Here is a 106,959-nt window from a genome sequence, read left to right on the forward strand (position 1 = left end):
AGAGACTGGCTATTCCAGCCATCCTAAACCCTTCCCAAAATGGAAAAGCAGCTGGCGCAAAGGCCACAAATGCTGGGGCCCTTCTTCCTGAAGTGCTTTGTCAGGGGCCTCTGAAGTGACTTTTCAATTTATACCACATCAAACTCTGTGACAGATGAGTAATGATCTTTTTTTTTTTCATTTTTATTTTTCCGAAAGGGATTTCCGAGTGGAGGAATGTAGGTAGCAAATGGTCTTGGTGTGAAAATGAATGGACCTGCCCTGTGGAGAAACTGGGTATCTTCACTGGCAAATTGGTGTCTAGGGAATTTTTGACAGTAAGAATGGAATTAATTCTTACAGTTGGATTCAGAGTTCAGGCAGAAACTTCTCACTTCTGTGAGGAAATCCAGCACATCCTCTTGCGTGAAGAAGCTGAGCGTAAGCTGCTGTTCATGTCACGGGAGAGCTTGGACAGGGAGGGAACTTGGCAGTGCTATGAATTTTGTGAGAGAGAGGAGCTCCAAGTAGCCCAGCAGGCCCCAGCTGGTGTTTCCCAAAAAGTGATTTACCTCTGGTAGTCAGAGGCTGGTTTGGGCTAGCTGCTGGAAGAGAGGACACTGAGCTGAAGCATCTGCAAGGACAGTCTTCTGCATCTGCATTTGCCTGCGGTACGTGTTTGAAGGTGGTGGTGCCCATTGCTGGTAACAGTCAGGACTCTTCCTCTAAGAGATCCTCAGCGAAGTGCAATGAACGTGATTGCAAGTTAAAAGTAATCATCTGTGAACAGAGAAGGGGAGGCCTGGGGAGGTTTAAGTCACACAGAGGTGACATTGCCAGAGGGTGTCACAGCCTGTCTGTGCTCCAAAGGCAGTGGAGGGGCTGCAAGTGTGTGTGCTGGGAGGCTCCCCAAGCCCTCCCTCCTATCTTCTCACCGCTGAGGTCTCCAAGTGGGTGGTAAACACTGATAGACTCAGCCAAGTTGGGCTGATTACACTTAGTCAAACCTGTCTGAAACTGGACTCACCAGTAGACTCAGCCAAGTCTGTCTGATTAAACTTAATCAAGCCTGTCTGAGATCAGCAACTGTTGGGCTGCCTCCATCTTTGATAGTACACTGCTCCAAACCCAAATTTGGATTGATACAGTTCCTCTGACTTCAGAGGAGCAGTACAGGTTTATGTGAGGGCTGTGTTTGGACAACAGGACACATTTGACCTTTCTCCTGCCATTATTGGTTGTTCCACTGAAGATCTGATGTTCTCACTGAGCCAGACAGATCAGTAGTTTTAGTCTAGATACTTACCATGGGTATCTTGGTGTAAATTCAGATTATCTCTGATGATGTTAGGCAAACACTTTTCTAAATTATGCTGGCACATTCTTGTAGACTTCAAGGGGATTGAGCAAGTGTGGTAGAAAAGGATTGCAGTTGAGCGTGAGTAATTTGGAACTGTGTTACTACATAACAAAAGTGGCATTGCTGGCAGATGTCCTCAGTCATCTGTCAGTATTAACTTCTGAAAGCAACTTAGCAGAGGTGCCTGCTTGCTCTCCACATGCTGAACCCCAGGAGCAGTGCTTTAATGGGGAGACTGACTAGCCTCAAATTAAAGTTCACTCACAGCATTGCAATAGAGACGTTACTATATGATGCCTCGAGGCATTCGCTTATTGGATGATCTTACAGCTATGCTTTCTGGCAGCATTCCCTTGGGTTTAACTTCAGACATTTTGACATATCTAATATATTTTCCACTGTAACTTAAACCTGTGCCAGTCTGGGCTATACAGACTTATCTATAAGCAATTTGAGGAGTGGTGAACATTGTTGGGTGTTTCCAGTCCTGGGTAGGACACTTACTGTAGATGCAGTGTACTGATGTGCCCCCTAACAAACCTCTGCAGGCTACATCATGATAATATGCTCCATAATGTCCATAATGCTCCATAAAATATGTCAAAATTTTCTGTGAGTTTCCCCCACGGATGTGGGTCTAGGTTCTATCCAGCTAGAGCTGAGGTATTTCCAGAGATGGATGTTTTATCCTGGCCTTTCCCTAGACAACCTACTTGCTAGAGCAGAAAAGATTGTGTTCAGTATGATCTCTCTCCATTTCCCATCACGACAGTGGTTCTTACAATTGACTTTTCCCTTTGGTGCTTAGGAGACAGTCAGTTTACTGAGGTAGAGAAAGTGGCTAAAAGCAGAGACTTCTCCTTTTGGCGTGAGATGGTCAGAACAAATGCAGCATATGGATCGCCTGCACTTTGCTCGCACCGCCCAGGCTTTCTGTTTTTAGCTCTGGCAGTAACTCCCTCTGCATATTCAGAATGCCATCCCAACAGCTGCAGCCCTCTTGATGGCCACACAAGCACCTCTGGCCCTCAAGTTTGCAGGTTTCAAGGCCTGTAAGCAAGGACATTTAAAAATTCTGTGCTCTGCCAGAAATATTCTACCTGCCTTCTCTGTATGGCACAGCAGCGTTTATCAGCGTTTAGTGATGGGTAAGAGGCACAGTATCTGGCGTGAAACCTGTTTTCTGGTTGGACAGCAGGTTTAAGTTCTTAAGACAGAGCATAATCGTTGGTATCAGTAACTCTCTGGAAGGACAGTGGAAATGATTCTCATACAAAGCAGCTGAATTGGGCCCGGCAAAATAATATCCTCCCTTGTCAAACGAGTATTTTGGGAGCTACTATCTCTGTGTCAGGTCTGGATGCAAACTGAGCATCTTGGAAAGGCAGTTGGGCATGTGGTTGTGTTTGCAGGCCCCCAGGTCACCAGCTGAAGTGGTCTCACCCCTGGCAGGGAGGGGGCAGGTCCCCTGTCCCCATGATGGGCAGACGTGTCCCAGCTCTCAGCCTTGCTGCTGGCCAGCCCCGTTGTCACTGGGCAGCCCCTTCCCTGCCAGGGCAGCTGGGACCTGCTTCCCCAAGGATTTGTCACCTTCTGCCCTGCTGAGTGGGTCCTGAAAGCAGGGATGGCCCCACTGGAGCATACGAGGAGGACGGTGACTGAGGAAGGCTGCAGGGGAGGAGGTGTGGAAAGGTGGCTCTCGACAGCATGAAGGGTGGGGGGGTCGTGAGCCTCTGATGGTGCCTTTGGTGGAGGAGCTGGACGAGCGCAGGCTGGGTTTCTGTCTGGGTTTTATGTATGGAGCTGATTCTGTGTGTCCTAAATAGTAAATAAGTTTTTAGGAAAAACGCTTAGTACTGTTCTCCTTGGGATTGCTGGGTTTATAAGCTCCAGGAGTCATGCTCCTGACTGAAGAGCTAAAAGTAACTAAGTAAGCTAAAAGGTAAAAAGTACCTTCAACCCTAAAAGTAAGTGGCTATCTCTGTTTTTATCCTGCTCTTTGCTTCTATAAGGGCATTGTGTCTAATTTCACGCGCTATTAAGGACTGTGTCAGCAAGGATTGGCTTGTGATACTTCCCACGTAAATAAATCTTGTCTAAACCCCCATTTATCCCTAAACTGCCACAGGAGACCCTCAGGCATCTGAAAGATTTTCATTTATGGCAGATATTAATTTATCAAGTAATTTTCTTTTGTATTGCTATTACTTGATTTGCCGCTGCTTGCCTGCCAATACCCAGCAAACGGCAGATGGCACCAGCACTCCGCCTGTTCAGGCAAACTACAGAGAACTTCAGCAGAACAACTTGTGACTGAGCAGGTGGAATATTACTGAGTGTTTAAGCTGTAAAATTACAGCTGTAGCAGAGTTGATTTTTTTTGTTATTATTTTTTTATATAAGCAACATTATAGGCAGCTGGTGGCTGTAATTCCTTCTGTAATTCTCCTTCCCATCTTGGGTGCCTTGCTGCAGTGGTTTGTAGCCAAACAAAAAAGAGATCTGATTTCTGCTTCATGGCTGATGGGTGGGACCGAGCTCCTTATCACCCAGGTGAGCACAGATCAGCCATACAATAACCATACACAAAAAAGTAACACTTCTCTTCAAAATATGTTGCCATTATTTGTTTAAAATTTCACATGTAAAATTAAAATGAGCAAAATGAAAGTGAGCAAAAAAATTAGGCTCCCTTAGAGGTTTCTCATTTGGCAAAGATCTGAGCTGTGGCTCAAAGACACTCTTTGTGTGAGTGCCACGAGCAAATACTGTGGTTATTTTCGGAGAACATATTTCCTGTCAATCATTTCTTTGATAAGACTCTAATTCTAAAGGATTTGATATAATGTTGTGTTTTGCTGTATATACTAATATGCATTCTACTAACATTATCACAATGCAATAGGATCTGGTACTGAGAGTCTCTCTCACTTAATTCTGTTGAAAAAATTTTAATTGATTTAAACATGCATTGCATTTAGCACCAAGTCTCCAGGTGGGATAGACTAATAGTAGTAGTGTACATGTAAAATAAGAGTATGAGTTCTGGTGTATTCATTTATGAGTATATAAGTAAAGAATTAGGCAATTTTTATTTTGCTTAGGGAGGCTACCTGAAGTAAGTTTGTATGTGGAGCCAAAGGGTCTGGATCCTGCAGCACTGGTGTAAATAACTATTCAGTGGTTCTGTGCAGAATGGTCCTCAGTTCATATGTGAAGCAGGAGAGACACAGGCGTTTGATCCATTAGTGCATGCAACTGGTCAGCTTGCTCCTCCTCTGACACCAATCTGGGGGGAGAACTCCAAAAGCTGCAGTTTGCACTCGGCAAGTTGCTGCCCGTTTCTGTGTGCTGAAAATAGCCAGTTTTCCGTCTGCTGGGTGTCTGTTACTGCCTCACCATCCTGCCTCACTTGCATCGTTTAATGTGCGGAGAAGGAAAGGGAGAGGTTTGGGATGAAGGCTGTTCCCTGCTCCAGCCCACCTGGATGGGAAGGAGAACAGGGACCCTTTTCCCCCCAGCTTATGCTCACTGCTGGTGTCCTCTGCGACAGGGTCGTACTGCCTGGTGCAGCACGATATAGAAATAGCCAAGCCCGCCTGGGACACACCAGCGTTGCTTTCCGTGCAAACCCAGCTGGGGGCACAGCAAGCTGGTAGGATGTTGCTGATTTTGTTTCCCATCCTGATCTTCTAAAGCTCGTTACATGTGCTTGCACGCTGCTTTCTGCCTGCCAGACATAGGGAGATGTTTGAAAAAAGGATAAAAAACTTGTGAATTTTTGCTCCTTTTACACCAGTTTCTTTTCTGAGGCTATTTTTCAGGTCCTGTTGCATACCTGCTATGGTAAGGGTGTGAAAGTGCTCATTATTTTAGCATCCTTTGTCTTGCTAAGTAGTTAGAGAGCTCTAGGATGGCTGTGCTGAGGAAAGGCGAGTGCTTCAGCATAATGTGGACACTTACAGCTTGGTTTGGGTAATCTTTTCCTTTGAATCGCTTACTGAGGAAGGGTTCCTGAAAAAACAGTGCTGCTGCTTGTATAAACCCTGCTTCAACAGCTGATGAAAACTTAAATCCTTACAGTGATGGTGCATGACATTTCCATGAAAATTATTGCCAGTGGCTCTGCAATCTGGGGATCTCGGCAGGGACACCAAGTGTTGCACTCCAAGACTTGGTGTCCCTGCTGAGTGTTGGGCTGCCCCATGCTAAGAAGTCCTTATTTCTTCGCCTAAGAAGCATCAGCGCTGGTATTTCTCCCTTGCAGAGCCTGGACATGAAATTAAACATTCAGGAGGTACGGCAAGGGAGTTGAAAACAAAGTCAGGTAATGGAAGATAGAAGGAAAGGACAGAAGAAATCACATTCATTAATTGGGGTGATGTTGAACTGCTCTTCACTTGTCTCTTGGCTACAGGAGAGTGCAAAAGCTCTGAGCTTAGCTCTTGTTTGCTATTTAACAAGCATATCTGTATGTACATATGCTTTACCGTGGGCAAGCTTATGGAACTATTAGTAAAAGCTTTTAAGTTGTCAGGTCAAATCTGCCCAAGCTAGCCGTTAGCAAAGTTGCTAGGGCATGTGGCCTGGCTTTGTAGCCGGTCATTGCCTCTCCCTGAGTGTCTTTGTCAAAGAAATGGACACCATCTGAGTTTCTGCTTGGTGTCTTTCCATGCACCTCTCATTCTGACCCTGTGTTTGTGACCTTCCCCATGGCTTTGCTCCTGAGCTCTGTAAGTACCTGAGATGCAGATGCTGTGGGCAGGGCTTGCTCCTCCCGTGGGCTGTGAGCGCCATCCTGGATCGCAGAGGAGCAGCTCTGCTCTGAGCACATGGGGGAAAGAGAGTGTTCGTATCAGTGCATAAGAAAGAAGATTGATCTTCTGAGGGATTTGAATGCCCAAGTCCATTAGAGTTTCCTGGGAAATATCAACTCAGATTCATGCTGGCATACTTTGGAAATCTTTTAAAATTAAGTACCAAAAATCAATGCATTGCAAGACTCCCAGCATGTAATTCTGAACCCATTAGGAGATTTGTGCTAATTTTGAAAATAATCTTTCTATTTTAAATATTACTTTGAATGTATTTTGAACTTGTATATCTGGCAGAAGGGGAACAATTAAATCAAAGAAAAGATTACCTTGTGTTACTTTAATTGTGATGGATGGAATAATTTGCTGAAGGAAAATATCTACAAAGCATATCTAAGTGCAGAAGCAAAAATGAAAATTGGTCTCGGCTGTTCCACGCCCTATGATAAATGTATATTTATGTAATGCATTCCTTCTCATATCTTGATAACGCTATGGGCCTACAGTGCATGAATTAATTCCACTGAGAACTGCAGTGAGATTATCTCTGAGCCTGTGTAAGCACAAGGAATCAGCCTTTACTCTCAGGTCCCATATGTATTCATTTATACTTTTATGATTTTAAAGCTGCATCCCTGCCTGGATGAACTGCACCAATGTCTAGTGTAATTCAGGGTCCAGAAAACTATCACATGGCTGTTGCCAGGGCTTGCTTCCACCGTCAGTGCTGTGGGCCAGAAAGTGAAGGTTGGGGTGCATGGGATTTTGTGACAGCCCTAAAACAGGCAGTAGATTTCTCTTCAAGTAGAGCAACTCTCAGGAAGCAACTTTAGGTGGCTTTCCAGCTGCTCTGCGCTGGGGCAAAACTTCTCTTGGGAGTAAAATTTTGGTCTAAGAGCTGTCTGTGCAGGCAGTTTGGAGAGGAAAAACAAACCTGGCATTGGGACTGGAAATAATTCACTGATCACTACGAGACCAGCTCATCCTGGAGGCTTGGGAAGATGATCTGGGAGCCCCAGATCTTGAGTGGGGAGAAACCCGTACAGTCATATTCTGTCCTGGTCCCACTGACCTGCTCTAACCACTGTGCAGGACCATATGGAAAGCAGTGCAATGACCAGGCTGGGTTTGCAGGTACGGCATGAAATGTCTTGCTGCATAATAGTTTTTATGAATCTGTGTGATGTATAGACGGTGCTTCAGTCCATGCTTCTCCTATCACCAACAGTTAATTATAATTGTTAACTGCAGGTTCGGTAATAGTGTCCTGCACAACTGCTCTAATTGTAAATGATGGCATTTCACTGGAGGAAAGATCACTCTGTTTGCAGGAACACTGAAGCTCCAGTCGTCGGAGTAAGTGAATATCCCGTGGTGCTCTGTAATGAGAGCGCAGTGGGTGAAAGTGGGAGGGCTGTAACAACTCGTGTGACGACTGTGCCCTTAATTCAGAGTCCTCTGCATTAATGCTGCATCTTGGAAGCTGTAAGAGGTTGAAGGAATAGAATCTAAAACCTGCCATAAACTGAGTTAAGCAAGACTAAGGTTGCTTTGGTGGGAATGAAATAAAAGCATCAGGTCCCCTTCTGCTCTCCCTTCAGCTGCTGGAAACTGAGGTATTCACAATCTAAATATATTTCCTTGACTGTGGAAAATGTCTTAAACATGAGTTAGGGACATTTTAATTCCCCTGGGCACCTGTGGAAGTCTTTGCTGCAGTGTGGGCAGGGGTCCTGCTGGCCCACTGTCCAGCTGGGACCTTCCCATCAGTCTTCAGAGTCCAAAGTCCCATCTAACAGTGTGTCAGGACCAACGTTTCAGTGGAGAGGTGCCAGCGAGGCGTTGCATGGCAGGGAGGGTGAGCTGGGCTGTGCTGTGTGAAGGAGAAGCCATGGAGCATGCAGGATGCAGACTCCTGGGGGCAAGAGCCCAACCAACCTTTTCTTGTCTGCAGATTCCACTCGGCAATACAACACACGGCTTGAGAGTCTCTCACTCCCCAGCGTAGCTGCTTTGCACGCCGCTGTGTTTAGCTGCACTCGCATTTCTCTCCTACTCTGACAAATGTTAACTTGCTGCCATCCAAAGGATTTTTGGACTGGTGTTTGGGAATGTCATGGAAACTCATGTTTGGGAGAAGAAAAATCCTCTGTTGTTTTCAAGTTGTGGGCAGCAAAGCTCAGCCAGCCCATTCGCTTGGATGTGGCTGGTAAAGCACATGGGGAAAAAAGTTATATTCTGTCATCAAATGTATGTGAGGCCAGGGAGGTGAAGATATGCTAACTGTGGGAGCAAAGACATTTTCCCCATCTAGTCTATTGTTCAGAAAGGTATTAAGTCACTGGTGAAATCTCTATGACTTTTGTCTTCAGAAAATTAGACAAGAAGTGGCAGATAAGTGATGATTTTATTAAAGCTGTCCTTTTTGGAGGTTTAAATCTAGTTAGTGATCTATACAACAGGTTCTCTGACTGTATTTTTTTGAACTTGGCTTTACCTGGAAATGTATTGTGTGAGTGCTGAGCACCCAGTGCTCCCAATCCCAGCAGTACCGTCAGCAGCAAGTTCTCGATACCTCGAGGGACTAGAAAGTATGGAAAGAAGCACAGCAAACATATAGGCTGTCTCAAGCCACCGTGCTTATTGTCAGCTCCCTTCAGGGTATATTATCTTTTGCCAAACTATTCCAATTCCTATTTCAGCCCATAAGCTGCTGGCAGCTGCTCTGCTCTGTCATTAGAGCTTGTACCTCGAGCACAGGAGCGATAGTGCTAAATGCTGCTGGAGGTGATGAATGGCTTGTGCGAAGCTGAATGGCATTTTGTCCAGCACGTGATGTTTTGTTGTGAAAGAATCGTATGTGCAAAGGTACAGCAACAGCTTTTGCTTCTAATTAAAGCTGCATGTGGAACCTATGGAGCTCTTGGGACTATGGAAACAAAGCTGCAGTATAGGTTTTTACACCTGTGTGCTGTGGTATAAAGCCATTAGTATGTGAGGCTAGTATTGGCTAACCATCCCTCTTTGATCCTTCTCTGGTTAATGAGAATAGCTGTGGGATAAAAATGCAAAGATTTTGAGTTGTGAAAATGTGTGTTTGCACTGCTAATCACTTGAAAAATCAATCTCCAGAGCTTCATTTGTTAGGAGCAGCTGATTAGCTGCTCTCTATGCTTTTTCCCTTTTAATAAAACCCCCGAGTCGAACAACAGAAGGGCTATAATTAAGGAGCCCTTTTTTTCCTTTCCCTGTGACATGCTGGCAAATGTTAGCCAGCGGGTAGCCTGGCATAAACAGGACAGAGATGCCTGTGTAAGCCCAGGCTTCACCTGTGCAGAAGGGAGATGGGGGCTTTGCTCCTCTCTGCACTAGCATTGACACACACGGAGTCTGATCACGGTTGTGCTGGGTTGGCAGCGCTCTCTGTCCCTTGCTCAGCTGTCCTGGTGGGGATGCTCTCCCTTTGCCAGACAGCAAACTGTACCTTGAAGCTGACAACAGGAGCCACAGCAGACCCAGACTCAGTTTCCCTGTGGATCTTTCTCAATGACCCCAGGTTAGATGATGATGAAGATGACCCAAAGATCTTTTGACCTAGCCAAAGATAACTCAGAGGTTAATATTCTGTGCTCCTGTATTTTATCCTGGAGAGTAATGTCTTGAATGGGAAAGAATAATTCTGAAGGCTAGAGAAATGCATGAAAATTGTAAAGATTCATGCTTCTCTTAAATGACGTCCCTGTTCAAAGGTAAAGAATACGATTTGACTAGCAAGGCCATAGGTAAAAAGGGGGTTCAGCGAACAAAGTTGAGGGCTTTGTTTTTTTTCTGACTGATGCCTTCTGGTTTCTTAATGTCCACATATCAGCCATCTGGCATCGAGAAGGTTTTTAGCATGAAAAATTAATTAGATACCATCTAAGCATAACACTGCCTTGATTTTCTGCAATGCAAAAAATAGTTTGTACCCATAAAACACTAGCAGGAAATATGCCAATAAAATAACCACTCCTCTTAAACTTTGTGTTGATTTAGTTCTTTTTCAACAAAGTGAACAGCTTTCCCAGCTAAAGGTATGCCTTGTGCAGGCAGTCACTGTGCTAGGCAGGTTGTCCAACCCAGCCTGTGCTTCAGGTGTGACCAATACAACCTGCTGCCTTGGCCAAACAGTAATGGCTAATAATGACAGATTGTGCGATAATGGGTTTATGATGTGGACAAATAATTATTAGGGACTGAAGCAATTCCATCAAGCCTTGTGACTTGTGACCAAGTTGGAACTTTAACTCTGGTTCCAGAGATAAAAAGACAAAATGTCAATACAATAAAAGAGTGAGATGGGGAAAGAATTTTGGTTATTTTTCTTCCTTCTTTTCAAAACTGAGCAAAGAAAAAATCTGATTATTTAATAAATTCAGGCTCTGCATGTTTACATGGAGGCCACCAGGAGAAAAATATGTGGAAATTGCAGATTTACTAGCAGGATGGCAAGCATGACAGTGGAACTTGTCAGGCAGCTCAGGCACGAAGCTCAGCAGGTTTGGATTCTCTTGGGGTTTTGTCTAAATGCAGCTGTATAAATTCATTGATAATACAGTGTCTGACTCTTTCACTGTATTTTATAGTGGTGTTGGTGCAAGGTGTGGTAAACTGGTAAACTGAGAGGTCTAGGTTGCTTGGGAAGAAGAGTTGACACAGGGCTCATGCAGGAAGCATTGCAGGTGCTCCCAGTAATGTGCAGAAAGGGATTGCTGGTCCTCCCAGGCTGCCTGGACAAGCTGCTGGCAAGTAAAGCAGGGTCAGTAGACCCAGACAGGGATCTAGAGCTGAGTTTGTCCTGACCTTTCATTACACTTAAAATGAAGCAATTGTCCTGCAAATCTTTTCTTTGTGATATCCAACAACTTCACAGTTTGGAACTATTTGAAGAGCAAAATACTTGCCTGGGAGAAGTTGCCTTATCAAATTGGAGGTATAACGATTCCACTAAGAAGGTTCAAGACTTAGTTTTTAACAAGGGTATTGCTGTACCTATATCTTCTGATAGTTTTGGGAGTAATGCATTTTTGTTACTTTTTACTTTTTTTTCTCCAGAGGATCTGGAGATGTTCAACTAGACATGGAAGTGGACTGTGTAATGAAGCATGACAAACCACTTTAGTCTGCTATGCGCTCTATAATATCAGATCAATCAGCCATCTGGCTTGGGAAACTGGAATAATCTCAATTACCAAAGTGTACGTATCCCTTTGGGAACTGCAGTTAGCTGCTGAGCTCTCTGAACCTTCCCTTTCTGATACAGAACATCTCGGAAGAGTGCCCCACTTCATTTGCATGTCCTTCACAGCAGCTTGCTGACAAATACTGACAGAGGACAGAGACCAATCAATAACATATTTTTAAATGTGCTACTCAGCACTTGTCAGGCCACACCTGGAATACTGTGTTCAGTTTTGGTCCCTGCTATACAAAAATGGTGTAGACAGGCTGGAAAGGGTCCAGAGAGGGGCCACAAAGATGATCAAAGGACTGGGAAGCCTGCTCTGTGAGGAAAGGCTGAGAGGTTGGGTTTGTTCAGCCGTGAGAAGAGAAGGCTTAGGGGAGATCTCATCACCATGTTCCAGTATTTAAAGTGTGGCTACAGAAAAGATGGAGACTCTGTCTTTTGTTATGTCCCCCGTGGGAGGATGTGGTTGGTCATGGTTGGTGCATCAGCTGGGGTATTGCTGTTCCTGGGACTACCTCCTTTTGTACGTTTGACAAATCCTTATTTCTGGAGTCCTTGGCATGCCAGAAGTATGGGCTATTACGCTGTAAAGTTCTTCATAAAGTAGACATAAAGTAGAGGTTGAGTGTCTTCTATGCGGGTTGTTTTTAATCTGTCCAAACTATAAAGCCCAGCTGAATTACCTATCTCAGAAGAGATCTGGAGTGGAAATGCAGCACCTTTTTCACTCCAGTTTCAAGTCACTCTTTACAAAGTTTAGCTGTTTGTGGTTGTCGTGTCCCAAAGTTGACAGCATTTGTTCTCATCCTTTTCTGATAAGGTTAAAAACCACCATCCTGATACAGCATGTGACATTGCAGCAACCTCCACTTTGGAGCATTGCAGCTGCCCTCAGATGAGTCTACAGGCTTTAGCTGTGTTGGGTAGGCTCAGTAAAGAATTAGTGACTTGGCCTAAAATAGCCTCAGAGACTTTCTGAGCTGTGAGTTGTACCTAAGAAGGAACTGCGGATGTTACTGCATCTGATCTGAAGAAAGGTTGGTCATTCCAGAAAGACACTCTCTCATCCAGCAGTATCAGGTATTGCTTCTTCCTGCAGATCTTGATTTGTTTTTCTGTAGGCTGTTTCAGAGTTTTCACCCTACTTTGCCTTTTACTGAAAAAAGTAGGAAGTCACATGCTAATGCCTGGCCAGTTTGCCTCGTTATACAGCAGGAAGATTTGCTTTGTAAGAACTAATGGGCAAAAAAGTAAATAAATCCAAGGAGAACTGTCCAAAGGCCTTGCACAAGTTCCAGACCTTGTGATATTGCTTCCACAGACCATGTGAATATAGAGTGGTTTCTACATTGCTTTTCAATCTGAAGAACCAAGACTTGTCTGGATTTATAGCCCTTTGGAGTTTTGTTTGGGGTTTTTTTCTGCAAGTTGATCCCCTCCCTTCCCCACTCATTTGCTGCTTCTCAGCATCCAAGTGTGCAAGCAGGTCTGTGAAGATCAGGGGCAGTAGCTGAAAATTGAATTTGGAAATCTTGCTTCTCTTCCTGGAACACATTAACTGCAACTGTGGTCTTCTCAAGTATTAGAAAGCTTGTGCTTCTTAAAGGATCTCAGATTATCCTCACTGATGTTTTTTTTGAAGGAAACTAGGCTCATCTAGATTGTCTTATGTTTACAACAATTATCTCTTTTTGCCTGTTTCATAGTCCTTGTAAATGAAGCCGTGTTTGTGCAAGAGACACTTGCTGGTTATATAAGCTCAAGTATTCAGATAACCAAATTATGAAACCTTCAAGGGTGAGAAGTAAATGATTTTTTTTAAAAAAACCCCTATTTTTTCCCGTCAATTGTTAAGCTTATTTTGAACTAGAGATTGCAAGGATGTTGATCCAAAGTGGAGACTTCCAGCTGAAGTAGCTGTGCCAACCAAGCCCCCGTGGTATAGGTGCAACCAGACTAAGAAAATGTGTATATGGATTTTGCTAAACCTGCTGGTGGAAATGGTGAAGTGATATTGGGAGGGAAGCTTCCTTGGCTGATGTGTGCCTCATCTCTGCAGAAGTAAAGGTGAAAAATTTCTTTTGAGGAATTCCTGAACAACTACTGTGCTGCAGGTCCAGTGCCTCATGAGTGTCTCAGGTGTGCTGTGGAAAGCATAATACTGCCAAAATCTCTGGGAAGGAGAAGGATGAGTCTGGTATTTAGTAGCCCAGTGTTCAGGGATTGTGCTAGTAAAAACCCCATGGCTTGCTTAATGGTGCTAAAGTCTAACCTTTGATTTCCATTGCTTTGTAGTTGTTATTTTTTAATTAAAAAATGACCTAAGTGAATGGGTCTTGTTTGATCTAGACACTACAGCTGCTAAAAGTCCAAAAGTTTTTTTTTTGTTTGTTTGTTTTGTTTTTTTTTTTTTTTTCCAAATATCAAAACCTCGATTTGCATTGTCCTGATTGGTAAACCTGAATTATGGGTTGTTAAATCCTGGTGCTGGGCAGTTGCATCATGTAGGTGTTCTTGCTAAATACTGTGAGAAACATCATCTTTGCTCTTTCCCAGTAAGTAAGGGAGTGGTAGAGAGAAGGAGGGAGAGGGAAACTGAAAATCGACATAGAGCAAGCTGAGCACTGGAGGGCTCTCTGTCCTGGTCCAGCTAGAAATGGGTAATAAGCTTTGAGACAGGAGTAATCCATTTCCTATATGTTTTTTTGAAACTCAGCCTGGGTGAAACCTTCCCCTCTCCATAGCTGCTCCGGATAATGACACATTTTCTGCCTTTGATCCTACACACCAAGTGGTTCATTTATGATGTACTCAGTGAGCTGAAGTCAGTGCTACACAAGCCAGATTTCTGTCTTTGCTACAGCTGTGGGGGCTTAAGATTGTTAGTCACTGTGCAGAGGAGATATCCTTTGTATCTCTGTCACCCCCCTGTGAATACTGAAGCCTTTCAAGGCTTTTTGACTAGGACTGCAAAGTGTTCATTTTTGCAGGAGGATGGCTGCTGAGGTGTTAAAACTAGTTAGTAGATTAATCTAAATGTTGAACAGTACAGTAAAAAGGATTGTTCTTCTACAGCCCTGATCCTTTGCTTTGAAAGGAGTGTTTGGTCTACCAAAAAATCCTTAGAGGTCTATTAACTAGAAATCTGGCTAATTTATGTAGAAATTAATGCTTTTAGGTAAACTGTTATTTTGTTTTTAGTGTTATCTAAAGCTGACATTGGGATGTGGGCAACTTTGGATGCGAAAGAGTCATCAGTACCTGGTTTTCCACCAGACTTTGACTGGAAGCTGTGCCCAGAGGGGGGTGGGCATGGGGTGGTGGGCAGAGGACTGGCCAGTCCTCGGGAGGTCTGTTTGTGCTGCAGAAGTGGCCCCTTGAGCTGATGGTGGATGTCGGGTAAATGGTGGAATGAGGTTTTCAAGTAGTGAAAGACTCATTTCATTGCCTAGAGTGTAAGTTTGCTTTCTTTCCAGCTGGATAAATAATGTCAGAATCAAAACACATTCAAATCTGGGCAGAGAGGTTTGCAAGAGGACAGGAGAGAAAGCAATGTGGGGAAAAGTAGGTCTAAGGAATCGGGTAAGGAAGAACAAAGTGTGTGAACCTGTATTATGAAGGGACTGACAGGGCTCATCTAAAGGGTGCATGGCACAATGCTGGTTCAACTACCAGCAAAAAAAGGTGTATGGTGTGGTCAGCAGACATCTTGGCAGGATCAAAGCTTTATTTTTAAATCTGTCCGTTTCAATTCCAGTGTTTGAAGCTAGAAATAGCACAGCGTAACAGGAGCACCATATGGTGAGCACCGTCCTCTCCCAGATGGGTCTGGAAATGGGGGCCGGGATGTGTGCTCTGTTCAGGTGATCTCATTTCAGTGCTGAGCATTCAGTTCACCACCACACCAAGGCTTCAGCTTTTAGAGTAAACACGGTGCTAATCTGATTGTGTTAAAGGTGGTGTGCGAGTAGTACCTGCCTCGGGGACCAGTTCGATTACTCTAAAGGTAAAAGAAATAAAGTCAGTATAAAAGGTTGACACATTTTCCTGAAGATCAAATTTGACAAGCATCCTCCAGGCATATTTAATATAAAATGTAGATGGCATTAATTTGCAGGATCTCTGGATTCTGGTCATCTAAGGAAGTTCTGCTGGTCTCTTTTTCTGTATCTGTACCATGTACCGAAACATTAACTTCCAAACCCATCAGGAGCCCACAGATGAAGTGGGCATGAAAATAATTTCTATTGATTTTATCCCTGGTTGGGTCTGTTGGGTGAAAAAACAGAAAAAAAAAATTACTTTTTGCCTTGCACATCTACCCAGACATAGCAGGCTCCTGCCTGCTTCATCAGTGGCTCCACATCACGTCTGCTCACTGCTGCCTCCCCGACAGCCGCCTTTGTGCTGGCGGCCACAGTGGCCTCCATGGAGGGATTTTGATTTTTCTGAGAAAATTCAGCTCCTGGTTTGTCAGCAACATGAACTGGGACAGAAAAAAAAAAAATCTAGGGTGGGGAGATACTGAACCGGAGCTGGCACCAAGCTTCCCATCGAGATGAGCAGTGCTTAAAGGATGTGCCATGGCAGAAACGCAGGCACTGCTGGCCACGCACACCCTCACGGCTCCTCCATGGCCAGCTCTCCAGGAGCAGTTTTCTGTTGAAGTTTTAATTAGGTAAATTTATGATTATACTTCAGGAAAGCATTATATCTTACTGAGCACGGGGGGGTTAGACTAGATGAACTCAAGAGGTCCCTTCCCATCCTCAATGATTCAGTCATTCTGTATGTTTTTAAAGCCTTCTTAATTATTAAGCTAGCAGTTGATTTTTTTTGAGCTTTTCCAAGAATACAAGAAGCAGCTATTATTTCTTAGAAGCAGATGTACTGTGACTCTTGATTATATTAATTTGACTGTTCATAATTTTTCTTTTTCATAACTTGCTTTTGTTCATAACTCACTGTTGCTATTCTCAACTGCTTTTTGTACAGCTACTGCAGATCCCTTCCATGCAAAAACATACTGGAATTGTATTAACACAAACCTTACACAGCCTTTTAACAATACTTGAGTACTCCTAGAATCTTTGTATACTGTATATTTTCCTTTTGGGAAGGGGCAAGGACTCAAAGCTGCGTAAGCAAAAGCTAATCAACTCTGTAAATTGATTAGTCAGCAAAGTAAAAGTTACTTTTCCCTAGAAATATTTGATTTGTCCTGTATTTCAATGAATAAAGACATGAGGTTTAACAGGATACTCAGGCTCACGTGATTGTTGGTGTTTTCTTGCATAATGCCCTCAGTATCTCTGTGCCTGGTCTGTTTGTGTGATGGGGATAGGAAGAAAGAAACTTTTTGTTATCGTTCATCAAAGGCTTCCAGCACACCTTTTTTTTTTAAATTGTCAGAGCTTGGGTTTCCTGGAACATCACGCAGTAATTATCTTCCTGTGTTTGATGACCTTACAGTCAACTCAGATTTTGCTTTTGGATTCACTACTAATTCTTTGTCCAATTTTTAAAAGAGTCTTAACTTCATCTTTAATTAGAAACCAGCAATCTTGTGTTCCCAGTCAGTCACAGGACTTCAGTTACTTCAGCTGATGATTAAGTGTAGTATGTCGATGGTTTGGTATGCATGCCTAAACACAGGCTAAGTTATAGCTGGTTTTAGTTAATAAAGAACACTTCAAAATATGGTTATAACTCTCATACACCCTAGGTTTTGGGTTTTCTGCCCAACAAGTGTGGGGTCCAACACTGGTTGGCAGGAGGTTCTGCAGTGCTCAAAGGTTGTGGATGCCCCTGGAGAATGAGCTCTCTTAGGATCACGTTTATGGTCACTAACCCCGATGGCAGCATTCAAAACTGCTGGAGTGTGACATTTTCCACGGTTCCTCCCTGCTCTGGCTCGAGACAAAGAGCTGGAGACAGACGGCACCTGCAGGAATAGCCCTATTGAGAGCCAATTTCAGGAGACAGCGAAGGCTGTTTTAGACAGATACTTGATGTTGGTTGAAATGAATGATACAAGAACCAAGGAGGAGATCTTTAAGTCTGATTTCTAACCAGCGCAGGAGTGCACGGTGTGTTTGGTGTAAGTGAGAACTTGACCTGCTCACACAGTCAGAAGGGTCTGTGAATGAAAAGCTGGAAGCAGTACAACACTTAAAGCCATCTGGAATGCAAAAATGTAAATGTGTGCTGGATAGGCTGTCATGCCATGCTGACAGCCTTGCTAGGTTAACTGATAAAGCTCTTCTTTATAAATAGTGGAATATTAGGCCTGGATGCCTTAAAAGAGATTGTTTGCTGACTAATTATCCTCCCAAAGGTTTATCCTGTGGGTGTGGTGAGATACCTCTGACCTTTACTTTGGAGTTCCTCAAAAGAGAATAAAGTTACAACCACCCATTGAGGATGCAAAGTGCCCATCCCACGGCAAAGCCACAGGTCGGCCACATTCTTGGAGCAGCCCATGTTCTTGGGCTCTTTCATGCTCTTTGCTCTAAGACCTAAGTCATACAGGAGGAGGCTTGGGGTCTCTTGCACCTGATGGCCTTGTGTTCCTGCAAGGAGAGCCCGTATTTGTTACCTCTCCAGACACAGCTGCAGTGTGTATGTGGATTTCCCTCCCGTGCAGGTTAAATATGAAATGGTTCCTGTGTCTTTTTATCTTTGTAAAAATGTCCTATGAAGATGTGGTGCTCATACAGAATTTTTTCTCCGAAAGCCCAGGTAGTTACCACAGTACATCGAGTCAAACACGTGTATATTTTCTGTTACATTCTACTCTGAGGCTTGTAAACTGTTATCTCCATTTTCTTGCAGAATCTTCCTGAGCCTCTTCCAGGGTCTAAGCTCCTGTGGACACTCATCTCTGCTGTGTTCTACTCTGTTAAGTTCAGCTCCTTCCCTTCCACTTCAGTCAAGCCCCTTCCCCAAAACCCAGGCTGCCTGGCTTTCATTTCTGCAGCCAAAGAGAGCTCCTTTAGCAGAGGAATGAATCCAACCAAGAGGCAGTGGGAATGGGTAAGGACCGTGAGGCAATAGCTGCTGTTAAGTTCCTGCAGAGCTACTTAAAAGGGGAGAGGAGGGCAGCTAGATAATTTTATTGAGGACAGTTCCAGAAGAATGGGACAGTTGGTTCTGGAGAGACAAAAGAGAGTACAAAGACTGTTCTTGGATCTTCTTTCTTGTTTTGATCCACACAAAACATTGTGAATTTTATTCTTGCCTAGATTTACTTCTCATGTGTAAGAAAACAGTGGTTGCATTTATTTGAAAAACAAACAAAACACATTCACCCCCCCACCCCCCAAAACCAACACTCTAATGTGAATTAAATGGCTTCCATTGGCCAACTACTTGAGGAAATATGGGAATATGATCAGACTACAGTCATGGAGTGGTTTTTAGTAGTGCTAATGATGGCAAATCCTGAGATGGCTTCCAGGTAGAAATAAAAGCATGGGATCATCTGACACGACTATCCCATCCAAATGATTTTAGTCCCAAAAGCAGTCACTTTGTTGATTGTTAATAGACAAATCTGTTGGCCTGTATTTGAGGACAAGAGAGAGAGATTTGAATGTGCTGGGGAAATGTAACTGTGGCCTGGGAGTCTGTGGAGGTGGAGGCTGTGCAGCAGTCACTACACAAGTGTGTGCCTGGGAAATCTTGGCCTCTCCAAGCCACCTCTGACACTGCAGTTCTGGCTTCATGGAATTAAGCACTGCAGAAGTCTCCAACCTAAAGATGGAGTCAGCAAGGGGGTATAAGTGATTCTTTTTAGAGAGACCCCAAACTTTGAGAGCTTCTTCTGACTCTAGTAGCCATTCTTGGCTGGAAGAACCAATTCATGTAGCTGTTATAGCCCTCTCATCTACATGAATTAATGAGTTTTCCTCACTAGGTATGAGGGTGAAATGAATTCTGCACAGAGAATAACTGCACACAGGTGCCAATTCCATCACATTATGTAAATAGCCTGTAACTAATAGAGAAGCCTACGAAATGAAATAAAAGACATCAGTCAGTGCATTTGCATAGAAACCAAGCTATATGCCAAAGGAACCTTGTTTAAAAATGAGTGATAGCAGACAAGTTAATTCTAAGGTTGCCATTGTGGAACATTTTAAAGTGTCTTATTAGCATAGAATTGAAAGGACAATGTTGTTTTATATTTATGGTCTGTGAGGTTCCACTAAGTACATCTGCAGTCCCTCTGACCCTTTGTTGTGAGGTTACTCAAAGCTTTGCTGTAGATTTGCTCTCCTCTCAGAGTATTATTCAAAACCATGAATAAACCCAAATATTTATATGATGAAGCAAACTTCTTCATATAGAACTAGTAGCTTGGTTTATCACTCATCTACTGTGATGGGCCTGGGGAAAGAGGGGACTTGAGATAAAAAAAAGAAGAATGTGAGTCTGTGCATGCGAAGAATGATTTTTCTCCTGAAAGCCAAATCCTGTTTTATCTTCATTAAATAACATCCAGAACTGCAAGTAAGAAGGTGGCTATATTGTGTTGGCCACTCTGTGCATCTTGTAAAACAGCCCCTGCCCCACACGATCTGCGTGGGGAACAGGAGGACGTTGGGAAGGGAAGTGCAAGGCCTAGAGGACTCGCCATAGTTAGACCGTGATCGTTTGTGAGTCCCGAGACAACATTTTGGTTAAAAGACCTTTCTGTCAGTGGGGATGTTTTATCATCTTTCTACTTTGTGTTCACATAGGCCATTTCAACCTGGAAAAAGTGTTATAAATGTTTTAAAATGCCATTCGTGCCTACGCGAATGCAAAGGTTTTGATGCGTTTACAACAGCGTAATGGGGACATAGTGTGGCAACTTGTGTGTGGATTTGTTTTTGTTGGTTTTTTTTTTTTTTAACTTCAAAAGATCCCAAATGCTGAGGCAAAACCCCTGTGTCATCCTGTGAAACTCTGACACCCTTCCTGGGCAACGGGCAGCACGTGCTCTTGCTATTCTGAAGCGTCTTCTGATCAGGTAGTGCAGAACCGAGCACGTTCTGCTGCGTGTGTCACCTTTCAGTGGGGGTGGCGACGTGCGTTTCTGTCTTCTAGCCAGCCACAGTTCTTCCAAAGATAGGAGTGTAATAATCCGTGAGACGTTTATTCTTTCAAATTTGGTTAAGATTGACCAATGGCCTAAATGTTATCGAGGTCAAACAGGCAGAAACATAACGGTACCAACTTTGTTTCTATAGGAAAGTAGGCTAAAATTAAGATGTGCTGTGAGAGGCATGGAGCAGAGCTTGCTAAATAAGAACAATGCCATAAAATAATATATTGTAATTGCCTTATATGGCCACATTTCTATAAGTATGTAGTTACCTGCCTTGCCATAATTTCTATTTCTTTCTAGAATTTGGGTAAGATTCAGACACTTCTTAGGTGCAAAATTTATCTCCCTGGAAGTCAGCTCTAGTGTTTTTCAGAATTGTACCTGTTGTGGTGCAGTTTAGTGCAATGTTAATTTACAGTTATGTCAAGGTGAAATATTCTTGCCTTGCAATTGACGCAGCTGTGATGGAACTTTAAAAAATATAATGCAAGAAATGGAACCTGGGTATCATTGGCCACTTGTAGAGGATCAGGGTTGGATAAAACAAAAGCATCACATCTTCAAGGCTGGAATCTGCCCCAGGAATATGTGTCATTGTAAATCCCAGGAGATTATACCACATGTGATAAAATATTGATAATGCAGGCAAGTGTGGTACGAACATTTTGGCTTAAGCAGGATAAATCAGAAGTATCTTTCTCCTGCTTAGGTACTGATGAATTAAAACAGTAGTAGATGCTGCTTTGGAAACTAATCTGTATCTACTGGGCTGCAATGCAGCACTCGGAAGAGCTCTTTCAGTATTTGTGCTACAGATAAAATTTCCTGAGCTGCTGAACTTCCACTCTGACAAATTGCACAGATTATTCAACGTATCTGCAAAATGTCTAAGAAGACACTATTGCAAACACATTGATTATATTTGAGTACAAATCATAAAGTACCATAGTAAAAAGCTGCTCTGCCCTTGAGGCATAAATTCACTTGAAACCTTCCTGCTTTATGATTCTGTCCTTCTCCACCAAAAAGTATGTTAGCACCATGAGCCCTGAGAAGAAAGTTGTCTAGCTATTTTTAAGTCTTTGTCTCTTCTGGAAACAGTAAATATCTAATTCTTAACTGATCTCTGTTTATCTAATACGTGAACATGTGAAATACTAAACCATTTCCAGAACTGTTTGTATGAGAACTATGCTGTCAAGATTATAGGCAGTAAAATTCACCAGCTGGGCAACGCAGCAGTTTTATACAGGGTAATATTTATTTATCAGTAGATGGGAGGAATCAAAGTATTTAAATAACACAGAGCAATGGCACTGCTTTTGTCCACGTACATAGCTACAGTCAATAATCAATCGAGCTCTCTGCTCAATGGAATCATTTGCCATTTCCCAAATATCTAACTCTAGTTATATGTGCTTACAGTTAAACCAATCAACCATAAAATACAGATACATATAAGGGTATATTAATTTACAAGGATGTTTATAAATATATTCGTCTGGTCTACATGACTGAACCACTTAAACAAAGCTCTGATACAGGTTTTTTAAAAAATCCATCACTGCTAAGACTTTGTTTGTACATTTGAACAGCATTCTGGCGTTCAGATTCCCCCTCTAGCTTTCCATAATTAATTCCACGTTTCTGCTCCCCCGAGGAAGCTCACAGTCCTCCATCCGGTTGAATCAAGTAATGACAGTCTGGTGAGCAAGGCTGTTACAATTTTGTCTACTTGCTATACCAATAAAATAAGGGAAAACAAAGTGATCATCAGCATTACCTAACACAGGGCAACATCTGTCAGTTTAATATTGTGACTTGAACAATCTTTAAATATTGCATATTGCACAGTTACATACATCACCATCACACACCATGTTGCAGTTCATAATGCTTATGTATTAAAAATAAGTAACTTCTCTTTGTCTGTTCCTATTCCTATCAAAGTCAACTCACTCCTTCTGACTTGTCTGGAAGTGAGATATCAGAAGCATATAAAGCCAGTGGATGTAACGAGAGAACATGCAGTGTGAAGGGCGACGTCTTCAAGACAGTGATGATAGTCTGTTCAGATAGCAATGATTTTTGAAAGTGCAGCAGTAAGAAAAGAGATACTTGAAAAGTGAATGCTCAGAACAGAAATGAGGCATCAGCACCTGAGCCAAATGAAAGTGTAAGGAAGAAATGGCAAGAAGAAATCAAGGCACAACTATCATTCACATCTGATTCTGAAGCAGTCTCACTGCTCAGACAGCTTCCACCTGGTAACAAAGAACCCTCTTATGCCAAGATTCAGACTGGAAAAATTGATTGCTTATCTCTGATCAGGATGGCAGAAGTAGACAATTGGTGTTACAAAAAGCAATAACAACCTTTTTTTTTTTTTTCCTTTTTTTTAGCTGTTTAATGCCACAGATGGTTCTGCCCAAGATCTTGTAGGGTGAGACAGTAAAGGGAGACCATCCATCAGCATCCCTGGCCTTTTCATAAGGTCACAAGAGTTTCTGCTGGCCCACTGACCACATAATTTAGACTATTTTTCATTTCATGGCTGTATTTAAACCACTGGGGGCATGATACTAAAAACACCTCTGCTGTAAAACTAAGTGCAGTTGGGCAGGCCTACGGGATGGGAATACTGGTACGGGAGTCACTTAGGCCAAGTGCACACATGGGAATCTCAGCTGGGCCTGATTCAGACACTAAATACTGTCTGAAATGTTTGCCGTGGTGAGAACTGAGAGTAATCTGAACTATTGTGTCTAATATTAATAAATTAGAATATATTGTGAATGTCATGTGCTTGTAAATTGCTTTAAGCATGGGCCCTGAAGCTCTAAACAGGGTGCTTAAATATGAAGAAAGTGGTGGTAGAGATTTGTGTTCCAAACTCGGAGAAATCCAGCTGATAAAACAGCCTCTAGCAGATATGCCACTGTAATTTGTAAAAATGCCCTGTTCAGTGAATGATCTTCTGAAAATATTAGCTGGCTTCCTGTATGGGTCCTGGAATCTCCAAGAAAAGTGAAAATCCTGGATCAGATTCGCTCTCAATTAAGCAAGTGAAACGGAGATAATAAATCACTTTATTACCCTGGAGTCTCATCGATGGGGCAGAGAACCAACTCCATCACCTCTCCTTCACCGAGGCATGCACCAGCCACTCTGATTACGCACAGTACGTCAGCAGCGTCGTTGACTGTAAGTTACTGCTTTCTACTTGGCTAAATGCCTGTTGTGCTGAACAAGCTGCTGGTGTGTATCAGTAAGAAAGGGAGCCCAGTGACTGAGGTTTGGAGTTAATAGAAATAATTAATACTAAGGTACTCTCAACAGTCTGATCGATAGCTTTTATTAGGTATTTATCTGTCTCTTTTTTTTTTTTTTTTCCTAGGATGCACAAGGCAGGTGTTGAAGTTATGGATTATGCGCTTCACAGGTGTGATATTTGATCTAATTAGGAAAAAAATACTAAATTACTCCAAAACTATACCTGTCACTCAAATACTTGATTATCGTGACACTAATTCTGCAATCCTTGCTCCTGTGAGTAGTGCTGCCCTTACAACTTCAATGGGGTCAGGCCCTGAGAGATTTCAATGGGATCTTTTTGCTCAGTGGGAGTCAGGAAACATTTAACAGTCCAGCATATCTGCAAGAGCTTGTGAGGCTCTTCCCACGGATCTCCTCTGGTGAGCAGAGTAATGCAGACACTTTGCACTAATGCTGTAGCAACAGGACAAGAGAACGGTGACCTGACGGAATCCTGCAAGAACTGTATGACTGCAGAAAACGATGGTCCCTATCCAAGAGAATTTTATAGCCTTAAGGTACGTTTCATCATAGCTGAATCATCAAGGAGCTGATTGTAATCTGAATGTTAATTCTTTTTGCTTAAGTGGGGCATCAGTAAATCACTAAAGTTAGAGAATAAATTAAAGAAATTTTATGTACATGTTAAAACAAGTGTGATTTTTGTAACAACAAAAAAAGAAGAGGCTTTAGCAATACAGGTGATTAATTATATTTAACTTGAACAAGAGAAAGCATGGTGAGTTGTTGGACTAAAGTGTTCTAAGTATTTTATTTAAACAGCCCAATATTAACTGATTATTTATGTTGGCACTGTAGCATGGATGAAGAATATATTTGGTTATTTTTCTATGACCAAACTGGAAAGTGTTTTTAAAAATGTTTTCATCTGATAAAAGTTGTATTCAGTACTACACCTTTAGTCTTCTATGTACTGTGTTACAAAAGAAACTATTTTCAACCACAGGCCGACAGAAATGACCATGTCTGCCTCAAGAGTGGCTTCTTGCTAGTGCAGAAATGTAAGGAAAGATATTTTTGAAATTAAAGGGCTAACCTAATTTTCTACTCAAAGAGGAACCTATAATCTGAGTAAGGAGCTAAAACAAAATTTACTCTGAATTCATAGTGTGCTTGTTTGATAATGGAGATTCTAAAAGGTCAGTTTTGAGGACCTGTGATGATGGTAATAGAGAAAGCAATGATCTGTACTGGTGGTTTGGAGTAGAATACAATGCTTTTAGGAGAAATGCTAAATATGTATTTCATCTTGAACAACATCAATCTGAGTGGAATTTGCAGGACATCAAATGGAGCCTGTATTAGTGCTCATTAAAAAACCCCAACAATACAACAAAACAAAAATCAAACCAAATGCAAAGTCAAGCCTTTTCTCTTGTTAAAATACAATTTCTAGGCTGAACTGGTACTAAACCAAAGTAAACTGCATGTTGGGGCTGAAAGGAAGATGGTGGAAGCGTAGGATAACCTAGAGAGCCTTCCTTACAGTGTGAACTGCCGATAGGCTGTTGTACAGATTAACCAGAGGTGGGAACAGTGTAGGGTTGGAAAATTGAACAGACAGAAAACAGTCTGTGAAAAGGCTGATGAAGTTGGGAATGCCATAGTATTCACGGTTTACTTGGGTGAAGCCAGGTGTTTCGGAAGAACAACCGCATCCGCAGCTGAAATGGAAATATTTTTATTGGTGCTAAGGTAGCATGACAGTGACTTGGAAATTGTGGATTAAAACCCAAAGATATTAATACTGTATATAGTTTGTTATTATTGATCTTTAAGACTCTTGGAAGTGGTTTATTGGCATTAATACTATCATAAGGTACCTGCTAGGAGTATGCCTGTGGGAGAATAATCCTGTTTTGCCTGACTAAATGGCAAAGACTTCCTGTAAACTCAGCAGTAACGTGATTGAGACCCACAGAAAGAGGTCATCTGCAACAAAATACAAAATTTTGGAAACTGCTGTTGGATTATTTTAGATATCCACAGGAGGATTATTTAATTTCAGAGATCCCTTAGATGCATCAGTCTGCAGATTTGAAAGGGCAATATTTTCATATTCCTCTTGTGATGCTGAGCATCTGCAGTGGTGAACTAATACTATCAAATCCTTCTGAAAATTCTTGTTGAGAAAACCATAAAAAATGGGATTGATACATGTTGAGATCATGGCCACAAGGTGGCATATTGTAAATGCTAGATTATGATTACAGCTCATTAGTGCCTCATAGTTCCAGTCAAAAACGACATTGAATATATTGAGAGGCAACCAGCAAGCTGCAAAAGTCACAACAATTGATATCAACATCATATTAATCCTTTTGTTCTCACTCAGTCTGCTCTCATTCTCTCTCATCCTGTCTATTTTACTGTGTCTCCTTCGAAGACATACAAATATCCTGAGATAGCAGATAAAAATAAACCCCAGTGGGAAGCAGTACTGGAAAACCAGCAGAGTAGTGGTAAAAATCAGTCGCTCTGTAACAGACGGCCATGCTTCAATGCAAGCAACCTTGTTCTTGTAGAAATCACTATGGAAAGAGAGATGTTTGAAGGGTTCATCAGTTAACTGGTGAAATATTAAAAAAGGAATGGATATTACGAGGGAAAACCCCCAGGTGAAAAGAATTCCCCAGTAAGCATGTGAAATATTAGGCTTCCAGCCACGTGGGTTCACAATTAGCTGGTATCTCTCGATAGCAATCAGTACAAGTGAGAAAATGGAGACTGTGACAGATACACTTTGTACAAAAGAACTTATTTTACACATAGCTTCCCCAAATATCCAGTAGTCCATTAAGGTATATGCAACTGTGACAGGAATACACATGATACAGATCAAGACGTCTGATAAAGAGAGGTTGGCAATCAAAACGTTGGTAACATTTTGAGCTTCTTTCCGTCTCTTTATTATAATCATCAGGCAAAGATTTCCAAAAAGCCCCACTATTGTAACTAATGTGTAGGCTGTAATAAGCAAGAACTCTGCAAGGAAGGAAGGTTGGCATGTATCAAAGTTCAAAAACTGAGAAAAGGTAATGTTAGAGATAGTTTGATTAGACAGAATCTCACTGGAATGCTGAATGGCTTTATCCATCGTGAGGCATCTCCCAACCTATGGACAAAACCTGGTATTATTTAGAATATACTTTGTATGAATCTTTCCAAGGTAATGATTACTATGAGTCTATTGTTGTAGCTGGTGTCCTTGAAGTTTTGAGCAATATAATTAATTACAGCAGTGGAAAAGCCAGTGGTTAAGTATTAGTGGTTTTGTGTGTGTATATGGAGGTTGATGCTACCTTTCTGAGGTTCTGCACTGACAGTGTTACAGACCTGCAGCTGATTGTGATGTATAAGAAACAGCAATGATAGCTCTGATTAAACTTGTGTGAACATTTTCATACAAATCCTCTTTTGCCAACTGTGAATAAACTTTGCTTTTGAAAATCGAATATTTTAAGATCTGTCTCAGCTGAAGATTTAGCAAGGTTTAAGGAATTCCAATGAAGATAATCTGTTGCTTTTTTATTATCAGAAAAGAAGAATTGGGTCCTGCTATCACATTGCTAGCTTAGACATCACACTTATATTTTCTCTAGAACTACAAAGCAATGTGAGCTAATACACCAAATCCCTCTGGCTTAGTCAAAAGGATGTGTGCTTGAGCTTAAATGATATTCAACACCTCTATGAATGACATCTTTAAGAGAGTTTCCTGTTCTGCTTACGTATTAAAGATAACGTGTCCTTTTTCCTCAAGCTAATCTGAGAAAAATGTAAACCAAAGATCATGTCTTACTTATACACACAATTATTTCCATAGCAGTAGTTGCCAAAGTTTGTCTCATTTCCCTACACAGTGTTCACTGTTGTACAAGTTTGACAAATGATACCCCCCAAAATTTTCTGTCGCTAAATACAACATGTACTTAAGAGACACAGAGCTGATTCTTCTTTCAGTTCTAACTTAAACAGGTGTCAAGCACAAATCTGATATTAGTACAATTCTATTGTTTTAAAACTAATATTAATGGGAAGAATTAGGTTCAGCAGAATATCTTGATGGGTTTGAATTTATCACCGAGTTAAAAAGTTAATCTTAAATCAAAGGCTCACCAGCTTTCTGGCCAGAAAGAGGTTGTTTCCAATCTGGGAAAGGAAAAAGAAGGATGTAAAGAGTTACTTTTAAAACTGAAAGATGGATAAGTATGTTCTACACATATACCTTTCAAAACTCAACTCTAACTCACCTTAGTTCCCTTCTGAAGTAGGAATTATTGGAAAAGTAGCTGGAAGGAGGTCATTCTTCATTCCTAGTAATAAATACCATGGTGTTGAGAACCTGTGGAGAAAGGAGGATGAAGAAACAGTGGGAAGTTAAAGAGGATGCACAAAAACAAGGGATAGGTGGGCGTTTTATTATTACTAGAAATAATGTGTTTATGTGTAGAAGATTTGTCAACCTTTTTATAGAAATGATTGCCATTATTTAATCACTCAGAAATAAAAACTGTTTGGTTGCTTGCACGAGATTAAACACCATATCCAGGGTTAAACTGGGAACTATGATTCTGTGACTGTTTGCCCCCAGGCTCTCAAAGAATATTCCAGCTAGAGTTATATCCTGGACTGCTTTATCCTGATACTTCTGCTTGACCTAAGTTTGGGTGCTTCAAATTAAGATTCTAAAAAACCCCAAAAAACAACACAACCACCTTTGGAGCATCTATTGCCTCTCTTATTCTGATTAAAATGTACTTTTCAACTAGTGTAGTCTTGGAGTGAGAAGTGGTTGTAGATTTATGTGACTGTATGTGACCCTGATGTTCCAAATATGACTTAATTTGTGGTCAAGAGCTAACATTAAGCCCTGTAGTCTCCCTAAATCACCCGCCTGGCCTGGTTACAGCTATATGGAGGGAACAACATAGAAACCTGTACAATCCTGCTGCAAAAGTTACTGAAGTCTAGTTGCTCAGAAAGACTTTGTAGTCCCTCACAGGTGTCCCTACTCCAGTAGTACGGGAGCAAGAGCTGTGTACCCTACTGGGTGTGCTCCAGCTTGCAGAAACTCTTCTCCTAATGAGTCCAGGAGAAATGAAAGGGATTCATTTTGAAGGTAGCACAGTCACACCCTGCAGAAACCGATGCTGTGGCTGGGCAGCAGCACCTTCAGGCAACGTATTTCCTGGAATGCACTGTAAACCACTTTCCCCTGGAGCAGCACTAATTACCTGGCTGGATTTATCACACAGGAGGATCCATGTGCTGGAAGAAGAAGAGGCCAACAAGTGGTAAATGTTGCCCTGATGAGCTTTACTGCCACTTTAGATGTGTAAGGGTCTAACATCTGGCTGCTGTATCCCCAGGGTGATCTTTCTCTTTGCACGGCCTGTGGTATTCACCTGACTCGCACAGATCTGAGCCCTGCCCTTTGAGAAAAGATCAGGTCTTAGCAGGGGGGACCTGGCTTGGAAGCAAGATAACTTCAAAGACAAGCTCTGCTCTTCCCTGCTTTTTATGTTAACAGGAGAAGTTGTGGGGACTCAAAAGACGTGGCTGAGCCAGGCTTGCAATATTTTATGCACTATTTGCTATGCTCGCTTATTTATCCATGGTTGCACAACATGGTTTGATAGCAAGTGCTGAATGTCCTCTCCTAAGAATTCAAAGTGGGTGGCAGGGCTTCTTTGGCACTTTCAACCGTTAAGGAAAAGTCCCTCTACCGACCTTCTGATCAGTTCACTCTCTATATTATCTCATCTGTTAGATCATCTACATTGTCCTTTTTTTCAGGAAAAATATTAATTTCTTTTCACTGCTTGTACTGTGAGTTAAAAAGTATAGTCTTTAGTACATGTCATACTACAAGGCAATTTAAACATTTCCTTGGCAATAAAACAATTACACCTGTCTTGTTGAAATATCTGGAATATACATAGCATAAAAAAAATAAGTTACACTAGTACTTACTGCAGCATGTTGAACTCCATTGTAATACATACTGGCATTTTTTTAAGCTAATAAATATTAGTGGAATCAGCATCGTTGAACTGTAACTACAGCTGATATCAGAACTGGATTGAAGTGTTCAATGAGAGAACTAATTACTTCAATCCCTAATCCATGCATTTTGAAAAAGATTCTGTACCATAATCAGAGTTTAACACTGTAAGAAATGATAATCCACTTAGCCTGGTTGTTTCATTCTTCTAGATGCAGAAACATTACTGAAACATGCATAAGCAAAAGAAAGTTAAAAGCATAGTCTAAAATAAAATTAGTTTTAAAAAGGCTTTGTTTCCTAAGTATTTTCTTACCTATGTTAAAGATGCATAGTCCCATCCCTTCAAAGTGACCAGTAAATGTTTTGGTTGCAAACCTTGTTTGTTTATTAAGTTCCAAAGTATTGCATAGATAAAATCTGGAGGATACTTTGCATTCAATGTTAAATGTAGGATGTACAGAATACAATAATCCTTTAAAAATATATATTTCAGTAAGTTTTGCCACAGTTTTATGGATTTTCTGACTTCTTACCTGATGAAAAATTCAAGTCATATCCACACTGTCTTTAACAATTTTTCTTTTCCCTTTCTGAGTTTATTACAAAGCCAGCAAACACATCTCCTTTGTGTATAAAAGAATCCAAAGCAAAGCCATCTGCTGCTAAAGCGATACTTAAACTCTCCTTTCTTCTCTTTCTGAAACAAACCACAGTTTCACAATTTCCAACTGTGACCGAATCCACCAGTCTGTAGAAAGGCTGCTGAGGAATAAAACAAGCTCTGGAATCCAAGAAGAGGCGAACAGCAATGAGCAGGGAGGAGAAAGGACCAGTAGTCATGGGGATGGATTTTTCTCCACTCTGCAGCTTCCCTCCGCCCTGTCAAACACCTTATCTTACAATTGCATTTTCAATTATCTTATCTGTTCTGTAGTGCAAATGTTTTCCCTATGTTGGATTTCGTACATAAACATCTGCAGATGGCTTATTGCTTTTTTAACTGAGGGAGATATGAAAATACAGTAACCTGCTTAGAAAGAACATGCACACCCTATTAAGTGTATCATTTGCTCTATTGCAATTAAGATAATCATATTTTCATTATAAATAGCTATTTTAGCTTTTACTCCAGAGATATAAAAATATTCCTGAAAAGCAAAGCATGGCACATTACACTAGCACATGTTGAAAAGGGGCTTTAATATTTTTACTGTTTTTCCAGTAAAAGCCCATACCTTTCATAGTTGCTTGTTTATAAAAACTACCGTTCCACATTTCCCTATTAAATATTTAGAGTGGATGTTTATGGGACAGAAAAAGAACTGGTCTTTCTTAGGACATGCTATTTGGTATATCGCTTTTTAAACCTGAAATCGTACGTGGGTCCACTTAACCCCCAGTGTCCCAATCTCTTACGCTGAACCGTGCTGTGGCTCTCCAGTACTAGAAAAAGCAGAGGCAATAGGAAATAGTCCAGAGTTAGAATGTGTCTGTGTGCGAACAGACTCAGGAAACTAGATTATGATTCCCTGTTAAATTAGAGAAGTAGAAACTTGCAGACAAAACATTTGAGAGGGTACTGGAGTCTGTCTTAATGCATCTGTGTTTATGGAGAGAACGATTTTGAAAAGCAGTAGGATTTTGGGTTGAGCAAGACTGGTGCTGTACCTTGAGTGCAGGTTAGAACTAATTATGTGAAAATACTGTTAGTTATCATGCTGTTGTGTTTGTAGAAAATAAGGGTGGAGGGAGACTCTGAGATCAGCCAGACAAATCGCCTGCTTCCAGTATATTTGTATTTATTCATGATGTGTTTGTCTAACCTGTTTTTTAAACATCCGTGGCAATCCTAGATTATGTATTCAAGTGACTAATTTACTGTAGGAAAACTTCCTTAACCCTTCCCCCGAAAATGTCCTTCACTTTAATTTAGCCCATTGCTTTTTATTCTGAGTCATCTGTGAATTCTGAAATTTTCAGCTACGTGCTACCATCAAGCAATGTGAATATACTTTTCTAAAATATTTCTAGCACTTGCTGGTTTTGATTATGTCAAAAATACTATAAAAACAAAGCTTTTCCAAAGTACTTCAGCATTTCTGCTGCTGGTTGTAGTGTAACCCAAGAAGTGAATCAAGACCTGAAAATGAAATGTGCTAGATATGCATCAGAACAGGCCATAAAAATGCATTATCTTGTTTATAAAGGAAATAAGTCAGTAAAATTAAAATATGTTCTGATTCTTTTTATAAATTTCAAAAAGGTCAGGTTGCTGATTTACATAGGCTTCTGTTTCTAATGTAACACTGTACGCAGTCCTCCATCTGTGGAAAGACTGAAGTGTTTAACGTGTGATCCCCTCGGTTTTACAGTCATATCAATCTGCTGGATTTAATTTTGTGGTAACCTGTTGTGAATTAGACCACATCCGACATCAGAGGCCTGTGAGTGTAGCTGTTCTTGGTCCGTTTATGCCTGATGTCAAAGGTATGTATGCTAAGTGGAATCTATAGCTGTGTAGGAAGGGATCAAGGTATATTGTTTTCAGCCAAATGCTGTAGCATCTGTTTGCAAAAAAGGTTAATGGATAGCAGAACTGTGCTTACTTTATATAAATGATCACATTATTTCTAAATAGCTCAATATTAAGGAAAATAGCCTTTATCAGTAGACACTGAGAACTAACTGGAAGGCAGGACAGCAACTGTAGTGAGAAGCAAACTTTATATGTAACCTGATTACAAAAAGTTAAAATATATTGCAGATGACTGCAATTGGCTTGCCAATGTCGAGTGTAAATTTAGTAACTCTGCCTTTGTGGGATTTCAGCAGTTCAAAGATTACTATATTGTAGGAAATGGTAGGAATTTTATTATGATTTTAAAGAGTTTTACTAGGGATTTCTGTCTCAGTTTGGAAAACAAACAAATGAACAAAAAACCTCAAAACAATCAGTGTACTGATTCTTGCTACACCGAGTGCCAATCATTATACTGATACCTCATCACAATCAATCCAATAAAAGCCTGATCCTAAAAGCTTTCCAGGTATGATATTCAAACTGAAATCAATTGGAACATCTTTTCCAAGCACCTGGTTATAGAGCAGCTAGAGGCATGACCTCAGCTTGTGCAGATGTTCCCAAGCCAGTTTTAGGGCAGGTAGCGATCAACCACTAAAGCACAGAGCTCAGGGCACTGTCAGCCAGCTCCCAGGGCCCGTGTCTAGGAGCGCAGTCTCATCCGATTACAGTGCAGGCTTGCTATTACTGTGGCTCCCAGGCTATGGCAAACAGACCACGGGCAGTGTGGAAAACCGGGGTGATTAGGTGATAAACAGATTTTCAAACTTTAAGTTTGTAATAACGTCTGTTGCGGTGGCAACAGCCTGTTGGTGAAAAATTCTCCAGCTGTAAGTTCTTTGAGCTCACCTTTTGCTTTGGCATTTACATGATTCCTTGCCCAGCAGGAAGCTTTGCTGATGGCTGACCACTCTAAGCTTTTGCTTTTGCTTAGTTGCTTCTCCCGTGTAGCTCTACAGCAGTCCTTGCTCCTACCTGGTGCAGCCCCCATCTTCAGAAAGCAAGGTTTAGTAGAGATGTATACATACAATTTCTCAGCTTCCTAGGTGAAAGAGTTCTTTAAAAGCAGTTTGGCTAAGAGCTGGTTCAGTGACCTGTAACATCTCTGAAGGATCTGGAATATTTCTTCCTAATAAATATTATTCTTTATAGCACTTCAAAGAAGCACAGAGAGATAAGCAACGATAATTGGAAATCTCTTATGCTAGTGTCAGATGTGCCGGTTAATGTCAGGAAAGTAAGATAATATGCTGTGATGGAGGAAAAACACAGTCCTTTCACATTTTCCTGTTTCATGGAGAGATCTACACCCTAATAAGTACCTTTGGCAAATAGGTTATAATTTGACCAAATTAGCAACATCTGAACACCAACTAAGTATGCACTGTAAATTTTTCTCCAAAGATCAAGCAGATAAAGAAGGATTGATGAATAAGTGTAAGTTGGAGCACTCCTCCATGATGCAGAATTCTTTTCCTAATTGGAAAAAAAATCACAAAAATGACTCAGGTTCACTACCTGGAGTTTAGGTTTCACTCCATTGTATTGCATAGCTCTAGAGAATAGCTTTGCAGTATCCTTGATGCTTCATTCTGGTCCGTACCTCTCAACTAGGTCATGCTTAAAATAAAAAGTCAACTGTTTTAAAATCTGCTTTAACTTTAAATGAGTTACTTATAATAGCATATTCATTCTTAAATTGTATCATGCCACGAACTTTCGGCTGATTTCTGGACCTTATTCAGTTGGCATACAATTGAGATGGAGATTGATACACTCTCTGGCTGGAAGGTTAGCATCTTTATTTTTTGGGTCAGCCAAGTTACTTTTCTTACTGAAAAAAAGATAAGATATGTGAGTAATTGTAATAGGAGTGTGATAGCATTAATTAATATTTTATAATAGTTTCCATTTTCCAAATCCTGAATCAATCCTTTGTAGCTTTCTAGAACTTCTCCAGCTGATGTTTTCTAAAAGTGATCTCTGCCAAAGAATGAATTATTTCAGTAGGTCACAGATTTTGGGGGAATATGGTAATTTGTATCTCTGGTGGGTTTTTTTCCATTCTACAGTCTTTTTATAACAACACCGTGAGCACCAAACCCTGCTGTTCTCATGCCATGACATCTTTCACTGTCCTAATTGTTAATTAAGAAATACTTAGATAATCAAAAGGTTTCTCCTGTTAATGTTTCAATTTTCCTGTATGTTTCAAACTGTAATAACAGTTTTGATTTTCTGAATTAAAAATATGAATTCTATATTGCTATTTTGTGTCTAGAAAGCCTCACTTTTATACACTACCTGATTTTAAAATTTCTTGAATATCATGGATGTCCTACAGCTAATTTCAGGCAGGTACATACTGAACTTCGTGGCGTAACTCTTCCTGCTGTTTTCAAACAAAGCTAAATGTCAGTTATGCAAAAGCACCACAAAAAACTCCCTACAGAGGTTCTACGGAATGAGAAATAGATGGAGCCTAGGAATAGCTAAGGGAAAAAAAAAGAAGCAGATTTTAATTTAACTGGAAAATACATAAAGAAAGATTTGCAGATGAAAAAGATCAGAGCATGGCTGAGATTGCTGCTAGCTCCAGGTCTTCCTTTGGCAAAACTTACGATCCTGGTCTGTCTTAACTAAGGTATAGTGAAAGATCTACCCTCTCACTTGTGTCACAGCATTGCTAGGTTCTTTGATCCTTGACAAGAATCTTGACTTTTCAGACTGAATTTTGCTGTCTTACTTTCATCCCATCACTCTAAATTATGGCCAGCTCTTATATAAACTTTTAGGAAAGAGAAGAAAGGAAATCATCAATTATGATAGAAAAGTGAAAAGATGAAAGAGGAAAAGAGAAACCGAGTTTCAGAGGGAAGAGGAGGAAGGGCAGGATTTAAGAAAAAATGGTAAGTCCAAAGAAAAGGATGCAAATTCAATTCTCCGATGACTCTGCTTCACCCTTCACAAAGGTGTGTTTCTCTCTTTCAGCACACTCCCCTTACAAAGGGCTCAGGGAAGATTTTGTTCAGTAAGATGAGCTTTTGATACTACTTACTGAAGAAATAGTTCTTGTGGGTTATTCTGTAGTTACCTTTTTATCTGTAGAATATCTTATTTTGCATTAAGCAAATAAAAGAGAGGTAGTGTTTTATTCCCCATCTGAATTTGCACAGGGTAGAAATTTTTATCCTGAAGAGGGTCGTGCTCAAACCTTAGGTAGGCAAAAGACTATCCAGTTTACTGTCAGTGCATTTTAACCAATCTTTTTCAATGAAAACCCTCTCCCAACCAGTGCTAATTCATGACAGTCTCAAAAGTAAGATCACAGATTTGATGTTTTTGTGGAATAAAGTACAAACAGCAGAACAGAGTAAAAGATAAATCTTTTACCAAAAAATCATGAGCTCTCTCAAGGACAGCTGTACCTCTTCAAGAAGTTCTTCACACCTGTAGCTAAAGCAAGAGGTCAGGATGGGGAAGTTTGTGGTGCTGCTGCATGTTTTATCAAAAAAGTCTTCCTTTGAACTGCAAAATTACTCTCTACCTGAGGTGTTGATTTAGGTAAGAGAGAGGCTTCTAAAAGTCTAATAATATATCTTTGAAATTATTAGATTAAACATCCTTGCCTGAATGTGTGTGGATCTCAGTGATCTGGGAAATTATGGTTAAATCCCCTCTCTATTACCAACTGTTTCCACCTATGCACATTTAGAAAAATCAGGATGAAATCTGTCTATAGCTAGGATGATGTTATTACACTCTTCAAGGAGCATATGTCAATGCAGATCTAATTTGGCGAACAGTCTGCATGAGGGAATCCTCTAGGTTTCAAAATGCTTTCTGTCTACTGAAAGGTAAAACCAGACCTAAATCTAGAGTACTGTACTATGTTAACAAAACATATACTTAAACTCAAAAAATCCAGTTGATTCATAGAATGGTTTAGGTTGAAAGGTTGAAAGGGACCTTAAAGACTCTCTGGGCAGGGACACCTTCTACTAGCCCAGGTTACCCGAAGCCCCGTCCAACCTGTCCTTGAACCCTTCCAGGGAGGGGGCAGCCACAGCTTCAGAAGTATGTTTCTATAGTGACAAAAATTGCTATAAAGACTGCCTTAATAATTTATTTTGTATCAGCTTTTACTAAGAATATATGGTAATATAGGAAGTCTAGTATTGGAAAGGGACTGTTCAGATTCCTTTGGTTTATGATCTGTTAAGCAGTGATGCCCTCCTGTGGACTCTAGGTAGTATTCTTTCTCCTGGAATAACTAGAATGTTTCATGCATGAAAACAATGTGTTTTTATTTCCTTCTAATACTCTAACACCTACTAAAATGTTCCATGAAGACATTTACCACAGTGCATTATTTGGCCAGTACCTCTGGTTTGAACACATTTCCTTAAGGTGATGATACAGGTGAAGATTTTACCTGTGTTAGAAACTTAAACTGCTTATACAATGAATTTTTATTAATATAGTTTGCTATCAGAATTGAAACAATGCAATGCTGTGACTGCCCTGTCAGGAGGGGAAAAGTATGTATTTCTTTTTAATGGTGTTTGCCTAATAACTTCTAAATACATAGGACAATATTATGCGTTTACTCGTATACAGTCAAAAGCAGTTTAAAAATATGGTGGAGAAACTGCTGTAGCTGTTGGAGTGTTGTTGGTTTTAGCAGTCTTGTCACATCTCACATGCACAGCGTGAGACTCGCTCTTTGGTTCTGCGCTCACACTGCTGCGGTACCTCCGTACCTCATGTAGCTAGAGGGAAAAGGCACATTTCAGGAACAGGTAAAGGCACAGAGGTCACAGGAATGTGTACAAGTGACGTGGGGCACTGAGCAGTGACCGGCTGCCTCACCAGGCATGAATCCAACAGGAATTGGAGAGGTCTGGTTGGAGTCTCTGTGGTCTCGCAGATGACCCGGGAGGTATGAAGGTCTGTGGGATACGGGGAGGAACTGATGTTTAGCTGTCTAGGAAACACTGTGTCACCGCAGCCTGGTGGTAGGTGTCAGGGCACATGTACATTTGCAGTGTGCTTGGCCCTCTCAGTGGGGACTGAACTCTGAGAATGTAATTTTGAACAAATACATCAACTACATGAGGTCACTTACGTGGCAGTTGGGAAAGGACGGTGGACAGGAGGACACCGGGTCAAGTGGAGTTTGGCCTTTCTGTAGCATCAGCAGAGACATTTCTATCTGCAAGAGATGGGTATATATATTTTAAAGGTGTTTTCCTTTCATTAATCAATGAGTCAGAAGTGCAAATGAAGAGGAAGCAGTTGGGCTATACTTGTTGAGTTGTGTCAGCGACTGATTTTGCCTACTGATTTGCTCATATCTTAAAGAACCTCATCTCCTCTGCTGAAAGAAGCAGTGACTTCTTTCTTTGATCTCTTCCTTGGCCTACTTGTCTGTCTTGCTTTCAGGGAGAGAAAGTGAGCTCTAAACAAACATTCTGTTTTCTTTGTTATCTGTTGAGGCCATAATTAGCTCCCCTTAATTTTTCTTCCTTTTTGCTGTAAATTATTAAGGGTCTATAAAACTCTTGTGAGTTATTTTCTACATGAAACAGACATTAATTTATCTTGGGAAGGGCCACACGGTTTTTACAATAGGTGGTAGGCAAAATATATTTTTGTATTTCCTGTAATTGTGTGGAGCTTGCAGACAGCCTCTGGGAAGAAGCTTTTTTTTTTTTAATAGAGTGGGATATGTTTTTTTATTTTAAAACCACAGATATTTCAGTGATATTATGGGCATATTCTCTTTTCTAAAACTAAATAAAAGGATTGTGTCTGTTCATGTACTGAGATAAATGGATCTAAACACGTGACATCTTTCTCTGTAAGTGGTTGTCAAACACGGACATTTAATATTCCTGTCATATTAATAAGTTACTCTTAACAGACTTGGCTATAACAGAAAAAAAATCCAATTTAAGAAAAATCACATGACTATATTGCAAGTTATTAATCCTACTGGTAAATGATAATCATAGCCTTTGAGACTAAAGCATGAAAACTTGGCCCGCTGATAGAAATGAGGCTAGAAATTTTACTAGCAGTGTTAATCTCTGGAGTTGACACGATCTGAAAAGGAACAAGGAAGAATCTTTGTGCTGAAATGTTCAGCCTCTCCGGGGCTATGGTTAACTAAGCTTTCAGCGCAGTCAACCTTAGGCTTGTATCTGCAAGTCTCCAAGGGTGCATTTCCACAGCAGTTGATCTAAATCAGGGGGATGTTGCAGTTCTGCTTCCTCCCCCCTGCCAGCACCAGTGCTCATGGGATCATGCAAGAAAGTGTTTCAGAAAGCTGAGGCAGCTAAAAACTAAGCCCTTTTTCATGATAAAATTATTCTTGGCTCTCTCAGTTCTCTTAAGTGGATTGCTGTGTGTTTGCACAAGTATCAGGGCTGGCACGTGGGAGAAGGCAGGATCCCAGGCTGGAGGGCTGGAGCGCAGCAATCCCAGCGCAGATCAGCAGACACAACTGTGGAACTACATCCCGACATGGTGCCTGATGCAAAACTGGAGCCACCAGGTCGGGAGGGTCGGAATATTCAGTGTACACCTTTATAAAGGCTCCCAGGATTGGTGTTGGAGGGAGGACTTACACTCTTCTCCCTGAGCAAGGGACCAGAAATGTGACTGACAGGCGACCCAGCACAGGATCTTGCTGGAAACCAGGCGGTCTGATAGTTGGTTTTTATTAACCCAGTCCCCAAAACCTCTGATTTACACTAATCTGGATTTCCCATCTGTGATTCAGGAAGGTAAGGCGACTTGTGACTGTGAGGTTTGGTGCCAATGTTCTTGGATGATGTGGAGAATAAAATGGCACAGACAGGTTTTTGAAAGCCAACTGCTGGGATATAAACCAGGTATTACATAGGGGACTTCAAGGAAGATTTTCACAGGTCAAACTCTTTGGAGGTGCAGATCTTATGTGTCTGACAAATACTGCAATGATCAGAAATTCTCAACCTGTGCTAACTGGTAGAAGTAATACAACCCTTTCATAAGGAACAGCGTCCTAAAAAAATCTTGGAAAACATCCATGGAATTATCATCATAGATGAGACAAGACAGACTCGCTTTTCAGGATCTAGTGCCTGAAAAAGCAAAGCAATGGAAAACAAGGAACAAGAGCAAACAGGGAGAGGTGCCCAAACAGAAGAGGAAGTCTCATCATCCCAGTAGACCCCACAGTATATTATCATATAGATTTAGTTAACAAAAAGAGAGAGTGCGTCAAGTACTCTGTGCACAGATGCTTTAACACTTCATGAGTTCTTGAGGCTTGCACTCACTTTAATATATTCAATTATGTGGTTATTTTTTCGAAGATTGTCTCAATGTCTAAATGGAAACTTTATCTCATTGTGGAAATAATAAACAAAGGAAGAGGCTACCTGAAGAGTATTGTGAAATTACCTTCACTGAAGGTTTTAGACACACATCAGTTATCTATGAGGAGGACTAAGTTAACACGAGTTTTCAGAAACTGCGTGGTGCAGGTGCTAATGTGCCTCGTGAAATGGGAACTGACCTTTTCACTTTGAAAGAATTTCCTACATAAACCCCAGTGGGTGTAAGGCCAAAAAAAAAATCCTGTTTCTGATGAAAAATTCAGTATGTTGCAAATAGTGCTGCAGTCTTCAAGCTGACAATGTTTAAGGTACTATTAAAGGAAAAAGAAAAAAGGAAATACATCTCACTATTAGTCATTTTACAGAGCCTGCACACTCTTGAGCAGCTCTAATTATTTCTCTAAGAAAATACCTCCTTTTCAGAGCTAAGGAGAGGTTTAAGGGTGAGGAGGCAGTAATAGGGTTGGAAAGAGGGAAACTAGCGAGTAAAGCTGCCTGAGAGATTGGGTAGCTGGGAGCATGCTGGAAAGGGAAAAATGGACACAAATGAGGGAAGAAGAGCCACGTAACGCTAAAAGGGAGCAGGCAGGACCTGGACAGAACGGAACGGTTCAGAACCCCGAAGCGGGGTGTCGCTGCCCCTCAGGAATACACGGGCCGCGTTGCCGTAAAGCCGGGAAAGGCGAGCGAGCCGAAGGAAATGAAGGTGCGAGGCTGGAGCTGGTCGAGGCAGAGCACGAACACGGTCAGGAGGTAAAGGAGGTCCTGCCGGGCCGGGCCAGCACTCGGCCGGCGGGTGAGCCCTGCTCCCGGCCCCCGCCCGGCGAGGCCGAGCCGTGAGGGGGCAGCGGCCCCCATGCCCGCCTCCACCCGCGCCCCTCAGGCGGGGGAACAATAGCGAGGCCGTGGGAGGGGGGGGCGCTCCGGGGCATGGCCCGGGTGGCGGTCAGGGCCCCGCCGCTCCGTGGTGGGGCGGGGGGCGGGCGGCGCGGCCGCCTAACGGTCCCCGTTTCAAACGCTCCCGCGCGAGCCGCCCGCGGAGCCGCCGCGCGCTGCCCCCGCCCGCGGGGCGGGGCCGCCGAGCAGAAAGCGCGCGGCCCGGCCGGAGGCGGCCCATTGGCTGCCGCCCGCTGGCTTGACGCATTGGCGCGGGCCGGGCCGGGCCCCGTCCCGCCCCTTCTCTCGGCGCGCGCGGGGGGCGCCCAGCATCACCGGCCGCCACAGCGCGGCTCCATTGGCCGCCCGGCGCGTCTGTCACCGGCGGACCCCGGGCCTTCTGCCGACGCGCGGCGGAGGTCGCGCCCTCTGATTAGCCGTCGCGCTCGTCGATCGCGGCCGGAGCCCCGCCCCTGACGGTGAGTCGCGGACGGTGCCGGCGGCGCGCTCTCATTGGCTGATGCGGCGCGGGGGGCGTGCGCGGCGGCGGCCGGGCGGGCGGGGCTCCCAGCGTCCCCTTTGTGTGGGCACCAGTCGCCGGCCGAGTCTTGAGAAGTAGCAGCCGCCATTTTGTGCGTGCCTGTGTTTTCCCCCCCACCCCCACCCCCCTTTCTGCGGGAGCGGCGGCAGCCGGGACGCCCCGTCTCTTCTGCTGGTCAGGTGAGGCGAAGCGAAGGCGTTGGGCCAGGCCGAGGGAGCCATCGCCGGCGGCTGCCGCAGCCGTGAGGTCGCGCTGTTCGCAGCAAGCGAGGGGGAAGAAGCGGCAAGACGGAGAAGGGGGGGAAAAAACCTTCAGAGCTGCCCCCCAACAGGAGGAGGAGTCTCGGCGCCAGGCCCAGGCGCAGCCCCGGCACCGGCGGCAGCATGGAGAACTCGCAGCTATGCAAGCTGTTCATCGGTGGCCTGAACGTGCAGACCACGGAGGCGGGACTGCGGGAGCACTTCGCGGCCTACGGTACCCTCACCGACTGCGTGGTCGTGCTTAACCCGCAGACCAAGCGCTCCCGCTGCTTCGGCTTCGTCACCTACTCGGCGGTGGAGGAGGCCGACGCCGCCATGGCCGCCTCCCCCCACGCCGTGGACGGGAACGCGGTGGAGCTGAAGCGGGCCGTGTCCCGGGAGGACTCGGCCAAACCGGGGGCCCACGCTAAGGTGAAGAAGCTCTTTGTGGGCGGCCTCAAAGGGGACGTAGGCGAAGGGGACCTGGTGCAGCATTTCAGCCAGTTCGGCCCGGTGGAGAAGGCCGAGATCATCGCCGACAAACAGAGCGGGAAGAAGCGCGGCTTCGGCTTCGTCTATTTCCAGAACCACGACGCCGCCGACAAGGCGGCCGTGGTCAAGTTCCACCCGATCCAGGGCCACCGCGTGGAGGTCAAGAAGGCCGTGCCCAAGGAGGACATCCAGTCGGGCGGGGGAGGCGGCGGCTCTTCCAGGCCCTCCCGGGGAGGCAGAGGAGGAGGAAGGGGTCGGGGCGGCGGCGGATCCGGCAACCGGGATCACAACGGCCTTTCCAAAGGCGGCGGCGGTTACAATAGCTACGGCGGCTACGGTGGAGGAGGCGGCGGCGGCGGTGGTTACGGCTCCTATGGCAGCGGTTCCTACGGAGGCGGCGGCGGAGGGGGAGGCGGCGACTACGGCAACGGGTACGGCGGGTTCGGCAGCTACAGCCAGCACCAGTCCTCCTACGGCCCCATGAAGAGCGGCGGAGGAGGTGGAGGAGGGGGCGGCAACTGGGGGGGCCGCAGTAACAGTGGACCGTACAGAGGAGGCTATGGTGGGGGAGGCTACGGGGGCGGCTCTTTCTGAGCGGGAGCGCCCATAGCCATTGGGGGTGGCGCGGAGAGCCCTCCCTTTGATACGGGGCAGCTTCTAAATGGTTTCTCCCCTCATTCGCCGAAGGGCAGCTCCTTTTAAATGCCTCCCTGCTGTGGGAGCAGCTCCTAAATGCCCCCTGGGGGTCGCCTCTGCTGCCTGTGCCACTTCTTTCTCTCTGAAGATGGACTGGGCCCCACATACACATACTTTGTGTTACAGTCATTGATGGACTCTATTTTTTTATTATTACTTGGACCTTGGTCGTTTTTATACTAGCAACGAAAAAAATGTCTTGTTTTAATTTGTTTTTTGGGGGTACGGGGTGGGAAGTGTCTTGCTGATCTGGAGTAAAAACTGGGGAGGGTTATGGGGGAATTTCCTTTGTTGTAAGGACTCGATACCTGGCTACTACATTTTTTTCTACAAAATCTACTCGGATCCCATGACTGAAATTAACATTTCTGTAAAGGAGGAAAAAAATCGTTTTTACGTTTTTTATTTTTTAAATAAATCATTGTGTTCATTGACCTTTACATGTCTAATTTTTTTTCCTAGGATCCATTCCGTACGGTTTTAAGGCTTTTCTAGGTTTGAAGCCAGCGTTCTTCTGCTTTAAAATCTCTATGTACTTAGAGTAAATATTTTATTGCCAGTAAAGGTCCTAACTGACTTTTTTGCTACCCCCCTAGTGGATTTATTGGTTTTCAAACACTCGACAGAGAACTTTTTGAAGTACTAATCCGTGGATGTGGTCTGTTTTTTAAATATTCGTTCTCACGCAGTTTGTGTGCATCCACCATCTTGTACTAGGCAGTTTGACGTGCTGACATGGTTGGTCAATTTTTTCTATAGGACTTTTCCATCAACGTATGTACTGTGTAGTTTTGAAGAAATAGTTTGTGTTAAGCATGTGCTTCATTCATATAAAATGTTCAGAATTTCCGATTGCTTAGTTTCAAGTCCTCTTATCGGTTTGTCTGTGTATGATTCCTTCCAGGAAAGGGTCGACATTTGTCCCTTCTATTAAACGCATACTTGTTTTCATAGTACCGGGTTAACAGACTTTTCTCTCTGAACTATTGTCCTTCGTTAAAGTTCCCCGAGAATCTCTCGCAGCACCATCTACCGACAGGATGGCAGCCCCTTGCTGCAGGCTTCGTTACAGCAGGAGTAAAGTTGGTTCGCTAATAATTGTACTAGACTTCTGAAAGTTATTTTATGCCACTAGATGACTGGTGTAGAATGCAATGACACCTGCATGTGAATAAAGATGGGCTCCATGAGTATTGACTGGAAAAAAGGAATGGATTTGCAATACCTGCCTCAGCACGTATAATTTTTTTTTTTTAAGAATTGCAATTGCCCATATTTCAAAAAGCGATAATCTAAACTACATGGGCAAAGTGCTATGATAAATGAGCCAGCTAAGTGTACCAGTAACATAGGTGCCAGTTGTAAAGCAAAAATATCTGTGTAGTCTGCTTGATTAACAAATGTATATTTGTAGCCCTTTCACGCAATAGAATTAAAGTTTGTTGTTTATTAAAAAGCATAATGTTTTAGGGGAAAACTGCCTTCCTGCATAGAAATATAGAATAGCAACGTTTATGGGTTTATGGATATCAAATAAAGATTTGAATTCCTTATATGCTTGAGTGAGAGTATGTATGATACGGGGCATGGATTTAAAAAGTACAAAGTTATTTTGACTTCAGGTTTCGAAGCACTTAGTCTTTAATGCTGATGCTTTATGGGACTGCATCTCAAAAGCTGATTTTTTGCTTTGCTCCAGATATGCAAGATGTATGTGTAATTCCCACTGATTTCAGTGGAAAGTTAAACGTCTAGGGCTTTGTGCTTCTGGGCTGAGGGATTTCGCATGAAATTTCAAGGTATTGTCAGTAATTTTGATGTCAATCTAACCAGACGCTGGTTTTAGTTGAAATAAGTGCTTTTGTTGCTATTAGAAATAAAATTAGCATTAACTTAATTACCTATGTGAGCTTAAATAAACAGGACAACCTTTTGGTATCATCCGGATTTAAACTAAGAGCAGAGTTTCCTCTTGATTGTGATAATTTATGGCTCTTATAGTGAAACTGGATCTCTGGCATAGTTTTTGTAAGTAGGTTCCAAGTAACTTGCTATTTGCAATTATATTGTAATTCTTTTATCTCAGAAGCTTGTTGCCTCTGTTGTGAACCAGTATCACTGATATGTTGTTGAAGGTGCAAGTCATTTCAGAGAAGTATCTGTACAACACCGCAAGTGCCAGCTCTTGTTGGCGGGCAGCTTCAGGTGGTTGGTTTTATTTCAGTTCACTGGGCTTAAAGTTTTCTTACTTTACCTTTGCACTTTAAAACCATGTTGGACAGTTATCCTCAAACTTCACTTGAAGCACAGCTTTCCTTTTTGCAGCTGAAACAGATTACTGAGTTCTAGGTCTTGTGTTTGGACATATGATTTAGTTAGTCCCTTGCAATGGTGGATTGCCTTAACCTTATCAAGGGACAGCCTGGTTTTGAAAGAAATAGTTAAATGCACTTCTGTGATGTGGTTTGTCATTTGACTTGGGAAGGTAAAGATTTGTACACCAGCTATAGCTTTATGGTATTTGCACATGTTATGTGCCATGAAAAAATGTGCTGATATAAGAAGTAGGTTTTTAAAAAAGTGGCTTCATGTGTGAAATCTGACAGTTTTGCCAAGCTATAGCTTGATGTTGAGAATTGTTGTACTGAAACGTGCTGTTTGATTACCTGTACGTAATAGTCCCCTTGTAGGCCTAGCGTCTTCGAGAACAAAAACTAGATCCCAGAAGTTGCATCTGTATTAGGGAGTATGCTACCTAATTTCTCTCTCAAATGATTGTCATCTGTTTAGCAAAGTTCTGTGGTGAGTGTCTTGAGTAGGTGGGACTTGCTCTACTCTGACCTCTTGTCTCTTGGGAGCAAGGACTTCCTTGTGACAATGCAGGTAACGCTTGAGAGGCTCGTGGAAGTGCTTGTTCAATAAGGGGCAGCAATGCTGGGATGTACCATGGATAGAGAAAGATGCCAATTTGTATGGGATAGCATTAAAGTCACAGTGACTTAAAGACTCTCTTTGAATATAAACCTGTTTTTAGTACAGTTCCTCGTAAACAGAAGAGATTTGTGCTAAAGCTTTGCTTATGTATTTAATGGTATTTAGAAATTTTCTGACCTCTGGGTGGATTTGTCTGCATAGAGCTGCATAGGAAGAACTAAGATGCTGGCATGTAAATAAAGGAAGTTGGTGACTGCACAGTTGCTCTAGAAGGGTCATAGAGAGAGAAATAAGGTAACTTTAGTTTGTTGTTCCTTAGTTTGTAGTCTCGTTCTGAGGTATATGTGTCTGAAATTATCTTAATAATTGAATGGCCTTCTCAGGAATGATTGCTGGATTGTGTTGGTTTCACCTGTGAGAAATGGGAAGTGAGAGCAATGAGTTTACTTTCAGCATTTAATAATGAAAGTAAAAGTGCATTAGTTTTCTTAAAACACAGATGTTCTTTTTATTTTTGTAATCTGCATGAGCAAAAAGAAATTCCCCCCAACAAGGCTTTTCGGAGACTGCAGTAGCACAGTATAGCTCAGCATGTTGTCATGTGCACAGTTTTTTAATAGTAATGGATATTCATGTCTGAAGTATAATTTGTTCTTGATTCTGCTTCTTATGTGACTTGTAAATTTTATTTGGCTAATAAAATTAGCCTAACATGCACTTTTATAATACTGATGACTACTGTGTTAAAAAGAGACATGCTAAACACCTGTATACGTAATGATTTGGTACTTGCACAAATCAGTGGAAGCACCTCTCACTTGTTTGCTTTAACATTAGGTGATGAAAAGGTAGTTTATAACAGCAGTAACAGCTGAAACAGCTTTGATAACAGTCAATCTCTGTGGCTCACTGACTGTATTACAGCTTGGACAGACTTGCAAAATAAAAGCTGTGCCTTGCCCTGCAGGCTTGTGTGGTATCCTTAGGCGGACAATCTTTACCCTCCGGAATTGAGCAAGCTTTCGGGTTTGTGTTGTGTGTTGAAATAGTTGCAAGCAGCGGAGCTGCGCTGCTGGCTCTCCGGAGTCCCAGTTCCCCTTACAGGAGCGCAGACCTGCTGGGAGGCCAGCGGCGGGCACCGGCAGATGTGCTTGAACTCTTGTCAAATACTTTGTGCATACATACTTAACGATCAGTGTAGCCAAAATATTTAAGATGGTTAAAAATGTATTTTAAAGTTCTCAAATGCTTTATGGTGTTTCTTTCCTCCCTGTTTCCCCCCCCCCCCCCCCCCCCCCCCCCATCCCAGCTTAGATCCCCTCTGTAAAGCAAATTTTGCTTTCATTTAGCATTGAAAGACCTAAGTGGATAGTGTAGGTCAGAACACTGGTTTATTATCCTGCCCTGTCAGCTGATACTATTGTCACCGTATAATGGCATTCCTCTTGCTGCTGAAAAGGGTCTGAGCCTGAGTGGTGCGGAGGACCCCCATTCAAGTCTGAAAATAGAGCAGCTTCTTTATTCCTTCTAAAATGCAAAAGTTTGGTTTAAATTGTTAATCTCTAAAAAATGACACTGAAGGGCATCTTTCTGATGTGCACACAGTAAACAAACGTGGTGCATTTTGTGAGAATGGGATTTTGCTCCTGCAGTCTGTGAGATAACTGGTTTTCTAATAGAAGGTAGCTTATACAAGTTGCCTAAAAAGGATTGCTTGCCCTGTTGTAGCTATTGTGGATTACTGTTTACCACATAATCAACAGTTTGTACCACATTTACGTAGTATACATTGCTATGGACTTCTGCTTCCTAAGTCATTTAATAGGAAGAAGGCATTTCTAATATGTTTTTCAAACTGTGTGTCTATATATAATACCTTGGATTAATATTAGGTGATTGAAAGTGTAACCCCCAAAATTTCAGTCTTTCGCCTTAGCCAGAGGTGTAGCTTACAAACCAATGGCTTCTTTAATATTTCTTTGTATAACTGATTATGTGATCTGGTGTATGCAGCCCTTAAAGATGAGTTTTCTGCTTGTTATTTTTGTGTTTCTTAAATGAATAAAACAGTTACATCCCTGCTTCACTTTAAAACGTGTTTCACAATGCAAGCACCCCATAAGGAGTTCTGAGCCAGTCTGAGCAAGCACCGTTGGCTTTGTTGATGGGCTTTTTTAGGTCTCCTATTGAAGTATTACTACTCTATTATTTCTGGTATGTGCGTGTATACGCACACACCTACATTACCTCTACTTCCACTTACCTTTAATGAGTATTTATTTGTACTGTAAGTATGACTGTTGATGGGTGTCAGATGTGTATTATAGCAAGATGAAAGTCTTTCTGCTATATCTCTTTTCTAGGACTTTTCTATCATTTACCTGTATACTAGAACTTGTAAAGAGGCTGATGGAGTTGGGTGCTTTCCTCCTTGATGTTCCTTTCACAAATCCTAGTCTTTTTGCCTTCTCTGCTCCCAGAACTCCTCAATTTCAGTTATGTGTAAAGGGGAGGAAATACATAGTCACTTTTGAACTGATACCTCTTGTTGGTATGGTTCTAAGTGTTTTAATAATATCTATATTCCCCCATCTCATGGGGAAAATGGGTAGTGAGAACACTCAAAGAGCAAGGGCTGTAAAGCTGTAGTTTGGTGCAGAAGAGAGACATTCTTCAGATTCTTGTATTTCCTGTAGTTCTATCTACTGAATAGACTGAACAGTTAAAAAGATGGAACACTTCAGGTCTAGGCTGTAGCAAAAAACCCCACAAAAACCCAGCAAAAAAAGCATAAAAAATAAAATTCAAGTACTGATCTCTGTCCTTGGTTCAGCCTTTGCCAGTAGGAGTCCTAAGCTAAAAGTTGCGACAGTATTTTCTGGTACTTTGCCACTGCAGTTGATGTTGGTATAATTTTTTTGGGCTAAAAGTCTGTTGGTCAAAGCTGTAGTATTGCCTATTGCTATTATAGAAAGCATCAAGCTTAGAGCGCTGGCTATTCTCAGATTGTCAGGCATCCAAGTAACCAAAGCTCCTTAACTTTGAAAACTAGATGTCAAGCCCAGTCAGACTAATAATGCCATCTGTCTGAGGCATCTGGATATTAACCCTCTTAGTCTGATGCATAGAGTTTCATTCCTGAATGCTTTCACAAATGGAAAATAACACAGATTTGGAAAGAACAGCCCTTCCTCTAAAAAAAAAAAAAAAAAGAAATTGAATTACACTATGTAGAGCTATGTATAATTTTGATACATACTACTTTCATTAAACTACTATAAATATCTCTCCATGTGTAATGCAGTAAGGAATTGATGCCAGTTTAGAAAGGGATTAAGTTTCTGGCTGGAAATGTGTCAAGACGTGCATTTGCTTACTACCATCAAAGTACAAATCACTGATGAACATTGCAGAAAAATTCCTTAGAAGCAGAATGAGCTGACGAATCTGAAATTCGGTTGTTCAGATGCTACTTTATACCACGCAACTGCCAACTAGTTTGTCTCACAGAAACCCTGTTCTCACTGGGAATACTGTTTTGAATTTGAAAGGCATGTGAAGTTACACATCTGAAAATATACTGTTAGTCTGTAATCTAGTCATTGTAAAAGATGCATATCATCTCAGTCTCTTCTGTTCTGTCTGTAACTTTTCCTGCTTTCTGTGGTTTTACAATGAACTTTTTTTATTTTGTAAGAAATTTGGATTTCCACAAAATCCTGGAGGGAAGGAAGCATGAGTCTAGTCCCTGCAGGCACTGGTTGGGAAGAAAGATCAGGAGTCCAGCCCCTATTTCCAGCCCAGACTTGGATTAAAGCAACTCTGGATAAAATGCACGAGTAGTGTGTTTGGGACTGGAGGTTCATGCTCTTTTTACTTGTTCTCTTTCTCTGTGGGTCAACCATCTTGTTTTCTTTACTGCATGCTAAGACAGCTTCAGTGGAAAGCCTCCCTCTCCCAGCCACACACCCTGATGAACACACAACAACATGGGCAGGGCATGGCCCTGGGGGGAGGCTGTGCTTACCTAGCTATTGTATAAAAGCACAGCACTATCAGCTGTGTTTTGAAATAATTTACTCTTATTTCATCCTCTGGGTCCCCTCCCTTCTCAAAAGGGATGTCCTCTGGTTTCGGGCTCACTGACTGCTCCCTGTCTGGGTTGCAGAGTCGTGAAAGATTTATGATGCTACGTTCCCAATTCTCTCTGTGTGGTTATCTAGTACCTTTTCACATTTGAGTAATCTTTTAAGTTTACTGGGTAACAAATTCGGCCAAAGTCCTTCACTGTGTGATTTCATTTGGACTTGTTTAATTTCTCTTTCCACCCCTGCTGGTATAATGATGCTCTGTTTACTGGAGAGAGCTCCTCTGAGTCCTGTCTGATTGCAAGTTCAGGACTTCTCCCCCTGAGATCACTGCTGAACTGCAGGATGGTTGTAGTTGTAATTGCTAATGTCTCTCGCATAGGATATTTAGCAAAGTGCATCTGCAAGAGAAGTAATGCAAGCTTTCTACTGTTATTTTCATGGAGATACAGCCTCCTGAGAGAGAGAGATCCCTGGGAGCACAAGGGTGAGGGGGTTTCAACCCTTTGCAGTAAGTAACCTGCCCACCCGTCCATTATTTTGTGCAATTTTAAACATAGGCGAATTATTTTTTCTGTAATCATATCACTTGTTACTGAGAGTTCTCTTTTACTCACTCAGCTCCAGCTAGAATCCGGGCTTCCGCTCTGTGGTATCAATGTTACTTTTAAAGCCTCTTTGAGGCATGAGTTGCTCATGAATCAGCACCACGTGTGTTTTGGAAAAGTTACGTTGGGTTTGTGTGTAGCTGGTGGCAATGGGGAGCTCTTGTTTTTTGTGTACTGCGGAGTCAGCTGAGAGGGAGTTGAGAAACATTGCCTTTGGAAGGAAAACTGGGAAGGAAGAGCTGGGCTTGGTTTATTGCTGGTGCTGCTCTAGGCCAAAAGTGTCGCAATGAGCTGGTGCCACACGCTCTCTAATGACTTCTCAAAGCGTGTTTTCTTTCTCCCTCACAGGGTGCACTTCTGTGTGGAGAGCGAGGATGGGAAAGCTGAGCCCTGAAAAGCACACCACAAAAGTCCTGTAAGTGAACAGAAACCCGAGCTGAGCCCCTGACATTACAGTTCCCACTCTGAATATGCTATGGAGATTGAGCAGAAAAAGGTTTTCGCCAAGAAAATACCAAGCAGGATAATGAAGAACAATCCATTGTCTGCGAGGAAGACATGCTACATGAGAGCTTTTTCTGTTCAGGTAAAATAATATGCCTGCAGAAACAATCTCACCAAAATTGGCAGCTTGTGGCAGCTGTGTGATTTACTCATTGGTGTTAATGTTGCAACATGTGTTACAATACTAGGGTGGTGGACTGTGTTTCTTGGCTTTTGCAAAGAACAAAAATGAAATTTTAAAAAAAATTTCAAGAAGAGAGCGAGGCAATGAGTGTACAAGGAGTAATAGTAAAGAGACTTGGGTTGGGGTGGCAAGATCCTGGATAAGGTTTGTTTATGTTGGTCTCAGAGTTACAGTATACAAATACTAAGTCATACAACACATTAATGAAGCATATGGGAAGTTTCCCGTTATTACAGAAGGTAGTAGTGGAAGCATTAAGGGTTATATTATAAAGACAAAGAATCACATTAAAATTATTTGTTTACACTTAAGCAAAAATCTTTGGGAAAAAATTTTGGACTATAGCCTAAACTTTTTCTCAAGTCCATGTGTTCAGGCTGTAGCGAGAACTGTACACTTCAGTAGGTGCAGAAATGGGAGTCAAAACTATGGAGTCATGAGGCAGAGGGACTTGGTAGTATTTAGGCGTCTGAATGCTGGTCTTTGCCTTTGTTCCAGTGCCCACAACAGTTGTTTTTACAGCTCTCTTCCTGAATGTTAATTTTTCCTTTTGAGCACTCTATCTGAAAACCTTCCAGCAAGTTTCTGATAAATACATATGAGTACAGGGCAGGAAGTCTGTGCCTCTGCCATAGCTGACTACGGGTGACATCAATTGCTTATGCTACAGGAAAGAGTAAGAGGAGGAGCAGGAAGAACGTTTTCAGCTGATCTGCTACTGCTGTGTAGGGTGAGCAATACAATGGCTTAACCCCAGAAATCACAGCCTGGGGGCGAAGGTGGCCAGGCGTTGTTATTCTAAAGGTGGTAACATTATGATGAAACTACTGAAGTAAACCCACTATTTTAATAATAGGAAAGGTGATTTATGTTAAAGAGTAAAGGAAAACGTATTTCATAAACCCCAATTGTGCTGGCCCGCAGCAGACAGGAGTGTGAAAATGGGACATCTACCAGCAGAGGGCAACAGTCCCGGAGGCGGGGGGGGTGGGTGCTGATGGCTTCCGCAGCATCTCCGCCTGGGGAGCAGGATCCTGGCGGGGGCAGAGGGCTGGAGTGGATGCTCCAGAGCTCTCCTCTACAAATCACACGCTTCAGAAAGCAGCGCTGCAGTGGGAGTCTCTTACTTCGTAAGCTTCAGCTGCCAAAACATCACTGATTCCAGCTCTGGGAAGGTCCCTACCTAGGAGGTCTCCTAGAGCTTCCTTTGGAGCCTTGTGGTAACTTGGATCCCTGTGGGTTGCTCTAGTAGCTAAACTTTAGCTGCTGTTTTGGTTTTGTTGTGTGAAAGCACTATGGCACACTAAATTCTAGCAGTGGTCAGGCAGCAGATACCTTCAGGACTTCTCTGCCAAGGCACCTTGTGCTCTGGGTCCATTGGGAGCCACTGCAGCACCCGAGTGCCACCTCCAAGTGACTTCACTGAGATACCAAGACATCTATTTCAGTAGATACCTTTCACTGGTTTTGTTATATTAATTTCCTTAGTGGACCATATTCCAGAGAACATGTGGTCTAAATACAGATCTGTCTAATATTTACTTAATTAGAATCACAGAGTAAGTTCAGTTGGAAGGGATTTCTGGAGGTGATATGGTTCAGACACCCCTCAAAGCAGGACCAGCTTCAGGGTTAGATCAGGTTGGCCACTCAAAGATAAATATATATACACTTAGTATATACATTTATAAATATATATATGTAAAACCATATATCATTATTTAAAAAAATCTTTTAAAAAAAAAGAATGAAAAATAATTTAGGCTGAGAAGATATAGCATTGAAAGCTTCCATGAATACAGTGTTTTATGTATACCTTTCCCAGCTCTTCAATGCAGAAGCCATAGTTTTTTAAGAAACTTGATTAACAATTTGGTGGAGGGGATTATGCAACTAAAAAGGAGAGCTGCTACAGATAGCAAATTGTTTATGACATGGATCTCTGGAACTTGTATATTGGCATATACCTGGAAACAGGTATCTACAGGGGAGTGAGGGTTCCTGAATCGTTGTTTGCACTGTATAATCCTGTGATTTGGGGCCTTGCCGAGCCTGGAAGTGGTTTTTTTCTGCCTTAATGCAGTTTGCTTTCTGCCGGGTTTTGGGGAGAGGGCTCTTTCTGTCTTCTGCTGAAGCTGTGGAGATTGACAGGGTGTTGTCCGAGCGTATTGGTACTCTTCACAGAATTGAATTCTCAGAAGCACTCGATATGCTTTACTTGCAACCTTAAACCAGCTGCCAGACCTTGGGCCAGGAGAGAGTTTTGGATCAGATTGGCAGGGATTGTTTTCATTCCCTCCCTTCCTGGCATTTTTATTGAAGAAATTCCTTGCTCTCATAGGGACACGGGCAATGCTTTGATCTCTCCTCTCCCTATGGCTCATTAGAGTTGGGGGATTTGGTCTTCCGCTGTAGATCTGAAGATTGTTGCAGGAATCTGGAAAGGTTTTGGTGGGCCAAGGGATGGTGGTACTGGCTGGAACAGGCATTCTCTGGACTTTCCTGCTCTGAGCATGGGTTATATGGTTGTCAGTGATTGAAGGTAGATTAGATGTGGGAGGAATTTAGGACTACTTGGGATTAGGAATTTTGAAAGAGGCTGGAAAAATTCCACCTATCAACTGTGACTAATTCCTTTTATCGGGGTGCTTTTTCAAGATATCAATCTTTGCACTTTTGTATTGGGGTTGTTACAATTATTTTGCAAGGCTGATATAAAGTAATCTCTACTGGAACATGCTTTTGTTCCATTCCAGCAAGGACTATTCACCAGTTTGCTGTTGTTGCTGTTGTCTGTCACTGGGATTTACTTTTCTGTGGTTGCTATTGGCATTTATAGAGTCCAGCAGTACACATGCCGGTGGGGCAAAGCATGTAAGAAGGTATTGCTGGTTTGGCTCAACCTAGGTTGAGCCTAGTTCCCAGGTTGACTGAAGTGAGATGTAGATTTTTATGGTGAAAGCCTAATATTTTGTTATTTAAAAGCTATGTGTTAATAAAAATACACAGGTACTTCACAGCAATTTCAGGACCTGCTCTTGTGTCTGGACTTTTTATGGTTTCTGAGGGATTTACTCAATGGAAACAAGCTCTAGCCCTCGTTTTCTAGGTAAATTCTACAATTTTTAGTATAGTTACTTTTTCTCTGGTTTGAACTCATGTCTTGCAGTTTTGCAAGTTGTGCATCAAGAGTGTAAGGCTGAATGGACGCTGGGGAAGTACTTGAGGAACTGGATGTTAAACTGGGATTTTAACAGGATTCTCAGAGAGAAAATGCAGGAATTTGGCCTGAATCCTGTGTGAGGTTTGACTTTATGGCTTTATCTGTATTTCTTCTGTTTATGGGGAGGTTGCCAAATGGTGTTTAAAGAGCAGGACTCTTGGCTCTCCATCCCCATGTGACTTTGATAAACTCCTTTAACTTCCAGGTGTGTTTTCTTATCTGAAGAATGGGGGTGATGACTAGTGAAGATTCTCAACAAGCTTTTGTAACCCTCATGTGGAAGGTGCAATAGCATCTGTTCAATCCTCATTGCTGATACATTTTGAAAGATGTATGAAACTTAGGCTGAGGACATGGTTTGAGGAGAAGGAGTGGTGGTGAACGCAGTTAAATCCAGTTGGTGGCTGGTCACAAGTGGTGTTCCCCAGGGCTCAGTACTGGGGCCAGTTCTGTTTAATATCTGTATTGATGATTTGGATGAGGGGATTGAGTGCCCCCTCATTCAGTTTGCAGGTGACACCAAGTGGGGCAGGAGTGTTGATCTGCGTGAGCATAGGAAGGCTCTACAGAGGGGTCTGGACAGGCTGAATTGATGGGCCAAGGTCAATTGTATGAGGTTCAACAAGGCTGAGTGCTGGGTCCTGCACTCGGGTCACAACAACCCCCTGCAATGCTACAGGCTTGGGGCAGAGCGGCTGGAAAGCTGCCTGGTGGAAAAGGACCTGGGGGTGTTGGTCAACAGCCGGCTGAATATGAGCCAGCAGTGTGCCCAGGTGGCCAAGAAGGCCAACAGCGTCATGGCTTGTATCAGGCATAGTGTGGCCAGCAAGACTAGGACAGGGATTGTCCCCCTGTATTTGGTCCTGGTAAGGCTGCACGTTGAATACTGGGTTCAGTTTTGGGCCCCTCACTACAAGAAAGACATTGAGGTGCTGGAGAGTGTCCAGAGAAGGGCAACAAAACTGGTGAAGGGTCTGGAGCACAAGTCCTATGAGGAGCGGCTGAGGGAACTGGGGGTGTTCTCTGGGTGGGTCTGGAGAAAAGGAGGCTCAGGGGAGACCTTATTGCCCTCTACAACTACCTGGAAGGAGGTTGTAGTGAGGTGGGGGCTGGTCTCTTCTCCCAAGTAACAAGTGATAGGACAGGAGGGAATGGCTTCAAGTTGTACCAGGGGAGGTTTAGATTGCATATTAGGAAAAAATTCTTTGCTGCAAGGGTTGTCAAGCACTGGAACAGGCTGCCGAGGGAAGTGGTTGAGTCACCATCCCTGGAGGCATTTAAAAGATGTGTAGATGTGGTGCTTAGGGACATGGTTTAGTGGTGGGCTTGGCAGTGTGAGGTTAACAGTTGGACTTGATGATCTTAAAGGTCTTTTCCAATCTAAACAATTCTATGATTCTATGAAATGTAGAAGAGTGAGGTAATTTTATTTACAAAGAGATGGAATGTCATTTTGCAAGAGAAATCTCTTGGTACTTTGACTTATCTCTTTCCTTGGCACTAGAACATTTTGTGAATGGAAGAGTAATGAAGAAAGCAAATGTTTCTTGCCATTATTATAATTAACCTCTAGGGCCTCATCGTTATGGAATAAGATTGAGAAAATCTTTTAATAAAATGAGACAAAAAAAAATTATGTAAAACTCCCTGCATTTGTATCAATTGGAATAAAAACGGCAAGTGTGATTTAGTCCAGTGCTTCAGGCTAAATAGCACCTGCAGCTTAGAAGGACCCAGCTTACCTAACGCAGCTTGTATTTGGCCTGATGGATTGCACAGAGGGACCACTCGATTTTTATAAATTCGGGAACTGGAGGCTAGATCCTGCTTTTTGACGAGGGAGTGGGGAGACCTAGGGGGGCTGGGACCCTCTCCCTCGTCAGCAGGCCTGAGCATCGCCAGTCATAGAATCACAGAATTTTTCAGGTTGGAAAAGACCCTTGGGATCATCGAGTCCAACCATCAGCCCGACTCTACAAAGTTCTCCCCTACACCACATCCCCCAACAGCTCATCCAAACGGCCCTTAAACACATCCAGGGATGGTGACTCCACCCCCTCCCTGGGCAGCCTATTCCACTGTCTGACCATTCTTTCTGGGAAAATTTTTTTTCTAATGTCCAGTCTAAACCTCCCCTGTTGGAGTTTAATGCCATTGAAGCCATAGTCCTCTCCTGCTGCTGGCCTGGGCGCGGGCTTGACCTCGTGGTCAGTCCTGGGGCTTTTCACCCCCCTCAAACTTTTCTTTAGCCTCTAAATTGCAACGATTCAAGCGCTCGGCTCATCCGCCATCTCCCCAGGGCCAACTCCTGAGGTGTGGAGGCAACTGGTCTAAGGACTAAGACCAACAACCGGCGGATGGATGGACGGACGGGTGGACGGGCAGACAGTGGGGTTCCAGCTCTTCCCCGTCCTGCTGCCCAGTGGGCTCCCGCTCGCCACCATCGCTCGCCCCGTTAGGACGGCTCAGGGAGGGGCACCGACCTATTTCGTCCCCTGCTGCCGGGAGCGGGGGCTGTGCCAGCGGCGTTAACCGGAGCCTGGGCCGGGCGGCGCGGCGGGGCCGCCCCTCCACAGCTGCCGTTGCCCGGAGACGATCGCAAGCTCGCCGGGGGAGGAGGCTGCGAGGAGGAGGAGGAGGAGGAGGCGGGGGGCGGTGCGGGCTGCGGTGGCTGCGGCGGGGCGCGCCGGGGACGCAGCGCTCCGCTCCCGCAGGAAGCGGCCCGGGGCGGGGGCGGCCGCTCGCAGCCATGCCGGGCCCGGGGCGCTGAGCCTGCCCCGCCGCCCCCCCCGGCCCCGGCCCCCGCCGCGCCGCACAATGGAGGAGGAGAGGTGGGTACCGGCCGCCCGAGCCTTTGTGTGCGCCCCGGAGCCGCCGCTCGTCGGGGCGCGCAGGGATGCGGGGCCGGGGGGTGCCGTTCCCCGGGGGTGGAGATGCCGTTCCCCGGGGCAGCGCTCAGGCATCCGGGACGCGGCTTGTGGGGCTCCCCCCCCCCCCCCCCCCCCCCCCCCGCCTTAGTTCCTCCCCGCTTGCAGAAATACCTTCTGCACTAAGCGCCTGCCGTGTTCTCGCTGGATGGTGCCATGTCATGGTGACAGGCTTCGCCCCGTACAGCCCAGCCGAAGGAGCAGGGTGGTTTTTCGGGAGGATGTGTTTTAGGTCCGAATAACGAGGTAAGGGAGGCTGCTCCTGTGGGGTGTTTTCTAAAATCCCTCATGGAGCACCGGGGGGGGTGTGTGTGTGGGACACCCGTGGTGGTGCGCTGCAGGTCGCTCCATCGACAAGACGTGCCTCGCAAAACGCTGGGCTGCCTTTGCTTGCATCGTGAACCTCCAGCAGCCGGCTTCATCGTTCACTTGAAGACGTACCCGGTGATATTTGCTGCTTTTTTGAGTTATGAATGAAAACGTGGAGCTTTCAGGGGTCGATTTACCTGTACGTGGAAGCTGTACGCTGCGCGGGTGTCGTGGCAGGCAGGAGGGGATCCCGTGTCTCCCTCGGATGGTAGCTGGGCCACGTATACTGTATTTCCTGCAAGGCAGCTATTTTGCTCCAAAACCTGTGTACAAAAGTGCTCGCAGGGTCGACCTCATGTCCACTGAACGCATAAAAGAGGTTATTGCTGCACAGGGACTTCATAGATGCCGGGGAGATGTTTAGTGGTTTTGCTCTTCCTTCGTTTTTCCTCCCCTCTCGCAGGGTGCCTTTCACACACCAGAAGCTCACTTGTACCGCTTCAAATTAAACATTAAGCTGGTTTGGGTGGGGTTTTTTTTGTATTTTTTTTAAAAAACAGGATATGCTGAGTGCTTTCTTTTGTGCTGGTGACCCTGCAGGGAGCGGGGAAAGAGAGAGGGCTTGACCTGCTGGTAGTACTAATCGTCAGGGCTTGATAGAAGTTTTGTTTAAATATGATACATTGAAAAATTAAGCTGGGGTCAACCTCCAAATTCTGGAAATTTTCCCTCTGTTGAGGAAAAACACTCACAGCAGCCTGTGGGAGTTGCTTTCCCAGCTCTGAAGGGCAGCTTTCTACCCTTATGTGACTCAAGGGTTGCAATTGTTTGTGTTATTTAATGTGCAAAACAAAACTTTGTCTGCCACATCTCTCTTTAAATGTCATTGTAGGGCTTCTGCTTCCCGTAAGGGTGTGCATGGCCACCTCTGAATATTAGTCCAGATATTAATTAATTTCAAGTGCCTTGAAATCTTAGCTTGTCCTGCTAGATGCTAGCCCTTGGAATGGGTTTTCCTTCTTTTTTCCTTTATATGTATAAATGAGTCTAGTGTTTGAGGAAGTGGAGCAGAGCTCTTTTGATACCCCAGGCTGGGATCATCCTTGGCACTATTACTTATTAACTTTTTTTATGGTTACCTGCAATGGTCTCATTTTGACTGGAGGCCTTTTGCTGGGGATACAGCGGTGAAAAAGTCACCGGAAAAGTACCTGGACTGTTTTGCCTATTCCTTTTTTTTTCCAGACCATCTGTTTCAGTGCATGAAGGACTGTCCCCATCAGCATTTTCTCTTCCTCTGGAAGTGAGGAACGATTACCCAAATTGCTGCTTGTATTTCTGGTTTTCGGGAAGAGGAAGGTGCTCCTGAACTGGTCGCAGGCAGTAACGATGTGGGGTTTGACTCTTGGCAAGGAAAGCTGGAAATATTCACCTCCTTTTGGGTTCGAAAGGGCATGTTGTGTGGGACTCTGCTGAGGCTGCTTTGCCTGTTCGGAGCAAGTCCTGGGAGGAGGTGTTAAAAAATGACCTTGGTGGGTGAGCACCGTAGCTGGTTCTGTTCCTGGGTTTGTACTTCTGCCCTGCATTTCAACTCAGATCTGTGTCATGCAGATTAGGCCTCAAATTTTACACTCTGTGACTTTCATGACAGCAGAATTCCCCCTGGTTTTTAATGTTACTGTTTTTTCCATTTTTGTAGTAGGTGAGGAACATGTTATTGGTGCTTGCATCACCTCTGACTCTGGTCCCAAGCCTGCCCGGACTCAAATATCCTGATAACTTGCACATCCGAGTTGTTCAGTGGTATCATGTGCCCATGTCATTGCACATGGGCAGAAGCAGCCGGGACAAGGGGGATTTAAGCTGAAACATTCACATTTGGCAATAAATTATTTCAGAATCCTGATTTTCTTTTAATGTGCTGATAGGGACTTTCATTTTATGGAGAAATTACATAAGGCTGATCATCAGCATGGTACCCTGGTTCTGAATTTGCAAGATGTGTTTGAGTTTGAATAGAAAAAGGACCCCTGGAATGTTATTTTTTTTTGGTTAAATATTAAAACACCTGTAATTTTAACTTTTATCTTTGACTGGGGGTAGTCTCTTCATAGCATTTGAGAAATACAATATTTGCCTTTGAAAGCAAATGGTATTGTCATGATTGAGTTATTTTGTGTTGTTTCCATTACTGTCAGCAAAGACTTTTTTTCTTCTCCATAGTTCCTGAAGTCTGCTTTTTCCCTGAGGTCTCCTTTGCTATGAATATCCTTTTGGGGATCTGTTGTATACCAATTGTGTATTTTTCTAAGCTAATGTCTCCATGTTGATACAGGCACTGAAAAAATTCAACAAAATGGGAAAATAATATTGCTATTAAAAAAATAATAATCCTTTCCATTATGCTACCTTCCATAAGTTTTAATGATAATATGTTTCTCTGAAATCCGCTCAAAATCAGTGTCAGTATTTGTATTCCTTTAGTCACATTTTTTTGCTATCTTTGTATATACCTAAAGACAAATTCAGAAATTGAGATTTTTATAAATATGCCATTACAGTGACATCTTTTTCTTACTGTGTCTGCCTGACTTGAGGAGTAAAACCATTGGGCATAATGTATTTGTGCCATGATTTTGGCCATTGATTCTAAACAGAGAATTACGCTAGTTAAGGTAAAATGATTTTTCATTTTGCCAAGACTAAATTAATATTTTGGCCTCCATTTATCTTAGTAGAGGCATTTGAGTTTTGAACACTAGTAACTGCTGTTGGGCATCTGTCAAATTTTTAGATCAGGGCTGTATCAAACCTACCAGAAAGTGAAGATTAATATTTTATGGTGATGAGTATAACGTATCCCACAAAGAAGCTCCATAGGCTTTGAAAATTTGCAGTTAGCACGTCACTTTTAATATAAGTGCCTGTGGAGGCGCTGGATTGCCCGCACTGCGGGAGAGCATGTCGCTGAGCCCTGTGGAATCTTTGCCCAACCTTTGGGGGCTGAAGCTCCATGGTGTTACGGGACAACCCAGGAGAGCAGACCAAAGCCTGTGGTGCACAGGCAGGAGATGAGAGCAGCTCCCAGAGACACCCCCCCACCCAGTGCTGCACAGCAGGATGAGGCTGGTCTGGTCTGGACATGTCTGGAGTCCCGTCATCTCTCCAATGTGAGAGCCTGGTGGAGAGGGACTCACGTGTGGGCTAGGAGCTGAGCCCAGCCACTGTTCTCCCAGAAACATGAGCAGAAGCTCATCCCTCTCTGCTCGGAGGAGAGTGCATTTGAGATCTGTCCCTCCTTTAGGGTGAACTCCTGGATCCAGTAAAGCCAGTGGTAGAATTGGTTTTGACAAAACTGGGATTTTTGTTCCTGGGGTTTACCAGCTCTCTGCACGGCAATAATCTTGCCAGGGGACAGTTTAGCTCTAAGGAAGGCTTTTATTCTTCCACATAATCTACAAAGACATCTGTAATTACTGCTGGTAACTAAGGCAACCCAACTTTATAGTTGATACATGCATGCAGCAGAGCTATGGGTTATGGGTTTTTAAAATACCTTTCTGTTGGTTGTTACACGGCCACGCTCAGGCAGGAGCTGTGCTGTTGAGCCCAAGGGTAGATTGAGCCGAGCCCTGCCAGTGGGTCTTGGAGAGGAGGAACACAGTGTAAACGGGGATCTGATTAGCTTCACTGGCTTAATTGAGGACTTTCAAATCGGGGTTCATTTGTTCTACTTGGGGACGGCGTTGAAAGGCCACACAGGAGGTGGCGGTGGGGTTGGCGCTCTCTGAAAGGAAGAGCCTCTTTGCTTATTTTAAGAGAATCCTGCTGTGTCCCTAACAAGGATGTTCATCTGGCCCAGGGAAATGAAACCATTTGTTCGTTCACTTGGTGCACGGCCTCAGATAGCCCAGGAATAGAACAAATTGCTCCTGGCAGCCGGCTTGCGAGTCCCGCCGGTGTGGTGGCACAGCAGCTAGGCAAACGCGGAGGGGCTGGGGGGAAAGGCTCCGTGGTCACGGGGTGCAGGGGCACGTCCAGGTGAGCTTTCATCAGAGGACCCTGTTCCTCCTTTGCATTGCTCCGTTAATATAGTAACAGTGTAATAAGTGTAATAATTCTTAGTGTTGTGGGGAAAAAAGGCTCAGAAGAGGGCTATGCAATGCACTGTTTTAGTCTTGTCAGGAGTAGCTTTTGCTTTATGGCAGGTTGCATTTGCTTGGAGCGTTTAGGTTCTTGCATTTGTATGTTGGAAATGTGCTGGTGATCTCTGAGAGCGCGTGCATGGGGGTGTGAAATCTTCCTTGCAGATAAAATCATCCTCAGTCCATTACTGGAACAGAGTTCTGTGGAAGCTGAGTCAGTCTCAAAGATGAGTTAAAGGCTCTTGGCCATTAATTTTTCAAATGTGTTTTTTATGAGTCATTTGGAAAAACTTTAAATAGCATATCTTGATTATTTGAAACAAGTTTTTAACCAGACTATCTGCAGTATTTTCCTATGGTGAGCCTTTGGCAAAATGTGAAATCCACCCCTGCTAATAAAGCTGAGGATGTCTTTTAGGATGCTTTTTAAAAGATTACTTTTCATACATTTTAGGAAGAACTGACTGATCTTTTTCACAAATGCTGAAGCAACGTTTTTGCTTTCAAAGTACACAAACGGTGGAGTTGAGGCTTTACGAAGGCTTGTTGATCTGACATTTACTTTGGTGTTCAATGAAACTTACCGTGTCCTTTGAACTGTATCTTTTGCCAGCAGAAAAGTTTGAACATAATAAATCTTTGGTCTCCGGCACTGGAGTGCTAATAAATAAATCTCAGCGGTGTGCTTTTTCTTATTAAAGAAGCCCCATGATTTTTGTGTGTGTTGCTTTTTGTACCCCACAAGGTCTGTCTTTGAGGATGACCGAAGCAGTGTCCCACAGCGGTCCAGCTGTCCCGCCCCAGGAGCGATGGGTACAGCTGTCCCTGACATTGCCTTTTGGTTTCACTTTCTTTTTATTCCTTTTTCTTTCTTTTTTGTTTGTTTTGTTTGCTTCCTGTACATGTTTCAGCTTTGGAGACTGAAAGCTCAGTGAAGTCCCTTGCACTTTCACTCCCTGGAGCCGGCGTGCCGCAAGGGCAGGTTTAGCTGTTTAAAAAGCAAGGGTTTACGTGGGGGTGTTTAAAGCTGTGGTCAAACTTCACTTGGCTGAAGATTTCAACCAGGGCTTTTGGTAGGTAGAACACTGAGGCTTAGCTGAATTTGGCCGTGTCCCTGGAGCAAGGAGACCCCGTCGCTGGCGTGTGCAGACCTGGGGAAGAGCCGAGTGCCGCCGCCGCTCTGTGCCTGTGAATGCCGCTGGCGGTACGTGCGGTGCAGAATGAGTCCAGCTTTCTTCGGGGACAGAAAAGCTGGTTGTGTTGTTGCCTGGTACCAGTCCCTTGAATACTGAACATGTAACAAGAGGCACTCCACTTTCTGATTTTTTTTTTTTTTTTTTCTTTTAACCCAGCCAAACTAAGCTAATTGGATGATGACTGTAACATGGTCTGGGAACTCGTCTCCCTCACTGGGACATGTGCTGAGTGATGTTGTGCTCAGCCTTGTGGCTTCACTTATGACTGAAAATATTTTGCTTGCTCAGCAAAGTGAAAGAATTGGACTTGGCTGGTTTTTGGCATTAACCTTTGTCTCGGGCACAAAGCTGGAGGCTGCTCGGTATGCAGGCACGTATTCGAGCTGTGTGCAGCTTGGCTGCTAATCAGCATCTTGTTTCTAGAAGAAGGACAATGCAACCCACCGAGGACAGCTGGGGGGGCAAAGAGCTTCGTGTGGGCTCAAGGGACACGGTGCTGGTAACAGCCACCAGTCAGGACCAGGCAACAGCGTGGGTGTAGTGTTCACCAAGGGCTTCACACTGTCAAGGGGTTGTAAATTGTGAATAACTGTTTTTTCAAACACACGTTGTGTGTGGGTATACGTGTATATAGATATCTATGTGCATGCATGCACACCTTAGCGGAGGGTGGCAGGTTGTTCTGGGAAAGGATCCCTCCACACTTCCCTGGCTTTGTACCCTCCTTCAGGCATCATCTTCTGGTCACTGGAAAAGTCAAGATGCTGAACTGCCCAGAATATGGTTTAACCTGATTCAGCCTTCTTGATTGTGATACAAGCCCAAATAATAAAGGTGGCAGGGAGGAGGGGCCAAACATGAAGCTGAGGGAGATTGTCCTTTGGAAGGAAGACTCTGAGAAGGTCTCCAGTCTGGTGCATGGTGGCCATGGGGTTACAGTCTGAGGTCTGCCATTCTCTTGGGGTTGGCTTTTGATGTGGATGACCTTGCTTGACTCGTCTTGTTTGCCTTTGCCTGCTGGCAGGTTTGAGGGGTGAGCCGTGGGTGGAAGCAGAACAGGGACCTGACTCTAAATGCTGCTTTTTTCGTAGGTGGAAACCTTTAGCTTTGAGTGATTTCACACACTTTCAGATCAGGGAGGTAGAGATATCGACCTGATGTCAATTCTGTATAAAGAGCCAGTGCTCCCAACGAAGTAATGAGGACGCGTATGTGCCTTAGGCACCTGTTGGCCTGGTTAAACACAGCACAGAACTGGGTGCATCTGGTCTGACATTACCTCTAGAGCTGGTGGTTCTGGTAGGAAGGTCTACTTTAATAATTCATTCTATAAGTTTCAGTGACACTAAATAGACCTATTTCTGAAATGGATGTGGCCTCTGTAAAGCTAATGCTTTGGAAGCTGTGCAGGGAGTTTTAATAGTCCTTTTCTACTTGCCTCTATAGAAGAAGGTACAAGTCACGTATTGCATGCTTGAGTTTTTCAGATGGGGCATTGAAGGCTAAACTTCTCTTTCTCTATATGGATGTTAAAGTATCCGTGGTACTCCTGTAGTTCCTGGTGCTGAAGTCTATTTCTATTCAGTGAGGCAATTATGTTCTGGCTTGAATTTCAACTTATACTGCTTTCCTGGCCTGAAGCCTGCAAGGCTGGGCTTTGTCCTCAAGTGTTTGGCACTTTTTCCTCTCCTTCCCTGCTGACTGAAATGTGGGTTGAGCTGGCTTTCAACATCCGTGCAGAAGTAGTTGCATTTTGTGATGCTCTTCATACAGTGAACCTGAGCCGACTAACAAACATGCAAGTAACTCCGTGCATAATCCCTGTGCTGCAGTTTTGTGATACTTTTTTTTTTTTGAAGTGTCATTGAATCAAACTTTCTACTCCTTTTTTTTTTAGCATTAAGCAGAGTTCCCGGTCCTCTGAGGCAGCTGAAGATGAAAAGGACCAGCGCACAGTGACAGTCAACCCCTCTCACATGAGAAAGGCATTCAAGGTCATGAACGAATTACGGAGGTACACTTTTGACTTAATGGGCACCCTCTCTGGTTTAGTAGAAACACGCTGATTGGAACAGGAAGGCTTCTGGGAGACTTAGAAAAAAATCTGTGCCATCTTTGTCACAGCTAATAATTGCATGTAGGGAATTAATCAACAAGTAGGAAGAGACAGCTAACATAGAGCCCTTTTGTGGTGGGTTACTCTTCCCAATCTCAGACCACTCTATTTTCCCAGCAGAAGGAAGCCAACTACGGCTCAAAAACATTATCTGAGCAATAGCCTTCATTTATAGATAATTCACTTAGTCTTTTTCATTACTTACAGCAAATTCAGCTGTAAACTATGTTCTTAACTGAGCTAATGGTCTGAAAACCAATAATAGAACATTACAGACATTAAGACACCTACGCATAATTACAGACCAAAGATTATTAATGAACAGTTCTTACTCTCTTTAACTAGCAGTGCCACTCAGTCTGGGCTTAGCACTCCAAAGTAGGGAGTGAAAAAAAAGCAACAACTTGGGAAGAATGTCAGCTCTCTACTTGCAAATTTAAAAATCCTGTTATTGGTTAAAAGAGAACACCTTGATCTCTACACAGCTGTGTGGGTACAGGGAGAATGGAGGCTGAAAAAATAGCAGCAAACAGTCTTCAGGAACTGCTGTCATCACATCAGCAATGTGGTGGCAGTGGTTAAACCAGATAGAAGTTCAGCGAGTATTTCCCTGACTAGTTCATTTCAGTCCTTTACCATTCAAATAGAGACTTAGAAACCCATTTTTAAAAAGAATTCCTATGGAAAGTACCTGCCATACCCATGAATGTATGTGCTCCCTCGCAATCCACAAAGTACTCAGAAGATGCTGTAATAGCCACCTCTCTTCTGTGGATTAAGTAGTTTCTCAATATACACGTTCTCCAGTGTGGAGAAGAATTAGAAATGTCTCCTTCCACAGATGTCTGACAGCAATTCTCAGATGAATAGGAACAGAAAATGGAAGAAATATCTTTCCCTTGTAACAGTTACGTAAAGCAGAGTATGTTTTGGTGTGTTGTTGTGTTTTTTGGTTTTTTTTCTTTTTTAATTGGCATCCCTCTAGTCCTTTCTTTGTACTAAAAGCAAAGGATCTGAAAATAGTGGTTTGTGCAGCTATATTCAGAAATCTATTGTGCTGCTATTATTCCTTTGTTAATTGAAGCGTAGTGGGAATAGTTGGAGATAGACAATGTTTCTTAGTGCCTGTGGTTAGCTAGATCTCGTGCAATACTGAAGTGATAAGACATGGAAGACTGAAAGCTGCCCTTAAGCATCTGTTTGATGTTTTCTTCTTCTGGGTATTCCTTTTTGTCAACTCCTGCTGCTGTTCTGGAATATACAGTTCTCACGGCTATTGTATGTGCATTGAGCTTGTGAACCGTTAAGCTGTCAACAATCGGTGTAAATAGCTACCTTGAATAATCATGCCTCCATTCAAATGCATTCAGAAATCTCATAGAGAGGGTCTAGAAGAATTTTGCTAAGCCTTTAGCCTATTTGTTGTATGCTGCTCACTTGAAATTTTTAGCTTTCAGATGTAGATGAAATTAATTTCATGAGTGGTACTCTAAATAACTATAGTCCAAAGAGGAATTGAACAGAGCACCTTTTACACAAGCTGAAGGAAATGAGGAAGCCTCCATTAAGAGGCTGTTAAAGAGCTCCCCTCATTGCCATCACCCCTTCCAAACTGGGGTGAATGTAGAGCACAGACTACTAGAGTTCCTACTTTCTTCCTGTTTTCCAACTATAACCCTCCATTTCACAGATGTTTTGTTCAGGTATTCCAATATATGGAGAAGAGGAGACATACCCAGTCCATTAGAAGCTGTCTGTGTGTTTATTTGATATGCAGTTTCCTAAAGACAGAGTGCAGCGTGGTAATAAGCACTTCTGAAGAGAAGGCGACATCTAGATTTACAGATGCTGATCCTTTTTCAGGCTTGACATTTGAAAAGAACACCCTTATTTTGCATTTGTATGCTCAAACATCTTAAACCAACGTATTGGGAGGCTGAACACTTCTAGCTATCGGCATCTCAGAAGCCCTGTGCAAACATTAACTAATGAATCCTCAAAGGACATACGTGGGGCTAGTAGAAAAGGTCAGTAGTTAATGAAGTGACTTTTCCAAAGCTGTACAATGAGTCAGTGGGGGAGCTCAGAAGTTTTTTTGGTTTCTGTTTGGAACCCCGTGCTTTATTCCAGTGACTCTTAATCCCAGACTAATTCATGTGGTAAAAAGTTCTCAGGCCCATGGATAAACTCCAGTGATTGACATCTCCTCACTGGGAGACGGCTGAGGCAGCCTCTGTGCTGGTCAGTGCCAGATGTTTTGGTGGTCATGTTCTTCAGGACTAAACATGGAAGGAAGTACAGAAATAACTTTCTTTTTCCACTCTACCTTTTCCCTGTGGAAAGATTAAAGTGCTGCTGGTGCTCCCTTGCACAGCTATTTCTTATCTTATAGCTGTACTACAGCTTGGCTCCAGGTAGTGCCCAAACTCTTAAGCTCTCCTGTGCCTTCTCCAAGCCCTGCTTATTTGAGAGAGGTGGAAGGAGGCCCTTACCCATCCGTTCTTTGGGCAGCATGCATGCCTAGTTTGGCTTCCAGTTTTGTTTTTTTTTTTTTTTTTTTGGGAAAAGCAGAACCACAAGCAGGGCTGCAGTATTGGGAGGACTCAGGCTTTGTTTTGTAGGCAAACGTTGGCAGGAGCTGGTAGCTGAAGGAGTAGAGGGCCTTCCCCTGGGATTTGACAGAAGCTCAGGTGCCTTGTCCTCTGCTTGCTCTTCCAGGCTCTACTGATGTAGCTTTTTACCTGACCAGTAGTTCTGAAATGATCTTTATCTTTTCTGGTGTTTTTCCAGCAAGCGGCTCCTCTGTGATGTGGTGATTGTGGCCGAAACTGTGGAGATGGAAGCCCACCGTGTGGTCCTTGCGGCCTGCAGCCCCTATTTTTGTGCGATGTTTACAGGTACTCTTCTTGACACCAGACACTGTACACGGGTTGAATGGGCCACTGCAAACCCAGAGGCTTCTGGCTGTGTCCGTGGCAGGAGCTGCAGCCCAGGCAGTAGGCATGGCCTGCGAGGAAAGGGTTTCCTCGGGAGGTGGTACGGTTAGGTCTGCAGTTGGTACACGCGGTGGATGGTGCTGGTCATCCTTGACTAATTCCATGGGTATGGGGTGGTTGTTTGGGTGTGGGGTGAGCGGGTAGTGTATGAGTCACAGGGAGGTTACTATGAGATTTGGCTCACTGCTTTTTGCGTTGGTTTTTTTTCCTCCCTTTACAAGACCTTGGGTCAGGAAAACATCATTAACATCAAGCACATGTGCCGTGCCCTAAATGTTCATGGTGCACATCAAAGAAGTTGCTGGCACAGGAGTTGTAGTTTCAAGGCTCAGCCCTGCCGATGCTGATTTGCAGTCACGGATGTTTAATCTCCCATGGCACTTTTTGCTGCTGCCCAAAATAACACCGTTGTTCTCTCGATCCCAGTGTGCTTTAGCAGCCCTGCCTTTTTGCAGGGTGTGTTGCTGCAGTCGGTATATTTTGGTAATGGCAGATGCAACATCAACGTGAAGGGAAGAAGAGGATGAAATTCTTGCTCCGATCGCCTGATCCCTATAGCAGGTGCCCTTCGGAGGCTGTGCCCAGGTGGGGCAGCAAAAAAAGCTGTGCCAATCCCAAGACAGGGAAGTGACCAGCTTATTTAAGTCATTCTAGTAAAATTAGTTTGGTCAGGAGCTCCATAGCTTCCTTCATTTTCCTTGTCCTCCTTTCCAGGATAGGAACTGACTTAACTAAATACAAAGAAGATGATTGTATGCTTCAGGGAATGGTTGTTACTGTCCCTCAGCTTCAGCATAAATGAGGTTTGGGGGTTTTGTCCCTGTTTGGTGTTCCTTTGCCCGAGGTCTAGAGGTGGCTTCTTCCTTTTAAAAGCCTTGACTTTGTTTTATTTGCTTTACTGGAAGCAGAACACAGCATTTCTGAGGAAAAAGCTTGTCATTTGGGAGGCTTTTTTCCCCTTCTGTAATGGAGGGGGGGAAAAAACCTCATGTGTAAACAGATGTCTGAATGTGAGACGAGATGTGAGGTTTCGCCATGGTGGCTTTGTCAGCGTGGTGAGCTAAGGTGGAGAGCATTTGTGTTTTCTAGGGCACTGACGCTGCACCGTGGAAGTGGGTATTGGCCGTGGTGGCGAGGCAGAGGAGCAAATGCTGCTCAGAGGCAACTGTTTGCACAGGGCACCTCGAGGAGGACTTGTGAGTGCTTGTGATGCTCGTTTCTGACGAGAAGTTTAAAAAAGAAAAATTGTTGGAAAAACCCTCTAATCCTTAGAGGTCATCTGAGCGGGAAGGTGGCGGTGCGGGGCTGCTCATGTTTCCATGCAGGAATTCTCTGGGCCGTGTAATCCCTCACGCTGTGAGTTAAACAGTAAGCAGCTAACCGCCGTCATGTGGCTGGGCTGGGTGACAGCCTTGGTGGCTGCCAGTCCCCTCCCTCTGACATGTCCCCGGGGGCAGTGGGTCAGGCAAAGACCAGTTCTTCCTTCACTTTTGGCCTAGCTAGTCCCAAATTTCTAAGGTCTGGATCAGCGATGCAACCCAATGACTTGGGGGCAGCCGCCCCATGTGGGTGTTTGCAGGACTGGGCAGGAGCTGCTTGTGCATGCTGAGTCCCCACTGGAGGAGTTTTGGGGAGTTGGGAGGGGTCCCCCAACAGTGCCGGCAGCCACGCGGTGGTGAGTGAACAGTGGCAACCGAACTTGACTTTGGGCTCATGAATAACCTTGTGATGACCTTGGGGTCTTTCCTAAACCATCTAGTGTCTTCTGGTTAGGCATTCCTCTTTGAAATAGCCTTGGGAAGTCCGAAAATGATCAGGCACATCTTCCATTTGTATCTTCCACTGCTGAAGGAGAGATGGGACCCAGCACTTCTTGACTGAGTGTCCCTTCCTGTAGTGGCTTTCTAGAGCATTTTGGATGGTGGCTGGTGCTCATTGGCACCATTATGTGGGGATGCCTGAGGACAGTAATTTCTATCCATTTAGAAGGAAACACAATCATTTCAGAAAGAGTAACAGATACTTCAGTTATGCTGCTAGGACTGCTCCTGTGAGATACCTGGGGGAGCTTCAGAAGTGCTGAAGGAGGAAGCAGCAGCGCAGAAAAACCTCCCTTGCAGGTCTAGTGTGCTGCTTCAAAGCGCTCACCCCACACGCAAGAGGCTGCGGTTTTGTTATCCATTGCACTTGTGTTCTCCTTCAGCACATCTCTGACTTCGGAAACAACAAAAGCTGTAGCTGTGCACTGGGAAACCTCTCTGGAGTGCAGTATGTAGGAGGCAGGGCAAGCTGCTGTGCTGGGTAAACAAGGCGCTGTGAGCTGCTGCAGTTTTGACGGTGTGACAGAGCAGGAGAGCTCTGCTCTCTCCCTGCCCTCGTGAGCCAAGGGGAATGGAGAGAACACTGCTGGGTGTTGAGCGTGATGCATGAAGGGCTTACCTTCACGAGGGGCTGGTATCTGCAAAGTCTATCCCCTAGAGAGGGTCTGCTTGGAGCCCCTCTGCCTGTTTTACCTGCCTTCGCTCCCTCCTACCCTGTCCCTCGTGTCTGCCCGACTGCAGCGGTGTGGGGATGGGGTCTGTGCAGGGCAGCCCTTTCTCTGCACAGCCCTTAGGTATGAGAGATGATGCTAGTGCTTTGAATTATTCTGTAATTAAGGTAGGTGAGGCTCGAGTCTGACTTATGAAAGACATCCTAGGGGTTGGGTTCTGTGGGCTTTAAGATGTGGGTTTTTTTTTCTGAAGGGATGTGGGATGAGATGCTGTAGTTGACCTACCACTCCGCTGCCCGCAGCCACGCGTTAGAGGCTGCGTTTGCCTTAGGTCTGTGCTTGGAGGAGGGGGCAGCTTGTTGCCTGCTCCTGCTCTGTACCAACCCCTGCCTTAGTTCACTTGTGGTGTCTTTAGGTTCTTCCTCACTCTGCAGCATTGGAGACCTGTCCAGAGCAGCACCCTCTGGCAAGTGGCAGGCACTCGATCGTGCCAGCGTGGCCGGAGGGGTCGGGTCCCATCCGACCGTGGGGCACAGCACACGAGACTCCCCTTTCTCATCGTGCGCTGGGCTGTTACCAGAGCAGAGGCAGCGGAGGCCGTTAGCATGCAGGGCTGGCAGCTTGCTGGTGGGTGTGGAAGCCCACACAGCCTTTATTTTTGTTGCCTGTGTCACATGAACACCACAAAGACAGATGATGTTATTGGATCGGTCCCTCCAAGCTATTTCTGCATCGATCTCCGGGTGCGTGCGTCTGAGCCTCCCCTCTGCCCCACAGACGCTGCAGGGCTCCGGCTGCTCCCTGGCTCTGCGGGTGGGGTTTGGCTGGGTGCTCCTTATGGGCACCTCCGGCTCCACGTAGGCTGATGGGGACTGGCCTGTTCTCAGAAGCCCCCTCTCATCTCTGGAGATGTTATTTTTGGGGGCGAGGAAATGTGTGGAGGAGATTGACATTTATTTTGTCAATTAAAAAGTCCTACCTGCTTTGAAGGCCTCCCAAATGTAGGTCATTTATCCCATTGTACTTGTACATTTGCATTCATGGGCTTCTCTGAATAACATTTTATTATTTCATTTTAAAAATTGAATTTGGGGCAAATATTATTGCAGTCTACATTTCCCTTGGGACATTGTTGGCTCTTCTAATACTTATGGTCTGACCCCACTCCTCTTATTTACCTCCTTATTGGCATAAGTGAATCTTGCAAAGTTCAATTTCCAGGATCCAGATTTTGCTCAACCTTGGACCCCTTTAGCATCCAGCTCTGCTGTGCACTTAATGTGCCCGGCCACGTCTTGTTGCACGCTGTACAGAGATGTAGGGTATAATTTCTTCTCCCATAGATTGCAGGAACTATTTTTCCTCTCAATCCTACAGCAGTACTGAGTCACCAGATTTCTTAGAGTAGTGATTAGTCAAGCCCAGGTTTAAGAATTCACACTTCTTCACGCTCTCCTTTGTTTAGCTTTGTTTCTTCACTTACCGTTTTCTTTCTGCTTGGGAATTTGTTCTTTCTTTTCTGTGGTTCCTCCAGATATTGGTGATTAAAACCCAGGTGAGGTCACTGTGTGCGTGGATGCTGGAATGGCCCGGGGAGTCCTTTCTCCTCCTCCTCACAGCGTTCTTTTGTTCCTGTGACATGCTCCTGTTACACATGGTGTATGTGTGTATGGTGCCTGCACAGCGTTGGCCACAACAGCGATGGGGAAGGTGCACATGAAGCACTGGTTCATGTGTAGGCTCTTACACAGATATGGCTTTTACTTGTATATACAAGTATATAGGGGAAATTATTGCTCTAGTTCTGCATATTTGGTTTTTTTTTTTTTTTCAAAGTTATTTTTTGGGGAAAGGCTACAGTTTGGATCCAAAGGCTGCCTCGCCTCTGAGGTGTGAGGTTGGGAAGGTGAGAGATGAGATATACAACTTTCTGCACAGATACTTTGTATAAGCTGTAACTGTGTGGACAGGTTACAACAGGGTAATTTAGGAGAGAAGCTTGCAGCGCACTGGATGTAACTGCTGACGTGTGTGCTTGTTTTCCTCAGCAGGTTTCAGGTTCTTTCTAAAGAAAGAGGCTAATGCTGCCTTGCTTTTATTGTAGGGTATACCACAAAGCACCCTAACTTAGCTGTTGCAACTTACTCATCTACCCATATATATATAAAATTTAAAAAATACATGTAATAAATATATAAAATATATATATTTTTAAAAAAGCTTATCTAAGATTTGTCCACATTCTCTTTGAATCTGTCTCTGTGCTGAGACATGGTTGAGGGTCATACTGTTGTTTTTTTTTTTTTAGTCTCTATATGTGTTTGAATGCCAGTGAACCGTGGCAGGTTCTTTTCTCGCAAGAAATTGAGCTTGTGCCAGGGCAGTCTTTTAGTCAGATACCAGGAGGATGTGCTGGAGGTATGGGGAGTAAGGGCCTACAGTGAGGTCCTGCAAAGCAAACTTTAACTGTCCTTTTGAAATGAATTTCAGGAGACATGTCTGAAAGTAAAGCCAAGAAGATTGAGATAAAAGATGTCGATGGGCAGACCCTGAGGAAGCTGATTGATTACATCTACACTGCTGAGATCGAGGTCACGGAAGAGAACGTGCAGGTAGGTCTGGTTCAGCAGCTGCTGTGGACACCCAAGTAAAAAGCTTTGAAACTTAAAGGCACAGGTCCTTGGGGGGTGAGTGATCTCTTCAGGCTGCAAAAAGCAAAAGGTTGAGCTTGAAAAGAGCTACTTCCAGCCTCTGTTTAGTCTTGAGGCGCTTTGCTGCTTTCCCAGCACTTAAGTCATGTTGCATTTAGCTTTTGTGTCGAGCTTTTCTAACGAGAGCAGGCATTTGCCTTCCAAGAAGCTGTGCTAACTTGTGGGTCAGTCTGTCGAAGGTCAAAATAGACTGAAACAAGCAGCAAGTCAAATGTTGTTTTTAAGGTCATGGCAGAGGAATCTGGTTGTTAGTTTTTAAACTCTTCTGGGTAGTTTGAGTTGTTTGGCAGAGCTTTGAGCGGAATATGTTGTTCAAATGACAGCATTCTTCCTTTTCTTTTTTTGTGTGTGTGCGCTCTGTCTTGAATTTCTTTGAGGTAAATATTTGTCCAGAAGTGGAAAGAGTAATTGAAAGGCAGCCTACAGATAAAGCAGGATGCTCAGGAAGAGAGCGTTTTGCCATGTCACGTGGCTGTGGCTGCTGGTAAAGCTTTTTCTTTGACTCCGCTTGTATTTGTGGTAAGAAAATGGCTCTGCACTTAGCCACTGATTTCTGGAAGGGACGCTGGGAGCTTGTGTGTGGACGTGCTTTTTGGTTGGTTTCCATTTTTGTTTGCACGTGGCAGTTTGAGTCTGTTGTCTTCCTCTCTGTGACTTGGATGTTGATCAGGGTAACAAGTCTGTGTCCGTGATGCTGAGGAGAGAGGGGCAGTGCTGCTGTGTGCATTCTGTTGACCTAATTAAGATGGCAAAATTAGGCTGGTTCTGCTTGAAATGAGGTTTTTGCTGTGGATGGGACATCCTCTTGTGCTCTGGTCCCTCAGGGAGGGTGCAGGTTCTTGCTGACCCGTTGCTCTTCCTACAGGAACTTGGACAAAATCCTGAGCTATGTCCACTTTGCAGTCTAAGCCCTGTGCCATCCTTTGTGACTTAAGTCTGGGGGTGCATTTTTCTTGCCCGTTCTGCCCTCTAGTTTTACAAACTTGACTTTCTCGCATGCACTCAACCTGGTAGTTGTCACATTGGTAGGAGTGTGGACCCTGGTTGTCCTATGGTGAGGCTGAAGACCAGCAGTGAGGAGACCTTCAAGGTGCCATTACAGCCAAGAAGCTGAGGCTCAGACCCAACTGTGGGTCACCTGGACGAGCTGTCTGCTGTGTAGCCCACTCTTAATTACAGTGTGTAGTCAGGGATGGAGGTGGAGTTCCTTGGACCTCTGGGATCTTCCATTGCTGGAGGAAAAATGACATTTACACGCTCTCAGGCTGGTCCCTTTTCCTGTGGGAAATGTGAAGAGTATATCCACGTGCTTTCTGAAACGTATGCTTTCCTTCCATGCTGCTGGTTGTTAGGTGGCCCAGAAGCACCCACTCGGCACGTGGGACGAGATGCACTCAGGATACCATCTGGTGTGCTGGCCCCAGTCAGTCTGCCTTGAATGGAGCTTGCTTGAAGTGCCTACGTGTGCTCTGGCCCTGTTCCCATGGGAGCCTTTCAGTGCTCGAGTGCAGCTGCACCTGGGTAGGAGCAGCGTTGTGGGAGCTGGAGCAGGCTGGAGAGCCACCTCAGTCCTCCTCTGCCTTGGCAGCACAGGCCTGCCCAGAAGGTCACTGAAGAAGTCCAGATGTTACCTTTTCTGAGCAACTGGAAAGCTATCTTTTTTAGTAAAACCTAACCAAAGTCTGCCTTCCGTGGCCTAGGGATTGCAAAAAAAAGTAAGAGCCCTGTCTATATTTTGTCTTCCGTATCTCAGACTGTAAGATAAAATAGAAGTTTGGTGAATACTAAGGTTTGGGCATAGTGGTTTTTCCCAGTCTAGTCAAGTAGGTCCTTTTACTACAGGATTTATTTAAATAACTGCTCTGTGAGTAACTCCTTAGGTTGGAGGTAAATTAATTGATGGGAGCTAAGAAATGAAGCTGAACTAATGGAAGATTAACTGACAATTCAAATTTCATTATGTTTTAAAAATGTCCATGCTGAAAATGTTTTATGGAAGTTAATATAATTTTGTGATAAAACCAATAGAAAGTTTAAAGAGAAATTTCCATCCTGTCTCTGGGTGTTTTACCCCTGAACAGAATGCCATAAATACATTAATATTCACCTGCAGCCACAGGAAGAACAGTTTACAGAAAAGAATATTCTGTGATTCATTGGAAAGGTTCACATCAGTGAAGGCAAACAACATGAACAACAAAATATTAACCTCCTTGAAGTCTTTTCTTTGGATTAGCAATGTCAGTCTTAGGAAGAAGTGAGCAGGTTTAGTCCCTTGCATTGTCACATCCTCCTGCTGCACAGCTTTGTGTCAGCCATCCAGCTGGAAGGATGCCTCGTTGTGTTGTTGGCTGTGGTGTTTCAGCATGTTGTTTGGGCATGGTAAGACTTTTCTCTTTTCCCAGAGGGTATCTCCTGAGGTCTCCTATTGCCATGTCATGTGCTCTGATGCATTTATAAAGGGGCATTAATAAAGGGGCATTTTTAAAGGGGTTTTTCAGACTACCTCAGCAGCTGTAAGAAGTAATTTCTGGGCATAGGTGCCAGGTAATTTCCCTGTAGAAACTACAACAAAAAAGATTGCTAAATGGCATTAACTGAAGAGATGCAGTCAAGCTACCCAAAGATGTGAATAAATGAAAAGACAGTATCTTGTCAGTGAGCAAAATAAAATGAGAGCAGAACTGAAATGAGAAAAAGATGAGCAGCAAAGGTAACATGGAGTGCAGGAATGAGTGTTCCCAAGTGTGCTCCAATACTGAGTGGTGGCCAGCACTTCACAACAAAAAGTCTTTTTACTGTATTTTTGTTGTTTCTTTTCTAATAGAAACCTGTCTTTTTTTTTTTTTTTGTTTTGCTTTTATAGGCCTGGTGTGGTGTTCAGGAAGTGAAACTCTTTTTCTAAGCACGTGTTTTTGTAGCTGATTGTCATTTCATTGTACAAAGTGTTTTGTTTTGGGTTTGTTGTTGTTGTTGGTTTTTTCTGTTTGTTTTTTTTTTTTTTTTCTTTTAAGTAAGGAAGGATGTGTGTACAAGGGAACAAGCCTGTACAGTCAGTTCCAATCATTGTCTATGTAGTGAATTACTGGGAGGAGTTCATTCAATTTCTCCTCAACAGAATGTCCCAAATGTGCAGGTAGAGGGGGTTTTCAGTCCCCCCTAGCTCGATGAAGGAGAGTACTGAGCTCATGTGGGAGCGAATACTTTCTTCTAACAACGTTGGGGGTATGTGGGTAAGAATCGCCCCAACAAATGCAATCCTGCTTTATTCATTGGAACTTTGTTTTTAGAGTGAGATTTAAAGGCAATAGAGAGGCAGCAGTAGGAGGACTCAGGGATAATGGATGATAGAGAAGCTTCTGTGCCCAGCGGTGTTTTGCCTCTGAACACACATTTGGGATTTAACCTCCCACTTGTTTGGAAGGCATGGAGCAGTGGAAGAATTTCTGTCTTCATTGCAGTCATGTTGTAGTCTCGGAAAAAATCCATCCTGGGATTTCTGTCCCTGCTTGCCTTCTGCTGTTCCTCTTCTGTTGCACCCCACATCAAGGTTGGTTGTAAAGATTCATATGCGTGACGGAAAGATCTCATTCATCTGAAGGTGGAGCTTGATAAACTTATTTGGAAGAAAGTTGTGCTGTGCAGTTTCTGTAAAAGTGAGAAAAACTAAAGTAAGCGACTTGATGAAGTTCACAGGAGCTCACGTGCAGCCCTGGTTGGCTTGAATGGAAACCACATGCACGTGTCAAACAGAGCAGAGGGCCTGCTGCTCCTCATGCCTGTACGGGCTAGCTGGCTGTTTTAACATACTGGTTCCTTGAATTTTTCAGTTAGGTCTTGATTTTGCAGCTGAACTGGCTGCATTGCTGCTTGTTTTCCAACATTCATATCAAACCTGTCAGCTCAGTGAAGAGTGATGGGAGCAAAGTCCAGCAATAAAGAAGCAGCTCAACACAGTGTCCTTGAGCAGAGCTAAATGAAGAGATTTGGGAGGAGGCCTCTTGTTCTCCGTGGTGGTCCTGGACCTCTGGCTGTAGACAGTGACTACAGTCCCTCTTCAGCGTGTGCAACCCATCCTTACTGATGGCACTTAATTACTTGCAGGCAGCCTGAGAATTACCCTTCCAATTAAGTCATTACTATTAGGGTTGTAATATTCACTGGGAAAAATCCTGATTAACCTGATTTTGCAATTAAATTCTTACAAATGAGGTGCGACGTAAGAAAGTGTGATGTGTCCTTGTATACTACCACAGTTTGAGATATGGCTCGGATGGAAAGAACAAAATCTGAAATCAGCTGTCTGGAGGAAACAGATATTGAAACTGTCAGCTTTGCATAGTAATTGTAATAAAAAATGGCTTGAGAAAGGAAGAAAAAAGCTTTGCCAGAAGCTGTAGCATTTCCTTTTCAGATGTGTGCTTCTGCACCTCAGCTCTCCCTGGGGACTTAGGACTTCACAGCGAGGAAGGAGAGTATCTGTGGCAGATGCAGTTTTGATGATAAAGGTGTGATAAGTGGGTCAGTTCATCTCCCTTCTCCCTGTTCACTCCAAAAGCTGCAACTATAGTAGTTGCAAGCGCAGTGTGAGGCAAAGAGCCTTTCAGCTCAGCTTTAGGAGACGCAGTAAATCAGAGCTATCTTCCTTCCTCAAGCAAAAGCTCCTTGCCATGCATCGCCCTCCTGGAGCGCTGGAGAGCCCTGGTCAACAGCAGGGCTGACTTCTCTGGGGTGTTAGAGCAGGTGGGGGCCCTTCCTAGGCCTATAGAAGGCCTTTTAAATTGGAGTGGCCTAACAGAAAGGTGAGGAGAAACTGGTGGATTTGGCACCAGAGGACTATGCTGGGTCTGATGTGAATTCTCCACATTTTTATCCTGTTGTTTAACCAAGGGACAGTGTATCTGCTGTGTGGTGAAGTTGGAAAAGGTGGATCAGGAGGGAAGTTGCCAGCTGCTCCCCTGTTTTCTCTCTCACCTCTATATCCCTTGTCCTTCTCCTGCCTGCTCCTGGAGAGGTTTTGTGGCTCCCTGATCCTGTCACACATGCCTCTGCCTGGGCTATTTCACTTCAGGTGGAGCATTTAAGTAGAAGCATTGTTGTTCACTCTCTGCACTGCCTGGTAGCACTTGGGGAGTGATAAAGCCTAACTGCCTTCCTTGCACTGAAAAGCCACATTACAGTAACGTAGTTTTATCTCCTCTACTTGTGCAGTTTAGAGCTGTTCATTTACAACAGAGTATTTAACCTGTCTTGCAAACACAAAATCTGCTTGTTTCTCTGGTCATGGATTCCCCTGTGAGGGTGCCTGGGAGCTGTCTCCCTGTTGGGGTTGATGTGCAGTCCCAGCTGTGGCCCTGGATGTGCTGCTGAGGATTACAGCCAGTACTCTTGCTTGGCTTCCAATTTGACTAAATTGTCAAAGCTGCTTATAAGCTTTAATACATCCCCTGTCTTGGGGAAATATTCCTGTCCCCATTTTGCAGAGGAGGAATGGTGTGGGTTAACTTTTGGCCAAGGCTGTGTCAGAGCAGGGAACTAACCCCAGTCTCTGAAGTCCAGCGTTAATGCCCGGCCTACTGAATGAACCTTATAGCAACGCAGAGCACTTTTGGCTGAAAGATGTGTCTAGTTCAGAGACATCAAAGGTTTATGGAAGTATTTAATTGCACAGGCAATGTTGTGTAAAACATGAGATTTGTGCAGAGTCTGCAGAGCGAGAGAGCACAGCTGGTGAAATAGATGGTTATGGCTCATATGTACACACATACCATAGATGAGGTCCTGGACATAACTGACTTCTTTGCTAAACAAGTTTCAGTAGCAATAGCAGATAATTTTGACATAGTTTCAAAAGATGATTCGATTTTGGTATGGAGGCTGGTCTGGTTGGGAAGCCAGCTCTCTAAATCGTTCACAGTGGTTGGAGCTCAAATATTAAGAGCCAAATCCAGACCCAAGTGAGTCACTTGCCTGGATATTAATGGGGTTGCAGTTTGGTCCTGCTGCATGTTTAGGCAGGGCATTTCCTCTTGTTATTTCTAAAGGAAACAGACTTTGTGCTAGCGGATATCCTTTGCTTGCTTTTCGCCTTCCCTGGTAAAAACAAGATGAGTGGCGAGATGTTCAGCTGGAAAATAAAAAAGAGAAAATCCACTCATCTCTTGATAGGCTATTTATATCCTACTTCTGAAAAGTACTATATGATAATGTCCCTTTCCCAATAACTGCAGTGGTGTAAGGCTCTCTCAAGCCAGCACGAGGCTGTAATAGCAGTACAAGGATGTCCAGGGGGCTGTAGTGGGTATTAGTGGTGGTGGTGAGTATCTTCTGTTTTGGAGGCAATATCCCAAAACACTCGGGGTAAGCAGCCTACGTGGATTTGCAGGCGTACACACTGGATGGGTGGGGGGTACATGGAGGAAGCTCTGGCTGGTATCTGGCCAGAGATGATTTGCAGGGAGTCTGACTTCTTCACCCCTAGCCCTTATGCAGCTCAGGTGCTCACCTTTCTGCTGATATAAGGAGATGGTTCAGCTAGATAGAAGGTGGTTCACAGCTAGGTTTCAAAAATGCGAGAGCATTGCTATCTTGATTTAATCAAAACCACAAACTAATCTCCTCCTAACATCAAGAGGCTTGGGCCAAAATGGGCTCCCAGGTTAATTGCTTTGTGTTTTTTTTTAACGTTACCTGTTGGAGTGGCTGCTTGGCAGCAGTTAGACACCGTACAGCTGAGCTGGAGCTGGAATATGTCAGTGGCTTAGAAAAGTCCTGGGGCAGGTTGTGAGTGTCCTGCCCTGATGTGGAACAGGACTGTGGGTGCAGGCGGGCAGGGGCACGGAGGGGACATCTTTTTCCCTTCCCTGCCATTGAGATCCAGGGAGGTGAATGCTGTTAACCTATTTGTTTTGTTTAACAGCTGCTAGGTTTTTTGAGTCGGAAATAATTTTCCGGAAATCTGTGCTCAGATGGTGAGCCCAGATGCCCAGTTGGAAGGACATGTGTGAAGCTGCGAGAGCTACGGAAGAGCTGGAGTAAGACACGTCTGCAGTTGCTGTATGACATAAGAAAGGAAGTAGCTGATGTCCCAGGCTGTAACATCCCAACTGACTTTATTTTCTACTTCCTGTCCCGCTCACGTGCCTCAAAGGTGGTTTTTCCAGCAGATGTCACATTCCTGATCCACTCTGTCTCCCTTTTCTGCACTGAGTTTTGTAGATACAAAGCAGTACCTCATTTTCAGATGCAGTCATGAACCACAAGTGTCCACAGCATTTTGTGTGAGTGAAAATGAGTGCTGTTGGTTTGAATAGTTGGCCCCATCTCTCCTGAGAGCTTTGCTGTCACCAAAACCTGCTTGAGCTTCTGTGAACTCCCTCTCTTACATGGCCGTTGGGGCACCCTGCTCACAAGCTAATACGGTTTTGTTGGAAATAAGAAAGTTCAAGGCTTTGAGGGGTGCTGGGCTGCTATGGGCTTTGAATGTGATGGTAACGCATATAAACAATATAAAGCTGTCCAGGGAAAAAGAAAAATCATCTATGTGCAGGACCTACCTGCAGCAAAGCCAGATATTCAGGTGCACCTGTGGTTGCTTGGGTTTTGTCCTCCCTTCACCTGCCTTGAGGTCTTGTGGGGAGAAGACATGAGGAGAAGAGCTCTGCTTTTAGCCCAGCATGGGGTAGCTGTTTCCATCTCTCACAGCACGGATAGAGATCTTCTGCATATGGATAATGCTAAAACTTTAACCTTCCTTCTCATACCCCACAGGGATGTGTTCCTGTCTGAAGAGGAATTGCGTCTAATTTGTGCAAGCTGTGAATCAAACCTTCTCTGATGCCAACTCTTAATTCCCCTTTCTTGCCTTTACAGGTTTTGTTACCAGCTGCTAGTTTACTGCAATTGATGGATGTTAGAAAAAACTGCTGTGACTTTCTTCAGTCCCAGCTGCATCCCACAAACTGCCTTGGAATCCGAGCTTTTGCTGATGTGCACGCGTGTACCGAACTGCTGCAGCAGGCAAATGCCTATGCAGGTGAGGGCAGGGTTTGTTGAGTTAAACCTGCTTCCAGGTACCGCGACTCGTAGGTTGAGCAAGATCAGCACATCCTGGTTGGTCTCTTCATGCTTCTAGTATTAGAACAGGAAGGGAATACTTTATCGGGTTGTAGACTTGCAACTTTCTGTGATGCTGCAAATTGTGAAGTGTGGTTTGGTTGCAGGGGAACACCTAAGGAGGTAAAAAAAACCTGATCCTCTGGATTCCAGCCCACAGAATAGTTCCTTAGTATGTTCCTAGTAAGCTCTTTGGCTGCCTGTTCAACAGCACAGTGTTGGCGTGCTGGTGTCCCCTCCATGTACGCTGCCCCGTGAGAGCAGTAGGCAATGCTGGGGATTTATTCTAGGAATAAATGGCGCTGGGCAAAATTAAATCTTGTGGGTAGGACTGGGAACGCTCAGCTAAAATTGTCATGCGGTTTGAGCCTCTGATCTGTGGAGCAATGGCCACTTACCCCAAGGGTGGACAGACTCTTGTTTCCTTGAGAGTGGATGTGTTTGGTTGCAGTAAGTAGGTGCAGGCAATGCAGCCTTTCTCCTCTATGTCATAAATGTAAAGATGTTCCAAGCAGCCCCATGCTCTTAACTCCCTGGCACTTTCCAGTCTCCTCTGGCAGAGTTGCCCTTGACCTCTGCTTGCGAGAAGCTAGTAGTTTTCTACTCAGTTTGCTTTTCTGTCTATTTGTATAGGGAGAAATACACCTGCTGTCTCCCAGAGCACCTGCTCTGTCCTGCAACGTTTCCCTTGGAACAGTTTTGTCCTTAATTGGACCATAAGTAGGCTCAGTGGAATAAAAATGTGCCCACCAAGTCCTTCCCTATTGTCCTGCAAATAAAAGTAAAACCTTTTCAGCTGCTCTGGCTGTATTATCCCCTGGAGGAAAAGGTACCCTGGAAGGAATGGTTAATTGTATAAAAGCTTGCTTGTAATATCTCATTATCCTTGCTTCCAGGCCCTGTTTAATCTTTAACCCAACAAGCAGTGCATTCACTGTATATTTATTTGGTTGTTTGGCAATTAGAAAGTCTGCTTTGTTGTTTTATTGGCCTTCATAAGTCCCAGTTAGTACCACAGCCCATGTAATGTTAATGGAACTCCATTAATAAAAATGCCATTAAAATTCTTTTCACTATGTTGTTTATGTAACAGCGTTAAACCAAGACAGAAGTCCCCAAGCTCAAGAGTCCATGCATGCATGAGCTCAGTTACTTGAGAAATGCTTAGTTCTGGCCAACGGATAATTTTAGTAGGTGGAGGAGCCTTCTTGATACAGGCATGAGTTACTTTATTCAAATCAGTAAATATTTTTACTTGCTTCCAACTAATAACAAGAGATCAAATATCTTTCTACTGCCAGATGCCAGTCCAGAATGAATAGGAGATTGTATCCAGAAGTCAGAGAGCATCCAGCTTACTGTGTGGGGAACATTTCCTGCTTCTCAAGTATTTAAGGCCAGAAGAGTTCATTAGATCTTATATATGATTTCCAACACAACTGAGTATTAAACTTCATCCAGATACTGCTGTTTTTAGTCAGAGCCTTTGGCTTAGCTGTGGTGTTTTGGTCCCCATTAGACCAAGTAGGGTCCATGGTTGGGGAAGCACAAGTGTCCTCTGCAGCACCAGCATTGTTGAGGAGTTTTCAGGCGCAGTCTCCAGGGAGCTCCTCTGTGGAAGTTACTCCAGCTTGTGTCCCTGGGGTACTGCTATTTGGCAGGCAAAGCACTTTGCAGATGTGAAAACTAGAGGCAGATCTTGCTGTGGAGGGAGCTCTTTGAATACATGAGTCTGAGCTTCTCAAAGCTAAAGGATTAGAGCTTGAAAAAAGCTGCTTCAGATAAAGTGTCTGAGATTCATGTTTCTGTATTTCAACCAAAGATAAGTGAGACCCAGCAAATGGCAAGTGAGATTAAATTGATGTGTATATAACAAATGCTTGCAAAACTAAAATTGTCTGCAACTGGCTAATAATGGTTTTGACCTAGAAATTATTTTTTAGAAAGTAATTCTTTCCTAGTGCCCTTTGGCTAGATGTAAAGCTTGACAGATTAGATGATCCTTTTTGGACCTGTATTGCAATCAGTCATAATTCTTCCAGTTTGGGATTATAAAGAGTGATGTGTATTTTGTTTTCAAGTGGCTCCCAAAGTTACAGCATGGAGGGATTTGGAGGCAAAAAGAGAGAAAAATAAACTTGTTCAGTTGCAGACTTGAGTGGAAAGGGGACAAGCTGCTGGGGAAGATGGGTGCTGAGGGTTTGGAGCAGGAGAGAGGTTAAATTTACACATTTGGGGGAAAGAAGTAGAAGGTGGAAGGAGAGAAGGAGAGCTGATCCCATGCGCATACATGGGATGAGCCTCCCTCTTGACCATCTCTCCGTGTGCCCCCGTTGCGCACACAAATTCAGCTGGATGCCCTGGGATCCCTCACTGTCTGCTGCTGAGCGTAGGCACCAAACTGGCTGATTCGTGTTAAAGATGGGCTTTTCCTTTGAATACCTACACATATCAAGGGCTCTTGCTGGAGTCTCTCATCCAGGTGTTGAGCGGATCTGATTCTGTCTAGCTCGTTGAAGGGGGCAAGAACTGAATCTCGAGGTGACTGGTTTATTTACTACTTTAGAAAAGCATTGGCACTTTTCTCAGTTACCACTTCTAATCATATTTGTCACTGGAAGGTACTTTGTGGCTTTTGAAAAAGTTAAGTTCCCATTTAGTGTCATTTATGAAATTGTCTCATGGGGCTTGTGTTACTTGAAATAACATCAAATTCCTTTAACCTGCTCTGAGACTATTTTCTGTTCCTGTTCGTCATGCAGTCACAGCGTGTTGTTTGTCTCGAGTGCTCAGAGCTGTAATAATAGCAGTTCTCTGAATGCTGTAGTCCTTCCATTGACTTAAAGCATGGATTTCATTATAATTTTCTGTTCCCCCTTTTCGTTTGTTGAACAGAGCAGCACTTCCCTGAGGTGATGCTAGGAGAAGAATTTCTTAGCCTTAGTCTGGACCAGGTTTGCAGTTTAATATCAAGTGACAAGCTCACGGTCTCCTCTGAAGAAAAGGTACAGTAAATGGTATAGTAACAGTGAATGTAAGAATGCTGGAATGTTTATAGATCTTACATCAGGAACTGTTCTCATGTTATGCTCTTCAGGGGCCATTTTCCAACAGAGATCATGTGAAAGGAAAATTAAAAATAATGTGAATCCTAAAAACACATTAAAATGACCTTCACTTGGTTGTTCTTTGCAGGAAGTAATGATTCTCAGATCCCTATCACTTCCAAAAGCCCTGGGGGCCAAAACCGAATACCTTCCCGCTCTGGAAAACTAGGAACCTCCCATCTGCTGTTGTGTAAAGCTCTTGTTACCTGCTGTAAAACCTAAAAAAAAGGTGAATTTCATTAGGCCAGGGAGGAGTACTGGCTTCTGTTGCATGTTGGACAGAAAAACTGAAGGAGGCCCACAACCAAATAGAAGGAAGTAAACATTTTTCTAGCCCTGTCAGTGTTTTTAATGGAAGAGGGGAAAAAAAGGCACTGGTTGATGTTTTGTGGTTGAAATGTTCAGCACATCTTGTGTAGTCTGTAGTTCTGGGAAGGAGGGTTGACCAGTCGTTACAGTACTTGGTGAACACCAGGTCCAGCCCCTTTCTCTGGTGTGGGCTTCTTGCATGACCCACAGCAGGTTTCTGGGGAGAGGTGTGTGCCTTGAGTCCTTCAGCTCACCTCCGAACTGTTGCTATGGGGAGATGGACACTTGTGGGAGACTACAGGAGAGCTTGAGGATCGTGTGGCTCGTAACTTCAGGACCCATGTTGAACACCTGCATTCTAGTGGGGTGAAGCTGGATCGGTGCACCCATGGTGTGTGCACCCCTCCTGCTTAGCCCCTCTGGGCTGCAGACAGGCAGGTGTTTGGGCCCATAGGGACTGTAAAGCTTGCCAGAAAACCTGCACCACGTGAGGTGCGAATGCGGCGATGCTTCGTATAGATCCTGAGCCAGCAAACTCAGAGGCTTCAGGAGTGCGTTTCCGCAGGCGTGGGTCTAGCGTGGGCATCTCAGCAGGGTGCTGCGAGGTGCCACACAGGCAGGGCCAAAAAGGGAAAAAACAAATGGTGTGAACTCACAGCAGAATTGCTTTGTGTGAGCCAAGCAGCCTGCAAAGGGAAGTGCAAGTTTAGTAACCAATTTTTCCAGTCCTGTGCAGCATTGTTGAAAAGCTTTTATTGGCCTTGTGCCCAGAGAAATCAAAGTACTCCCCCCCTCATCTGAGCTTTATACAATCAAAACCAGTATTTCTTTAGCTGATTGTAAAAGTTGAGAATGCAAGGCAGTGGAAGGAAATGTAAGCATAAGCTGCACGTTCAAAACAACAGATACGAATAACAGGAGAGAGAGGCAGAGAATGGGATTGGAACATAAACATGAAATATGTGCTGGAGTCCAAAGAAGTGCTGAAAATTGAGGACAGACTCGTAGGCTGCTGTTGTGTTAGCTTCGTCACAGACAAGCAGTTTTCCTGACCTTTATTCTTCCTATCTGCTAATGTACAAGATATGTATTAGGAAAAAAAAAAGTATACGTATATAAAAATACATATGTGTGTATATCTATGCATGCATACACACACATATATCTATGCATGTGCACATGTGATGGATAGCTAATTATTTTTAAACAACGAGGTGGTGTAAGTAGGCAAATACTTCAAACATCTGAGAGCTAAATTGTCAGAGCCAGATTTCATGAGAGACTTTCTTGTTCCTCTTCTGATTGCATCTCACACCTGTGCCGCAGCCTGTGAGCCAGTGTTGCCATCTCTGGGTCAGTGGGAAATGTTATAGCTGAGTCCTGCCAGGGAAAGGGAGGGAAGTTTTGTCCTTACAATGCTTCAAGGCATGTGTGCCCAAAAGCTTGTGTGTTCTCCCCTTCCTCTGCCACCCCCCCAACTAATATTAATTGGCCTAATAAAATATATTCTTTATCTCCACAAATTTTGGCATACTTCTATCCATAGGCCATCAGGACTACAAAAATTGTCTGCTACCACAGAAATGTATTTCAAGTGTACAATGGTGACCTTTCCCCATTATGCAAAGATTATCCTCCTTTCTCTCCCTTTCTCCCTTGCTGTTGCCAGACTCTGCAGTCGCACAGGCCCTTTCAGCCTAGAGCAAATGTTTGTTTTGGGCCCTGCGTGGTCTTTTTGCTATAGCTGAGTACTTTGAAGACAGTGTTATCAATGCTTTCTGTACCTGACCTAATTAGCTCTTTAATTATAACAGTGTATGCAAGCAAGGAAAAACTCTAAAAAGTCATGTTTATTCATATTTAGTAATGATTTGTGAAACGGAGGGGCTTCCAGCCCTTGAGAAGGGGCTCTTGCCAACTCAGAACAGTGACGAAAGAAATTTTTAAAAGGATTGGGATTTTGAATTGAGGATTTTACACAGTCCAGTAATGGACTCATCGTCTCATACCACTAACATTCAGTAGAAACTGATGCGCAGTTTGGTCCTCACTCCTGGGAGTATCTAACAACTGGATTTTTGGCTGAAGAGACCGGGAAAACATCTGGTCTTGCTCTTTGCTTAGGTAGTGAGCAGAAGGGATATTCCAGGCTTTCACCCTTTTGCTCCATGCAGTGGGAAATCTGCTCCTCCCAAGCTCGGGACTGCTCTTAACAGCCAGGCAGGTGCCAGCTGCTAACTCAGCCTGTGCCTCTGCTCTAAATAAAGCTGTGTGGGTAACTGCTTCATTTCATCACACCCCGGTGACAGGTCGTGCACGGCTGGAAAAACCTGGGGGTCTCCTGGGGGAGCAGCAGCAGCTGCTCGAGGTCTGTGGTGGGCACAGCGTGCGGAGGGAGGGCATGGCAGTAGTGGAAACAGATGTGGCCTTTAAATAGAGATATTGCTGTTATGGATTAAGATTTTTTTTTTTTTTTCCCCCCTCCTCATAAAATTAAGAATCAGCGCCAACAAAAGGTGCCAGAAACTGATTTTTGAAAAAATTCTTGTTTTTTTTAGAGTAGACCCAGCAGGGTGGCCTCAGTGTATGCCTAACTCAGGAGCAGTCTCCAGCACCAAGGAAGCAGTTTATTCCTTGTGCACATTTGCTTTACCTTCCTTTAAGACTTGTTAGCTGTTATCTTGGTCTGTACCTGGGTATGCCCCAGTCCTGTGACATGTTCTGTAGCTCAGCATTTGTGCAAAAGAGGTTAATGAAAAGCATGTTTGGCTAAACATTTGGTTTATGCTCCTTCCACCCTCATTTGCAATTAAAAATCTCACAACAACCTAGTTTCTACTTTAAATGCCTTGTAGCCAAAGTGAAATTGTTTGTTTATTTATACATTTTCATTTTAAAATACTCAAAGGTTCTGCAGTGGTTATTTTCCTCTGGGTTTGCTGGGGTTTGATTACACGGCTCCCTGTTGCGTTGCTTAAATCCTCATTGCAGTGTCCTGAATTCCAAACGGTTCAGCAGGAGCATTTATTGGCATGGGAAATAAGGCTGGTGCTTTACTGCTTTTTTTAAAGTATATGGTTCAGCCTAAGAGGAAGAAACCCCTTTGCACTCTGCCTCTCCTTTGTGGGAGGACGTGTCTGCCGATGCCTCCTGCAAAAATACATTTGCCAGCAACAATTGGGGACCGAGGGAGATGGTGGCCTCAGTTCTGGTTGATCTTGTCAAATTAGTGACCTTGGACCAAACAAAATGGTTTCTTGGGGAGTGATGGGAGGGATGGAAAGAAAGAAAGAAATATCTGTGCAAATTGGCCTGACCATTTGGTGACCCGAGGGGAGTTGAAACCAAGGGCACTTGCCGAGTGTGCTGGGGCAAAGGGCCAGCGATGCTTTTCGGGGGAAGCACAGGACGGCTGGGGTCTGTGGGAGAGGGCTGTGCTCAGCCCCCCGTGAGTAATTGGGTAGCGAGAGCACTTGGGGAATTTTGCCAGTAGATGTGAGTTAAGGGTCAGAATTTATTTCTGACTCTGTGGGGAAACTCCACTGCAGTGATCCAGATCCTGCTGTGCAGCATCTGAGACTGCACCAGCCCCTCTCCTTGCCTTGCTGGGTGTTTCAGGAAGCCTTTTCCACTCCCGGTGACATTTTTAGGCCTTTCTTCTGGGAGGAGTGAGGCTCACAGTTATATAAGCACATACATATTCATGCTGGAGCCCACATAGGACGCTTCTGCCCGCGTCTGTTCATCGCGCAGGGCTCTGCGTGGCTCCTGCTGCATGGGGTTGTTTGTGAGTTTGTCACAGAGTCAAAGTTTGGATGCTTATCTGAACCGGTTGGATCTGGGAGTAAAACTAGATTTTGGTTCAGACCAGAAGTCCAGCGTGTCCTTGTTTCCCAGCTGGAGTATCCGAGTAATTTTAGCAGTGAAATGCATGCAGTGCAGAGGCTCCGCGGCTGCAGGCAGGGCTTTTCCTGTGCCTGTGGTGAACTCGTGCTGAAGACTGTTTGGTTTTAGGGGAGGGGGGAGAACTGGTGCAGTGATTAAATATGATGGTGAGCGTAGTGACTTACTGTGTGGCGAGACTCCTTTGGGAGGGGAGATCTCTGTTACCAGGAGTAATCGCTGTGGCTGATTTCATGAATAATGTTCAGTGCAAATGTCAGCAGGCTAATTAGCTTTCCTGGCTGCTTTCCAGTACTAATGTTCAAGAGGTATATGATTGTCCTGGACACATGCTTAGCTTTGAGAGTGATACAGCACATCTAGATGTGAAGTTGCTTATTAATATGCATGGTCATCTCACCTCTTCACTACCATGGTGCTTGTGCTCTGTGCATAGTCGTGACTTTTTCATCTGTTTGATAGAGATCTTGCACCTCCTTCCTTCAATATTTTAAAATCATAATGCTTCTGGTTTTGGGTATGTGACTGTGCAAGCCAGTTTTCTCTGTTTAATTGTACTTTATCCGTGTAGGTCTTTGAAGCGGTTATTTCTTGGATAAATTATGAGAAGGAGTCTCGCTTAGAGCACATGGCTAAACTGATGGAGCATGTTCGCCTACCCCTTTTGCCCAGAGATTATCTTGTACAGGTTAGTCTGCAAATAAGTAATTAATACTTGCACTTAAGCTGCTGGTAGCTCCTTAATCAATGGCTTGGCTGTTTGTATCTGAGATGGGTAATTTGACATGTTGCTGAGTCTGTAAATGGAAGAATAAAAGGAAAAACTGGGTGGACTCTGATATTAATGAGTGCTAAACGTGACCTGTGCTCTGTCAGGCTGTGCCGAGAGCGGAGCTCCAGCCCCTCTTGGTGGAAGCATTTAGCAGTTAATATCTTGGGATTTTTCACCCAGAAAATACCCAGGTGGGGGTGTTACAAGTGTGTGTGTTTTTTTTTTTTTTCCCTAACACACAGGTAAATTTAGCTTGGTGAAAACACACCATGTGTGATAATTTTGGCTTAAGATGCGTTCTGCACATAGAGATGGGTCTGTGTGACTGGTAGGTGAGATGCTCTCTGGCTTAGAGATTGTTCTTCATGAGTTAATGCCTGGGATCTGGGCCCTGATAATGAGCTGGGAATCCCCAAAGAAGGGGTTGGCATATGGGCTCTTCGACTATGCTTTTATCACGTGTCTAAAAACATCAATACAGTTGAAATAAAATTGGTATTCACAAGATGAACCCATCATGTATTTTTTATCTCAACTATATCTCTGATCAAGTAAAAAATTTTGCCTCTCCTTAGAAAATTCTGACTCAAATAAAAGAAATTACTTATTTTGTACCCAGACTCCCGGTGAATTTTTCTCTGCTGAGTTAGGTGTCTGGCAGAGGTGGTAGAGGGAGCGCTGCTACTCTTGAGTGATACTGGAAAAAAGTGAGAAGCTTAGATGTTACTACTGCATGTGTTTCTTTGGGAAGAGCTGGAAGTCTGTGTTTTCGTTTTGGTTTTTTAAATGTTGGTGCTTTGGAAGAGAAATTCCAGGTTTCATGTTCTTTCCACAAAGCTCCTTGTGACCTGTGCCACCGAGTCCTTCAGTTTAAATGATCTTTCATGTGTGTGCGTGTTCTCAGACAGTTGAAGAAGAAGCTTTAATCAAGAATAACAACACCTGTAAAGACTTCCTTATCGAGGCCATGAAATATCATTTGCTTCCTCTGGATCAAAGGCAACTGATAAAGAATCCCAGAACAAAGCCAAGGACTCCTGTTAGTCTGCCAAAGGTAAGCTGAGTTCATTGCTTCGTGTCACCTCACACTGTTACTGGTGGCATTTTCTGTCCTTTAAAGGAGTTTGTGGACTTGTCGCCTTAGTTCTCACTAGCGCTGAGAGATATGGTGTAGATGGGAACTGGCAGTGTTAGGTTAATGGTTGGACTAGATGATCTTCAAGGTCCTTTCCAACTTAGTTGATTCTGTGATTCTGTAACTCCATGATCGTCCCTTGAAGTGTTTTAGTCCCTCTTCTGGTATTGCCTGTGCCCGCCAAGGCTACATAATTAAGTTGGATAAACTTAGATAAACCCTTAGGAGAAGCAATATCTCTGCTCCCAGGAGCAAGGGTCTGCTCCTGAAACATTTGTCAGCCACAGGTGCTTTTGTGAATGGCTGTTGCTCCCGGAGCTGCGGCTGGAGAATCGCTGACCCGTGGAGCAGCAGCAGGCAGCTGCCTGCAGTGTTCAGGGTCTTTCCTTCTCCTGTATCCATCATCAGAAGCCAGGAAAGCAAGACGCTGTGGCACCCAGACTGCGGGCAGGAAGTCTGAGGCAAATTTCAATAGACTCAAAGCAGCTACTGAGTAAATAATCCTTATTACTCCCCTCATTTATCCTGCAGGCGTGTGATGCTCTGGCCACCACTTTATTAGTGAAGAAAAAAAATGACAACAGAAACTGTTTTCCCCGTGCCCCGGAGATAAATGCAGTTTGGCTCAATGTCTCTCAACAGACTGTTGCTGAAGTTATTAACAAGCATTTCAGCTATTATAAGACATCAAAACCACATTGTATTATTTTTCTAAGCACAAATCATAGGGAGCTTGGTTTGTGGGATGATGTATGAGATCTGTGCTATGAGGGACTATTCAGATGTTTAGATATTAGAATATCCATCGAGAAATTGTGGTTCTGCAGTGTGCTGATGTGTTGTGTCCCTTCTGCCCGCGCCGAGATGAAGTTGGTAGAACATAGCTTTGGGGGGTATCACGAAGGGCTGACATGACCCTTGTTCAAGGACTAAAGTAGTGAAGGATAAAATGAGTGGTGAACCAGCGAGTTCAGAGGTGCTTGGCATCATCTATAGCATGACTTATGAGTACAAACCCTAATCCTCTGCAGGTCTTTCCTCCCTTATTTTTAACTGTAAAGAAAGGGGAGAAGCTGATGATCTTCCAGCAATCCTGTTACTGAGAAACTTTCATCTGGTCTGTTGGTCCCACTGACAAGGGATTACAGTCTGCTGTGAAATCTCTTAATTCTGTAATCATGTGAAGCTCTGCAGCTTTCCATGGAAGACTGTCACACAGCTAGTAGTCAGGCTGCTAGTTTAGACTCAATTTGCTTTCTAATGTCACGTTCTCATTTTTTGTAGATCAAACAGTCCACTATTTTCATACCCTTCAAATTCCTTAAATTGCTGTCTAGCTCTGTACTTTCAAAGCAACTGTGATTGGAGTTGAGCTCATTACCCGAGTGACCTTGAGTGACGATCTGATCCTCTCAGCTACTCACAGCTGCCTTGTAGAGGCAAAAACCAGTTTCCCATCTACTCTTTGACTATATTTGAAGTCCTGTTACCTTGCTTCTAGCTCCTCGGCCTTGTAAAAATCAGATTGTCTTGGGTAGTGTTTGTTCCTTTTGATTTGCTGCGATAAGGGGAGCAAGTCCCCCTCTTGATGGCAGTGGAGGGTCGAAGGAAATGTGTTCGGAACAAAGTGCAGGTCAAGCTGTTTGTAGGTGCAGGTGGTTTGGATGCTGCCTGTGCACGTGTTGGTTTGTAGTGCCCAGCTGGGGCTCAGCAGCGATGGGCAGCCCTTGAGTGCTGAGCTGCAGGCTCCTGGGACCAGTGCCCCTGGTCAAGGCAGCAAGTCCGTGGGGAGTTTGTCTTCTGGTGGAGGACAGAGCAGATTTGGGAAGGACCACATGGCACACCATCCAGGACTTCTCACTTTTCCACCAGTGTCCACCGCTTGCTATTGCTGGGAATGGAGTCTGGGGCTGGATGGACCTTTAGCCTGACCCGGCAGAGCGGTTCTTGCACTCCTGAGATTGCCCCTGATTACCTTCATGTAGATCTTCCCTCCTGTAAGGAATTTAGGGTTTAATCACTGGATTTGCATCAATACATGTTGCAGCCAAAAGCCTTAATGAAGCTGACAAATCACTTCCTTCGGCAGCCCAGCACCCTGGGTCTTAACAGTCCTGGTGATTTCCCTGAGTGTCATATTCCCCGCAGGTGGCAACACAGCTGTCATGTTTTATTTGCTAAGTGCCATTGATTATTTTTAGCACCACCATGGAGATGATGACTAAACAGTGGGCTGGCTGTGGAAATTACGCTGGGATCTTCTTCACTTAAAAATACTTCTGCAGTGAGTCTTGCATATGCCGTGGTGCCAAGTGGTTTTGTGTTTCATGGGGAAATAGGGCAGGTTGCCCACCTCGGAAATGGTGAGGAAGGGTTAATGGGGCTGCCATATTTAGCATGCATTAAATTGGAGATAACTTTTCCACCTTGGAATACAATTGACTGAAATAAGTGTCTCTGCAAAGCATGGTTTTGGTAGCTACTCTTGACCAGGTTGTGGTGATGGTTTCTTTGCAGATAGCAGCTGCCCGGGCTGGTGTCTGAGGTTTTCCAACTCTTGTCTTCCCTCTCCAGGTGATGATTGTGGTGGGTGGGCAAGCGCCCAAAGCCATTCGCAGTGTGGAGTGCTATGATTTCGAGGAGGAGCGTTGGGATCAGGTTGCTGAGCTTCCCTCCAGGAGATGCAGAGCAGGTAACGGGAACTTTCACTGCAACGTTCTTTATTTTCCTAGTGCAACTCTTCAACGCTGGATGGATGTCCTCAGTCATCCCTTCAGCCTTCCTCTGTGCCCCCGGCCTCAAGCAGCGTTTTCTTTTTGCCATTCCTTCCTTTTCTTTCCCTACAGACATGCATCGTTCTCATTCAGGTGGATGCCCTGCTCTCTAGAGGGGTTGTTCCTGCCTGTCTACCCTCCATAGCCACTGTCTCCCCCTCATCATCTCTCTCTCCTGGCTGCTCCTCCATCAGTGTTTCCCTTCCTTCTCCCATCCCGCTGGCCTGGCAGCCCACAGGGATCCAGTTTTCCTTGCTGGCTTCCTAGTGAAAAATCAAAGGAGCTGAGTCAGTCCCTCTCAGTGCTGAGGCGTGGGTGATGAAGAGCAGATCTGTAAGTTGGGAGTGTTCCTCTGAAGACATCTGACAGGGCTGTGAATGTAGATCACCATTTGGTGTTCTCTCTGGCTCAGAAAATTACTCATTCAGGTGTGAAATTCATCTGTGCCTTATGTTGTTGTGTATTTATGTGCGTTTCACCTTCCATACGACACGTATGTTTTATCATACTTGCCTCTAATGCTCTTAACCTGCAGAAAATGCCAAAGACTTGCCCACGTTCTGCTCTTCCCTGTTGTCTTATATACCCTGGCAGACGTCTGATGATACTCGCTTCCCAAACTGTTTGTAAAACCTCCGTGAAATGTCTCTCCTCTTTTTATCAGGTGTGGTATTTATGGCTGGCAATGTTTATGCTGTCGGGGGCTTTAACGGATCTTTGAGGGTACGGACGGTTGATGTGTACGATGGCGTGAAGGACCAGTGGACATCCATAGCCAGCATGCAGGAAAGACGAAGCACTTTAGGCGCAGCTGTGCTCAACGATCTCCTGTACGCAGTGGGCGGCTTTGATGGCAGCACTGGTAGGTGACTGAGCAAAAACCAGGCAGTGCCTGACCTGAAAAAATGTTTTCAGAGACCCCTGAAAAGCCTGCAGAGCTTTAGTGAAGTTCCTGCGCCCTTCCTCTATGATTTTGTAGAGAAAGAGCCAGAGATTGGGTTTACTACGTGTTGTAACTAACTACGTGCGTGTTCTGACCAATCAGTAATTGCAGAGAATCTCACCCAATTTTTTTTCTTTAGTGATACAGTTCTTTCAGTCTAATTCTCTGTATGAATATGCTTTTCCTGGACTGAAAAGGGATTTTTTTCTTGTTTTAGTTAAATTTTTCATAGCAACATGAATAAAATGCCAGCAAGGCATCTTATGGGGTATGTGAGTCTGGGATTTATCTTGGCATAACTGCATGTTTAGATTCACAGCTCTGCCTCTGCTGTAGAGCTTTGCCACTTGCTTAAGCCCTAAACTAAGTATTTCAGCTGGTGATGAGTACAATGCAGGAGGGTCTGGGGGAGTTTTTAAACCTTTGTATGGATATTTTGTAATACTTGAAAGGATGTGGGACTTTTGGGCTTGGAATCAGGACTCTGCTCCACCTTGTTGTTCCCAGCACATCAGAGGGGCAGCAGTCCCAGGGTAGGGGCGATGGGATAACAATTTTTCCATCTACTGAAGTGGCGGCGTTGACACGCTGGTCCCAGCCTGAAAGGCAAGGGACTAGGAAATTGGGTTGCAGGAGTGTGGGGGGAATTACGGGCTTGGGAGGAGGTGGAAGGCAGATGAAAGTGCAACACCAATCTTTTTTTCTTCTCTTTTTTTTTAATTAGAAAACCTGTGTATCCCCTTTTTAACTAGGTCTGGCATCAGTTGAGGCCTATAGCTATAAAACCAATGAGTGGTTTTTTGTGGCTCCCATGAACACAAGAAGAAGCAGTGTTGGAGTCGGAGTTGTGGAGGGTAAGAAAATCAGCAGCTATTTCCATCAAACAAATGTTACTGTGTCAAACAGAAGGCTGAATGGTTATGTGTAACAGGTGGGAACTGTAGGAACTGTTCTCTTGACTAGTCGGTGAAGATTTATTTTATATGGTGTAATTGCTGCAGCTTTTTTCATTCTTCTCTTTATCTTAGTGAAAAATCATGTGTAGCTTTCCAAGAGCCTCAGACCCATATCAGACCAGCCCATGCCTCCTGTGAATGCCATTAGGTGTGCCCAGGCTTCTTGGAATCCTTGTTCTTCCTGGGCTGCTCCTGGCCAGTGAAAACACATGGTATTGTGCAGTGTATGCTGTTGCTGTCAGCAGACACTGCGTAGATGGAGTACCCATCACAGAAAATCTGCTCAGCGAGAGAAACAGGAGCACAGTTCATCCCACAGCCCCAAGCTGGTGGTTTGGCAGGAATACTAAAACCTATGTTTATTGACATCAGGCTTACTGGCACGCATGGCAAGCTTTGCTCTGGTTCGTAAATGAGCAAGGACTGGTGATAGCAAACGCTGGTGCTGCGGCAGCTCGGGAGCGAGGTGGGTGCAGAGGGTGCTCGGAGGGATCGTGGCAGCGGTTGGCACCGATGTGTCAGCCCCGAACTTGAGTGAGCTGGAACTGAGCAGCTTGGTTTGGGTCCAGGAGAAAGAGCAGTTTAAGTAGGAAACTTTTTTTCCTTTAGCAAAATCAATTCTGAAGCAAGTGAAAGGTTTTATTTGAGCTCGTCTTTAGTGTGGCGTAGCAGTTTGCGATTAGTACAGTGTGGAGCAGCTGCTGGCACAAGCCTTGTTATAAACTGTTCTTTAAAGTGGTTTGGTTTGACCCATTTGAATGGGAAATACATGAAATGTGTTTAGGTACATGAAATGTGTTTGTGTGAGAAGAGGGAGGGAGATAAAGTCAGAATAAATAGCAGTGGTTGTGCTAAATTTGCGTATTTGTTTAAGCAGCATCTCTCCAAAACTGGCCCATGCTTGTGAAGTGCTGGGTTGCTGATAGTCATTAGGATTTGCTAGTGATTTGAATGCAGTCCTCTGAACGCAGAACAAATCTTAAGTATGTACCTGAGATGCATTTCTATGGGCAGGTTTTCTACTGGAGACATACGAAATCCTTTTCCTTTGCTTTGTTTGAAAGTGCAAGTAAGCATTGCACATGTTGGAGCCCATGATAAAAAACATGAGGGCGTGTGATGGGGAAGAAGAGCTGGTCATATTGGTGTAGGGAACAAGCTGCAGCCTGCAGTTAATCCACAGTGTTCATCTGAACATGATGAAGATAGATCTGATGTCTGTAAGTACTGAAAATATCTAATAATTGTTGCCAGCCAGGGAACTTTATCTTGTCTTGCTTGGTCTGGCACTCTTGCCTTGATTCACTGACTAACACTGGGTGGGTTGAACCAACAGCACAAATAAGAGTTTGAAATGTTTATAGAGACAGGAAGAGGCAGAAGGAGCACGGTCGTAAAGCTGATCCTTGCAGACCACTCCTAATGATCACAGCCTGAGGAGGCCATGAGTGGAGCTGAGGGAGAAAGAAAAGAGCTGGCCTGTTCTTGGAGCCTTGCAGATGTCAAGGAGACGGGAGGATGCAAAAGCACAAGACTGTAGATGATAACTGCTGGTGGGACTCTCATGTGCATGCAAAGAATTGCATAGCATCACCAGGCTCTGCTGTTACGGATTGAAAATTGGTCTTATTCATGGGTTTTGTGCAAAAATTTAGGTTGGAATTTTCCTGCATATTTGTTGAACTTTATTAATGGTTGTTTGTTGTAGTGTCTAAGACACCCGATCCTGATCCAGAATGTCTTTGTGCTAGGTGCTGTACTAAAGAAGCACAAAGAAACCCTCTCTGCCCAGAGAGATTGCTGCCTAAATGCAAAACAAGCTGATAGATGATACAGAGAGACAAGGAGAGAGTATCAGTCAGGCTTGTGAACTGAGGACATGGTGGAGCATCAGCCTTGTTTCATGTATGGTGTAGTCCTGTGACATCTGACTGTGCTTCTCCGGTCTTGCTAGGTGTATGTTATTCGACTTGCATTGAGCTGAGGTAGGGAGGGACAGACATCCCATGCTCTGAGGGTCTCCCGTGGTGTCTTCTGCGTTGTGATCACTTGGCATGAGTGAACAAGCTGGCCTCAGCTGTGCTAGCAGCATTGGTTGGTTTTGGTTTGGCCCAGGCTGTTCAGAATCAGGTCTAGGTTTCCATACAGGTATTATATTAACATAAGAGGCTATTGCATGTTTATTGCTCATGTGATATTGTAATTAATGTACAGTATCGACCTTTGACAGCACACCTTGCTTCCTGGCACCTGAACAGGAGGAAATGCTCGATCAGCAGAACACACTTTGATGTTACCTCTTCTCCTGGGCCAACAAGTCATTTGGAAAACCCTCTGGGCTTTTGGCTTCTAATTAAGCTGTTGTGTCGTGTTGTTTCCGTGTCTTAGTTGTCAGCTTTAACAGCTTTAAAAACCGTCCCACCTGTCTGCGAGTCTGCTTCAGACCCTTTTGTTAGGATTTTCCCCCAGACATTGCAGCAGGTTTAGGCACGTCTCCCAGGGTCTTCCTCAGCCAAAATCCATCCTCACCTGGGGCCGTCAGGCGTGATGGTAACATAAATCAGTCGTAGCTGTAATGCCGATGCCAATGTGTGTCTCTTCCAGGTAAGCTCTATGCTGTGGGGGGTTACGATGGAGCGTCCCGTCAGTGCCTTAGTACCGTCGAGCAGTATAACCCAGCCACGAACGAGTGGACCTACGTAGCCGACATGAGCACTCGACGCAGCGGTGCAGGTACTGGCTCCGAGATGTGTTCTTCAGAGCTGATGGTCGCTGGGTTCTCCTCTGCTTGTGGTAGGGAAGGAAAAGTGTGTTTTGGCATTGCTGGGCTGGCAAGCAGAACTTGTTATTTCCCCCCCTTTCCCATGAGGGGAAGAACCATAATTGCTTGGAAGCTCTTAGCAGCTCTCCTGACTTGGTTAAAATCTGCCAAACTGAAATTAATTTCTGGATTAATGAAATAATGTTCAGTGTTTCTAAGTAGCCTCACTAACAGATGCATCTCTCTTGTAAGCAGAGTTATCTTTCCAAATCGCCAGCTATAGGCTCAGCCGGGCACTGAAAGCCAAGCTGCACCTCCTCTCCTATCATTTGGGGGTTGTCAGATGGATTTTCCTTTTGGGTCTTTTCTTCAAGCATCCAGTGGGTGCTTTGCAGCACCAAGCACATCTGCACTGGGTGATGTACAGAACAAGTCAAGGAAACAAAATTCATCTCAGATTGCCCCAGCTAAGCTAGTTTTTAGTGTACCTTTTGCTGACAGGAGTTGGTGATCTGGAGGATTAGAGGAAAGGACATGTTAAAAAAGGATTATATTCTAGTCTTGATGTTTTCTAGCTTATGATGTGATGTTAGGCCAGGTAGGCACTTGTCCTCTCTGGGGCTGTTCCTCTCTGAAAGGGATAAAAGCTCTTATCCATGGCACTTAAAATCATCTTCAGATGAAAGGGAACGTGTCAGTGTTGGTCCTACTGCTCAGTGTGTGCAGTGGGTCCTCCCTGATGTCAAATTGTGCAGTTCTCATTGTGCAGTAGCCGAAGTGACAGTTACCCAGAGGTAGCCAAGCCTGGAGGCTGCCCTTTGCGTGGGGGCTGAAATGACCCTGCAGGTTAAGCTGTGGTGGGAATTTCCTTCTGAGCTGGGTGGCTGAGAGGCTGCTCTCTCCACACGGTCTTTCTTTCCTCACTCTAATACCTTTTCCGTAACTCCAGGTGAGGTACGTATGGTCACACACTATTGGTTTGAATTCAGTTGAAGAGGTTTTTAGCATCTGCTTGATGCTTAAACCTAGCCCAGTGCAACCTTACAGGAGAACAGAATGAGTATCTCGTGTTGTTGACAGCATGTTGAAACACAGCGAAACAATTTGTGCCTGTAGGGATGGATTTTAGTGAGTTTTCTTTTGAAACACTGTGCGCTGCTTTGCAAGTAGGTCTCCACACGGCAAGTCCAGTTTTAAGAATGCTCTTACTTACCTGTCAAATACCCTTGCAATTTACTGTTCCCAACCTGAAAGCTGAGCTCCTCAAGTTCTGGTTGTCCCCCAGATGCCCCTCCAGCAGGCTGCGGGGAGGGGACAGCCCCGTGCCACTCATCACCAGTGGTGCTGCAGCACGGTCTATGGATCTATCATACAGCTCCATAAGTGGCTCTGTGCTCAGAGCTGCCGCATTGCCGTCCTGCTGCTGACATCTAGTGGAGGTGAGGACGGGTGTCCCCAAGTCCCCGGGGGACCCCACTCCAGGCAGTGGGGCTGGGTGGATGTGTGGGTGCTGCCTGCATTTGCTGGACCAGCCGGGGGTTCCCTTTCCCCTCCTGGCAGGGACGTCCTGTCCACGTGGGCCCTGTCTGTCTCGTCGCACGGAGAGGCAGTTGTAGGTGGAAAAGCCTTAGAGTGTTTCCTACTCTTTTACCCTCCTACTTAAATTAGTTTTACTGATTAAATTATTTCTTAAAAGTACAAAATTTTTGCTAACAGCTGGGTAGAGTTAAATGCTAAGGCGCTGCAAACCCAGGCTGCTGGGCTCAGACACAGTAGGCTTTCCTCACCAGTTGAGTGAATTCCCATTCCCCGGGCAACTGGGAGGCACCTTGTACAGCTCTGGGGCCAGGACATACTGGGATGTGTTCTGCTCTTCCAAAGTGGTGCATATTGGAGTACTTGACCCAGACTGGCCCAGTAAGGTGGATATTTATGGCAGTTAGAGATTAATTACCAGCGTTTGCCAGAGATGAACCATGAATCCCAATGTCATGTTGAGATTTCAGCACCTCTTGGGATGAGAGACGGCTGGTCAAAGCCAAACCCTGCTAGTAGCAAGTTAAGAAAACCTGGAGGAGAGAGAGGTGATGGTGGTAGATGTGCAGCAGCATCCCCCAGACAGTGGTGTGTCTGCCAGAGCTTTAATTCATCTGTCGGTCTCAGGTGCTGGCTGTTTTTTGGGTGAGGGAGGGACAATAACGCTCAGATGGCTTCCCTCCCTGCCTCATGTTGCCGTCCCGCGGGCGGAGGACGGTGGCTGCTGTGGTCTGTGCTCCTGCTGACTGTGGCAAGGCTCGGAGCAATGTGGCACATCATGTTTTTGGGATGTGACACACCACTGGGAGATGTTCCCGTGGCACAGGAGCTGCTGAGCCCGGGTGGTACCCGCTCTCTGGCTCACCATCGCAGCGTTGCTCCTGTGCTCTCCTTTCCCTCTGCTGCACGTGGCAAACAGGAAAGATATTTGTACAGGGGCAAACTTGAAAACCTGTCAGTTTTACACTGGTAGAGCCCCTCTCCTCCCTGCACACACCTTTCTGGCTCTGGGCCTTTCCCTCAGTCGTCAGCACGAGTCCATATTCAGGGCACAGGGGCCGTCCTGCTGGTTAATGCCCGTGGTTGAAATGATGCAAATCAGATCTGTGTTTCTGTTTTACTAACATCCCACCTTGTTAATTTTAATAGAGGCCTTTGAACCTATTAACGAAGATATGTTGCTGGAACTTTTAACTCTCACGGATTGGTGAACATTTAAATTAATTAATTTACTTAATATTAGGCAGAAGCACCCTTCAGATCCATGTCGTTCCCAGAGATTGAGCCAGGGGCCTGCAAAAGAGGCTGGGAAGGTGGCACTGGAGGCACCTTATCTGTGCCAAGTGCTGCTGCCATGTTTGGGGGCCGGAGTGGGGGGAGACGAACCCAGCAACAGCCTCAAGAACCAAAGCCCATAAGTTGTTGAGAAGAGGAAGAGTGTGGAAGGGATGAAGCCATGGGCACAAAGGCAGCAGGAAAAGCAAAAATAAAGCTCCTGGAACGGAATCAGGCTAAAAGCAAAGGACCCCATGGCCGAAAAGATGAGGCAGATGGAAACAAGGTGGGGTAGGATGCAGCGGTGAGGGAGGCAAAGGGAAGAGAAAACAAATCAGTCCAAAGAGATTGAATAAAGGGAGACGAATGTTGTAGGACTAGACTGTTGATCTCTGACAAAGATCTACCTGAGAAGGGGCACAGCTCTGTAAGATAGGACATCAGCCAGGCGTTACTGCACAGGCCTGCTCTAGTGCCACATGGTGGTTGGGTGGAGAGTTGACCATGTCCCAGGTGGTCTTGAGGCACGTGGCCCCTCTTTTGGAAATGCCTTGGAGAGGCCAAGGCAATACCCAGCAGAAGACCCAGGGACATGCAACCCTTTCCCCTGTACATTTGGCTAACGCTGGGCTCTGTTTGGCAGGGGTTGGTGTTCTCAGCGGGCTGCTGTATGCTACCGGGGGGCACGACGGTCCCTTAGTGAGGAAGAGCGTGGAAGTCTACGATCCAGGAACAAACACCTGGAAACAAGTAGCAGACATGAACATGTGTAGAAGAAATGCAGGTAACCACAGTAAGCCTTTTTGTGGTGTTTAGTTGCAGTTGTCTGTGTAGTTTTTAATGCAAGTAATGTGCTAGTGATGTCAGCCATCAGTATTGTAAGAAAGTGATAAAAATGGAAGATGAGGTATCTGCTTGGGAATGAACCAGAATGTGGCAGGCGATGCGTCGTGGGGGATGAGTTAGCCCGTGTCTAACCATCTGCGCTCTGCTTTGAGGTGTGTGTGCGGTGAATGGTCTCCTCTACGTGGTGGGAGGAGATGATGGCTCCTGCAATTTGGCTTCGGTGGAATACTACAACCCCATCACAGACAAGTGGATGTTACTACCGACCAGCATGAGCACGGGGAGAAGTTACGCAGGTAAATAGTGGGAGAGCTGGCAACAGCTGGGGTCATTCATAAACATGAGGGCTGTGCTTTCTGAAGCTTTAATCTTACATTTTTTGTATGTTTTATGTTGCTTTCAGTAGAAGAAACAGTCACAGAAATAGCAGACACCTCTCTCTCTGCTAGCCTTTTGCTGGACTTTGGCTTTGCAGGATGACCTTAGTCACATCTCAGCCCAGGAGCTGCTCCTGTGATAACTGTGTCTGTCCATTCTTATCACAGGTGTGGCTGTGATTCACAAACCGTTGTGACACACGATCAAGCCAACGCGAGGAGCAGAAGTGCAGTGGATCCAGCTAGGTGGTGTTGGGAAGATGACTGACCTCCGACTTGACCCATCTCATCGCTGTTAACGTCTTAGCATGACAAGTGATACGTTACAAACATCATCTGCTCTGCGGTGGATTGCATAGCAAAGCGAAAATCCCTCTGGGGACATGTTCCATGCTAGACGCGAGGTGTTGCTTGTTATCTGTGGTGCAATCAACTGTTCTTCTCAATGGCTAGTGTCCTGAGATAAACACTGTGCTTGAACTGCAGGCACTGAATTTCTTGTGTGAAACAGAACTGCTACGTTTGGGCCTGTGAGTAAAAACGAACCCTTCTGGATTTCTTCACTACTGATGCTCCGTGCACATTGTCGGTTGAACTATTTACTCACTGTGCCTGGAGGGTGGACTTTACTACTGGCAGTGGAAACTTCTGAGTACCAACTGAGAAAAGCAGTCAGCAGAAATGGACTGGAACAGGGTGCTCTGGCTTGAGTGTGACGCTGTCTCAGTCATACGTTTGTATATGCCACTGGACTGCTGTATGTATCCCTGAAATGCTTGTTGTATGGCGGAAATAAATACCATGTGATTTTTCTACTTGCCATGAATGCTGTTTGCTGTACGTGATGGGACCTGCTGGGCAGTGCCTTCCCTGGGGCTGAAGTCTCAGCACCTGAACCACGCAGAACTTCGCAACCCCACAAGACGTGTGCTGCACCGATGGGGTTTATTGCTCCTGTGAAACAAATGTTGCTTGAATAGAAAGTATTCCCAGCCCGTGCATTTCAGCTGTGCTGAAGCCCCAGTTCTAGCTCTGTCCAGCGTCTCAATGCCATTTCATAATAGAGTGTTTAGATGTTAAAAGAAATACCTTACGGTGCCATTAACGTAGAGACATTACATACAGTGAGAATCCTCTGTCACCCAAGCAGTGATTAATGAGCAAGGTAAAATACCTGCAGTGTTTTAATGCTTCCAGAGCATGGAGATTAGCTAATCACTGTCGCTGTAATTGCTATTTTAATTTTGCCTGTACTGAAGGCGTTCCTCTGTTAGTATGAAGAATTCATAAGATTATTCAAGACAGACAAATCTAGATCCAGCTGTAATGTAGCTGTCTTGCTTACATCCCAAATTCTTAACGCTGTTTAAGGTGATGTTTGATTTATACCTTTTTGTGTCTCCTTGTGAGCTCTGGAATGCTTCTGCATACAGGGCTGGACTCCCAAAAAGACTCCCCAGTTAAAGAGAACTAATGAAGAAAAATATTTTCTCTCTTTTTTTTTTCTTTTTTTGTTTTTCCCTCTGTAGATCACCTGAGGCTTTTTGTAGTGGGCAACTGACCTGCAGGACAGAATCTGCCCATGTTACTGTCGAGCTCCAGCACTTACTGCTGTTGTTCTGCTGGTTTCTTTTCCATAGGTCTCCTATCAAAAAGACTCCATGTGACCTTCTACAGTAGAAGAGAAAAATATTAAAAAATTTATTTCAGAGGGATCTAAGGCTACATCACCTTGTGCAGCTTTTGTAGGGGAGTGGGCTACTTCTGTAAATAAGTAGATAAGTGTTGGAGTTGACATGGTCCGTGTAAGATGGGTGCCTGTTCACTGTGGGGGGAAACAGCACCTACCTTTGCTGCGTCCCTCCCGCAGAGAGGGCTGACCTTCATGGGGAACGTTAAGTAGCACCCACTCCTCTTTGGACATTCTTGTTTTTAGAAAAGCAAACTGTCCTAAGAAATGGCAGTATTTTTTTTTTTTTTGATGCCTACCCTTCCACTGTATGTCAGCTCAGAAGTCTTGAAAATAATAAAAAATATTAGTCTTTTTATAATACCCTTTAAACCTTTTGCTTTGGGTTCTACAATCTGCAGTGAAACGTGCCAAAATAGTAGTATGACATGCTGCTCTTTTACAAGGTGTTGCTTACTGTAAAAGCTATTGAGGCTGGTAGGAATGTATCCACGTCTGCAGCTGCCTTCAGATCAGAGTCCTGAGATGCATCTTCACAGTGACAGAAACAAGATGATGCCTTGGGTTGGACTGACTCAAATTCACTGCCCCGAAAGCAAACGCCAAAAGGTGTTTTCGTTTTCTGCAGCCTGTGGGAACAGAGGATAAAATGGGACAGGCAAAGCATTTTGGTCAGAGTTAGCATCTCTCGTTAGGCTGAGATGAGTGGACAAGCATTTGGGCCCTCGTTAGGTCTGGTATAGACACAGGGAACATAAAGCTAAATAGTTACTCTATAGCCCAGTAGTGGGGAACAGTTACCAGCTAACCTCACACTCATGTCATCACTGGAGCAATGGCAAATATTCTCTGGAGACTGAGTTTTTGTGGGGCTGGAGATAAAATCTAGTAATTAGTGCTAGAGAGATGCAAGTTTGAAATTTGCCGTTTTCGTCAGATGTGAAAGGTGGATATACCTGAAGGTTGGAGAATTTTTCCCCTGCTATACATCTTTTTATAAAGCTTCCTTGCTTATAAGGAAAACAGTTTTTGGTGTTTTTCTGCTATTGTAAAATGGCATTTCTGCTGGCCTAGGCCTGTGACTTGCTGGACAGGGCTAGGACTCGCAGCCCTTGCCAGGGATAAGCGACGCTGTTCCTGGCTGCAGCCAGTTCTCATTGGCAAATGACACATTTCTTTCTTTCCTTCTCAAACGTTGCAGTGTTATGCAAGTCAAGTGACCTCGTTTTCCAGCTATGCAATATGAATAACAGTAACACGTGATGAACCAGCTGTATCCCCCCTCCTTGAAATGCTTTTTGAATTTGTCCATCTTTGGCGTGTGGTTTCATGTTTGTATTGTTAATTCTGAGCACCTGAGCCAGATCCTTTAAAGATTGCCTTTTTCTAGGACTGAAAACGTAGCATTAGCGCTAACAAATTTTACTGTAAATATTTTTATAAGACAATTTTAAATTTTTTGGATTGCTTTTTATGGTCGTCAATGACACTTCTGTTAAATTCTGAATCTAATTCTTACACTCCAGTGCAGGTTTTGCTGGCTGTGATGTAGGTGTGAATCTATGTTTTCTGCACAACAAATTACATGTTGTAACTAAGATCTAGAATAGCTCTTATGTTGATTCTAACATACTAGAAGGACAGCACTGGGCTCAACATTATGAGATAAATTAAAATTCATTACCTCAGTCACCAGTACGCTCTTAGATTATTAGTTATTTTACAACAATTTCCATACTCTGATTTAATTTTCTTGTGCCATGTGTTTGCTTCCCAGTCAGCTTGGTGGACAAGCTGTCTCTCAGCAGTTTCATTTCTCAGCTCCTGCGTGAGCGCGGCGCTGCTTGAAGAAGGAGGATGCCATGCACACAACAGCGTGCATGTGCAACCCCCCCAGGCTGCCAAAACCACTGAAATTACTGCAGGAGGTTTTGTAAAAGCTTTACAAACCCAACTCAGGCTACTTCCTCGCAATGGTCCTTTGTAAATATGAAGGTTTTCCTCAGCTCTCCCCTGTTGTTGGCTCTTTTTGGGGGTCACCGTGTGCTGATGCCCTGTGGGATTCTGGCCGTGGGTTTCCCAAAGGTGACTTGAGCATCCCTGGGGATGTGCACCCACAAAACCCAACGGCATCGCCTGTGGGTACACAAGCTGCTGGGCTGGCCAAACAGGCAGGCATATGTGAAGCGGGATAGATTTGCCTCAAGCAATCTGTTGTTTAAACAAGTTTGAATCAAGTCCATCTTTTCCATTTGTGCCTAATAGATAAATTGGGGGTGATTAAAACCAATTTTCAGTTCATTCAGTTTATCCAAATACTTTTTTTGTACAGATGTATACAGCACTGTAATTACCATAAATATATTTGGCAGCATTTGCATGACACCACCATGAAAGCTTAATACTGTTCTCTCGTTTGCAGTGTTTGGAGACCAAAATCCTAATAGCCAGCGATGTGCGATGCTTACTCATCAAGCTAACATGATGGTTCAACTGATAAATGCAGCTCGTTTTTAACCTTTGGGATTCATTACTAGTAAAATGTAGTATCAAAGCGGTTGCCCCTTGGCGTAACATCGTGCCCACAAATCACATTCACACGAGCATGATTTGTTGCTCAAAGCTACAGTGTTTGGGAGTGCATTAGACATTATAGTCTGGAAATAAGTTAATCCACTTTTTTCCTCTGCCCTTATCTTTGTTTATGGGTTTATAAATTATTTTCCTCTACAGTGACAATAAATAAATATTGAGAATATTAATTTGTAAATTTTATGTATAAAAAACCCCCTTAAAAGTAATGGACGATTGTGAAATAATTTACCTGGGTGTGAAATTCTTTGTTTTTGTAAAACAGACTTTGTTGGTTCAGTAGCTGACAGCATACCGTAATGAGTTGGTTGACTGTTTAAGCTCATTTTTTTAATTGAAAATTTTTTGCATGAATGTGAAGGACCAAGGACTTTGCGAAGTAATTCTCTTGTCCAGTGTGACGAACAATTCAAGAAACATTCTTCACTGACATATTTATATTATAAAAGAAAATCACGTTGTAGTTCCCCATCCGTTAATTTGAATAAAAACTGGACTAATGAAACTCTTCGGGGTCTGTTTTGGTTTTGTCTGCTTCTAACAGCGAGGAACAATCTCATCACTCTATGTGGCTTTTTTTCCCCCTCTTTAATTACAGCAAATACTGTGTCCTTTGGAGTGAGGCAGTGGTACTCACACATGCTGATGCTGAGAGGTCCAACTGCTGGAGGGGATGCTGCCCTGACACCTGGCTCTGAAGCTTTCCTGGGGTTTGTGCTGCTGCTTTTCCAAGAGAAGTTTAAGGCTTTTTTTTTTGGCTGCTGGGGTGCAGAAGAAGAGCATTTCTCTTGGGGGTGGGAAAA

General features: G+C 44.1%; 3 protein-coding genes across 9 annotated transcripts; 2 read left to right on the plus strand and 1 right to left on the minus strand.

The window, feature by feature from the left end:
* Positions 1-25,719: 25,719 nt before the first annotated feature.
* Positions 25,720-27,259, minus strand: LOC141949748 (neuropeptide Y receptor type 6-like). The gene has a single exon (XM_074883671.1). It carries the CDS (start codon positions 26,905-26,907, stop codon positions 25,786-25,788), a length of 1,122 nt encoding a protein of 373 aa, XP_074739772.1. The 5' UTR covers positions 26,908-27,259; the 3' UTR covers positions 25,720-25,785.
* A 14,007-nt stretch (positions 27,260-41,266) lies between these two features.
* On the plus strand, positions 41,267-50,758 carry HNRNPA0 (heterogeneous nuclear ribonucleoprotein A0). 2 transcript variants are annotated; one of them, XM_074884240.1, is made up of 2 exons: positions 41,267-42,368; positions 50,612-50,758. In XM_074884240.1, exons 1-2 carry the CDS (start codon positions 41,590-41,592, stop codon positions 50,655-50,657), a joined length of 825 nt encoding a protein of 274 aa, XP_074740341.1. In that variant the 5' UTR covers positions 41,267-41,589; the 3' UTR covers positions 50,658-50,758. The 2 variants fall into 2 exon arrangements, with proteins under 2 accessions (XP_074740341.1, XP_074740340.1); XM_074884239.1 differs by lacking the exon at positions 50,612-50,758 and having other exon boundaries at positions 41,267-44,186.
* Positions 50,759-50,769: 11 nt separating this feature from the next.
* Positions 50,770-106,661, plus strand: KLHL3 (kelch like family member 3). Of its 6 annotated transcripts, XM_074884236.1 has the most exons (16): positions 50,772-50,849; positions 64,649-64,765; positions 66,731-66,894; positions 67,658-67,764; positions 72,845-72,966; positions 80,938-81,100; positions 84,076-84,185; positions 89,071-89,187; positions 90,176-90,325; positions 92,981-93,098; positions 93,845-94,042; positions 94,876-94,977; positions 97,684-97,812; positions 101,295-101,435; positions 101,650-101,793; positions 102,043-106,661. In XM_074884236.1, the coding sequence occupies exons 4-16, from the start codon at positions 67,704-67,706 to the stop codon at positions 102,069-102,071; spliced, it is 1,584 nt and encodes a 527-aa protein (XP_074740337.1). In that variant the 5' UTR covers positions 50,772-50,849; positions 64,649-64,765; positions 66,731-66,894; positions 67,658-67,703; the 3' UTR covers positions 102,072-106,661. The 6 variants fall into 6 exon arrangements, with proteins under 6 accessions (XP_074740335.1, XP_074740337.1, XP_074740334.1 ...); XM_074884234.1 differs by lacking the exon at positions 66,731-66,894 and having other exon boundaries at positions 50,770-50,849; XM_074884233.1 differs by lacking the exons at positions 50,772-50,849; positions 66,731-66,894 and adding an exon at positions 56,864-57,005.
* The last annotated feature ends 298 nt before the right edge of the window (positions 106,662-106,959 follow it).

Source organism: Strix uralensis, chromosome 14 (assembly GCF_047716275.1).
Source record: "Strix uralensis isolate ZFMK-TIS-50842 chromosome 14, bStrUra1, whole genome shotgun sequence".
In the NCBI taxonomy this organism is placed as follows: domain Eukaryota; kingdom Metazoa; phylum Chordata; class Aves; order Strigiformes; family Strigidae; genus Strix; species Strix uralensis.

Coding starts and splice junctions, on each gene's coding strand:
- LOC141949748 (XM_074883671.1), bottom strand. CDS start 26,907: ATGGATAAAGCCATTCAGCATTCCAGTGAGATTCTGTCTAATCAAACT.
- HNRNPA0 (XM_074884239.1), top strand. CDS start 41,590: ATGGAGAACTCGCAGCTATGCAAGCTGTTCATCGGTGGCCTGAACGTG.
- KLHL3 (XM_074884233.1), top strand. Junction 94,978..97,683: donor TGGAGTCGGAGTTGTGGAGG/GTAAGAAAATCA, acceptor TGTCTCTTCCAG/GTAAGCTCTATGCTGTGGGG. Junction 101,794..102,042: donor CACGGGGAGAAGTTACGCAG/GTAAATAGTGGG, acceptor TTCTTATCACAG/GTGTGGCTGTGATTCACAAA.